The sequence below is a fragment of the Streptopelia decaocto genome (genome assembly GCF_964273445.1).
Source record: "Streptopelia decaocto genome assembly, chromosome: Z".
NCBI classification, from domain to species: domain Eukaryota; kingdom Metazoa; phylum Chordata; class Aves; order Columbiformes; family Columbidae; genus Streptopelia; species Streptopelia decaocto.
Window position 1 is genome coordinate 26,331,492 of NC_138657.1, and position 144,179 is coordinate 26,475,670.

The window sequence follows — 144,179 nt, forward strand, 5'->3', positions numbered from 1 at the left end:
GCCTCCCCACTCCAGACTAGAAAGATTCTTAGTTTAATTTATTTACCCTTTCAATGAACTCCTACCCCTTCCATTGAGCTAAGTGAAAGCTGTTGACCTGGAGAAAAGAACTGAAATTTCACCAAATGGCCAAACTCGAAGCCAGCCTTGCAGACTTCTGAACTGAACCCCAAACGAGACATGCATTTTCCAAGTTAGCTAGCAACATCCCACAGAAGTCAGTATTCTTACAGCATTTTGAGCTTAGGAGGTTCAAGTAGCACAAATACAACCTTTGATCTCAAATCTTACAAAACCAGTCCACAAGCTTGGGTGGGGTAGAATCCAGGTCCCCTCTGAAGGGTCTAACCTTTAGCTTCTAATGCAGGTGCTAAACCCAGTTCCAAATGTATTTGGGGATCAGACCTGGAACTTTTTTTTCTTCTGTTCTTCTCCAACTGTAACTTGGTCATGGGTACATTTGTGCATCAGGCTTCCTCAGAGTGAAATGCTGTAACGCTGCTCAGTCTCCTGATGCAAGCTTGCTACTTATTCAAATGGCAGATCACAAAAGAACGTCTGTCTTCTGGGAAAAAAAAATAGAGAAGACTTCAGCCAGATCTATAGACTGTCATTAAGGCTAAAGATCTTACGCTAAAGCTAAGGCCTAAGGATAAATGTAGGGAATGGATGCAAGAGCTAGAACAGTTCTGAATAAGCAACAGTAATGAGGATCAGCAACCCATTCTGACAGGCTAATTATATCAGAAGCTTTCATAAAGTCAGCAACTACAGTCTCTCAAAAACACATACATAGAGAGAGGTATGCAGCTCTTTTATACCTGTATATAAAATATATGTGTGTGCACTTATATATATGTCTATATGCATATATATTTAACATTTTAATACCCTTTTTATTGTTCCAATGCACACATTATCTATTACAGAAATGAAATTTCTTACTGTCAGGTTTTGGGAGAACCTGTTTCTTTTTCCTCTAAACAAAATTCAAGGTGGAAGGGGAAGAACTGTAAATAGGTATTAGTGCCTCGCTTGCACCTACAGCATACAAGGTTTAAAGGATGGAAAAGCCAGAAAAATAGGGTGGAAAACACTCTTATTGATGGAAGTGCTGGACCCTCACTAGGAGGGAGGCAGGAGATGACAGAGCAGAGCTCTGCTGGGGGCGGAAGGACACAGCACTCTCATCTTCAAGTGACATCAAAGGAGACTGCACTGTGCACTCCCCCAGGATTCCCAGTATCTAAGTTCACCCTGAGCACAATGCCTCTGTCTGGGGACTGCTGACAACGTACAGCTGCTTCCTCCCCAGACACAGATGAAAGCCTCACTTCTGAAAAATGAAAGAGTTACGACCTTTTCATTATTTTACATCTGTGGACCTGCAGATAGGAACAGAAGGCAAGAGCAGGCACTGATCATCTACCCTCTTTTGCAACTCTCACTGCTGTCTGCTTATTTTGTATTTATGCTGTAATACATGGAGGGCAGTATTGCCCTCTCTCTCACCAATCTGGAGAGCATCAGTTGTCATCATGATAATGATAACTAACTCCAAGTCGTTGTCTACCCTGAGAGCTCTACCTTCAACAGGGCCCAGAGCAACTCAACCACTGAAAAAGTCTCAGCCCACCTATCTGGAGGCCCTTCCATTGGAGAAAGGAACAGCCTGTGAGCCTTCATTATCAACCAAGCTGATGACTCCCTCTGCTTTGTACAGAAACCTTAATCCATGGCAAACTCTGTGGATATTCTCTTTTTCGGCCAACTTAGTAGGACACAGTCCCAAAGACAACTGAAAATGGAGAAAATAAAGTTTCCTGCAACTTCCAGACTGGAAGGGAACCTGACAAAATTGTCAGAAATAGTTACGAGTCTTCTCATTATTGCACTCTAAAGTGGTACTGAAAGAAAATCATAGAGAGTAAGATCTTCCACACTGCTGCATTCAGTAAGCCCAGAGCAATTGGAGACCTACAATCTGCTCCCATGTGTGCATAAAGAGAATCACAAACTGCTGGAAAGGATTATTCAAAAAGAATTGAGCCTTCTGCTGCCCGTGAAAAAAAAAAAATCACTTGGAGAAGGAACATTTTCTTTGTAAGATCCAGGTGTCATGTCACCCTAATGAATAAGACTAAGTCCTCTGAATTTGAACAGATATCAAATGGAGTAATTAGGGATTAAATCAGTTTGTGGTGTAGCCAGTGGTTAGGTCAAAGCAAAATTATTGTGACAAATGGCCTTGGTTCTCTGAAGAATATTAGATCTTTGCAGGGTTTGTGGAAATTGAGATTCTATGGGGAAATCATTAGTAAGCATTCGAAAAACTGAGCCCATACAGTTATATGTGCACAGAAGAACAAGAAGGCAGAGCAGCCAGGGTGAGAATATGTGCCATCTCCTGGTACAGATGTGAAAGCAATTTCTACGATGAAAATATAAAAAAAAAAACAAACAACACAACAACAGCAAACTTATTACAAATGGCAGGAATACCATGAACATATTAAAAAGCTGGTTTGTTTTGTGAGGACGCAGCCCTGTTTTCAAAAACTACAAAGAAGCACACAAAATAAATAAATCATAAATAAATTCAAAAATGCAGTTATATAAATGTAGCTAGTGGGGCAAGTCATGAAGTTGAAAAATGTCATTCCTAATGATACAAGACGACAATTCGGTGTCAGAGTGAAAGCTGAACTTCCTGGAGAGCAGTGGTTCCAAACGCAATGTTAACACAGTCACAATCTAGAGGGACACATATCACATAAAATAGAACTGAAATCCCAGCTTGTTTCACAAAGCGACAAAAAACTGCAAAAAAACCCTAAACTCTTTGTCTCTTTGCCAAGTTTGCAGCTCTGTAACTCACACTGCTGTGCTCTGCAGTGCATGGAAAACCCGGAAGCTTTCATTAAAGCCACAAAACTGTGTCAGGAGCCAGGCAAGTAAGATTAGTTAGCAAACACTGAAAAGACAGGTGTGTCTTAAACCCTGCCCATTGTCCACAGTTTAGATTCAACAATGCCTAGTACTAGAGACCCAAATCTATGGCTTGGAGGCCAATGTTTCTCATCAAGGAGCCTTATCCAGCCCACAGATTCATTCCAAGTAGGAATGCATGTGTAAGATAGGAAAAAAAAAGGCTGTCCCACCTCTGTTCACTATACTTCCAGCTCCTCTCTCCCACACACCCTGCAGTCTGTCGGCTCAGCCAAATCACTGACCCAATCCACTAAGAACAACAACCTAGAAAAGGCCATTTTTCAGACAGATCAACTCCCTGACCCAAAACAGTCGCACAGATGCTGGAGAGTGGGAGCTGGTGCATGTTTAGAGCAGGTATGTCCAGGATGAAGCTCAGGTTCAAGTGGCCACCAGTACAAAAAGCCCAAGAGACTTGCTGGAGCACTGCACTGCTGGAGGACCTGCAAACTTGACCCACCTGCCTCCCCGCCCTGTGAAACTACCGTGTCCTGCTGCTGTCCATAATCCTGGCCCTCAGCCTATAAAAAGTAGCTTACCCCTGTTTCACAGAAAGGAAGGGACCTTCGATTACTTTCGGATGAGTGTTATATAGTTATAGCACAGCAGCCTTGCAAAGGAGGAGGAAAGAGGACTAAACTAGCTCTCAAGTGCTGTGGATAAGATAAAACACACAAGGCTGTGAAACAGACACATTAATTGATAAGAAGCAGGAGCCAGCGTGGTGCAAGGCACCATCTGAGAAAAGCCAAAAGACAAGGCTGCGGGAAGATAAAGGACAAATAGCAGAGGGAAGAAGAGTATTGATGAGGCACGGAACAAGGACAAGGGGTGTCTTTCGGTGGAAAGAGAACCAGAAAGACAGATGTGTCCCAGCAAGGGACCAAATTGGGAGACTCCTCTAGCAGGCGAGAAGCATGTGAGGCAGGTCCAACAGGCATCCCCCACCCATGCACAGCCCTACAGACTGTGACAAGGCTACAAAACCCCAGTGTCCTATCCCATTCCAGTGTGCTTCCTCTCTCCATCCCTTGGCTGCTTCAGCATCCAGCAAACTGACAGGATCAGCTGGCAAAGGGTGCAAATCAGACCAAAAGGGTGCTGCATGTTCGCTCACTTTTGGACCAAGGCGTGGTGTAAGTGCTACCTGGAAGGCTGCTCTTGCGCTTGCTGCACGCATCTGCCAGGAGACAACTTGCACAGGTTTTAAAGGGGGCACGGTATAACCTTCCTCACAGTACCCAGGAAATGAACTCCAAAATGAGAGTGGTGGAGTTTTTCTGTATGTTTTCTTATTTGTGAGGCAAGTGGCTTATCTTATATTCAGGACAATATGAAGTAGTAAAACAAGGGAAAAAAAGGTCCTTGCTCACTGGTGTTGAACCACAAACCACAAGAGGGTGCATCATTTAGCTATTGAACAGGCTACCAAAAATATCCTTAAAGGATTTGATGAGGCGCTTAATGGACTGGAACACAGCAAGGATATAAGACATCATAATGCTATAAATCCCAGTTTGCTACCAAAAAAAATATATGCAGATGGCAACCATTCAGCACCAAGAAATATATTAGAAGTCAGTCAAACCGGACTGGGTGGTGAGATTAGCTACTGTGAAGAACACACAGAAAATGAGTGGGTTAACCCTATGGTCTCCACAAGAAAATCAAATCAGAGAGAGGCAGAAAGTCTTTCTAAAGCTCTGAACATGTGAGATTTGCATGAAATATCAGAAATTATATAAAAGAGCTACCAAAGTCTCTTGAGATTCCTGATTCATTTTGATCCGAGATCGGCATGGAACTGATGTCACTAAAGATGAAAAATGCCCAAGTGCACTGCCAATCCAGTCACTCCTTTTAACAAAGTTTTTACAGAGACAACCCACAGCAATGCTGAGCCAAGGAGAGGTGTCATGGCGCCCATGGTGTCAAGGCACCTGTGCTCCTGACCCTGCTGACAGCCTTACACAGCCTTAATTGAGAACAGCCGCACAGGGGCACAAAATTTCTGAGAGTCACCAGTTTTGAAGACATACTCTCAAAAAAAAAAAAAAGAAAACAAAACCAAAACCAAAACACAAAACAAACAAACAAACAAAACACACACACAAAAAAACCCACAACAGCTTGTGGGGATGAGGTGTTTGTCAAACCTTTGGCCCTTTCTTTCTCAGGTGAGGTCAGTGGCACTTTCAGTTTCCTTTGGAAAAGGAACTGATGTATCATGTTCAGGACGGGAGGGGAAAGGAAAAGTATTTGTTTAACAGTGGCAGGCAGCCAAAAAAACAACTGTGCCATTAATCTGTTTCTGTAAAAGCAGGTTTACTGTGTCTTTTTATTTTTCTCCATCTCTTCTCAAAGTGTATTTGTTTATGGATGCTGATTTTCTTGCACTTTTTCTTTGCTTTTTCTTTTTCACTCATGCACGCACGCACAGAAAAAAGGAAAAAATTAAAAAAAAAAAAAAGTCACCCCACCCAATTTAAGTACTTACGATGAAACAAACCCTTGGGGAACTTCCATTTCTCCACCCCTCCTGCTTTTCTTTTGCTGCCTCTCCCCCCGCCCGCTCCCCCCGGGGTGTATCTGTGCGGTCCCCGGAGCACGGCGGGCTGGGGAAGTTCAATCACAGTTCAGGGGCGGGCAGGGAACATTGTGTGCTCGCCACGGCAGCCGGGGCGGCTGTAAACCAGCAGCAGCAGCACGATCGCAGCGGCGGAGCCGGGGCGGGGGGCGGTGTTGGACACACACGCCCGGACAGACCGACCCACCCCCGACAGGTCTCCAGTTTTCCCACCTGCCATGTGAACACTGGGATTTCTTTCACCTCACTGTAAAATGCTTCCCCACCCCGCCCCTCGCCGAGTTTAATTATAGCAAAAGCATTTCCAAGGAAACGATCCTGCCCTTCCCGCTTCCCTGCTTCCCTCAAACGGCCAGGGATTGGAGAAAGGTGGTTTTTGCCTGTCACCACCACCTTAACTCCAGGACCGCAGCCTGGATCCGTCACTGACTCCATCTGACAGGCCTCAGAGGGACATCACAGAAAAAAAGGGGCACACCTCCTCTCCCTGCAGAGCTGTTGGTTTCACTGGAGCCAACCAAGTCCTGCTACGTCTTTTCATGGGGCAAGGGTCCCTGTGAGTTGTCAGGCCTCCTCTCAGTGATGAAAAGTGTGACCTCCTCATCTCGCAACCTGTTAGCTGTTTTAAAAGGATCAGTAATAGGAACGCGTACGTGTTGGGCTGGGTATGCCAAAAGGCAGCTGAAATGGGAGTAGTAAAGGGGATTGTTGATTGAAGGGATGTTTTCAGCTGTGTGTGGATGTCCTCCACTGACCTGTATATGTAAATTACAGTGATTCATTACTTCAGCAGTCTCTGGATCTTGTTAGGCTTTAAATATAGAAAAGTGAGACTTGTACTATACTCTCATCATCTAATCTGTCTTTTTTTCCTGTTTCTGAAGAAATGCAGAGAATTGCAAAAGCCACAGGCATTCCATATACATAGGAACACTGAGGCTTATTCTTGCATAATAACCTGTCCTGAAACCTGGGTACAAATAAAAGTAGGAGTTCTTACAAACAAAAGGACCCAACACTAATAAACCCCAACTATGTTCTTTGTTCCCAGCATGTAGGGATGTCAACAAAGGGAAACCAAAGGTCACCAGAGTGAGGGCTGAGAGGGAGGAAAAGCCGTGAAGAAGGAATGCTGCCTGTCTTTAATAACAGAGATAATGACTGGAAACTAAAGGTGCCTTACAGGGGAAGGCAGGCAGGAATCAGGGTTCTGTGGAAAAACACAGCCCAGGACACTGTGCCGTGGGGGTCCCTGCACAGAAGCAGGCTCAGGCAGTGGTACCACCCTGCAAGGTGACAGGGACACTTTCCAAGGTGTGTGTTGAAAAGTTTGTGGTACTTACTGTCTATCTTACAGTGACTGTGTGTAAGCAGCTTCCTTGTTGGCTAGTAAATGGAGCACACTGGAAGACAAAGATATCTGCAGCTTTACCTTAGACTTACCAGAGTCATTGGCAGGTTAAAAAAATACCAAACATTACTAATTCCTAGTATTTCCTTCTGTGAAAAAAACACATATCTGGCCCGAACATTATTTCTTCATTCCTCTCTTAGAAGACTGAACTTCTAGCTCGTTGGTGCGTGAGCTTCAGAAAGGGTGGAGAAAAACTTTGAAATGAATTATCAAATTTACCACTGAAAGAAAATACATGAAGTCCAACTGCATAGCTCAAGCATTGGCTTTTTCATTGAGTGAACAGGCCTTGGCCATTGTTAGCGTTTTATTGTACATGTATTATTTTTACACTGTGCTATTTTTATAACTGCAGTGCTGGAAGCTGAAAACAACTGGATTCCCACAGAGTCAGATAGGAGATTATAGGGAAACTGAGTTGACTGTTTTCAACAAAAACATGCACAATTTTTGCATAACCTCCAGTACAAGTTCCTTCCATTTTTTTGTGTGTTTGTTCAATGTTTCATCTGATATCATTATTTATTTTAAACTGTCACCCTCTCTCTGACTGTCATCTGTCTCCACCAGTTTCTGCAAATATACAAAAAGACTTTGATCATTTTAAGATGGAAAAATATTCCTCCTCAACTCCTCCATGCTTCCCTCGTTAACTGAATGGATTAACATCTCAATGTGTATTGCCAATGCATTAGTATCCAATTATTCATAATTAATCTCTGTGTGTAACTATATTGTTCTTTTGGTTTCAAAGGAATGATTTCACAAGGCTTTTTTCTGTATATTTTATTTTTCATAGCTAATATGCTGCTCCAATTCTACAGATGGTGGTGAAATACAAGAAGGGTTTTCTAAACATTTATGTATTGCCAAAAAAAATGCAGTGAACATGAAAGACAAGTACCTACTCTTAAAATGCTTTGAATTGTCACTTTCACAGAAGATAATTTTAGAGATCTGTACTTACCATATTACAGCAAACCTTCCACGTCATATATGTGTGTGCACACAACACACATGCACAAATACATATTTTCCATTAACCTGCACAGTGGCTAGAGTAGCTTTTGCAGTGCGACAAACAGAAAAGACATTTATGGCCTACAGAAGATCAACAGGGTCTCTTCATCCACATATATTTTTCAGCCAGAAATACCGCTATATAAAACTCAACAGGAAGCAGCTTATATTGCTAAGGCAGGATTTTGTGAGTCTCTGTGGTTAATCACTTTCATTTTCAAATTCTAGCTTTTAATTCCAGTGGTTCCCAAACCATTTGATATGCTACATAGTCTATTCTTATTTCCTTAAATCCTAATACTGAGCTTTGAAAGCACAGGCAAAGCTGTTGTATATTTGGCTGTCACCCCAAAATGCAGCTGGAACACTTTGCCAGCCTAGAAACTGCAAGATGCTAACACATATATATAGCTAAACAATGATATTACAAAGTGGGGAGGTGATGATAGCACAGCATAGTAAATGAAAGGGAGTGTAAGAGGCTGAATTACAGAGAATGCTGAAAGTGAGCAAGGGTGTTTTAACTTGTTGTGGCTTGAAACAGCAAATTGGTGGAGAAACTCAAGAACAAACTCAATTGCTCAGAAATATGCTTGCACTATCATGCGTTGAATGGATTTGGGCTGGAGATAAAGCAGGAAGAAAGGAAAAAAAATGTGGTGGTTGCCCACAAAGCAACATTAGGGCTTGTTTCAAAGCATTAGCAATGAAAGCAGATGTTGAGATGGAAGAATGTCCATTGATTTCCTCTTAAGAGGTGAGGCCAAATGTTTCGACTTGCCTTTCATTCAGCAAAAGAGAATGGGAAGAATACCTTATTCTCAAGCACCTTAACTTATGTGTGTCATTTCCAGTCTTCCATCCATAACACTTTGTTTAAACAGGTTTTTCTTAAAGAGTTTCCTTTCCTGATGGTAGGGTATAGTCCTCCATTTTCTCTACGCTCATGGCTGAGCTCTCAGACATGAGACCTCTTCTTCTGACAGTCTGTTACTATAGAGACAAAGTAAAAGAAGTGTGTACATCTATCATGTCACGGTGCTAGAGAACACCCCCTGGTTCCAGCAGCAGAACAAAAGATACAGCTGTTGTTCTCTCCAGCATAGACATATGTGTTATAGCAGGTACTCCAAAATGAGAACATCCTTTATCGATCTGCCTTTTCCAATTGCACAGTGAACGGGGAGGCTGTGCAATGGTACAGCCTTTAAAGATGGAAATCAGTCACAGCCCGAATCATGGGAAGGACTGTAGAGATGCACAAGTACTGTCTGGTACCACAACAACATGTGCTGTACTACTCAGTGCTTATATGGGGGTCAAGTTAGGTTTAAAGTCCCCTTAAACCCACAGCTTGGCCGTATATGTCTCTGATTACATCTGCACTGAGCTACAAGGTGTTAATAAGCAGTTTGCTGAGATTCTTTAGCCTTCTTTATCAGTAAATCTGCCCCCTCAACAACTGTTCAGGTTATTTTCCCTGTTTTGAACTAATGCTCTCTCAGGACAGCAACTTCTCTTCCTCTGGTTTTCACTCTCTGATGACACTTTCCTCTTGGAACACACACGCTGAGAAATAAGTCTTCAGTGATTTGTGTTTGGTGTTTTTTTTGTTGTTGTTTTGTTTTGTTTTGTTTTACTTCAATGTTCACACTGCAGACAGGAAGCAAATATCTGATGAGCTTCCCACACTGGGATCAGTAAGCATACCCAAATGCTAATCCACTCTGATATTGTCAAGGCCAATGACTTATTACAGAGCTGAGACTACTGCCTCTCAGCAAACCCACGGCCTTTAGTGGCACTGAGGGGCAGAGGAAAGTTTGTCTTGATTTCTCTGTGAATGAACAGCCTCAAGTCATTCACTTTTTTGTATTAAATCAGAACAGGGGTCAACAGGCTTTTCCCTCCCAGTACCACAGAGTGAAAGGTCTAAATATGAGAGCACAGGGCAATGAATTGTCCATCTTAGTGTGAACTGAGTTTAAGAGAGAATGATAGAGCACAGTTTAGCTGCCCACATAAAGTTATATTCACTTCAACTTGCACTTCGTATATCCTAGTAAGAAATTGTAAAAAGACTGTTTGCACCAAAGGAATAAGATGTAGAGTACAATGCATGCTCAGAGACACATTTCATTTTCCCTTATTCTCTACGTTTATTTATTTCTGCGCACAGTGAGATGCCGTGGCCTAGTAACTACTCTCGCTCAGCAATTGCCTTGATCCTTAAAAGCTGTATTAATTTGTTCATCCACTTGCTAAAAAACATAGTAGGACTTACCTTTGATTTCTTCTGTTTTGTTTTAGAGAGATTTATTCTCTGCATGTTCCAGCCACAGGAGTAAGAGTAAGCATGTGAATGATGCCCCAGTATGTATGAACTTCCCTTACTGTTCTGCAATGACTGTGCCAGAACCATTTTTAGTCAAAGCTTTATGAATGGTGAAGTATGGGGCCATGCCTAAGTACACCCATGTGTGTGCTTGTGTGTGTGTCTATGTACACATGTAGAAATACTATATGCTGGTCAGAAATACTAAGCTGTTTTTAACACTCCTGTTAGCACCATCTAGCCACATACAGTTCCAACCATAGAAATGCATGGCATTCCCACTTCCTCACCTTTCCCGCTACAGACTGGGGTTATGTTTGCTCCATGAGAAAGAAAATGGCAATTATCACTCTTCTTCCTCTATGTTATAGATCACACAGAGAAATATTATGGGGGGTTGGTTGGTTGGTTTGGTTTGGTTTGGTCTGGTCTGGTTTGGTTTGTTTTGGTTTGGTGGTAGGCATTGTGAAGAGAATAACCTGGAATATTCACACAAGTCAATTTCTTTTTGTAGCTTTCACACGAGTCCAGTAGTTTGGGATTTTTCTAACTAGCTTGATTCCATAATCTTGCAATACTTCCTAACCATCATGTCACAGGGTTTTTCCTCAGTAAGATGCCATAGATGCCTTGCATATTTGTGCAAGGTCCTGCACCTGGGTCAGGGCAACCCCCAGTATCAATATGGGCTGGGGATTAAGGGATTGAGAGCAGCCCAGCAGAGAAAGTCTTGGGGGTACTGGTGGATGAAAGATTGGACATGAGCTGGCAACGTGCTCCTACAGCCCAGGCCAGTTGTATCTTGGGCTGCAACAGGAGAAGTGTGGCCAGCAGATTGAGAGAAGTGATTCTGCCCCTCTGCTCTGCTCTGGTGAGACCCCACCTGCAGTCCTGCATCCAGCTCTGGAGCCCCCCGTACAGGAAAGACATGGACCTATTGGAGAGGGGCCAGAGGAGGCCACAGAAATGATCAGGGGGCTAGAACACCTCTCCTGTGAGGACAGACTGAGAGACCTGGGGTTGTTCAGTCTAGAGAAGAGAAAGCTCTGAGGAGACCTTACTGTGGCCTTTCGGTGCTTAAAAGGGGCCTATAAGAAAGATGGGAACAGGCTTCTCAGCAGGGCCTGTTGTGACAGAAGAAGGGGTGATGGTTTTAAACTAAAAGAGGGGAGATTCAGCCTAGACATGAGGAAGAAATGTTTTACAATGAGGGTGTAAAACACTGGCACAGATTGCCCAGAGAGGTGGCAGATGCCCCATCCCTGGAGACATTCAAGGCCAGGCTGGACGAGGCTCTGAGCAACCTGATCTAGTTGAAGATGTCCCTGCTCATTGCAGGGGCTTGGACCACATGACCTTTGAAGTCTCTTCCAACCCAAACTGTTCTATGATTCCTATGTACATAAATTAAGATTTACTAAAGGAATAAGATATTATGGTAATATAGAAGAAAAAAAAAATAATTTAGTTGAGAAGTGAAATAGAATTCTTTGAATATAGCAGACAGCTCTAAATCTTTTGATGAGGCATGATTTGTTCAGTCTGTTTGGGCAGACCGGGAGCTTATCAGCTACACTGCTTGCAGATACCCAGGCTTTTATCAATAAAATTTCAGTGGTTTTGGTTGGGAGATGGTAGTGGAAGAAGTACCTTTTAATTAAGCTTTTTTTATTTTCTCTTACGTTTTCACAACATGTATGCCAAATGCAGCACTTCCTGCACAACTGAAAGCAAAATGGGTTAAGAGTATGTGAGATTTTTAGGCTCCCTGTTACATATTAAAAACAATCTCTACAAACATAAAGTTATGTGAAAAGTTCATATATTTTATGAACAGAGTAACCATGCACAAATAGCCAAAATATTTGGTGGCTTACATCTGAGGTCATAACCACTTTATCTTACTTATTTATAATATAATCAAGCCCATTGTTTATCATTTTCAGCCCTGTTGAGTAAGCAGTAATAGAAAACAGGGTTTCTGTTCATCAGCCAACATCCACACTTTACTGTGGATGAAACAAAGATAAAGTACTAATTAGCTTTTGTTTTCTTTTTCAAATATAAATCCTTTGCTAGGGAAGAGCAACACTTTTAAACAGTTGTAACACTTATTTGTTTGGCAGTAACAAATGGTAGTTTATAGTTGTAGCTGTCTCCACAGAGCTTTATGCATATCAAACACCCCAGTCTTCTCCAGCAGTAACGAAAATTCATTGATGCTGGTACTGGTATCACAGTCTCACCAACAGCATCAGTATTAGGCTGCTGGCTTAAAAGGCAGTGCTAGAAAGAAGCAGGATGGATGTACATGCACCAGGCTGTAAGCATGGAAAACAAGAGGAGGGAGGGGGAAACAAATAATAAAGAAGCATCAGAAAGCTGTGTTTTAAAGAAGTAGCTTGACCCCTGCCAAAAGCACCTCAGCAGTGCTGGAGAACCAGCCCCATGCACACAGCAGGAAACAGAACTGTTAAAACAACTTGAGCATTAAAATAATGTACATATTTTTAATAACAAACATTATCTAGCAATACCTGTTTGACCAGATCTGAGTCATGATGGGTCTGACCAATAGTCAGACAAAACACCTCTGGAAAATAAGGAGACACTTCAGAAGAATAACTTAAGTAATTAAAAATGTGGCATTGGTCCACATTGGTCAGAATGAAACCAGTGGGAATTCGAAATTACGGAGTTATAAAATGGTGGAGGTAGTTCAGCTGTCATTGCAGAGAAACTCACGTCTATATGAGGCTGCTAAAACGTTGCTATTGCACTTTTCAGAAAGAGAGATTGGAAGTTGAAATCTCCTATTCAAATTCCAACAGAAATAATTACACTCTGGATATATTTCTGCAGCTGCATAAAAAGCATTCCGCAGTTCTTGCCCTAAATTTTTGTGCTGTTTGAGAATTGACTTCATTCTTCATTCCTGTCAGGAAGTAGTTCTTTTCAGCTAAGGATAAAATGATTATTCCCATGCCTTACTCTTCAAATATTTGGAGATTCCTCGGGAGGGTACAATACAGAATGAATATCATCATCATCTACTAACTCTCTACTAACTTTTCATCCAAGATGAAGTTACACAGTCTTAAGTATCTATTTACCTGGGTTGCCTCTCAGAGACGTAGGGAATGCTGGATTGTTAGGATCTGTAAGGATTTTTATTTTCCAAATACAAATTGCAAATAGCTTTGGGTCAGGGATACGACACATGCTGCAGGATTTTTTGGCACCATCTGTACAAAATAAATTGTCAGTGCATGTTCAAGCCCTATTAGCCACTAGTCAGATTCCTCCTGCTTTCTCATAGTTTTTTTTTCCTTTAATGCATTTTGTTAGAAAATAAAAACATCTGCTTGAAGCAGCAGAAGACAGACTCTGTTAATAATTCCATAAATCCTCCACTTAACCAGGAACAATATCGTGGACATAGCAGAGTTCATCTGGAGGGTTACTTTACTTTCAAAGACCATCTCTAGAGCACCAAAAAAAAGTAACTCATTAGAAACTGGAGAAGTTCACTACCTGCTGACCCATACTGTACCTTTTCAAACAGAAAAAACATAAGTGATACTAAACTGCTGTATTAGTTTTTAAGGTTCCATTAATTGCTTATTTTGATAGGTCAGTTGGCATCAGTCGCTAAAACAAAATGTTGTTTCGAAAAGACATTAATTTATAACCACTATCTACCTATCCAACCTCTTTCAAAAAGTGGAAGGCTTCGTCATTCTTATTGATTAAAATCAGAATGCCCTAGTGACTAACTGAATACCTCAACAGATTAATTTTGAGAAGTAGACCTTGTTTTCCATTTACCCTAGGAGATTTTTTCACTGTATGCTGCTTTTCAACAACAACAACAAACCCAAGAGTGGTGTTTACTGTTTGTATCACCTAAAAATAAATTGTACTGCATGTCTGTTGTGCAACACTGAAAAAAGGCTAATAACATGAGATACTCGGCATGTTAAATCTATTCTAAGTATTGTGCTGTGTTTTTAGAAAGCTACAAATCATTCTGGACAGCAGTGAAAACACCAGCCACATGCAGAACTTAGTAGGATAAACAACCCAAATCCATTGAAAGATATCAAGCGATCAACAGACATCGTGACTACAGAAAAGCTGCTCAGGGATGTGTATGCCAGCTTTCAAGAGAATTCTTGAGTTAGCTGTCTCCAAAGGGAGGACATTAACCACTGCTCGGTGGCTGTGCATTCCTGCCTGAGGAAAGAAGCTGGAGGGTGTTGTACGTGTGATTTAGATCTCCACTGCGATAATTCAGATAAGGCAGGTAGTGTTTGCAAGTGTTCCAGTATTCACCACTCATGTGAAGAGAAATATTGGCTTGAACTGGTATGAGACTTTATCAGAGTGTTTCCACATATTTTACATTCCTGGAGGACAGATTGCTCCACAATGAAATAATATTGGTTATTAAATGTGGCAATCACTTGGAAGCTATCTAACTGAGACCAGAGGCTACAAGGATAACTAAAAGTGTTTTTCTTAAAGTTATCTTTACAAGAACAGTGTATTGTAATCCCCAAAAGCCCATCGTTTGTATCTCAACAGAGTAAGTACTGCAAAGTGAAGATACTCTATGATCTTCTATGCACAAACTTCTCAAAGGCAACTGTGTGCAGTCTCAGAGTCTCTAACAACTGGTCAAGATAAAATGCAATTTGCATCTGTTGGAAGGAATGAACTTTTTCTATATTCATTCTGATCTCTATACTTATTCTGTGAAGTGAATTTATTTTACAAGCTAAGAAGGAAAGAAGATAATTGTGGAAATTACAACTAGTACCTTCAGCAACCTGAGAAGCAGATAAAATTAGCTCTCAGACTGTGTCCTTATTGGTACTTGCTGAGCATTATTGCTCTCTGTGGACCTTGTCTGGTACAGTAGATTGAAAGCCAGCAAATGCTTATATGTAGAAAGGAATGAAGAGTCTTTGCATTGGTCTTTTTTGCATGTACAGTAAAAAGATGGGAATTACAAGTTTCCGCTCTTTTTTTTTTTTTTTTCTGTTTGGAAATAGTGGCTGTAGTAGAACAACATAGGCAATGAAATCAACAGGTGTGATTCTTAACATGCACAGAGAGTAGGCTTCTCAAAGTTGTAAGTACATGTAGATCTACCTAAATGCACATTTAATTGTTTTTCCTGCCTTTCACAGCCAGGTGACTCCCGGAGGAGGAAAAATCAAGATGTATTCATTTCTGCAGAAATACTATAAATTATTTTTTTACAGTGTAATAGCCAATGCTGCTTTAGGAGAAATAGCATAGTAAATATTTAGTTGCCTGATGAAATTAATGCTGCAGTTCTCAAAACAGCTACTGGTGTAAACATCAACAGGTAAACCGAATTTCCATTCACAGTCTCACACAAAATACGGCATGATGGATATGAAGAGGAACAGCACAGTTGTCTAATGCTATTTCTATGGATAAATGTTTACCAAAGTTGACCATTATTATATGATCTTATATTGAATTCTAAGGAGGACAAGTTGTGGATCTGAACAAAGCTCTTGGCAGGTTCGGCATCATGGGTAATAAGCTCCCTGTAGATTTAACTACTGGGGGGAGCTAAACAACCATTGCATACCACAAAATACCAATTGATATATGCAGTTCACTACTTAATTAGCAAGCTAGGTCTTTTAGATTAATATTTATAAAAAACTTAATGTGCAATACTGGCAGTAGCCAAGTGCTAATTTTATTGTAATTCTGGTTTTGCAAACAGTGGCAGTATACTTAAATGTCTTTGGGCTTTAGGACGCTGGAATCCAAACTAGATAGGTGAAACTTATGTTTACACTACAGGTTGTTAGAAAACATATTATATTTTTTATTTGCATTACTACTCCTGACTGGTGTGACTTGTCCAGGAACATCTTAAATATAACTGGACTTCTGATTGACATACATTTGTGCGGGGAGGTTCTCAGCTAGTGTAGTTGGAACATAAAAATAAGAGTTTTCCAGGCTCTGCCAAGTCAGGTGAAGTAAGCTTCATGGCAGTAGGCAAAATTAAGAAAGCCTAAATAACAGACTTGTTCCATCTCTCTAGTCAGCTCCTTTAAACAATAAGAAAGGATATTTCATACTAGTTCTGTATTTGCAGCAGCAATAGTTGCTCCTTGAACAGTATTAGTGAGAAAATAATAACCTTTTCACAGAGAAAATTGGTTTGGAAGACAAAGCTAGCCATGATGCTAGAAGTACTGTCCAATTAGTTCTGCAAAGTTCCCTTGCAGCTGTCTTGTTAAATTTGCTTCACTCAAAAACTAAACCCCTGCAGCTGTTACACAAAGTTAAACTATTTTGTTTCTAACCTCAGCACCATTATTTGAACAGTCTAAGACCACCAAGAATTTGCTGTTTTGGCCCATACAGTCTTTTTAAGATTTGTTCTATCTTGAAGAAGAGCTAGACAAATGGGTTTAGCATCAGCTAGACCTACCCAGCCCGGGTAAAAAAGAGTGACAAAAGTTACCTGAAGTGCCGAACAGCACATTGCTAATATTGAAGTCCAATGCTGACTTTCTCACTGACCTCTGAAATCACAGCAAGATGTCCCATTTGTCTGATTCGGTGTTGATGTTTGTAACAAAAAAAAAAGTAGCAGTCGCATTAATGCTATGAGTACTAATTACTACTCTTACTAGGTTTCAAATAATTGAAATATGTATAAAGAGACACACACATAAATAAATAGCTGCATTAAAAAGAAGGAACACACATTCATAAAATAATTGCATCCTTTCCCAGTTTCTGGCCTCAGAAATTGAGCACCTTTTAGATCATCTGGTTGTCCAGGTCCTTGGACATATAACTCAATTCAGCTAACCAACAACTTTGTTAATCTTTTTTCCGTTCTCTTTACCGTGTTTTCTCTACATACTGTATTACACAAGTCTGCAATGCCAACATGCATGATATTGCACCATGGTAAAGTCACACACACACGCAAAATATGTATTTGAACCTGGAGCCTGCATTGCATTTGTGATGGCAGAGATCCTGCAGTGTTACAGGTGCTAGCATTTGGGAAGATTAGGTGGAAATTTGGCACTGCTGACAGAAAGAAGTAAAGAGAAAGAAGAACAAATATTTCTGGTGCAGACAGCAATGTTACTGCAGTGACAACTTTCTCACTCCTGAATCTTTGCATTGACGCGAATCTGCCAATTACTAAGGCAACGGTGAGGCATCATGCTGTGCATGTGACAATATCTCTGTGCTTTCCGTGCATGTGTGGGGGTCACACCTCTGAGGTGGACAATTGAGATTGGGACAGAACAGCTGGATGACTCAGGGTCTGCTCCACAACCTTGCTCAAGCACTGCCCATGCTGGAGACTAGAAGTTATGCAGCCAAGTCAGCACACTGAGCACGACCTAGTATCCTCTTTACCCTGACAGGACTGTTCAGCTTTAATTTAGCGCTGGGTTAACTGCCCACACTGGAGCTGACTTGCCATCAACTATCTCAGAAGCAAGAGCAGAGCGTGCTTTTGTCTGCCCTACACTGGCAGCCTTGGAAAGGTTTTCAGAAAAAGGAGTGCGCTGAGTAGCGGGACACTTTGAGCAGCCAGGAGGAAAATATTGAGGTTTTAGCCACACTCCTCTTTGGAAACTAGGAGTCTTATTCAGTCAAGCCATAGAAAGGCTTCCCCCAACTCATGGTCTCCAGCCTGGACCACAGCTATGGGGTGTTCTGAGGCTGCGGTTGACACACAATCACACAGAATCACAGAATGTCAGGGATTGGAAGGGACCTCAAAAGATCATCTAGTGAATCCCCCTGCCAGAGCAGGAACACCTAGATGAGATTACACAGGAAGGCGTCAAGCTGGGTTTGAATGTCTCCAGAGAAGGAGACTCCACAACCCCCCTGGGCAGCCTGTTCCAGTGCTCTGTTACCCTCAGTGTGAAGAAGTTTCTTCTCATATTTAAGTGGAACCTCCTTTGTTACAGTTTGCACGCACTGCCCTTTGTCTTACCGTTGGTTGTCACCGAGAAGAGCCTGGCTCCATCCTCATGGCACTCACGCTTTACATATTTATAAACATTAATGAGGTCACCCCTCAGTCTCCTCCAATCTGAAGAGACCCAGCTCCCTCAGCCTTTCCTCATAAGGGAGGTGCTCCGCTACCTTCATCATCTTTATGGCTCTGTCCCCAAGAGATCAGTCCTTAGAGAGAACTGGAGTTTCCTGTTTTCCTGAGGGGATTCACACCTGCAGTTCTTGCCTTGAAACCAAGCACTCAGGATGTTGGGCTGTTCTGGAGGAGATGGTCTCCATCTTTCTTTTTAAAGCCATTTGACTTTGTGTGAGAGAACGAACTTCTCCCTTAGGATACTTGGATGTAACAGGGTGAGATCTGAATCCCAGGCTCCAATTTAAGGGCTCCTTGGCATTTTGCAATCAAACATGAAGATACCACGAAGCCTCTGAACTACTTTGAAGCTTGTTTAGAGCAGTTTCTTAAACTCTTCCCTAGGCCACTGCTGCAGACATGGTGTGTGACTGGCTTGCTACAGATGCCTTGATTTTCTTGGCAGGGGCCGGAATCTGGGCAAATTTACAAACTGAATGCTTATTTATGTGTAGACCTAATTGTCTAAGGGCTCATACAGGAGCTGAATGTCACGAGTTTTAAGTTCTTTTAGCACTAAGAGTCAGCTGCAGAGCAGATCTTTGAGATTTTGAATTTGTGTAGAGTTTATGTGCATCTATGCTCCTCTAGGCATCTAAAACCTCTTCTGGCTCCCTCACAAACAAAACCAAGCTAGCTAAAGCTGATTTGCCACAGACTTTAGCTTAAGTTGTTTTCAGTGCAAGACTGACTAGGAGAGATTTTACCTAAACTCAGTCCAGGCTAACATTAAAACTGGGGTATAGAAAAGGAGGGACAGTGAAAGTCAATCATTGATTGTTATACAGAAAAGCACTTGTACGTATAAAAAGCCAACCCAGTATTTTCTTCAGTTTGGAGTTATAATAGCATTTTTCACATTCTGTGGTAAATGTAACAGGTAAGATAACCTTAATGAGTAAGACAACTAACTGATTATTACTAAACAAAGCTTGTGCTGCTACAACCAGACCACAACAAATTCTGCTATCATGTTGTTCAGGTACATCTTTCCGAGACAAAACTTTCTTTAACAGGGATATCTTCTTTTGGAAAAATAAAGGGGCTGGAAGAATGGGTTTAAGGCCAGAGACGCCTTTCTAGTCTCTCTTTTGTCCTTAGCAATGCTTTATGATAACACAGTGCGTATGTGCAAGCACAAGCATATTCAAGCACAGTACAATTATATCATACAACATGTACAAAGGCCATGTAGTAAGTAAATCCTAAAAGCTAAAAAATCATTAGGGGCATGAGCTGTAGAACCCATATGACAGGTATAATCCCCCCACCTAGGACCTTATTGTGACCTTTCAGTACTTAAAAGGCGCCCGTAAGAAAGGAGACTTTTTAGCAGGGCCTGTTACAATAGGACAAGGGGTAACAGTTTTTAACTTCAAGACAGGAGATTCAGGCCAGACATGAGGAAGAAGTGTTTTACAACAAGGGTGATACTAGAACAGGTTGCCCAGAGAGGTGGCAGATGCCCCATCTTTGGAGATATTCAAGGCCAGGCTGGATGAGGCTCTGAGAAACCTGATCTAGTTGAAGATGTCCCTGCTCATGGCAGAGGGGTTGGACTAGATGACTTTTGAATGTCCCTTCCAACCCAAACTATTCTGCGATTCTGTGACCCTGCCTAGTGACTGTGGTCACACATACACCTCGGGTGAGTGTTGACCCTGCAACTGCCATGCCTGTAATCACGTACACCTCTCGGTTGGGGGACAGGAAAGGCAAGACCCCTTGGTCGATGGACAGGGCCCTTAGCCAATGAAATGCCTTGGTCAAGAGAAGCTTCTAGACCACTGACCAGGAATAGATCAATAGATCAGATTTGACCTAGGGTATTAAAGGGGCCCTTCTGGAGACTCCCCCTCCTTTGAGTTGGCCATCCTCGGACCTGCAGGTTTGCAGCTGGGGACTCTCTCCTTAGGCTGGGACACCACCTAAGGGGAAGCTCCTCGAGGCTGAGTGCCCTTACCTCATTAGTGAGTGATTGCATCTTCTGGGTCACCCTTGAGAGCTCTCACCTTACCAGGGAGAGACTGCATCTTCTGGACTGCCCCTGAGAGACCTTGCCCTACTGGTAATTCTTGAGAGTCTTCATTTTTCATGAGTGGGTGCTTTGAGTCACCATTCTAGAGTCTAGGAATTCCCTGTGTCCTGTCTGTTGGCTGTTGTCACCGAAGCACCCCAGAAATCCATTTAGGCAGGCCATAAGCTTCAAACAGACTTCATTCTAACCAGAACTCTTTAGTGGAGAACCAGCTAGAAATTGAGTTTATAAAAAATTATTCAGCACTCTGACGATATTATAAAACACAGGTTCTAGTTCCTGTTAGGAGTTCAGTTACACAGATGATTCAGAGTCAATGTATCAGATTCTGACACTCTGGAGTGATGATTCAAAATGCACATCTTCATACTTGTATGAAGTGAGGACTCTCAAGGGTACCCAGAAGATCATTTACTAGTAAGGCAAGTTGTCTCAGTCCTCAAGGAGCTTCCTTGTGATGGCCAGTCTAAGGAGGAGAGCCTTCCACTGCAGAACCACTGCTCCAAGGAAGACCAACTCAATGGGGGTCTCCAGTGGGGTCCATTTATAGCCTAGTTGAATCTGAGCTGTGGTCAACTATAGTAGTGGTCCAGGAACTTCTCTCAGCTGAGGTATTTTGTGGGTCAGAGGCCCTGTCTGTCAACCAAGGCACGTGTGCATGACCATAGTGGTCCATCAGCTGGTGTTTTTGAGGAGGGAGAGGGAAGAAGGGTGCATCTGCCACAACTGTGTAGTGACTAATTCCCAATCAGTACCCTGAACCTGTGGTTATAACATTATCAGAGTGCTGAATGATTTTTAATAACCCTCATTTCTAGTTAGTATTCTGCTGCATAATTTCTGGTCTGAATAAAGTTTGGTTTGTGATTGTCACCTGTTTGGTGTGGGTTTGGTGTGCCTCTGTGAGAACCTACAAGACTCCTTCACTGGTACCAGCGAACACAGGACAATCAATACAAGGATATTTTTCAGCAGTACCCAAAATTGTAAAAGGAAGTTAGTATGCTTAAACTATTTGTTTTTTCTGTCACATAGTCCTGAACATTGACTCTGAACTGGAACTGACTGACTCATCCGGCTTTCAGATCACAGAACCACAGACTGGTTGAAGTTGGAAGGGACCTCTGGAGGTCATCTGGTCCAACCCCTCTGCTCAAGCTGGGCCATCTAGAGCCAGTTGCCCAGGACCATATTCAGGCATCTTTTGAATGAATGGGGACTCTGTAACCTCTCTGAGCAACACCTGCCAGCGCTCAGTCACCCTCACAGTGAAAAGTGTTTCCTGATGTTCGAATGGAACCTCCTGTGTTTCAGTTTGTGCCCATTCCTTTGGTCCTGTCCCTGCACATCACTGGAAAGAGCCTGGCTCCATCCTCTTTGCACTCTCCATTCAAGTATTTGTACAGATTAATAAGATCCCCCCCCCCCGAGCCTTCTCTTCTCCAGGCTGAACAGTCCCAGGTCTCTCAGCCTTTCCTCACGGGACAGATGCTCCAGTCCCTTCAGCATCTCTGTGACCCATCGCTGGACTTGCTCCAGTGTGTTCATGTCTCTCTTGTACTGGGGAGCCCACAGCTGGACCCAGCACTCCAGGTGTAGCCTCACCAGTGCTGAACAGAGAGGGGAAGGCTCACCTCCCTCCACTTGCAACCAGCATTCCTCCTGATGCAGCCCAGGATGCCATTCATTTTCTCTGCTGCAAGGGCAGACTGCTGGCTTGTGTTCAACTTGGTGTCCACCAGGAACCCCAGCCTTTGACTGCAAAGCTGCTTTCCAGATACTTATTTTGTCTGGAATTAATTTCTACTGACAAAGAATTAAACTTCCTGAAGAGAAGTCTCACGCTGAGCTGCGCAATGCCACCAGCAGTGGCAATTACAACAGTACTGTAAATTTAGTTGCTGGGTACTCTTATAGTTACAGCATCTAGCATGGCTTCCCAGTACTATACTTGAGAAAGCTCCAAAGCCAGCCTGTGCTAATGCTTCAGGACTCCCACTGCTGGAGGATTTGCAGCGCTGGTAACGCAATGGTGGAGGATTGCAAAAGGTCCTCGCTTCCTGAGGAAAATTATCCATGGGGAAAAACACAGGCATCTTTGATTCCAGCTAGAACACTAGGAAAGTCTAATGTAAAGTATGAAAACACCCCCCTCCCATAACACTCCTTTTGTTTTTGATGAAAAACACCAGTAAAGGCGAGGGATATGAGAGAAAATAATTCTGCACATAAGTGGAAACCAAATATTGTATTGCAAAACATTTAAAAAATAACTTTCATCTTGAGAATATACAGCACAAGCACTCCCCAAGTTGTTTCCCTGCCTCTCACCTTCCCTAAAACCTTCTTGTCGGGAGCTGTCGCCATGCAGAAAATCTTGAACAATTAAATTAAGGGAGAATAACCTGCTGTATTAGCTCTGCAGGCTTTGCAGAGAATTAACGCCTTCGGGAACTGAGCCCAGGAGCCAGGGTGAAATGCGAGGGTCCTTGGCGCTGGGGTGGACAGCAAGGTCCTCGCCTCGTGGTGTCGTCTCAGTTTTGGCGATGGGTTAATGCGACCTGGGAAAAAGGGGATGCTCAGAGCTGGTGGGGGGGCGGGGAGGCAGCGGTCGGGCGGGGGAGACCGGGCAGCCACGATCCCGCCCGCCGGTCCCGGGGCCGGCGGGTCCCGGCGGGCGGGCAGAGCGAGGGGAGGCGGACATGTTAGCGGTGTCGGCCGCCCCCGCTGCGCTACCGCGGGGGCGGGCGGGCGTAAGATGGAGGCGGTGGCGGAGCGCGGCGGCGGAGGGCATCTGAGGTGAGGCGAGGCGGAGCTAGCGATGGGGACGCCCGTCCCCTTCCCGGGAAGGAGGTGGAGGAGGTTGAGGATGGGCTGTGGCTGGTGGAAGGGGTCGGGGGGGGGAGATGCTGGGACTGGGGCATCTCCGCTGCACACGTACAGGCGCGACCGCGGCGCTATTAATAACCCGCAGCAGCCCGGCGCGGTGGTTGCAATACCCCCCCCGCCCCGCCCCCAATTCCTCCCCCCTCCAAAAGTGTGCTCCCGCAGGCTGCCAACCCCGCCGCCCCCGTGCGCCGCCGGCTGCCCGCTCCCCGACAGCCCGCCCCGCCTGTGGTCTGATGCTACGATCCGCCGCCTCCCCCGAAACGAGCAAATAAAAACAACAAAAAAATTTAATTGAGCATATATTCTAGATATTTATTATTTAGATATGTATACATTGTATTTGTTATATATGTAATATACGCATGTTTATATTACATATGTGTGATATACAGAATGCATGTAATAGACGTAATATATGTGATATACATGTACGATAGGTTTATTTTATATATAATATATAGAAAGATGTTTACGTATTATATTTAGATATTCTATTTCGATATATTATCTAAGTATTTGTTTTATATATAAATCTAAATTTTATCTATGTTTGGGGTTTTTTTTGGTGGCAGTGGCCGCGGCGAGCGTTGAAAAGGACGACGCCGTGGGCTTGCAGGGTCCTCCCCGCTGTGGAAAAAAAAAAAAAAAGAAAAGAAAAACAGATACTGATAATTTTAAAAAATAAAAACAAACAATAAAATAAACTAGCACGGAGAGGAAAACAGCCGCAGAGCCCCGGGAGCGCGGTGCCACCGCGGCAGCGGGGGCGGGGGGAGCGGGGGGGCTGTTTCCACGCGGCTCACGTGGGTCGGTCGCGGGCGGGGGGAGGGGGCGGGCCCGGCACCCCCGATCTAGGGCAGTTTGTTCAACTGCGGTAACGGGAGCTCGATGTTCCCGCAGCGCGGGGATTTCTGAGAACTGGGGCTGTGTCCTCAGATGAACCCGGCTGCCTGCTTCCCCCTGCCTGCTTCGGAGCCTTAAAGCGGCGATGCCGGCAAGGCGGTGGGACCCACCCCTGCCGCTGCCGCACGTACGCCTGCAGCCCGCAGTGCGGAGCGGGGCTGCGGGCAGCTCGGGGGAGGCAGGCAGCGCTGCCCGGCGGTCCCTCCACCCGGGGACAGAGACCCTGGACCTCGCTGAGGAGCCTGCAGGTCCTCCAGGGCCTCTGGCTCCGGGTGGTGGGGCAGAGCTGGGGTCTGTGACCGACCCCCAGACCAGGAAAGATCCATCTCTGTCCTCGAAGACCTCACACCTTCCTTGAGGCACACAAACTGCACTTCTGCTTGTTGCATTCCCATCCTTCTCCTTTTTTAGATGTTTTTTCCTTTTTTTAAAACATTTTTTTCAATGCGTCATCCAGGGGTTGAGCTGCACAACAATGCTTATCGCATGTATCGCAGCATCTCATCCCCATGACGCCCTTCCACAATAGAACAGCAGAGCTGCCATGAGCTGATTCTTGCTGTTGTGTCAATGTTGATTACGAAGTTTTGAAGGCCTTGCCTCAACAGACTTACCTGATGAGCTCTGACCTAGCATTCATTAATGGAAATGACAAAAAGCTGTTTTGACCTGGCATAGCAGCACAAATCCTGAGAAAGGAGCTGGAATGTCTTTTTTGCATCAGTTTATGAAAACACATCCTTTCGAGCCAGCCATAAACTGAAGCTGATCCGCGGTCCACATTCCCCGTGTACGTTACGTGCTGGCTCTGCTGCCAGTTCATTTTTCATTGAATGTCTTCACTGCAGTCGAAGGTAGACGATCCCAAATTAACATTAGTCTAGTTTTCTGCTTTTAAACTTGAGACTCACACACCCATACACGTACTGAAGGATGGTGTCTGATGCAGGCTGTAAAATCCATCTGGGATCCTGGGTGCGTACTCAAGCAGCTAGCCCACGCTGAGTTCCATGCTGCCATGGCTACACCACCAGCAGTGCCCAAACCGAGTTTAAATCCAGATCCCCGGTGCCCACATGGGCTGTAATTTTATTGAGGCACAGACCTGCAGAGGTAAGCCCCAGGACACAAGAGTTGTCCTTCTTTCTGAGGTTTAGGATCAGCAGAATTGGTCACAGTTAAGGACATGAGCTGTGATCGAGGAGATACTAAAAAGAGCTCAAGACCCGTGATCAGTCCTGCTGTGCAGAATATGGGTGGAATTACACCAGATGATGTTAAATGTAAGAACAGAGAAACACTAATTCTTCGGTGGAATTACACCAGATGATGTTAAATGTAAGAACAGAGAAACACTAATTCTTCAAGTAGCAAATGGTTTGCCACGCAGAGTAACAAACAGGAAAGGAATGCATTCTCTGATACGGCTGTGTATCCACAATGTTTATTCTTAGAGAAAGTTGAATTTGAGACCTTTAATCCTTATACTCCTGGATTTTAAGGCCAGAAGTGTTTTCTGTCAGCAGACTACTACTGTGTGGCTGCTTTTAAAATGGAAGGCCAGTTTGCTAGTGTAAAAACTAGTTTCAGCATAATCACTATGTCTCGCAAGCCTTTATATGGCAATCAGCTGTGCTGGCTCATTTTCCCCTTTTGATCTACGAAAGTCGAATTTGAAGGCTTTTGTTACTTCAGATGGCTCTATAAAGCAACTTTTGCCTGCACTGTGCGTTCAGTGACTGAGACAATTTCTTCAGAAGGTTAAAACACTTCCTTCCTCCCACACCAGGCTTTGCAATGGGCAGTTGCTGTTGTCTGATGGAAGAGGTTGCTGTATTTCCCTGATAATATATGCAGACAATCTGGGCAACACATTGGTATGAAAGGCAGCTCATACGTGTAAAATACTTTACAACGTGTTCATATTTATATGACCACTGAATTACCATTCTGTAACGCTGCCAGAATATCAATCACATAACAAATTTTCAGCATGGTCACAGCCTTTAAGAACTCAGGTCAGCAAACAGGCCATTTATCTTGGCATATAATTTCAGCCATTTCTAACCATCAGTTAGTCCTCATCATCTTGTCAAACTGTATGGAGCTTATACCATATATAGTTTCAAGGGCCCTGGAGAATTAAAAAAGTGAAAGCAGAAACTGGAATATCGCTCAGAGCCTTTGGCCTCAAAATATTAGCAAATATTAATACAGAAGCAGGATGGAATTCTTTATTTTGTCTGAGTAGGAAGACACCGTCAGAGAAGAAACTTCCACGCTCTGTAGAAGAGCCCACAGGAAAAAACTGAACAAGGTTTGAAGGAGAACGACTGACTCCTGATGGTCTTTACATGCCCACTTGCTCCTCAAAAAAAGGTCTTCTCTGACAGCAGCACTCAAGGTCACTTACACGAAGAAGCCTTTGGAGCACAAAATCTTGAGGGCTCCTGCAGACTGCAGGTTTCTCTGACCATGCCTGCCAGGCACTTGTGTGCCATCCTCATCCTCAAAAACAGGGTGCAGTGTTTTAGGCTAACATCGAGCACAGAGTAAGGGTACAGGAGACTGGGGGCGGGGAGCATGGACAAATGGAGAGCTGGTGTGCTTTTTACTCTGAAAACTTCAGCTTTTGAAAACAGAAGACATTTTCAAAAGCCTCAGAGGTAACACATAGCTCTTCTTCCTCCACAGGCTCCCATCTCTCACAGAACCTGTGCACACCCTGGCTGCAGCAGAGCTCTGCTCCTGGGAAGGAGCTGCCAGATGTGCTTTGTTCCTGCAGCTGCAGACTGCACAGAGGGCAAACATCTGCCCACGAGGAGCTGGTTTGAAGACACAAACCACATTGAATTTGGACTCCAGGCTTTGGAAAGCAAGTGCCATTCAGTGCTGAAGCTGCTCAAGGTTTCAGGGCTATACTGAAATGCTGGTAGCAGGTTTAAGGTATTAACTCTACAAGCTACAATAATCATCCTTGATTAGCCTAGGTATTGCAAAAACTTAGCTTTGCTATGGAGCTGTGGATTAAGTGTATGCTCTGTAATCAACTCCAAATGCTACCACGACCACAGTCAAATCCAAGTTATAGCCCCTGTCACGGGATCACATGGAGACAAAGGCATTTGTGAGCACGATCCCATTCCCCGGCACCTACATGCTGTTGTTCAGAAATGAGCTGCAGTCATTTTGATACTGTCTCCGAATATAAAATTCTACTTCATAAGTGTCGTTTGGACCTAATTAGCTTGGAGTCTTGGAGCTTTGGACTACTGCATACATCAACATGAAAGGTGTTATTTTGTCTTTAATAGGCCACGTATTCTTGGAGGCATACCGGAATTACTGTAAAAGCTCAGTATGCTTCTTCATTATGGAAATGGCCACAGACTGTATTTTAGCTTTTGAACTACAAGCCAGGAGTTAGCTCAAAACAAAACAAGTTAGCAAACAAAAAAAGTCTGGGCTTTTATTCTTAGTTATTAACACGTCCGTCTCTGAGCTGTATAAATTAATGTAAGAGGTAACGAAGGATTTGTTAATAAGATGATTAGCCTTGGTTTAGGCAAGTCATCTTCTGAGAAGCAACCCTGGTGTCACCAAAAGGTGAAGGACGACGTCTCCTAGCAGGAACTTTTGGATGATGTCAGCCAAAGAAGCTCTCAAAGTGCTGTGAAAAAAGCTGACCAACAGGCAACTTGAAGCTATGGCCTGGATATCCAGATTAATGTACCAGGGGGGCAGCTTTCAACAGAAAATGCTATTGCCCCTCTGAAGGGAGCAGAAGGCTGCAGCCACGGGTACTAAAAGAAAAAAAGGCACATTTATCAACAGTATTAGGGTTACAGGAACAACAACTGTTCCTCCTTCCCACCTGATCTGAAGATTACAGCGTCTTATTCTGCCTGATGTTTTATAAGCACTGGAGGCCAATGGATGCTCGATAGGCTGGGAAAAATGCTCAGAGAACAGGGCAAAAGTGACATTCATCTTCTAATGGCTGTCTTGTTAGGTAAATTGGTCTGTTGATGTTTTCTGTTTGATCTTCATCACCCTACAGATGATTCAGTTACACAGACACTTGTTCTTTTGTTTGCATTGTTGTTTTTTATTTTTTTCCCAGCTATGATATGCAAAATTATTTCAGCCTTATACTAATTATCCATGGCAAAGGATTATTATTGCCTGAGGTTTGTACCTAGAGATTGAGTGTGCTAGCATACAAAATGGCTGATACATACTCTTTTTTTATTTCCTGCAGTAAGAGAGCAATGCCGCCTCATTTCTGTAGCCACTTCTCCATTATTTTCATTCCAGTTGAAGGGATTAATAGTAATTCATACAGCTCTTTACTATTTGGTCCCTGTCTGTTTGTGTAAGGAAGGATGAGCTGCAGCGGGGGACAGCGAGGTTCAGTTTGGGGCTCTTGCTGTGGCTCAGTCTGGTGGGGCCGCAATTCGTGAAAGGAGAAGAGAACTCCTCCATCTGACAGGAGTGATTCTGCAAGGCTTTCAGAGCCCCCCTGGTTTTACTTTGGCTAATGCTGTATGGAGGTCTGTGTACATTATTTCGAAGGCTGGATCTTTGCCCGTTATGCTCTCTCTCGAGGCTTCCAAACCAGCAAGAAATACGAACTAACATACTTCATCTCTCAGTACTGCTGGTTTATGGACGGTGGCAACTTCTTTCCCTTTTTTTTTTTTTTTTACATAGCACTTGGTCCAGAAAATATTTTCTCACTTTTCTCCTGTAGAGCGCAGGTCAGTCAGCCTTCACAATGGACTGTGAGCTCTGTGCATCCGCTGGAGCAGAAGGAGGTGGGGGGATGTTATTTTGGTAGAGACGGCAGGTTTTCCGGGTTCGTTTGAGCTTTAACCAGCCCCAACGCTGCGAGCCGACCCGCAGGGCAGCAAACCCTTTCTGCTGCGAGGCGGAGCTCCCCGGACACCCGCCTGCCCAGCCCAGGGCAGCGGCGGCCCCGGGGGGCGGCTGGAGGGTCCCGGCCCCACCCGCCACCTGTTTTCCCTGAATCGGAGGGAACTGTGTGTCTGGGTGATGACGTCGTGGCGATGAAATGTAAAACGGCATCGGGTTTCTCGGGAGGGTTTCGCAGGGCGGCCGCTCCCCCCGCCGCCCGCCCGCGGGGCCCGGGGAGCCCTGTCCCGAGCCCGGGTGGAGGGGCGCGGTCCCGGCGCACGCCTTGGCCACCCAAATCCCGCTCGGGAAGGGCCTTCCCACGGCACGGGGCGGGGGGGACGGGGGCGCTTTGCCACCCCACCCGCCCTGCAGCCCCAGGGGCGCTGGCAGGGGCGCGGGCAGGGCGCGCGCTGCCGGCGGGTGGGCGCGGCAGGGCCGTTCGCGAGCGCCCGCCGGGTTTACAAGTGTTGCGCACCCTTCGGAACCTCGCGCTGATTGGCGGGGGCCTTGCCAGTGACATCAGCCGGCTCACTTTCCATTGGCTGGCCCGTTGCTGGGACCGTAGGGCTTCCAGGGAGGCATTTAACCCGCTCGGCGCCGCGCGGCCGCGCGGCCCCGCCGCCCCGGGCGGCCCCGTCCCCGCGGACCCACGGCCGGGGGTGTCGCCGCCTCGGCTGGGCAGCGGCCGCGGGCGGCTGCGCCGGACCCGCTGCGCGAAGCGATCCGCCGCACCCCCTCTCCCGCCTTCCCAGCGCTCCGCTACGTCGCCCTTTTAAGCGGGCGCGGCGGGGCGCCCGGAGTAGCACGCGGCCTGGGGAGGGAGCGCGGCGATTGGCGGGGCGGCCGCCCGGCGGACACACCCCCCCTAGAAAAGGGGAGCCGTGAGTGGCGGGGGGAGAAGGTAAACAGAGCCGGCCGGCCCTGCCCGCTGACCAATCGGGGGGGCGGGAGGGGGCTCCGAACCTGACGTGATGGGATTCGGCGCGGCCGTCCCCGGGCAGGAGCACGCGGGCGGCGAGCGGCGCGGGGGGCGCGCGGCGGGCGGTCTCCTCTCCCCCGGCCCCCGCGCCGGACCCGGCCCGGCCGAGCGGGCGGCGGGCGCCGCTCCCCCCCGCCGGCTGCGCGCCGCCCCCGGGGGGCGGCGGTGAGGGACCTGCCCGGCGCCCCGCTATTTATTTTTCCGCCTCCCCCGCGCCGCGGGCGGGCCATGGCTGGCGGCGCCGCGGCCGGCCCGGCGGGCGCGCACTGAAGGCGCCCGGAGACCCCCCGTCGTCGGGGCGCGGCCGCACCATGTCGGCCGTCGCCTACGTGGACTTCGTGGCGGCGCAGTGCCTGGTCTCTATCTCCAACCGCTCCGCCGTGCCCGAGGCGGCGCGGCTGAAGGTGCCGGGCGAGGGAGAGGCGGCCCGGGAGCTGCGCGACCCCCGCGACGCCTGGAAGGACTATTGCGCCCTGCTGGCCATCGCCAAGAGCCTGCTGGAGCTGAACAAGTACCGGCCGCTGCCCACCCCCTCCGTCTGCAGCGACAGCGTGGAGAGCCCCGACGAAGACGCGGGCTCCGACAGCGACGCGGCCACCGAGCCGGGCTCCAGCCCGCCCCGCAGCCCTCCGCCGGGGCCGCCCCCCTGCCTGCGCGCCGCCGGGGCCGCCCCCAAGGGGAAGCTGGCTGCCGAGAAGCGGCACAAGTGCCCCTACAGCGGCTGCGGCAAGGTCTACGGCAAGTCCTCCCACCTCAAGGCGCACTACCGGGTGCACACAGGTCAGCGGCGGCGGCGGGAGTGGGGACTGGAGGAGGGAGCGAGCGCTTGTCCTCGGGTGAACCCGGCCGGCGGCGCGCACGGCGCCCCCGCGCGCCCCCGCCGCCCTGCCCTTCCGCTTTAGGTTTGGGGGGATTTTTTTCTCTTTTTTTTCCCCTTCTCCGTACCCCCATTTTTTTGCCTTTCTTCTCCTCCTATCCCTCCGTGCCGCCGTGCCGGACCGGCACCCCAGGTCCGGCGGGAGCGGGCGGCCGCCCCGGGTGGGGCTGCGGCAGCGCCTCCCGCCGCACCCCGCCCGCTGCCTGCCCGTCTCGGCCGGGAGCGCCCCCGTCCCCCCTGCGGGCCGCCGGAGAGCGGCGTAAAACTTGTCGTGGCGGGGGTGGCTCGGAGGGCGGCTGCGCAGGGGGACGCCGAGCCCGCGCGGGGCGTCCGTCAAGGAATCACCGGGAGAGCGGGAATCGGGTTTTCCGCTGGTGTCGGGGGGGTGGTGGGGAGGGGAGAAGCGGGGGGAGCGGCTGCCGCGCGGCAGAATTTGGCACGTATTCTTAAAACAGGCGGGGGCGGGACAGCACCCGCGGGCTGCGGACGGCTGTGCACTGCCCGCGCCTCCTTGCTGCCCGTGCCGTCGGAAGCCGCCTTTCGCCCCCCGCGTTTGCAGCGGCGCCCCCGAGCTTCGCTGCGTGGCGGGGAGCGGCCGCGGAGCCGGAGCTGGGGGCGGCGGCATCTCCCTCGCAGCGCGGCGAGCTGCGGCTCCGGGTTTGGCCGGCACACCCCCCTCGGGCGGGCGAGGGACCCGGCGGGCTGGAGGGGAAGACTTGAGAGGCACATCACCTGAACGCCACAGTCCCCCCAGCGGGCTCCCGCTGGAGCAGAGCCCCGATGGGGAGAGGGGTTTGTCACCCAACCCTGCCGGGCTCCTCCGGCTGGGCGGATTTATTCGGGCGCCGTCCGCAGCGGACCGGCCGCTGCTCCACCCGCCTGTCCCTGCCGGTGCCGCTTGTCGCGACCCAGCCTTGTCCGCGTCCGCAGGGGCTTCGTCCGTCAGGCTGCGTGCGGCCGGACCCCTCTCCTCGCCTGGGCGCTTTAGAGGGTGTGGCAACATGGAAACCTAGAGATAAAGAAAATAATATCTGCTGCAGCAATTTGTACTTCCTCCGGCTCTGCTGAAGCGCAAAGGGGACAGCAGTTGTAGACTTTTTTTGTCTGGTTGTTGTTTTGGTTTGTTTTTTTAAGCCCTCCTGGTGTAGGTGGATGAATAAAAACCTTTACGTGTCTGAATTGCACTTGAGGTCACAGTGCAGTACACAAGGCTGCTTAAAAATTGCTCTAAATGAAAGGGTTGTATGCAAGCGGAAAGGAGCGGATGAGAGGAGGCAAGTGCTGCCAATGCTTATTTCACGTACTTCACATCTGTTCTGTAGATGGCAGTTCTCTTCTGGATTTTGTCTGTTGGCAGGGGTGGTAAGTGGTGAAGTACAAAACAAGTTTATCACCCGTGGAACATACTGCAAGGCATCACTGTAGTATTTAAGGCAGCCCAGGTAGGGCATGGCCCCATCAGAGTCCCAGCCAAACTTCATGGCTTTGGCTTGTCTGTGCACTGCAGAGCAGACCAGTGCAGGTTGCTTACCTGTGCTCTGCTGGCAGATCTGCTGGGTGCTTAGCTCGAGAGGTCGGGAGGAGGAGGAGGAGGATTACTGGATGTGGCTCAGCGGTGAGCTCTGCAGTTAGACAGTTAAGACTGCCTCAGTGAGGTGGGAAAGAGGATGGTCAGTGGTGACCCTGGGTTGACCTCAGGACCAGTGCCAAGGATTATTGTGTTATCGTCTTAAAACCTGCAGCTCTGATGTTCTTTTGGAGGCTGAATGTAACTGATGCCTTGCAAAATGTTAGCTCACAAGTGACAAAGAAAATGCATTAGCATCATTTCCACTTACTACCCCATGCTCAGATATCCACTCCTAGATGGGAACCAAAATAGACATCAACTGGGATGACATTCTGTATGATGACATGTAAATTATGTACTGTACAACCCACACGACTTGCTGTAAGCAGTACTGTTATAATAAGTATCTCCTGAAGTGGCATGAGGTTTGGCGTGTGGCCACAAATAGGTGGCCATAGCTCCAAGTAGGAGATGTTCAGCTCAGATGTGCTGATGTACCGTCACGGTAGTTCTGTGTGATTAAAACCACTACAGATGTCCAGCAGTAATGAACTCTCTGAGCTTCCTAATGTGAACAGTTAATTGCAGCTAACCGAAATGCCAAACAATACTGCTAATGTTAATTCTTTTTATAGATGGCAGAACAATTCCTTAGCAACAGTGGGATTCAATGGGACCTCTGGAGTTATTCATAACTACATATTGCAGAGCATTAATGCTCCCTCCCTAGTACCATTTTCTTTCCTTTTTTTTTTTTCCAGATAATTTCTCTCTCATATATTTGAGCCTCTTGAATCGCTTTCATCTACCTGCCATTTTTATTTGGGCCACCAAGTGGGTTTCTTGCTGCTTTGCAGCTTTTAGTGGAAGTAGGTACACAGCCACCAGTAGAACCTTCCTGGTCTTAAATTTTTAATATTTAATCCCAGTCTTTCTGTCTTGGAAGACAGGTTCAGGATTTCCATTGACACCCATGAGTTTGCATGTAGCCACAGCTCTTTCTACTCATGGACATTAACCAAACAAGTTGGGAAGTTCTGATTACTGCTCTGTGCTAGGTAGTGGTGGGAATATAAAAACTCACCAGGTCACCTTTGGTAAGTAAATGCAAAACAAGAAATGAAATACCAAATAAATGTAGAAGAGCAGAAGACCAAAATCTTGATGCTCAGAGGCTAGAGGTCTGTATCTTATTAATGATTCTTTAAACTTGTTGGTTCGAAGGCATTCCATATCTCAGAGACTAAAAAAAATATTTGCAAAGCTGTTTGCTTCAAGTTTGGGCCTTTGATGATGACTCTGGGTCAGTTTTCCAGAAGACTCAAGCTAGCCATCCATCAGAAATTGTGTTCTGGGCTGATCTCAACAGAAAGTCAGCAAATGGCAGTGCACTTCCTTATGTGTGCAAAGAGCCCCCTTGCGTGTGCTGCCAGTCCTGCTGAACTTGGTGTGACTTAGTGTAGCAGGGTTCGTAGGAGGAAGCCAAAGAATTCTGAACTCTGCCCCTTCCTGAGGGGATAGTCCTTTCATTCTTTGCCAGGCCTCCACTGCTTCTGCGATACGATCAGGCACTTCTTCATTCTGTCATGTACGTGTTCCTGCATTCAAAATGTATTAACTTGCAAAGGCACGAGGATACAAGGACAAGCACATCACTGGAACTGAGCTGTTGCCTCCCCGTCTGTTCACTACCATACAAAAGTAACTTGGAATTTATTACAAAAGTTCTGGTGTCTTGAGCAGGAGGAGTGTTAGAGGTACGGTTGTTCTGTGTGGGCTGTTTCCAGCAGCATCTCTGAGGGGCATGGTGCTTGGTGTGGAAGAGACAAGATGTTGTTATCCCTGATGGCTTGCAAGCCAAAATCTGTTTGTCAGGAAGGCAGGTGGAGGGATAGCCCCACAACGTGGCTGTACCTTAGGTTTCTCCATCCCTTATGGGATGGTGTTACAGGAATATAGGACACCTAAACTCTGCTGAAGCTCACCAGTGGCAGGAGGGATTAGGGGTGGTGTGTCTGCTTGGGACTCTTGAGATGCAAGACCAAGTCTTGCAGACTTTCAGCCTATAGAAAAAGGCCCAGATGCATCAGCAAGAAGTGCGTAAGAACCGAGCCCTGGAAGCAATGCAGAGGTCAAGAGAAAGCAAGGGATTCGGCTGATGAAGAAATTGACAGGCAACAGCAGATATGCAGAGAGTAACCTTGAAAACACATACACTTCTCAAAATAGGTAGTTTTAGAGGTTTGATTGTGGCTGGTAGGGATTATGTGTGGGGTTATTGTTAGCCTCAAAAATGGTGCCAGGGGCAGAGCTGAGGGTGCACCTTAAAAGCGAGGGATGTGCAGGCCAGAGGGTTTCCAGGGAGAATGAAGGCATATGAGAGTAAACAAGCAATCTCAGTCAGAAGGCCTGGGCAGGGAGTGTGGAGCAAAGGGCAAGACACCGACAGGGAGAGAAACTGACAGGAGAAACAAACTTTAAGGAAGGTACATTTGCTATGATGATGTTAGCAAGCCAGTTAAAGCACATGTGGCTGCTGAGAGCAGATCCTCCTGGTCAGGAAGGAGGGACAGAGAAGGTACTATAAACCTAATTTGTGAGATGCCTTCTCATACAGGACCTGTAGGAGTTTACTCACCTGGGGAGGTGAATCTCAGGTGCTTCTCAATACATGGTGCTGCAGATTGATGGCAAGTTCACCATCAGGTACCCTTAATTAAGAGGCTGGACACACAAAATACATATGCGTGAAAAGTTCTCCGTCTAAAGCTAGCCTTTTCAGCCAACTGCATCATTGCGTAGACCGAGTCCAAACAATACCAAGATTTTTGTTACATCGAACAGCTGATGCACCCTTGAGCTCTCCTGGCATTTGTTTCTCGCTCATGTTTGGTAGTGGGGCTGTAGGCAGAGGAGTGGACCCATAAATCTGCCATCTGCACAGTGAAGCTGGGGAGCATTTCTGGTAGAAAGGAGAGGTAAGTGCTGCCACTGCTTTGTGCTGCAATGTAGGTGTCATGGTGTCGATCCAGCCCTGCCTGCATCAGTTTGGTTTTGACCGTGCTGCTTTGTTTTTTTGTGTTCTAGACTATCACTAGCTCAACAGACAGTACAGATGCTGATATGTTGACAATCCTCTGCTCCCTGGGAGCTTTTTTGGGTATTTTGTGTGAGCATAAGCTGAAATTTAACATTTTAAGCCCCTCTTATCCAGCTCATATGATGTCACTTCGCCAGATCCTATAGAATAAGACTGAAGAGCAGCAAGTGGAGCCAGCAGGACACTTTTTGCTAAATTTAGACCTCCACCTGAAATGCCCATTCTCAAGGGTTAATAGAAATGCGTGGATTGCTGGAGTTCTAATGGGCACATTTCCAGCTCTCGGAGAAACACGGTCATACTGACTGGAAGCCTTGCCAGCTGAGTAAAATAGGCAAAAATCCTAAAGATTAAGTTCAATGTTGCCTGACTCCCTGTTGCTTTATTTTTCTGCTAAAAAATAAAACCATTAAGCTGGTGTATGTGTTACAGTGGGAAAGCACTCCACGAAATTTTGTGTATTAATTGAGTCAATGTAAAGAAGTTTACAGGTAGGCCAGCAGCACTGAGCAGGTGTCACCCATAGGAGTTCAACTCCTGTTTCCAGATGGTTGTATTGAAAAACGCAGCTTTACTGAGTTTCCTGCATGCTCTTGTGCTGTGGCATTGAAGACTGTGTGGTGGGTGTCACCTGCTCTTGTTAGCTCGTGTGCCTTGCAGCCCCAGTGGTGAGGGAATGATTGTCCCCCTTGGTCGGCTGCCATGCACCGTGGCCTCTCGCAGCTCCTGAACCTGCAGTTGCAAAAGCAGGGAGGAGGACAAGGTGAGATTAAATGGCCAGAGTCTGGGGTAGCAATGGCAAAGCGCAACTTCAGGAAGTGTTTACTTGTGGTAGCTTAGCTCACTGTCTGTATTCAGGTAACGGTGGCTGTGAATAGCCTGAGAACACTCTTTAAATACCTGAAACTTGAGGGAAGAGTCTGTTGAAATACTGGCTAATAAGTTCATAGTGAAATGACAAAAATTATATTAGCATTCTGAATGCACATGAAATTGCATTCCTCTTTCCCCTGTCAAAGCTGTTACCACTTAATGAGCATTTAATCATTCAGACAGGACAGGTGCCTAGACCCTGTGCTCTTCAGTCCCAGGTGAGTGCCATAAGCACTAGGCTAGGAGTTGGTCTCCATTGTTCAGTTAATATTTAAATATTACTGTAAAATGGAGGAAGTTGAAATGGAGATAAGGTAGGAAAGGAGAAAAAGTAGCAACTTGTCACAGGTACCTGAGAGTATACTGCTGAGGGCACTCCTCTTGGCTAGGAAAGTGTAGATTTAACTCTCTGGTTAGCTTTGGGGAGGTGTCTCCTCTCCCAGGTAGCTGATATATAGAGATAGACATATCTAAGGAGGCACAGTCCCCAAAGGCTTGCAGCGGGGTCCATGATCTGGCAGAGAAGCTCTAAGGATATCCCTTGCATCTGATGCTTTGTAGATGGGGGTAACAGCAAGAGGGGGTCTCTCTGGGATTTAGGCTCCACAGTGGTGCATTTTGGCAGGTGGTTTTGCATCTGGTCTTTTGAAAGAGACTCAAACACCTGCGTGTGCAAGCGTCTGTTGAGTGGTGGTTTTGAGGAGGTCAGAGCAGTCTAAATACTTGCTGAAAGCAGAATTTTAACACCTGAATCATCCTGTGATGTTTAGTCCTGGGTGCTGGCAGAATAAAACCCAGCTCATCCATCCGCTGACAGTCCCGTAGGCAATGTCTGTCTGATTTGTTGCCAGACCCAATGGCCACAGTTTAGGTGTTGCAGAAACCCTTGTTTTAGGCACATGGTACCCAGCATCCTCACCGCTGATCTCACCACTCTGCTGTTTTGCACCAGCATCTGTACCTTGTGGTTTGCCACGTGTTTTCATTATCTGATTTTGGAATATTTCTGAAGAGGAAAAAGGTTGTTTGAAGGGACTCTGATCTCTGCTCAGAAGTGGATGTGCAAATGTCTGTAATACCCATCTTCACCAATCTTACATGTGGACACAGTCAAAATCCAGTGTCCCACAGGTCAAGATGTGGAACAAGCAACATACTGGGGAAAAACATGATAGAGACCTGAGATAGCAGCTGTTCTGTGGCAAGGAAGATAGCCTGTGTTTTTGCGTTGTTTTGTTTTCTTAACTCTTGCCATAATCTGGACCGTGCTTTTGGCATCCATCTACAGACCCTGTCATACTTCAGGAGATGCAGAGATATGCGAGAGCAGTGGCTGAGTGGGAACACAGGAGAAAAAAAAAAAGAAAGAAATGCTTATCATTGTTATGTCTAGGTCAAAGGTTGTGTAGGGTACCATTAGGTGTCCCTTCATGCAGCTGTAGCTACAGTCCACTTGGCTTTCTAGTTAATGTGTGAAGCAGCGTCATTAGCGTTATTTGACGGCAAACTGCTCTGTGTCAGCTAGTGCTGATGCCAGACTGAGTTTGTGGCTGTGTCCCATCTCACTTTTGTCAGTGAGGAAGACAGTGTGAGCCTAGCAAACCATCATCTTGGACAGGCTTCCTTCAACACCAGCAGTAATGTCTGAATGTCATCTGTAAACTCAAACAGTTTTAGTAATTCATGTAGAATCAGTACTTCATTCCACCACAGAAGCTCAGTGTGCTCGAGTCCTACTGCATGTTCTGTTACCTGACAAGAGAATTGCCCAAGTCTGTTACCATCAGCTTTGTCTTCAGCTTTTTCAAACACAGCCTCTCCCCTCCCAGAAAAATGTCACCCCTTATTTGTCCAAACAAATTAATCTTTGTTACAGCCACCACAAACTGCAGCTCCTAACCTCAGTCATCTACATCTAAAGCAGCAGTTTTTAGTGAGAAGGCAGATGATAAATCAGGATACCAGTACCACCTGTACTATTAAAAAGTCTACTCATGCTCACTCCTGTGCTTTTTCGGAAACCCTTCCTGCACTAGACTGCAGTGTGGGAAAATCTGAAATGTCCCAGGGTAGGGCAAAGAAGCTAAATAATTTACTGTCTATTCAGAATAAAATGGAAGTGGAATAAAATAAAGTGGACCTGCCTCAGGTCATGCCAAGCAGCTTGGATATAGAGTTTAAACTCGCAGCGAAAGAAGAAACTAACCATTTGTGGTAGAGAGCGGCGAGGAGGAACAGGGAGAGAAGCTCAGGTGAAGCAAGAAGGCAAAGGTCAAAAGGATTTGCAGTGGCCTTTATATCCATATGGGATTTACAGCAAGCCAGGGCTGCATGAGCAGGTGTTCTTCAGACTCCAGAGAAGACCTGCGGAGGGCCACCATTACTTGTGCTCAGCGCAGACTGTGTCTCCTGCTACATTCCTGGTGGGACATAGAACAAAGAAAGAGAGTTCTGCAGACACACCTATTCCTGTAGCCTGTAAATCAGTTTCTGCTTCAGTTGTTACTTCTGTAAGCTGCCCTGGAGATATATTTTATTTATTTATTAAGTATTTACATCTTCTGTTCAGATCCTATCACACAGTTGTAAGGAATCATGATACACCACTGGCCATTCTCTCATCCCTTGATGGAAATAACATCTAAGCCATATCTTAAAACATAAGTAGCGTGCTGCCACTGAAGGAAAGGTTGTATAATAGCACTCTGTTTTGATGGTTCATTCTGCTGCTTTCATGCTTTAGCATTACTACTCCCAAAACTAAAGGATAAGATCATATGGAAAAGATACTTCTTGGCTGCGACATGACACAGAAATCCCTGTCTCCAGATGGAGGCAGCAGTAGCTTGCACTGCAGCTCCGTGTGTCATTGCCTGCCTGGCTGTGTATGAGTTGCAAGACCTGTTTGCTCCGTGCACTCTTCCACAAACATCTCTGCTGCTTTGAAAAATAGCGTGTCAAATGCAGCCAGCAAATACAGCGACCAACTTTGCTGAGTGGACAATCATCGCATGTCGTCAGGCATCTCTGCTTTGCTTTAAAAGCCCCCTGGACGCACACTCCACCCCTGCTGTGCAGCTGTGAAGTCCATCACTGAAGCACCATCCTTCTGGGCCAGTGTCACCTGTTATGGCTTTGTCACCAAGGGGAGCAGCAGATCTTCAGGCTCAGAGACAAGCCCTGAGGGGCTGGAAAAGCTCCCCCCTGCCTTGTCTCTCTGCTCTGGGAAGTCTGGAGTTTAATGCGTCCTGGTGCCGGGGATTACGCCTGGCCTACTTTCACACACAGGCTTGCAAAGTGGCTGTGACAGCCTCCACGGGCAGCCACTGCCAAGGTGGTGAAGCTCTTCTTGGCCGCCTTATCTGGGGGCTTGGCAGTGGGCGGCAGGTGCCAGCGGTAGCAGCTCTCGTGTCTGAGGGGGTGCAGCCGCTTGTCCCCAGCAGCATCTCCGCTGTGTGCACCATGCCCGGGCACGGCTGCTCTCTCGTTGGTAGCAGGACTTGCCTCCATCTCACCAGGCTCCCTGTAGCTCCCAGTGCTCCCCTGTGAGCTTGGGGCTGGTTCCCCGGGGGGTGTGGTGCCAAATGTACACAAGGGTCCTGAGCAAGCCCTGCCTTTGCCCAAGGCTTTGTGGTTACGCTGCATAACCTAAAAATGCTTTCCCCTGGCACGTGAAGTGGGCGTGCGGGATAGCGACAGTGGAGGTCATGCTGCTCACATCATGTTTCAGAGGGAATTCCAGTAACCAGGCTCCATTTTATCTTCTCATCTGCAGTTCTAGGAAGGGAGGGGGGAAAGCCCAGTTTCTTGAGGGCTACATGGGGCCAGATTCAAAACATTCATGTTAGGCACCTGGATTAGATACTACTGTGCCTCAAATATAGACACTTCACCCAAGAGACTGTGATCCTTGTTATCTAGCCTGGACACCTGGTCTCCTTATGGTACAGTTAGGCAGTTCTGCAGGATGAAGAGCTACGCTGAGGTAGATGGTTGGAAATGTGGCTTCTGTGGATGGGGCAGGATGCCTGAGCTGCTCCCACTGTTCTGGGCAGTAAGTGCCTGACATTGAGTCGTATATTAGATGCCTCCACACATGCAGGATGTACAGTGCTTCGCCCACGTTCCAGGGGGGAGCTAGAAAGCTGTTCTGCACCTCCCACTGCTGCCTCCTTCCAGGGGCTGTAACAGAAACGGCGAGATGAATAGCAAAAGAGCAGCGCAAGTGAAGCGCTTGCCTTGGGTGCCCAGGGCAGCCAAAGCTGGGATGATGGTGGGCCCCGATACGAGTGCTCTCTACAGCTCCGGGCGCTGCTCGGCTGTGTAGCTGCGGTCATGGCCTTCACGCGCGTGTAAGCCTATGTACTGTTTTAATTAATTTCTTTTATACAGGCAGTGGCTGTTTGGAAAGGCTTCCAAGCATGTCTGTAATAAAAACGCACAGCAGGGAGCCAAGAAACCTGTTTATAAAAAAAAAAATAGCTCTGGGTCAGAATGGCTGGCAGCTGTGCCTCCAGCTGGCTGGGGCACGTCTGCCCGCTCAGCATCCTTCTCTCCTGACCGAGGACCAGCATCGCCACGAGGGGAGGGCACAAAGCGCAGGGGAAGCGGCTGTACCTGGCCCGTCCTCATCCTCCCTGCCCTTTCAGGTGCCATCAGTCACTCTCTCCAGCCCTGTTTCTCCTCCCTACAGATCTGCAATACGTTGCACTGCTGGTTGTCCTTCTGGCATCTGGGCTGTTCACTGGAGCATTTAGCCTTTTGTTGTGTCTGGGGAGGACTTGTAAGTGGCTCCTTTTTTTGCAATCTGTAAATGTAAAGTGAGCTTACCCATTGTGCCAAACTTCACAGTACAAAGAAATACTGGAGTTCTTGAGTTTTGTTCCAACCCATCCAAGCTGGAAAACTCCTGGGATAGTTTTTGTATTTCACAGTTGACTATAAATAGCTGTCACATAGCTGTCATTTATATTCCCTTCAGGAGACTCTTAAGAAAGGGAATTAAGGCATCAAACTGCAGTGGTGCGTGCTGTCTGGGACCAAAAGCTTTCGTGCGAACTTCAATGCCTTTGATTTCCATCTGTGCCATGGACTAGGGTCAGCCTTGCCAGTTGGGAGGCATTGGGTTTGTGCCTGTAGGCAAAGCCTGTGCAACCCACAGAGGTGAACTGCAGGGATAGGAGTGCCAGGAAGATTCCAGTGAGTGCTGTTCGATCCTTACACCCTTGCTTTTAAAAGCAAAGGTGTGGTGTTCTATAGGTTAAGGTGTTCGGATTGGTTCATCACCATTGTAGCAAATATTAATACTGATAGAGCTGTGAATAATGAAGTGGTTTTCCTGTCCTTGAAGCAGCCATCTAGGAGACTGAGAGGACACCTATACTCTCTGGTGTACCTTGGGTTTCTGGGGGAAGGGAGAAGAGAGGCACATGGTGCTTCCCTCTGCAGCTGCAGTGGGTTTGCTCTACGTGTTTGCAGCCCCGAGGCTGCACCGCTCTCCCGAGTCCCTCCCCGCTCACTTCTTCCCAGGCCAGAGCGACTTGTCGGAGGTGAAGGATTTTTTTTGGCTTCTTCTCTAACAGTTACAAATGATTTTATTCAGCAGAATGGAAGTGTCAGGGGAATAATACTGGCACTCATTTCCCAAACCTCCGTAATGAGCCCGACATGAAAAACATACAGGCACAGGCAGAGCTCATCTGTTGTTTTGACAGTCTTTGGGGTCATGTAAGGTTCTGCACCAGAGTGCGAGTTGCATGCGGTTGGAGGGGTTTTTGGCTTCTGCTGGAGGTGAGACTGAAACCTGATGAAGCGAGTCATCAACAACTCCACAGACGCTGGCACCGCGGCACGAAACAAAAGCAGCTTTTTCCCCTCAGCAGCACGTTCCCCAGCTCCTCATCGAAGCCGGTACGTGCTAGCCTGCATTACCCCCGCCCCCCTAAATCTCTTGTCATCCTTTCCTCCCGGCAGGTGAGCGACCGTTCCCCTGCACATGGCCTGACTGCCTTAAAAAGTTCTCCCGCTCCGACGAGCTCACCCGGCACTACCGAACCCACACCGGTGAGAAACAGTTCCGCTGCCCCCTCTGCGAGAAGCGGTTCATGCGGAGCGACCACCTGACAAAGCACGCCCGCCGCCACACCGAGTTCCACCCCAGCATGATCAAGCGATCCAAGAAGTCCAGCTCCAGCAGCGCCTTGTGAAGGCAGGGCTGGGCCGGGGAGGGGGGCGGCGGGAGGCGATCCGCAGCGAGGATGCAGGCAGCGGTGCTGGAGCATGAGCATCCGCGGCGGTGCCGGCTGCCCTTGTTGGCCAAAAGCACATGTAGCCGACATTCGAAATAAAACCGTACTCCAAGCCCCCCTCCCCATGCTCCACCTCCCCAGCCTGTGCTGGGAACAACGGTCTGGAGCAAGTGACTGCAGGGATGAGAGGAGTTAAGGGGATGCCCATCAGAGGAGGCGGCCACCTCCTCTAATGTAAAGCTTTGATGCTGATGTACATACGTCCGGCTGGATGGTCCGGCCTCTGCCACAACAGTAGTGTGACCCCAAGGTCTTTGTGATTGCTGTGTCATTAACATGTTTTGTTGAACAGTGTAATGCTGCTTGTATTTAGAGTCTGTCAAGTAAAACCACTTTCCGAGTCACATATATAACTCTCAGATAAAAACTCCATAGCACATTGTAGAAGTGGGTTTACTTCTGTCTCAGAACTATCCTGCATTGAAAGAGACTGTTAAGGTAAACATTACATATGTTACTCATAGCATCTGATTGATATACTGAGATAAGGTGAATTTATACTCAAGAAGGCCCATTGAAGTAAAAGGGTCTTTTTAATTTTTCTTTGTATTAACTATACTTTTGAATATAAGCTGCACTTTTCCAGTAAAAACATGTATAATTCAAGCAGATACTTAAAGCAAAAAACCCCGTAACAGCTCAGTCATTTTCTGACCAAATATGTATTTAGGTCTGTTATTCACTTACCTGGAAAAATACAAGACAGCCTAGATAATGTGGCGGGGTTGTGGGAGCAGAAGCATATGTCTCTCAATTGATCCTATACTTTTAATTTGTCAATAAATACAGTACTGTACTATAGAAATGCCACTAACAGTGCTTTATTCTGCTGTGTTTTGTTTGAATGGATGCATAACAGCAGCTACCATCTTTATAAACTGCTTCTTTTTTAAAGGCTTTTTATCTTCCTACACTTGCCTTAAAGATTTATTCTCTTCATACCCTTGCCTAACTCCTGCGGAGTCCTATGGGAGTTGCGTGTGCTTATGGAGAGAGTAGACCTTTCCTTAAGAGCACTCTGCTAATGGAAACAGCTGAAATTATTGTCAGGAGCACTTTGGAAGGGCTCCTGTTATCTCTTGATTGCTGTTTTTTTGTAGAGTATGGGGAAAACCATGAGCTAATTGAAGTACAGCATGGAAGTTGTGTCATAATACTCCTTATGGCATAAGCTTCTCTTGGTACTTTTCGTTGTACCTGTGTCATGTATGGCAAGTCAAACACTGATAAAGGCAATATTACTTCTATGTTAAAGCTATTTTTTGCTCTTTAAGAGGAGCAAAAGGATCACTCAAGGGCAACTTTTAGTTGTGCTCATTAGCTGAGTATTATTTGTTTTTAATGTTAAAACCATGAACTGTAAGAGGTTATCAGTGATTTTCCCCCCTCTCCAAAACACCCAGCATATAGGGGGGAGAATTCTGTTTACACATTATTTTTTCCAGAAGCATTCTTCTCCTGTTTGGTTTTTACCCTTTCCTCCAGAAGAGGATGAGGAGGTGCAGCCCTACTATAGAGACTTAGGACCTAATTCATCTCGTGAGTAACCACGTTGAAACCCAAAGTGTTTCCACTGCAGATGAATTTAGGTCATCCTGTAAAATTCTGTATATAAAAAATCTTGTTAGTACACCTGCAATTCCAGTATCTTATTGTTTTACCTGATAAAAAGCTTGCTTCCTAGAAACAAACATAAAAAAATGAACTCGGAGAGTAGAGTGTTTTCTTCTACAGTTGTATAAGGCTTTCTGCATTAGAAATCAGTTTGCATATAGTGTTTTTACCTGTGTAGTTCATGATAAATTCCGTCTATGTGAAGAGAACTGCTTTTAAGGCATAAGGGGATATTGAGCAGTCTGTGGAATAAAAAGGGATGTGTTTTCTTCAGTGAAGACATCAGGAAACCAAGCACACTTTCTACCTCCGTTTCAGCTTTTTGAAACATTTATTTTAGAAACCAAACTTTAATTTCTGGTGTCCAAATTGAGTCATAGGGACATATAAATTCTTCCTAAGAAAAACAGGTAGCCTGGGGATCTGTGTTGATCTAGAAATACAGAAAGTGTTCTGCTTACCAGTACTGTTAATGCTGCCTTGTTGAGTGGGGTCAGGGCCACGTGTAGCTTGGTGCAATTCCAAGGCAAATGTATATTCATCTTCATTCTTCTCTGTGAAGATCATGCAAAATTTCAAATCCATCCTGCAGTCTGGATTGTTGCTATGCTGTAGAACAAATGCAGCACTTGGAAAATTAAGGCCTGATCCCGTGAAATACAAGACACCCTCACATGCCATCAACTACAATGGGAAGCCACAACTGATAAGCAGCTCCTAAATCAGTAGGTAGATGTTTTGGTCACTTCGCTACCAGGATGAACCAATACATGGAAGTAAATAGCCAGATTTATGGTTTCCACCTTGTGTATTTGGGGTAGAATGCACATTTAATGAAACACCATTGTTCTGCAAAGTCTGAAAAAGCCAACAGGCCGGGGGGACTTTGGTCCACAGGACAATGGGACGTACAGGCATGTGTCATCGTGGTGTGTGACAAGATCCTGTTTCTGAAAAAAACCTTCCTAAATAGTAACCAATTTGCTGTAATGTGTGCTGTGTTTCAGCACTGGACAGACGGGATAAATGTGATTCATTAACCACTAACAGAATACATTGGGAATGATCAGGTTTAGAGATTTCGGTTTATTGTTTTGTTCATTTGGGGTTTTTTTGTTTGTTTGTTTATTTTTTCTTTCAGTAAAAGCAAACAATGGCTCTAACACATAAAACAAACTGCAGGTTAGTTCTTTGCATCTTGAAGTTAAGTTTTGAAGAGTGTTGCAAATGTTGGAAAAGAGAAGGAAAATTAGGTTCTCTAATACCATATGTACTTGTTGTACTATTCTGGAAATACTTAATAGTGCTGAATTTAGGACAGCTCTTCTCCTTGGTTAAGAAAGCCCATTACTATAGAGAACTCATAGCTTTAAAGGCATAGCTATACAACATACTTCATTCTTGAACAGTTTTTTCATGACCTATATTACAGATCTGTTTTGAGTTTGCAGATGGACTTAGCCCAGCATACACCAGACTGGACACATACTTCAAAATGCTGTTTTACAGACTCGTGATCTGTAACACTGTAAAATACCAACTTCCAACAGTTTAATCAGTTTTATTTTTGTACAGTATTCGTATCCTTTATAAGTTATTTTGCTGTCCTGTTTTGTAAATCACATGAAATTGTAAAAAAAATAAAATGAAAAAAAAAGTAGGCATAGATGTTTTTTGTACATATGTATATATATATATTGTCCAAATAAAGAAAAACAGAATTAAAAAAAAAAGTTGTTTTGAATAATTGGAGTCAAGCAGTGGTCACATAAACCTGCATGAATGATTATGACAAAAATACTGCTGCACAGGATGAGATCTGTGAGCTGAGTGGTGTATGAACCAGCTTCAAAGGTCTTGGTGTTGCTAGTCACTGTTAGACTGGGTCTTGTTTCTCTACTTCACCTGCGTGTTTCCACAGGTATTCCTCCTCCCTGCCACTGCTGCAGGGAGACAGACACAGGGTGTTTGCAATCTGTGTCAAATGTTCTTTGATCTTCAGCTGACAGGTACTCAGTTTTAGGCACTGTTAATATATTACAAAACTTAGACACCTCGTGGAGGAGTGTCCCATCACCAGCACGCTCCAGCTCCCAGGAGGTCTCTTTCCCATTGCTCAGGCTGGTGCTCTCCCTCGCACCCTGCAGCTGCCCCACCAGCTGATGATGCTTCAGCCTGAGCAGCCATGCTGCTGCCTTGAGATTTCCATGAGCTTGGAGGGGTTGCTGGTGTAAGGAGAAGAAAAAACACACCTGCTCAGCCTCTGAAGGAGGGAAAGGCAAGGAGCCCTGTGCCAAAAAGCTCACTGATGTTTACAGATATTGACATTATGGTTGCAAAAAACCAACTACTTACATGAAGGAACTTAACCTGGTACATGGGAATGGTGCCAGGGTGTGACTGCAAGGTGAGACTCTGGACAGGCTCACTGTAAACTCCTTCAAACTGAAATAAAGGAGACTCTCTGAATATAGTTACTTGAATAATTTTTCGTAAGCATACCGATTTTTGACAAACTGGTGCTTGAGGAACTGCATACACGCTGTATGGCTTCAATGAGGGCTACAAAGTTGGTGAAGGGTTTGGAGGAGAAGCCGTATGAGATGTGTTTATGAGTCACTTGGTTTGTTCACCCTGGAGGTGGCTGAGGGGAGACCTCATGGTGGCTACAGCTTCCTCACAAGGGGAGGAGGAGGGGCAGGTACCGAACTCTCCTCTCTGGTGACCAATGACAGAACCTGAGGGAATGGCAGGAAGATGTGCCAGGGGAGGTTTAGGTTGGACATTAGGAAAAGGTTCTTCCCCCAGAGGGTGGTGGAGCACTGGAACAGGCTCCTCAGGGAGGTGTCACAGCCCCAAGCCTGACAGTGTTCAAGAAGAGACTGGACAACACCCTCAGACACATGGTGTGAACTGTGGGGTTGTCATATGCAGGGACAGGAGCTGGACTCGATGATCCTTGTGGGTCCCTTCCAACTCAGGACCTTCTCTGATTCTATACTGGTATCAAACCAATACATTTTATACAGCAATGTGTACTTTAAGTACTAAACAAGTTCTGACCAAAAATATCCTTCATGAACAGACAATTGGACTCAGAAGCAGTCACAAAGTGGATCCAGATTCCTCACCCACTGGGGCCCATAGTAAACTATAACATCAGTGGCTTTTCATCTGAACAGACCTTTAAGCATCATTGCAGCAGCGCAGAGGGGGGCTGATACTGTTGATGGTGTCTGTGAGCAAGTCCCTTTGCACATCTTGTGCTGATCATCTGCTTTGGATTTACTCTGTGTTTGTAATTCTTCAGGAAAAAACAAGAAAAACAAACACATACACTGACAACAACAACAAAATCCCCGACCAACAAACCCCTTTGTTGTCCATGAAAAATCTATTACGTGACCCAAACTGAGGTACAGTCATAGAATGTTTTGGGTTAGAAGAGACTGCAAAGATCATCTAGTTCCAATCTGCCAGCCATGGGCAGGGACACCTTCCACTAGATGAGATTTCTCAAAGCCCCATCCCACATGGCCTGGAACACTTCAGGAATGGGGCATCCACAACTTCTCTGGGCAACATTTTCCAGTGTCCCATCATCCTCATGGTGACAAATTTCTTCCTTATATGTAATCTAAATCTACACTCTTCCACTTTAAAGCCATTACCCCTTGTCCTATCAGTACACGCCCTCGTAAAATGTCCTTCAGCTTTCTTACAGGCCCCTCTAGGTACTGGAATGCTGCTGTAAGGTCTCCCTGGAGCCTTCTCCAGGCTGAACAGCCCTAACTCTCTCAGTCTGTCCTCCCAGCAGAGCTGTTCCAGCCTTCTGATCATTTTCATGGTCCTCCTCTGGCCCCTCTCCAACAGGTCCATGTCTTTCCTGTACTGAGGGCTCCTGAGCTGGATGCAGGACTGCAGGTGGGGTCTCACCAGAGCAGAGCAGAGGGGCAGAATCACCGCCCTCAGCCTGCTGGCCACGCTCTTTTTGATGCAGCCCAGGATACAGTTGGCTTTCTGGGCTGCAAGTGCACATTGCCAGGTCACGTTGAGCTCATCAGCTGACACCCCCAAGTCCTTGACCACAGGGCTGCTCTCAATCCATTCTCCACCCAACCTGTACTTGCACTTGGGACTGTCCCGTCCCATGTGCTGGACCTTGAACTTGGCCTTGTTGAACTTTGTGAGGTTCCCACAGGTCCACCTCTCAAGCCTGTCAAGGTCCCTCTGGATGGCCTCCCTTCCCTCCAATGTGTTGACTGCACCACTCAGCTTTGTGGCATCAGCAAACTTGCTGAGAGTGCGCTGACTTCCACTGTCTGTGTTGCCAATTAAGATGTTAAACAGCACTAGTCCCATTACCATCCGAGAAATGCCAGTCACCACTGGTCTCGAGTTGGACATCAAGCCGTTGATGGCAACTCTTTAGAGTGCAAACATCCAGCCAGTTCCTGGTAAACCAGTATTAGTGGAGTGCAGTGAAAATCAAGCAGCATAATATTCACAGTCTACAGCTTTGGTTACAAACTGGGGAAGGGGAAATCAGAGACTTTCCCCCTTTGAATTACATGATCCTGATTATCTCAAAGCATGTATGCCCTCTGAACCATCCATGTTGCACGTTACCTGTGCCATCTTCTGCTTTCTGTTCTTTTCTAAGGCTCCTTGATATCTTCTGCTACCATCTTCTCAGTTATCACCTGGTCCCTCCTTGTTGCCTCTAGCAAAATCAACTTTGTCTGCTACTGTGCATGATTCCTTATCCCCAACAAAGTGAATTTTGTCATTCCTTTCCAGCTTACTTGCCATGTTTTCATCTCCACGCTTCCCAAAGAGATTGTCAGTCTGCAAGCAGGTGCTTTGCTCTTCTACAAATAAACACTGGGCATATTTGCTATCTTCTATGTAGCTTCCAGGTGCGATAGTTGATACGAACAATTTGCAATACCAAACTCTAGCCAATGACATACATAATGTCATGTTTTGAGGCTAACCTACACTGTTCTTGTGGGCTAAGCCCAGGCAGCAGCTCAGCCCCAGCCAGCCACTCAATCTCCTCCCCACACCGAGATGGGTGAGAGAAGGGTAAGAGCAAACTCCTGGGCTGAGATAAGGACAGTTTAACAGGGAAGGTAAAAGCTATATGCACAAGCAAGGCAAAATAAGGAATTCATTATTTCCCATTGGCAGACAGATCTTTAGCCATTTCTCCAGAAAAGAAGGGCTGACCACACATAGTGGTTACATGGGAAGACATAACTCCTGAAGTCCACCCTTCCTCCTTCTTCCTCCAGCTTTTCCTGCTGAACACAATGTCATATGGCATGGGATATCCCTTTGGTCAGTTGGGGTCAGCTATCCCAGCTGTGTCCCCTCCTAAGTGCTTGTGAAATTCCTGTGCTGGCAGGGCAGCGTGAGAAGCAGAAAAGGCCTTAGTGCTATGCAAGCACTGCTCAGTGATAGCTAAAATATCCCTGAGTTACCGACAGTGTTCTAGTCACAAACCCCAAACCTAGCCCCAGACAAGCTACTTTGAAGAAAATCCACTCTATCCCAGCCAAAACCAGGATAACTGTCAAAAAAACACTGGCTTAGTGGGGGTAATAGATCAACAGAAATAAGACTTGACAACTGGGGAACTACTTTTGAGAGCAACTGGGGAGCAGAATAGTGGAGAAAAGCTGGTGGAGATTGGTGGAAAGTACAGAGATGGGAATTGCTGTCAGGGAACTGTGCCATTGGGAAAGGGCTGAGCCACAGGAGAGGTCACTGGTGGGTAAGCTGCTATAGTGCTGGTTATCACCTCTTTTGTCTTCTCCTCTGCTCATGCTACTTGCCTTTATTTTGCCATGTTTTCCCTGCTGGCTTCGAACACTGCCTGAAAAGCTTTCAGTGGCTAACCACTTCTAGTCCATGCACTCATCCACCCGCTCCCTGTTTAACAGCTGAGCCTTGCAACGGCTGAAGTTAGCACTGAAATAAAATGTAGTGTACTAACTACTAAATCACCCCCTACACGCAAAACACTGCCTTGTGTCCAGGCTGTCCTATTATTCAAACAACAGCTGGATCAATGAGCCTCACGGGAGAAGCATGGCTCTTGGCAAGCCTGGTCTGTGAGCACAAAAGCAGAGAAACATTCCTGTGATTTTCAGATGTTCAGGCTCCGACAGGGGGAGGATTTTTCTTGGAGCAGAAGTGGATTTATTTATCTTCCTCATCTCCTTCCTCTCCAAATTATGATGTATTGAATCCTGGGTTTACTCTGAATTAGAAAGTTACTGGGAAAAAATGTTTCTGTAACAAAAAGTTCTAGGAAAATTTATTTTGGACATTGCATTTCAGTGAGTCAGAACTGAAGAGAGTAATTCTGGCTCAGAGTTATTTACAGTGAAGCTGGAGTGCCAGGGTTCCCCCTGCTTCCCATGATGTAGCTTTCCTGCCAGACACCTCCCATCGGATACTGTTCCAATCAACTACGAAACTGCAATGCACCTTTCAAGAAGCAGGCCAAATAAAGACAGGGGAGAGGACAGGGAAATTATGCATGCAACATCAAAACAACTTCCATAAAATTGCAATACGCTGTGATGTAGAGTTACTAGGTGTTGCTGAGCCATACAGCCCTTGGCTTCAGTGTGGTGCTCCTTTCCCAGCACAACTGGTGTTGAAGGTTGTGGGGTGTGGGGACAAGAGAAGGAATCATGCACTTTGTGGGGACATCCCCCTTTAGTCAATCCCTGGGGACAGCCACAGGACCCCTGCCCAGCTTAGCAAACAGTGAGCAGATCCTTCTCACATTTCTGTCCTTCCCCCAAGTAAATTCCAATATTCAAAGCCTAAGCATGGACAGCACAGACAGTATCAGGCAACATATTATCATTTTGCAAGTGTTTGTAAAACAACGACAAATTTCACATCTTACATTATCTGTTTGCTGTGGCACTCTGCTTTTAAGAACACACTATGGAGAGGCATGGGAATTGGCTGAGGAAGGTGAAAACTAAGGCCTTTTAGTAAGAGGTGTTTGGAAAATTAACAGGCCTTGCAAAGGGAACAAGCAGGTAACTGCAGACTCACAGAAGAAACTCAAAGTTGGTTTCCACAATCCATGGGAAGCAGTGTTTGAAAGATGGTCCAGAAGCTTCCAGAAAGCAAGCATCAGCCAGAGAGCTTAGTAATAAAAGGGTGGACACGTTGGCATGAATCATACACAAGAGTGTTAACTCTAAATAAAATTTGCCATTAGGCTTGCACCAGGAGCCCATCCTGGTCTCTAAAGAGCACCCACCATACTCTTCCGTGACCATCCAAGCAGCCCAGACCAGCTCTATTTGTCTCATCATCTCTCACCAACTCCGAAGCCTGCAGAATAGGTGTTCACAGTCAGCAATGCCTTAGCAGGCATTTTTCTTCCAACAAAAGCCCAAGCTTCATAAAAGAAAGTTAAAAGCATTGTAGCTGTGCAAGGGTACATCCTCATTCTAGTTTGCTGCTTCATCTGACTAAGCCATCTCTCCTAGTTAACAATAGCATACATGCACAAGTGCCATTTACAATTATAAAATACAGTAAAAGGTGATTTGTAAGTGCTTCTCAGTATTTGGTTTCTCAAGATATTTTTATTTCTCACAGGAAGTCACAATTCCCATGCTGCTTCTCTCTCTTTTTCTCAATACATGAGCAGACACAGATGTTTGCCAGAACTGCAGATGGTGAGGGAAAAGGATATTTGTGATAGTTTTCAGCGGGTCTGAACAACACAGAAAAGTACCTATTTTCAGAGAAAGCTCAATTTATCCTTCAGCTGTCAGGACTATTTGGGGTCTTTCCACTTCTACGTTTTTGAGAGGTCCTGTCTAGTCAGCAGGAAAAGCTGGATACTATATGTATATTTAACCTAAACTCCCACTCATTCCCTCCTCCTCAAAGTTGTACTGAAATTAATTCCACAGGTTTTTATAGCAAGCATTCCCAAGTAACAATAGCAAAGCATAAGGAACAGCAATAAAGCTGGCGGCACAGAAGGGCCCTATATGTGGGTAAGGAATGCTAAATAACGCTGTAGCTACACTATGCAACTCAGTGTGGATTTTCACGGTTGAATACACAATCCAGTTCAGAAGACTTCCTTGTACACCAGAAGGCCTCTGTGTGTGGCCAGGATGCACCTGTCTCGCGAATTAGCAGGTTACCAACACGTGTGTGGGAGGCACAATCAAGTTGTACAGCCCACTTGCCACTAGCAAGGGCTGCTTTTATGCACCAGGTTGGTTTTGCGGTTCTTTTTCAAAGGCTTTAGCTAGCAGAACTGCTGGATAGTGAAGCCCTACTGGTCAGTAATGTGATAGTTGTACGGTTTTACAGCTCGTTACACTGCCTGGGGTAAGTTAATATGAATGATATCATCGTATTAAGATTGTAGCCAGACATGTTGAAATCAAGACTTTGAATCAATAGCTGACAGACCCCCAAGGAAACAGCAAACACCCACAAGACCGTCATCTCCTTCACTTATGCAGTGTGGCAGGCACACATCCTGAAGACGTAATTTTTGAGACAGGATCTGAAGTGCCATCCAGTTGAAATAAGTCAGATTTGCATTTCATACCTCAGCCTGCAACATGAGAAAGGATCTGAACTCTAGGAAGAAATTGCACAAAGTTCTAAGATAACAACCTTAAGAACAGATTGCCAGTGCTGTCTAGCCATAGGATTAAGTCCTAACACATTTCATGCATGTAGTTTTGCTTATTCAAAGAAAACAAACCACACTTTTCATATAGTGATCCTCAGATACTAAACAGAATGTATGTTTCCATTCAATTTAAAAAAATTGACTTAAAAGTTCAGGATTGCAAGAAGCCAAGTATTTTGAAGATCAAGGAGTACATTTAAAACTCAGTCTTGCAACACAGTGGACAGATAGGCCTGTGGCCTTAATTAAGTTGAAGATACTTTGCTGGCCCACTCAGTCCCTGGCCCACAGCCCAAACTTCCACACTCTTTCAGTTCTTCTGTCAAATATTTGTTTATGGACACTAATCCTCATGGAACTTACTCCACGAACTCATTTCACAGTCACACCGAGCTCCATTGAGCAACAGCGGTCTACAATTTTAGAACGTGTAGTTTTCTATTCCCTTAAAGGCTGCTCTACTCAAAACAAGAATTAAAGTACTTAACTTTTCATTTCTCAAACCGTTCAGTTCCTAGCTTATATTTGCAGTGGGTCAGTTTATTTCTAACATTCTAATGTAAAAAGCCTGACATACGACCTCCATTGGCAAAGTCTAAAGATAGGATGCTGTTAAGAAAAACTCCCACTCAAAATCAAGTGGACACCAAATTTTACATAAAATTCTATTGAAGGCTACCCCATTTGTGAAAACAAGGATACTGTATATTTTCAGATGGTGTCCTGGGACTCAATAATTTTTACATACCTTTTACATACCAATCGTAGTTTCAATTTCTTTATTAATACAAATCATACTCTTCACAATTCAGTATTAAACTTGATATTGTTTTATAGTTACTTAATAATTGGGACTTTATTTCAGGCAATCAGCATCCCAGCTTTCAAATGCTTATCAGCTATGGCCAAAACCTCAATAATGAATTATATGGCTATTGAAAAGTAATTATGTATATGATCACTCCAACGCAGCTAAAGCCTTGTAAAAAGCCTCCTGGTTTTAACTTCAATGTGAAATCAGCAGGACTGTTTTCTCAATCTATCACCAAATACATATCGTTTTACTTAAAAAAACAAAACAAAACAAACCCCCACCTTATATATTGCTTAGCTTATATTTTGCTTACTTCTGCAAGCTAACTAGCTCATTGTTTCAAAAGTACCTCACTCTGTCAATCTCCTTGCTGAGAGAGACTTGCTAGAAAAATAAAAACCTTGCCCTTCCAGGAACAGGAAGTGGAACATTAGCTCAAAAAGAATAAATAACACTAATGAAGTACATTACTTTAAGAATAGTATATTCTTTATGTTAACTTCAGGTATACTTTCACTAAACAAAACCAAATGTGCTACTTACAAACCATTCTCTTCCTACACATCACCTTCTCCATTAATTAAAAAAAAATTCCATTTCAATAGGAGAAGTTTGAGAACCTCCTTAACTGTTTAAGGGGAACATGACTTATCAAAAACAAATTCCAGGTCCAGAGGGACCTGGACAAGCTTGACAAATGGGCTCATGTGAAGCTCATGATGTTCAACAAGGCCAAGTGCAAGGTCCTGCACCTGGGTCAGGACGACCCCTGGTATCAGGCTGGGGGATAAAGAGATTGAGAAGCAGCACAGCAGTGAAGGACTTGGGGGTATTGGGAGACAAAAGCTTGGACACGAGCTAGCAATGTGTGTTTGCAGCCCAGAAAGCCAACCACGTCCTGGGCTGCATCAGGAGAAGTGTGTCCAGCAGGTCAAGGGAGATTATTCCTCTGCTCTGGTGAGACCTCACCTGCAGTACTGCATCCAGCTCTGGAGCCCTCGGGTTCCAGAGGAGGTCACAAAAATGATCAGGGGGCTGGAACAGATCTTCTGTGATGACAGGCTGAGAGAGTTGGGTTGTTCAGCCTGGAGAAGTCTCTGAAGAGACCTTATTGTGGCCTTTCAGTGCTTTAAAGGGGCCTATAAGAAAGATGGGAACAGACTTTTCAGCAGGGCCTGTTGTGACAGAAGAAGGGGTGATGGTTTTAAACTAAAAGAGGGGAGATTCAGCCTAGACATGAGGAAGAAATGTTTTACAATGAGGGTGTAAAACACTGGCACAGGTTGCCCAAAGAGGCGGCAGATGCCCCATCCCTGGAGACATTCAAGGCCAGGCTGGACGGGGCTCTGAGCAACCTGATCTAGTTGAAGATGTCCCTGCTCATTGCAGTGGGGTGTTAAACTAGATAAGCTTTGAAGGTCCCTTCCAATCCAAACTATACTATGATTTTATAACCTAGAAAAATGAACTGTATTTCTGTAGTGGTTCGAAATAGAGTTAATTTTCTTCATGCAGTTTTTTCTCAGCTAGCACGGTCATTGTTTGGATTTAGCTTGAGAACAAGAGGATAACACGCTGGGACAGAATTAATGTTTTTCTTCAAGTAACTTTCCAATGGTTTTCAGCTGGAATGGAGAGCACATAAGAACTTACTGTTATCTTAGTAGTTGTCTGGGAGCCAAATTCTTTCTGGGCTGTCTGGAGGTGTGAGGCATTGAGGAAGGGAGGCATGGATGGGACAGACCTTGACTGACATCTGGGCTGACCAATGAGAATACTCCATGCCATTAGTGTCATGTTTCATTTTTAGTGGGAGTTGGGTTTTCCTGCTGGAGAGACAGAGACCCGTTGCAGTTTTGCTCTGTCTTGGTTGAGTACTGTTCGGGAGTTTCGTTAGTTCCATCTTTTGCTGCTTCGCTGTTTTGCAGTGGCCCTTGGGCCTTTCTGCCTTTTTCTCTCTTCCCAGAACTGGCTGCTTGGCACTGATGGACTTTGTGAGGAATTGTATTGAGTATATTTTACTTTATATTACATTTTGAATTTTATATAAAATGTTATAATTAGTAGTGTATTAGTGTTATTTTGTTATTTTATTAAACTGTGTTTATCTCAGCCCATGAGTGCTTCCCTTCCGATTCTCTCCCCTATTTGAGGATAGAAAAGGGGGGAGTGAGCAAGCGGCAATTGTTAGATTGCTAGCTTGGGTTAAGCTGCAACAACTTCTCATGCTACATTATTGATAAAATAGAAAAATATAAGGAGCTTCCCTTTTATTTAAAACCACTATTGGCAAAAAGTTGGTTCTTTGGCAAACAGGCCACTATGAAAGATTTGGAAAAAAATAATGTAGTTTAAACAACAACCAATTCTTTGCAGGTTCTCATCTTTCACAATTTCTGAAGTCTTGAAAGTCAGATGTTCCAAAAAGTTCTAGAAAAGCATTATATATTATACATTAAGTGTGTATATATATATATATATATATATATGTATCACTGTTCATCATCCATCCTTCCAAGTCGCCGCCGCCGCTTACAGAAAGACTTCAAGTTCCATTTGTCTGCATCCAACATAAAAGGTCCATTGTAGACAAACAACACTGTCATCTTGTCATTGTAAGTGAGATTCCGCAGGAGCTGGAGAAAAACACAAAACCCAAAGTCAAAATAGCTAGACATTCCCCATTATCTAACAAAGGTGAAGAAGGTCTACATAAAGACTTCTATCTTGAAAGGTCACTATAGCAGGATTATAGCTTTTCTGAAAGATGATGTATATTTGTTCCTAGAAATCCCTTAAAGAGACTCCACTCATTCTTCAGGCAATTTCCAAGCCTCACTATTCTTACTACAAGAAAAATCTTCATATGTAATGTGTACCCTCTTGCTGCAGATGTGGTCATTACTTTTTTGCTGTATCCACAATAGGCAGAGAATATTGGCTGTTTTTCTTTCTTTGCCAGGACAGGGCAGCAAATAGAGTTACTTGGGCACGATTATTATGTCTCTCTTCAGCCGCATGCTGCTCCAAGCTAAGCAGTTTCCATTAGTGGAAACTCAAAACTTTCAAAACTTCTTAAAAGTTGCACTCCTGTCTTCTGGAGTAACTCCAGCCACTGTACTACCTTTCCAAAGTGTAACAGCCAAGGCTGGACACTTACCGTCATCCAAATCTTGTCAGGCACGAGCAAGAGATGTCACACAAGCTATAGGGTTATCTGCAGTGCTCAGGATGACTTCTAGCAATTGACTTGCAGCTGATGCTCAGCTTGCCATCCACAGTAACTTCTCTTTCCCCAGTCATTTAGGCTTTTATGCCTTTAACCAGATGCTGTTGTTAATATTTCCCACTTAAACACCAAGCCCTATGCCTGGCTGTGCTGAAATACATCCTGTTTTCAGATAAAGTTACCTAATGTAAGATTGTTTTGAATTCTAACCTTGCTCTACAGCAAAGAAGCATTCACTCCCAACATAGTTATTATTTGCGTGTTTAATTTGCATAGACTGATATTAAAAATACTGATAAAAAAAAAAATAAACCCCTCACTCCTAAGGAGCACATTCAATTCATTAATCTATAGCCCTTCCTCTCTGTAACTTCCTTAAAAATATAGCTGGAGTAACAGTGTCAACATACTGAAAAAAACACAACAACAGTTTTTCCTGTATCCACTGGATAGATACGTGGAACTTAGCTCACTATGACAGTTTGTCATACTTTGTAGTATGTGATTATATACTTGCTTTCTAGTAAGTGAAGACTTACAGCATAGGCTCAGGAACTGCAAGCAAGTCACTGCAACAGCAGAATCTGGCTTCCTCCTCAGCCTGCTCTGTACAGCCTTTTAGTTATCCTCTGATGCAGCCCACTCAAACTATCTCATCAGCTGAAACCTTTACATGAAGTGCCATCTCAACAATGTTCTTTGTGATAGGCCACTGTAACTTCACCATGTTAGCTGTGGTGATCACCTACTTGCAGTTGATCAAAAGAGAGAGAAAGGAAAGAAGAAATACCTTCTTCCTCTTGAATACTGGTGCACCACATTCCTTGATCTTCCTCTTATCATAATGTTAAATGGACTTTTTTTTTTTTAAGCCTCCAAAATGTCTTACTTCTGCTTTACCATTTTTACTCTGATCTTTGCAGTTAGCTTTGCACACTCAATTTTCCCCCTTGTCTGTTCTTAGTAATTTGATAATGAGCACAACTTTTAAAACAGACTCTGAACCCTATACAGTAATTTTCTACAGTTCCTTCTATGTGGGAAGCATTATAGGTAGTAGAGCTATCTCTACCCTTTCAACATCCAAACCACTCTCTTATTTATAAAAGTAGGAGGGCAGAAAAGCCAGTAAGGACAGAAATCACAAGAAGACAAAGGTGCTAGATAACACATAGAACAAGAAAGAAGAAATGTGGACAGGAAACCACCAAAGTATGTGGAGGTACATATACAGCAAGATTGGAAGGAACATCAAGCATGATCTTCCTCTGACTTTCAATCAGTTAAATGCTGTTGGTGGCTTTTCTCAGGTCCTTCAACTGCTATTTACAGAAAAGAATACTACATACCAGCCAGATTTTCTAAAATACATTGAGGTACTGGATGCAGGCTAACTGCTAATATTAATAAAAAGCATAAAGCCCAGTACTGAATGCCTGTCTTCTTGATGTACTGATAACCTTCAATGGTTCGATCTGTTTTAGATCAATCTGAACGTAACATTAGCCTCTGTCAAAGGTGCAGGTAAAGAGCCACTATACTTAATAGTTCTTTCAAGCCACAGCATCACACCACTGCATCACCTACTAAATCAATTATCTTTCCTTTAAATTATTTTAACAGAAGAGCACAATTAAGCACTGGTCATTCTTGACTGAAAAGTCCTCTTCAAGCCATTCTCCATGGAGTATAGCACTGATATTTTCTGACCTTATAAATATCAGGTTATTTCTTGAATAGTTTTCCTCCTTAATGTTGGACTCCTCTAGTTCTTCAAACATCAGCAGCACTAGCCTGTTCCAATATCATTATCTGACTTGTTTGGAAATTGGTCTCTGCTACAATCCCAGCCATGTGTAAGCTACAGGCATTACATTTCACAGCCTTATTACATGGTAACCCCATCCAATGGTGGCTAACTTGTGATACTTCCACAGAGATCACACTTCCAGAATGTTTATGACAAGAAGAGCCTTAGTATGAGTTGTCTGCTAGGACTGTCCTTAAAATTGACAAATTCTCTCACAGTTTGCTTTAATATTACATTGTTAGGTAAAACAGAGGTAAGTTATACAGTGTTTACGGGGATATTATCACACAAAACTTAAGTTTTGAACTTTTTATTTCATTTTCCGCAACATACCTTTGGTGTAATAAGGAAGTACTGAGATGTGCTTTCTTTACAAGCAGTTTTCACAACCATTTCAAAAACTCTTCTCTCATTAATTGGATCCATTCCCTAAAAGAAAAAAAAAACAAGCCTGTTCTGTCTGCTATGTCATAAGCACCTGCATAGGCAAGAGGTTACATACTGCAGTATTGATCCTTACCTGGTTAATTTCATCTACAACCCTGAAAGGGCATTTGTTGAGCTCTTGTAGGGACATCAGGTACAACATAGTGGAAACACTCTTCTCACCTCCACTCTGATGAAATGGAGTCAATTCATGAAGTTCAGTGCTACTGTGGAATTTGACTCTAATGCGAATCCCGTACTTGTCATACTCCTCCTATGAAAGCCAGTACCTGTTAAACTCAGTTTCTCTGTATGGCAGCTTATTTGATAACGATATACAGATCAAAGGATATTTACATAAAATGTTTTACATGGGTCTATGAACTACTCAAGTTCAACTTAATATCAATATATTAATTCTGTTTCATATATTTTCCTTAAGTCCGATCTATTCTTGTTAGAGAATTTTCAATACCACTCCCTCCTCGTGACAATAATTTATTTATTTCCAAATCCCTAGTAAGAAAGACTGCATACATATTAAGAACATCACAATGGACAAAAAATTCTTAGCTAGAAAAAGCAGAAAGCAATGCCCCTATATATTCCATTAATCAGAAAAAATGTAGTAGGGCACATACTACTATCAACTTGAACAGTGGGGTTATGTGGTGGCAGGGGGGGTGTGTAGGTTAGGATCCCATTTCAACCTCTTCAACTGCAAGCAGTCTAATTAAATCCTTCCCCTTTCCTCCACTAGCAGATTGACATACAAAGCCCCTACAAATTCCACCATGACAGCAATTTTCCCTGTACCAGATGGAATTTAACATTGGAGAGGATCTATCAGATCCTCTCAGGTAAGTCATGTTTTGGTGTTCCTGGTGTTTTACTACACCTGCAGTCAGACAAACATCCTCAAGACTGGAAAGTGTAAGGTCTTATATTGGCATTTACTTTCATGTACTACAAATCTCTGTTGCTTCTGGTGTACCGGTATTGTAGAAACACTGAACTGCGAATCCTTCACGGTGAGACAAATGCATACACACCTTAGGAGAGAATGAAGGTGACCTAACATAGTTATAAACTCATGGTTGCTAAGTGACAACTTTTTCCAGTTTTGAAGACAGGTCACTTTTCTCATCCTCTATGTTTTCCCTGTTGGCAAAGGACTGTCACTTTCAAAGACAAACTGAAGACGTGCCTTGAGAAGGAGTGCTATACGATCATGAGAGGCACACTGGAACAAAGCAATGCTTAATGCAATTAAAACTATTTTCAAGATGATTTTGGTTACCATTTCATTCTCCCCTGCTATGGAACAAATTTCTTCTTTGGTATTTAATGCAGCTTATCAGAAGAATAATTAGCTTCTCAGATTTGCAGATTGTAGTTTAATATCTATGCCTGATAATCAGGAGCCTAAGAAGGAAAATCATGTGGCATGCTTTCAAAACAAATAAATGTTGCTGCACTGACCTTTCTGGAGGTGGTATTTTGCTAATAAGACATTCTCCTAATCAGTGAAGATAAGAGCACCATGGCTTAGATGAACTTCCTCCATTTAGTACAATTTGGTACTGTATTGTCAGGATCAATCTCAACAGACTCACAGTCCGCCTTGCTTATGACCAGGAATACAGCATAGTGGTGTGAACAAATATCCTTAAATTCACAATTTAGTTACTGTTTCTTCTCCAACAAATACTTGCAAAGCTTTTGCCATACTCTTTGGAAAGGGATGAGGCTGTGAGACATGACGAACACAATGACTTAATATAAAGAGAAAAAACACCCCAGGATCTAAGGCCTCTAGGCCCACTGTACTTTCATATGCGTTGGCATAGACTGAAACTTGGCTCGGAGAAGTTTACAAGGCACAGGTTGGCAAAACCTCCAGTAAAAAAGATCCACCTTCCTTTCACAGCCACAATGGCACCAGAAAGTCAGGTCTTTGTTGCCAGACTACTGGGAATACCAGTTCATGTAACTGACAGATATTCCAGGAATGAGCATCAGGAATGATGCTCAAAACTCCCTGTGGGCAATGGAGGAAGGTGAGGGTTATCACCATTAGCACTCTGAATTCTTGTTACCAAGTCATAATGTTCACTGAGGCTTCTGCTAGAATGTCAAGGAAAAACCTAGTCAAGTGTTTCACACAGGAGGTGTTATCAAATCTCACGGTTCCTGCAGGGCAGGCTAACAGAGGCTTGAACTTCGGTATCACAGGAATATTCTAACAAAAGTAATTCTGCCTCAAGGGTTTCTCTTTTGATATTTACAGGTCAGGACAAAAGAGTCTCCTGCAGAGAAGGCTAAGGAATCCAAGCTCTAGAACAGATTATCTGCTTCTTTGTATTATAGGCATTGATGCCTTGATGAAGAAGTGTTAGTTATTGGCACAGGACCACTAGCTAATCTCTTAAACTATTTGTGACATCTTTGCAAGAAAAAAGGAAGACCTTCCAAAGAAGATACTCAGAAAGACAGTCCAGGTTCCCTCTGTTTTTACACTACTCTATGGTTTTTCTATATACTCTCTCACAACTTACTTTTAGATAAAAGATAATATTACTGCAATATAGATCTGACTCTGTAGGTCACTATTAAAAGAACTGATAAGTCCATGTTTTAATGTCCTACTGTTTCATAATACAATACATTTTTATGCAGTTCCTGTAAAGAGCTTTGTCAGTCACTATTCTTCCTCAATAACTACCACTTGAAGTATTTTAAGAAAAGCTGCTTGAAAACAGCAAACAAAATGTTTAAGTGTCACTTTAACTATTGTTCAGTAGATGCAATATATATGAGAGTCTTAAAATCATCATTATTGAGACCAACTTAAAACAAAACTCAATTTCTCTTCACAGCCCACTGCACTGAATATTTCTCCCTAGAGTACTACTGATGCTTTAAACTCTTAGTCAGAGGTAAATCCTGCTTATAAATGTTACCGAGGACGTAACAGGCTGGGCCATATGATTGCTACTTCCAAAACAGACAAAATGCCAGCAGACTTGAGTAGAAACTACAATCAATACAACACTTAATAATAGTAGATTTATCCACGAAATGATAATAGAATAGTGCACCTTATCTAAAAATGTAGAATTAAATCACTAACTTAATAAATCTGAGTTACAGCTAAAGTCAACACAATGCTTCTAACTGAGCCCTGTAAGCTGTGCATAGCTCACGTAAGTCAGTGAGTTGAAGTCCTGTGCAGTGCATATGGACAAGGACTCATTTTCCTTTAATCAGACTGATAAGTCAGTTTTAGCAAAAAAAAAATGTTATTTTTTCTCCAGCAATATACAGGCAAAAGGTGATGTACGAAAATACGAATGTTATTCTTCCATCCGAAAATTAAATCATACCTCATTTTCCACGTGAAGATCAACTTCACCAACACACTGCATAGAACTAAAGAAGCTACTGAACTTCTCATTAATTTGTTCAATCAGACTTTTCAAGGGGTTTAGCCACCTTTCTTTGACCTACAAACAGACATTTCAATGTAAAAGCATTTTATAATTACTGAGTTTTCATTTAAGATAGCATTTAAATTCAAAAATATCATAATTACAGAAGTTAACATCTCAGATTACACTCAACTTGAAGTGTTACCCTTTATTTTTGTACATATATTCTATCCTAATAAAGACATAATGATAAAAAAGTGATAATTTCAGCTATTACCTTGGAAATGTTTTGCTTATAGGCATCCAGTTCATTTTTCTTTTTCTCTAAAAATTCTGTCAGCTGCTGTATTTCTTCTGTCTGCTTATTGTAATCTTCAACAACCTGCCAGAATAAAAAAATAACCAAGCAGTCAACAAATTGTTTCCAAATTCTAAACCTTGACTGTAAAAATATCACACTGCACTGATGCTGTTGAAACACAATTACATAGATCATTGCACTGCACACTGAGCAAGACACATTTCTAGCTTTAAAGCAAAGAAACTGTATAGCATTGCTTATATCAGGTTATTGCAACTTATTTTTTTAAAGGCAGAGAACACACTGTTCTTTTGGAAGAACCTACTTAAAATTCTAACAGATGCAGAATCTGGCATTTACGACACATTGTTCCTGCTGTCTAGCTTATTATACCAAGAGATCTAGCACAGAGTGGGAAGCAAGTATAATACGGGTGGAGGGGGAAGATGGGAGGGCGGAGGGAAAGCAGTGAACATACCGAAGCATTCAGGCCTGTGAAACAGGAGGCCCTGGTTCTCTCCTCATTCAGACAAGCATCAATTTCCTCCAATGTGTTTGGAAGAGCCTGAAAAGCCTACAAGAGAAAGGATGCACAGCAATGCTAATGAAGGACTCAAGTTTGCTAAAAAGAAATCAAATAAGCCATAAAATATTTAATTACTTTTTATCAGGATGTCACATATTTAAAACTTAACACAGTAAGACTCCCTCGCAAACTATTCTGGACACAGAAAGAAGGCTAGAAGTGCTATTACATAACAAAGATACATAATTAATTGCTCCTCAGTTGCCCACCTTGTGCAGGTACAGATGCTCACAGACTTACTATAAGCAAGGGGCTATGCTAATTAAATCATGCAAATACTTCTAGAAGCTTGGAAGACCTCCAGGTAAGCAGGTGGGCCCAGACTCCAGGTTTTTTGTGTTGCTCCGTGAGAGCAAGAAGCTAGAAAAATATGGCCTCTAATTACTTCTATAAACACAAGAGTACAGATTTTAATTGAGATTTCAGATCAAGTTTTCTCTCCTCTGCACACAGAACTAAGTAGTAGCCAAAAGATATCTCAGTACTATTTAAAGGTGCTTTAAAAGCATAACTGACAATATATAAGTCAACATTAGCAGAAATACATATGATCCTTTACTGGTAGCATTCTAATACAAAATAGATATTTTTCTTGCTAGACAAGTTAGAATGGTGTATAGCATACAGAATTTAGAAGATATCTGGAGATTTGGTTTGTACATACAATTTGAAATTCTTTTGGAAGATGTTGATCTGGACTCAGTTTGCAGACCTGTCGAGCTTTGTTCAGCAATTCCTTGCAGTTCTCTGTAAGAACTCGCTTCATATCATCCAGTTCACGAAACCGTTGCTGTTAGAAAATATATTAAAGGTATTAAAATACACATTTTTTTACTTTATTATGGTTTTTCAGTGGTGACACCAGCATACTGGCAACAAACATCTGAATCAGAGAATGTAGGTGAAATCAGACTGCTTAAAGGTCAAAAATCGTTTTTTCCACACACGAACTCATACTGCTTCTCTGTTTGAAGTCAACAGATGCCAAGGTAAACTGATCAAAATCATGTTCTTGTAATACAGCTAAATTTATTTTCTCTCAACTAGACAACTGCGCATGTAGATTCAACATATGTCTCAAAATAGACTATTTTACTTGAAATCCTTTACAAGCCAAAACACAATTATAAGCCTTATTGTTTTTTAGCTTCCATCTAACTGTATTTATCTGCTTGAGAGAACATGGTGACCATGATGTACACTGAATGGTATTTTACATGAAATTTTACAGAGTAAACATCATAATTAAACAATCAGAAGTACTTTGCTGTTTCATATTCTACCTCTGTAATACAGCCAGCAAATGACAAACCAGAAACAGACATGATTTTTAAACTAGTGCTGAAAAATAAGTGAAAAGAAGGTACAGTTTCTGATTCTGAACAGTGGTCTCAAGGCTAAACTCAGGAACTTACTACAGGTAAGCAGCCAACCTAGCCCTATGACTTTTATAATGCCATGCTACCACAACAGTAGTTAAAATACAATACACAAAATATGATACCTTCATGGAACAATAAGCTAACAATGATGTCAAATAAGCAGTATTCAGGCAAAGAAATCTGGAGAGCCATAAGTACCTCTTTACCTTTGCTCCCAGAAATCCTTGTCACTATGTACCAAGCCACTGGAGCTTTTAACCCAAGTTATTTTACTATACATTTACTTGGTGATTACACATACAATCCATCTTTTTAACACCCAGTAACACCATGGGAATACATTGTTTTCACTTTTTTCAGAAGCACAAAATTCTAGCTCAAAATCCATATGAACAATATTTTGCTTCAGAACTTTCTTCTGACTTTAAAGTTTAGTTATGCTCCTACACTTGGGAGAGCTTTATCTTCTCAGTTTTTATTGCTGTGTACTTCAGTTAATGGGAGCCCTCCAGTGGCAAAAAAATTTCAAAGTGTTGATTTGAAGAATATAGTTAGAAAAGTGTTCATTACACATTTTTAAAATACAGGACACAGACATTGATAGCAATTCACATTACTTTCTGGCAATTGAATTAATTTTTATATACTAAATACAACAGAAGCAGTAGTAACTAAAGTGATCAAGAGTGATCATTGAGTTCCCACACTCAAGAATTAAGGCTACTGTTCTTTACAGCATTATCAAGTCAAAAATCCTGATCTTCCTTCTTTCCACCAAGCACTAGGAAACATACTTCGTTTTAGAGGTAAGCATTTCACAGTCTTCACAAACACATTATAAAGTTATTTTTCTATGCTGTACCGTTGTTTTCAGAAAGGTAAAAAAAAAAAAGGCCTTTTTCAGACTTTTTTCCCCCTTCATAAAGTCTATTGTAGAGAAGGAGGGACATGTCACAAGGGGGCAAGAAGGACTGGCATTAGAGCTACACAGATAAAGAAGCAATGAGCAGTGGATGGCCCTCTTTTTGGTTACAGCCAACATCTCATGTCATTCTGAATTATCACAAATAGAACTGTACATCACAATGCTTATGTTCCATTATATATCTGCATATGCAAATGTAAGCACACATGTAATACATTCAACAAACAATATTTTAGATACATTTTAGAAATTTCTAAATTGAAACTGGACTGTATTTTTGATCCCAGAAATTTAAAAGCCAACTGGCTTCATCCAAAACATGTCTGACCTCAAGACAACGAAAGCAAAGGATTCAGTGAAAAGCAACATGCCCATATTTTTCTATACCAGAAACATCAATTTTATGCTCATGTGTTTGACCATTTCCAAAGCCAAAGCCAATTCTGAATAATCTGAAGCGGGGAATCTCAGCTCTCAATTGTACATAAGGCTCCCACTTGAAACCATGCGGGGCTGCATGGAACATTTCAGGTTGATCTCTAGGCACTGAAAATCTGAAACTGATTCAACACTGAACATGCCAGACTCAAACCTAAGGCAAGCAAAATTCTTCATGGTGTGAAAAGGAAAATACTTGTTTGGCCACACGAAAACCTCAGCATTCAAACAGGAAGACTGGGAAGTAATAGACACTTGATGTGGTTATGAAGCACGTACTAAATAAAGCATATAATAAAGTACATTGTAAATAGAATTTTGATAAATAAATAAAGAGACACAAGTTTTGATTACTTCTCCCTCCTATATATTAAAAAGTGCATGGTGATGTTAAGGTTTGTGTTGATTTCCAGAAAGTGCCTCAATAAAACCCATTTAGATAAAAAAATAAATCTAAGTAGAAAGAATTACTATTTTGAATAGAGATGCTACCATGAAAAATCACAGCCTAGACAGAACTTTACGTTTGTTTTAGCCAACAGCATAAGAACCAACCTGGAAGGAGCTTAATCTGGGTACTTCAAGGAAGTGTTGTACTACTGCAGGGCTGCAATTACAGCTTCCTGAAAGGCATCTCCCTAACAGCAGAAACCAATCACATTCTGTTTGCACAAGCAATCTGTATTCTGTTGTGCTCATCAGCACTGTAACTGGTTTTGGGCAAAATAAGAAGCTAGTTAAAGAAAATATAGTTACTAGTAGCCAATGTCTTCTCAGGAATTCGAGTTTGAATGCAGGCTTGGTGACAGCATTTAATTATTTGAAGTTCAGAGATTTACACACAGAAAAACAGAATCTGCATTTTCTTAAAACTTGGCTTAAGGCGCAAATGCTGCGATATACATACTGAGTATTAATACCAATGATTTAAATTTACACCAAATGAACCTGAAAATTAACAAGCTATCAAAGCAAAACAATTAGCAAGGCTCTTTCAAAAAACTATCATAAACATGCAGGCGACTGTGCCAATTATCTAACGAGCAGATGGGGCTAAAAATCCTCCCTCACGTTCAGCATGGGTCACCAACACAGATTTGCTTTGTAGGCTCATTAAATAAATTAAATACAAGAAGTTGTTAAAGTAACACTAAGGTTCCCACTTGAACTGCAATGACAAAATACAAACCCTGGAATCTGTTGTTGCTAATTTGACTTGTTCCAAAACACACTTTTTTGACCTTTCCATCTAAGTGGTTAAAAAGCCCCACCATAAAGCAACAAACATGATGCTCTCTCCTCAGTATCCCAGTTCCAAGACCTCACAAAAGGAACATATGTGATCTTCTCTTAGATGTACTAAGTGGGGTTTGTGTTTGCTTCAAATCTTAATCAGATATTTATTATACTTGGGTATTATAAATAGCTCAGGATTGCTTGGGAGATAAACACCATGAGTAAGTCCTAAGTATTAACAAAGTTTAGTGGCTTCTTTAGCTGATACCCAACATTCCAATTTCAATGACTGCATCATAACCAGCACATGACCTGAGGATTAAATAGAGAATTAATGGTCCCATAATTGTAATATTCAGGCTCCAATTTAGCTCACTACACAGCATTTGTAAAGCATACTTATTTCTATTTCTGTTTGGCTTCCTCTTTTTTGCAGGTTTGTTTACTTTAAAAAAATATGCAGCAACAGTTTGCAAGACTTCCTTGAAGTGTTGTGATGGCACCCTTAGAGGCAGCTTTGGAGCAAGAATACTGTAACACAGTACTGCTGTAGGATCATACCCAATGTATCACACCTAAAGCCCCAAAGAAGTTGGAAGAAAGGGCCAATTTAAACGTATTCTTTCAAATAATATTTAGTTTGAGATCAAACTAGTAAGTACTGAGTTTTTCCCATGGAAATGAATCTCTTGAGGCAGAAAATAAGAAATAAACCACAGAATGTACAACATACATCATTCACAGGGCAACAGAGGAAAGAGAATTTTTTTAAAAAGGGACTAAAGCCTAATATCCAAATATAAAAATTGACCTCTATGCACCAATCCATGAGAGACCACAGAGTCCTCTGCTCTTAGGAAAGAGTACTTGCTTGTGGAACTAATTCCTCAGAGATAGTCTTTTCACCTGAACACAGCATAGCTTCCCAATACCATCAACAAGACTACTTATCCTCCTTTTTGTCCTTCAAAAAAGGCATTTAATTACAGCATGAGAAAATAAGCTATGAAAGAAAGGTAAAACAGCTCTGCTCTACTCTGATACAGTACTTTTTCCCATGTGGTTTGGGGCTACTTGTCTACAACAGGCTTAGAAGAAAAATACTACTTTCAAATAACAGCTAGCCTTTTTACAGACACTATGCACTATGATAAAAAGATCCAGGACGTGACTGCTCAGCACGTTTTCACAGAAGCTAAGCTGTCTTACTTGAGGAAGGCAAAGCTCCTGCTCAGCTTTAAATGAAGAGGCTGAAGTCAAACTACAGAAATCAAGGCTAAATATTTAGCAACACTAATATCCATTTCTAAACAAAGGCAGAGACAGAGTCATCCTTTTCTATAACATAAAGGCTTCCACAGAAGATGTTTTCATAGTAAATACCCCAGTATTCATAGAAATGGTTACCTCTGCAGTTCTTAGCTGTACACTTGCTGCTTTATACTCTGATTCTAGTCTGTTCTTCTCAGCAGCCGCTGCAGTGCTCTGAAGAACCAAATCTGTTTTGAGGATGTTCAGTGATATGCAATTCTGCATAGGAAAACAGAAAATGTCCTTTTTTTCCACAAGAGACTCAATACTGATATAATCACTACCAAGCTTTAGAAACTATCAATTTTATAGACATAGCATAAAACCTCACACTGTGTTCAGTTCTTCAACACTATGTCTGTCAAATTCAATGAAAAAGGTGACTTATTGGTGACCCAAGCTCATAAAGATGTATAGTCCTCATGTAGTTTTAATCTGTAAGCATACACATACCACTTCCAACCAGATGATTTTATACCAAAAAGCACGCATTCTCCTTCCCTACACCATATACTTACACATAAAATCTGAGAAAAGGCAAAGCCATCTCAATCTTTTCTCAGAGACACATGTGGATTTTGGTGGACTTTGGAAGTCACACAGAGAGATGGAAAAAGGTCAGAAAATAAATACATAAGATACATGCCTCTCTCACTGACAATGCAAAATGACTGATGGGATTGACAGTTAACTCCTGTGTCCTAACTGGAACAGTGTATAACAGAAGGCTCTATTTTGGAAGTTCCATAGCAGACTTCAGTGATCCCCAGAACCTGGTTTGACAATTTGGAGACTAAAATGAGTCAGCCTCAGGAATGGTGTATAGGATTCAAAATTAGCAATGTTTTTGACTGTGTGAAGGGTAGCTTCAAACCTTGAATTATGGGGCATTGACAACACTGGTTTAGTATTTTTTTTTTTTTTTATGATCAGCATATAAATACAAAGGAGTCCTCTCTTAATGCAGGAGAGGACAAAGTTCCAACTGTAGATCCAGGGGATCTGCAAGGCAAAGTTTTGAGAGTGTCGGCTTCTGAACACAACGGTGAGCCAAGGTCTGGGATCTAATTGTCTATTTCTCATTTCAACACAAAGTTTCTACAACATGAACTTGGACATAAGAATAAATTTACTAATTTCTAATCTGCTTAAACAGTTTAAAAACAATTATCACAGAAGTAAACTGGAAAAAACAAACAAAACAAAAGAGTCGCGATGCAACAAGATTAAAACTGGAAAAAGTTAAGATTATTCAAAGACAACAGCACAATGAGAACCACATGCAAAAGCAGTGCCAGAATCCGAAACAGTGGAACAAGGCTGTTTGTAAAGAACTGAGGAGTATTAGGTATTGTGCCAGGTACACTCTGCCGTGTGTATTTCTGTAAATACACATGCAGCCTGTCACTCTAGTTGACTGTTCCACACAAGCCCCAGAACTCTTTAAAAAAAGTAGAGCATATTGCCACCACACAAACACATAGAAATCCCATATATGTTTTAAATTCCCTTCTGTGGCAGAAGTGAGTATGCCTGAAATGTACGACTACCTAACTTTTTATCACTTTAATAGCCTACAGCTAGTGTAATTAAAAACCTAGTTAGGAAAGTACAAAGACTCTCATAAACCTGGAAGAATTAATGAGGTTTGGTTTGGGGATGACCAGAAATGTATGGATTTCAAAAATTTTCATAAAACATCTAATGAAACACCTTTCTTGTATCAGACCATTTTCTTCTTTTCAGTATGAACTACCATATATTTCACACAAAGTAAGAAAATTAAGCTGATAAATAACTGAAATAAATTCCTTTTGTAATCAATAACTGTTTCAGGCAAATACCATCCACCCTCACCTACACCCCTGGGTATACTGAGAACCACACCATACATGCAAAATCTGTTTTCCTATGTTCGGTGAAAAAGAAAGACACTCCTCCTTCAGGCAGGTCATAGAGCAGACAGTGAACAACTTTTAAAACAGCAACACACTTCGACAGTTTATGTACTGGGAAATGGGAAACAAATACAAAAATCAAAAGCATATTCTAGAAATTCCTGGTATGAATACAGAACATTGGCACAAGTTTTGAAAAGAGTTAGTTTTCAGTACTGTTATTACCTGTCCAAGTTCTGTAAGTTCTGTAAAGCAACCTACAGCCTAAGGAACCCTTCTAACATAGCAGGTGCCATTTCTTGGGCACTTTCAAAATTGCTTTTGTTAGCTGACCCAAAGGTGATCTCTGAGACACTCCAATTTTTCTTATTAACAAACAGAAAGTGTCCACCCATTTGGAATACTTTTTTCTTTATTTATTATATAAATACCAGCAACTGAAGTGTACTGAAATCAGCCTCACTTCACAGGTAATACTCAACTCTTTCTCAAGCGAGAACACATTTCAAAATTAGTAAGGCATGACAAAGGAACAATATACATGCTCAGTGTGGATACAAGAATGGCACCATTTCTTGCTGATTACAAAAGCACAAGCAGATTCCCTTGGGACTAAAAGTAACTATTTCTTGTTCCTTAGTTACTAAAAAAATCAAAAACAACCTAAGAAAATTCACCAAGTGGCTGCTCCCATTATTAGGAAGGTTAAGCTAAAGCTACAATTAAATCCAGACTGTTTTTCCTTACAACTTTTTATTTTCTCTTTAAATAAAAACGACAACAAAAAAGGAGATTATGAACTAGGATGGAAGGAACAGTTCACAGAATTATGCACTACTGTGAAAATGTACAGGCTGAAATGGTTACACAGTTGATTCCTAGTTCATTCCTGTATTTACTGAATCAGACCATGAATTGTAACATTTCAGTCACTAAAAGTCTAAATCCACACAAGCAAACAATCTACAAATTGAACCAATGACAGAGGAACAAGTTCAAGTTCATAAAAGCTTCTGAAGATATTTATCTTGAAGCAAGTTAGCTTGTAAACATTTATAGTAACACATTAAAATATTGCATACGTTCTACTTAAGTAACAAGAATTTGACTTTTCAAAATAGTTAATACTAAGTTAAAAATACATACCTTTACGAGATGCATTAATTCAGTAACAAGTCTTACTTTCTGGATATTTATTTCTTTGATCTTTGCATTTGCCTGTTGAGACTCCTTCTCTAGGTTGATAGCATCTTGTTCTAGCTGTCTTAAACTATGGGAGGAATCAATATTTGATTAATCCTGATTAAAAACAAGGAGTACAAAAATGCAAGAATAGGAATCTGTATATCTAATCACTCCAAAACACATTAGAGGCATTCCCAGTCTATGCACTTTAAACCTAAGAAATTCAAAAGACACAAAAATCATAATTAAAAAAACTGATTTTGGCTACTAAGGGGATCACTCAGTAACCATACTCCTTTACTTCTGTAAATTTCAGATTTAAAAAAAAAATCAGTGTAAGGATGACGTTTTCGTTCTGCTACGGTCTCCTTGCAACAATACAACAGACGAGAGTTCAGAAGGTTTGCTTAATTGTTGTTACACATATACTAGTAAAAAGAAAATTGTGTCCTCAACTTACTGCAGAAAACCAGAATTTTCACTTGTTTTAAACCTCCAAAACATATAATTATGAAGAACTTCATATGAATATTCATGATGTTTAGTGAGCTGCAAAGCATTTGGAGATCTTTAAAAACGGCCAAACAGGCCAAGAGGATGATCCAGGAAACCACAAACTGATCATTCTTTCTTTGATCCCTGGGAAAAACTGTGCAGTAAGTCCCCTCAGGAAACAATTCTAGGGGCATCAGGGAGGAGGTGATCAGGAAGAATCAGCAAACATTTACCACAGGTACATCATACCTGATGAACCCATTGTAAAATGACTGGATGACAAGAGATCAATTTCAGCACAGCTTTCCTTTGGGTTATCTAATAAAAGCTTACCTGCACACTCAAAAAGGAAAGACAATAGCAGGTGGGGGAAATCCAAGTAATACCGTACCCTGGCTACCCCCAGGCCCATCACAGGAGCCATCAGCCCATGAAACACTCATCTCCACAAGCCCAGAGGAGCACAGGGGCACCCTAGCAGGCAGGAACTCAAATTAAGGACTCAGAGGAAGGGACACCCTGTCCCAAGACAGGCTCAGCACCAGTGTCCAGGTGTGAAACCCAGCAAGATAAGTCAACACCACAGCACCCTCTGGTCTGAGGGGTGTTGTTTGCTGGGGTATAGGAGACGCTACAGGATCCAGCAGAAAAGCATTTTGGGACTGTGCAGGACTTATGACTGGATATTCAGGGGAGAAACCAAATGTGGGGAGACTTGGAAAGAAGTGCAGGAAAATGCAGGGATGTGGGGATAAAAGGAACAGTTACATGTAAACAGCTGGTTGGTCAATACACTAGTCCAGCCATGCCTAATTGGCACACTCTTTTCTTATTCAGTTCCATTTTCACTCTTTTCCTGGGCTAGGGACTCTCTATTCACATGTGTGTATGGGACTGTAAGTACAAGCAACTACAATCAGATCACAAGTCAGAGGAGAGGGCCTACTTGTCTGTGGTGCCAGCACCTGAACACCAGAGTGAGAATTAAGTCACTGGAGTGGGATTACAAATCAGAGGTCCATGGTACCAGCACACAGGTTCAAGTCCAGGTGTGAAAGTGAGTATCTAATCCATAGTGATGACCAAGCCAGACTAGCTAGCAAGTAGGTGAAGTGGCCTGAGAGCCAAGGGGGTACATGTGTCACCAAGGGCAAGACCACAGGAGGAGACAGCTATTGGAGGGACCAAGGGGGTCCAGCCTAGGTGCCAGAGACCATGAGGTCTGCTGTTTCTAGGAGTGAGACCTGCTGGCATATCTATGTGTTGAAAGGTTAAGATGTCAGAGGTAATGGCTATTAGGGGTGACCAGAGGAGTCACAGCTATCTCTGTGCATTTGTATGCCTGTGTGTTGCTGCGGAGAAGCCCACTGAGCTGGCTACTGGGAAACCAAGGAGTCCCAGACAGTTCTGCAGATGTGCACATGGGTGAGTGAGGCAGCCTGTAGAGGCAACTGGAGCAGGGCTGCAGCCTCTGGGGTTTGCATGCCCAGTTATCAGCAAATGAGGAGATGGAGGTCCATGAGCAGCTACAGTGCACACACAATGTGGAGACCCAGGAATCCATGTTGCCATATGTATGAGTCTCACTAGGTAAGTCCCATCCTGTTCAGGCAGAGTAGGAACATGATGAGGCCACTGGTACTGTGTTTGCTATACTGCTCTGTGTGTCTGTCTGTGCAGCTGGTTGTCTGTAAATATGTGCATATGTGCTGTTTAGATGTGCTCTGTGTGAACATGTCTACTGGGAAGACAGTAATGGTTGAACCTGGGAGCATTAAGATGCATCAGTTGCCTCTTCCTCTCAGGCTGCTGGATCCAGGCCTAGTCACCTCACTTTTTCAATGCTGTCTCCCACAATACTGTTGTGCTCAAGTTGAAAGACTACAGTCTGGATAGAAGGAAGACTAGATAGGTTAAAAAAAAGTGTTTGGATGGCCAGTCATGGTTAGTCTGTTGTACTCTCCCTGGAGGCCAGTATGAAGTGGTGTACCACAGGATTAAAAACTGGGGCCTGTCCTGTTTAACAGCTCTGCCAGTGACACAGAGTAGCAGAGAGCACTCTGGTCACATTTCACACTAACTGGGGGCACAACAGGCCAGCCACTGGAGGTGGGCTCCTGAGGCTGGAAGAAGGGGTCAACAGAAGCCTCATGAGATTCAGTGAGGACAAGTGCCAAGTCCTGCCCCTGCAAAGAAAGTGGGTCTGGAAGTGATACAGCATCAGCACAGACAGGCTGGGGAGAAGCTCTGCAGGGAAGGACTTGAGGTATTGGTGGACAATTTGCTAAGCGTAAGCCAGCAGAGCACCCTGGCAGCAACATGGCCCCCCAGTACACTTGCCTGTATCAATGGAAGCATAGGCAGGAGGAGAGTGATCTTTCCTCTCCGTTCAGCACCACACCTAGTTTCGTCCCCTGCCCCGAACATCAACAAACTGAAGCAAACTTGGACAGCAACCAAGGTGGTCAGGGGCTTGCAAGAACAGGAGGAGGGTGCTCAGCTTGTTCGCCCTAGACAAGAGACAGCTTTGCAGCAACTAATAGCAACCCCCCAATATTCCTCCCACAAGGAACACGCTATACAAAATGGAACGAGGCTCTTATAAGAGATGCATAGCAAAAGGATGACAGTGGACATAAGTTGAAAGAAGAAAGATCCAGACTGGATGTCAGCAGAAACTTTTTCCCCATAAGGGCAGTCGAGCAGTGGAACAGGATGTCCAAACAGGTTGTGCAATCTCCATGGAGACTTTCAAGATGCAGTAGGATACAGCCCTGAAAACCTTGTCTGAATTCAGTGTTGACCTTGCTTTGAGAACACAGCTGGACTACAGACTACATGAAATACCTTCCAACCTATGCGATTCTGTCATTATATATTACTTTCAAAATTCTATCCAGCTTTATTCAGATACTACTATCAATTAGAAACACAAATACTTGGAAATAGTTATACTCACTGCAAGGATGATTTAAATAATCGCTATCACTACAGAAAGATCCACATTATACAAGAAAATTTTTAACAGCCTTTTCTGTAACAGTGTTAGGATCCTTACTCCTGTTGAAAACTAAGAATCACAGAATGTTAGGGATTGGAATGTAACTATTTTTTCAAAAGGAAGAATTTAATCAATATTTCTTTAGCTAAAAGGTCCACCTCCTACCTTCAAACAATATTCTGTATTCTAGTAAAACACCATGACAATACATATACACTTAATAAGAAACCTGAGAGCAATATTTGGCTTTGAGGCTAAGCTGACATCCACAACGTTTAAAGTAGCTTCTTTTCACAGCAACCTAGATACTTGTGATTATAGAGCAGTTTATTCTGGTCCCTCTCACATCTCTGCAGGTTTGTTGTTTGGGTTTTGTTTGTTTTCAATCTTTTTTTAGTTTAATGCACCATACATAACAAAAGGGCTGTCCACATAAGCACAAGCACCAAGTTTCAGAAAATGAAAAGTGTGGCATAATCATATAGGAGTATTTGAGGGTACAAGGTCTGCTTGGACTGTGTTACAGGAGTGGAGGGTGTGAAGCCTGGGGCAATCTCATGTACACTGCCTTCTGGGACTGTAAGATAAGTGAAATACCTCTTGAACCATGCCCAGGTTCTCCCGCATGACAAAGCAGTAACGGAAGAACTAAATGCAGAGGCCCACAAAACCAGAAAATGCATTGCGACAAATACTGTGGACAAGCAGGATCCAACTCAACCCCTAACAAGCTTACTGAGTACCATTTACATACCTGATGGTATTATCTAGTTATGTGCTACCATGATAGAAGACTATGGTAATATTTGAGTAATGACTGCAATGCTCTCTCACTTTAACCTGTGATTCTATTTCAGGAAACCATTTGGAAATTGTTACATGGTTTCTCAAATACTGTTTTAATCTCCATTTCTAAACATCATTGTCTTTATTATCACCTGTATCTGATGGTCAGTTACTGGTTACTTTGTGAAGGTAAAAGCACACTGGAGTAAGAGGAAGCCAAAACACTTCTTGGACACAAGACAGAAATTTTTCACAATGAGAACAATCAGCCAAGAGAAAAGTCTCCTCAGGGAAGTGGTGGATTCCCCAACACTGGACACTTTTAAGGTCCAGCTGGACAGGGTGCTGGTTTGTCTTGTCTAGACTGTGCTTTTGCCGAGAAAGTTTGGACCAGATGATCCTCTCAATGTGATATTCTATAATACCTTTCTTATTAAAATTGTTCATGTTTCATCGATAATATAGTTGTTTCCTACCTATCATACTTCACACCAATTTTTGATTCCAACTGTCTCTTCTTGTTTCCTCTCTCAAAAAGCTCCTTCTTCTGTTGCCTGAGCTCATTGTCCCTGTGTTCCAGCTGTTTCTGTCTCGCAAACAGTGTAGTCAAACGCATATCCAATGACTTTATCTTGTTGTTGATGTCCTGAAATAAAAGAATACACACCACTAGCATTCGCACTACAAACATACCATACTAACATACGCAAGTAGGCTGTGACACAAGTAGGCTGTGCTTATTGCATGCTAAAATGGATAGCAGTTCACATCATAAAGAGCACAGAAATATATATTCTTACCTGTTGTTCATTTTCCAATTGTCTTCTTTCATCTGTATCCACTGAACTAGTGAGAAACTGTGCTGTCCTCAGGGATGAGTTAGTAGAGAGGGTCAGGTTTGTATAAGCAGATACTTTAACAATGTATTTTTCTTCTGCTGTGTATATTTGCCTAAGTTTGGTTTCCTGTATGACCTAAAAATCATACAAAAATATTAATCTGACAAAAGCATTACTTATAGCAATGCTTTTCAGAACAAAGAATAAACTAGCTAAAATCCACAGAAAAGAACTTCAGCTTATGCAAGACTCTGATTTGTTAACAAACCTCTGCAAAAAGATGATGCTAAGTGTAATGCATCATTCTACTTGTAATTCAGACTGGTCAACAAAGAATGGTTAAGATACTGTCAAGTACAGTATGTTACCATAACCAATTCAACAGGTTGTGATTATTCTGATGCTACAGATAGACACTGGGAAAACCTGTTAATATTTTTACCACATCATGAACAAGGATTGTACTTGCTGTAGATGCGTAAAATGCAAACGTAGCCTGTGTACCAAAGAACCAAAAGTACTTAAGAAATTAATAGATGAAACCATAAGGTGAACTGTAATGCATGAACTTCAATGAAGCAACTGTATCTGTAGGGAAAAAATGAGGTCCAAAAATACTAGAGTTACTATTTTTAAATGACTTGTGTAAAAAAGGATATAAATAAACAAAGATTTACTATAGTGCAAAGTAATACAGTACTTCAAAAAGAAATACGCGTCCAGTAAACAAGGAACAGCAAAAAGCCTCCATAGGACAACATGAATTTGGCGGAAGATTCTTTCAAATCATATACACAGCACCAGAAATATTCTGTTGATTTGGTTTCTGGACACTGAAAACCACATTTACTTTGCTTTACAGCTCAGGCTGTGGTTGACAACATCTCTATCTTAGTCTTTTTTCCATATGCTCAGCTCTATACAACACATCTCCTTTTAAACTAAAGCTTTCTCTGGCATATGTGAAACAAAACATTGCAAACAATGCACTTCCCAATCAGAAATAACAAAAACAAACAAAAAACTTTACACAACTGAACTGAGGAAGTGCCATGTGCTACACATTCAGAATAGTGGCTCATCTTTGCCCCTAAACCAGTGATTTTCCACTTGCTGCCCACAGTCCTCTGGAAAGGAACATCTAAGGAGTAATTCTGACTGGTTTACAAAACGTAACTCAAAGGCCTATTACATAGGTAAATCTGCCTCATCCAGTGATAAACAAAGTGTTGCAGAACTGCAGTTTAAAGATTAAAATGCTTAGAAAAAACATTAAGAGAAGAACTTGGCATCCAAGACTCCTTCCACTTTTAATTTCCTCTTCCTCATTCTTAGAGCCTCAGAAACATAGAAGATAGATAGGATGGAGTAACAGCCATCCCAAAAACCAGGCATTGTTTTCATTGTTCTCAGAGAGCCCAAAGTAGTTTCCTGAATTAGGAGTTCACTTTCTGTATAAGATAGACAACAGATGTCCAGCATAGACGGAAAAGTGAATAAGGATTTAAGCTGAAAACTGCAATATGTGTTACCCATTACAATGAAGCAATGAACCCATGAAAGACTAAGGTAAGGAGATTACTCCTAGTGGAAGCTCTTAGCCTACTTCTAAGAACCCAAAACATTTATACACTATTTAGCACATAAATTCTGACTGAAGCTATACAACTGTATTTGCCAGAAACCGAACATCTTAATGTATTTTTAAAAAATTTAAAAAGCAGCTTCTGATTGTTGATTTAAAAATGACAGGTCATCAATGTCACGTACTATTAACTGTTTGATCAAAATCTTGCACAGAATATCTCAGGCATTTAAAGTAGATGTTATAATGAAACAACTTCATATAATTAACTTGGAACGGTGTGCAGGTGCAAGATATATTTAACTTTCTGTGAAGTACTGTCTTAGATTTCCTAGATTTGTTAAAATGTCTTGCAATATGTTTATGTGTGATAAACTGGTTTTACTTCTCAAGGCCAAATAAAAGACTAAGGCATTTTTTTTTGCTTTCTTCACATTAAATTCCAAAAGAATTTCTGAAATGAAACTCCAGACCACAGGTGTATTTGTACTATTTAGGACATCTCACCCTTTCAATCATGTTTCTGGTCTTCTCTGTTCCCACAGGGACCTCATGAATACGGTACTGGGAGCAAAGATAACTCATCACAGGATGAGGAGCATCAAATAACTCTCGTAAATATGAGAAAAATCCATATCGGCTGAAAAGAAAAAAAAGCATACATCAGAAATAAAATTTGGCAAGTAAGCAAGCTGAAGTTAATGGAGGGTCAGAAAGAAGCCCTGCTAACCAAGAACTGAATCGTTGAAAATCTGATTTGCATAGAAAATTCAAATATATATTACAGCAACAACAACAAAACTTTGTATTTAAAACCATCCCGCACTGATATAATCTGATACATACCACAATTCTTCAATAGGTCTTGAAGGTAAACTTTCAGCACATGATGCAGCAGGAGCACATACCGCATTCACTCTTAGTTTCTGATGATCACGTATCTAAATATAGATTCCATTAGATTATTTGGTAGTAAAGAGCAGAAAAATTCACTACATGAAAGTCAAGTATCTATCCTTGATTCACAGAATCCAGATGATTTTAAACTGACAGCCTCTGGAAGAACCCACAAAACTCCACTCTGGCTCACGTCTGACTGAGTTCTCTAAAAGCTAAGCTCAGTTAATTTCTCTCTGGTTTTGTTTTCTCTAATGCATGGCATTTTCACAATCAAAGAAATCCAGAGCCAGGTGCTCAATCTAAATAGCCAAGCTGTATGTAATAAGGAAGCCCCCTCTTTCACGCTGTATGACCATTTTGCACAGGCAGTGGCAGACCACTGGCTACAGAGGCTCTGAAAAGCCTGATCCTAACAGGGCAGAAAAGATTGACAATAAAAACGAAAGATCAGTTGCGCTGGTTTAAGCAGCTTTGCACTGGGTTCCGCAACCGTGGAAGCAAGACAAGCCCCCAGAACCTCAAATATCACTACTAGTGCTCACATATATAAAAACAACCAGCTTCTGTGAAAATTTCAGGACAGTTTGTCATTAATCACACTATTCTGTGGACAGTAGTTAGGAAGCATTATGACAGTTAATGTCATATCTTATGGCTTTTTTTTCCTGCGTCATCTGTCTGGCTCTCAAAGGGAACAATTGCCTTATCGCTCCAGGAAACAGCAGTACTAAGAACATGTAAGCTTGATTTGCTGCTGGAACCATTGTCTTCTCACAAAAGATGTTCTCTTGCCTCTTTAGTCAGGAGGCACTGGAAATGCTTTGTACTAAATTAGTAGCTTCCTGCTCTTGTCATTTTCTTGTACACAGTATTTTCTCCTCAGTGATTATTGCCTTGTCAAGGAAGACTAAAAGTTATTTCTAGAAAGAAGTAGCTTTTTAATATTCCTGTATCCCTGCAGCTGGTCCAGGCTTTAAAAAAAAAAACAAACCAAACCAAAAATCTTACTCCAGATGAGAACCTTAATCCAGAAGAAAAATTTTGAATACTTTGTACTAGCCATTGTGCTGATCTTGTCAATCAAAACTTAATAAATAGACACTTACTCAGTAGACTCCAAAGTTTAAGGCTCGTACATCAGTATTTACGCAATTTTTAAGACTAGTGCCTACTTGCCTCCACAAGAAATGCTTCCATATCTTCTTGACTTTCAAAAACAAAAGCTCTCATGTCATTGGCTGAAATGTGATTTTCAACATACTTAGCATGTTTATTGTCTTTCATATTGATCTGATAAAGAAATGTAATAAGAAAGAGATTTAATACAATTGGACTTAACACCCCTTCCCAAAATATTTTAAGCAGTCAGATGATATTCGAGCTTTAATTTAATGAAAACAAAGACAATGCTTAAGTGTCTTTAAAGACTTATCTCCTGTTTTCTTGCAATCAATTCTTTTGGGAAGAAACCTACAATAATTCACATGTCATTATATCTGAGTGTTTAGGAATCCATACCCTTGCTCAGCATTCCTGAATCTATCATATCACTGTCTCCATCAGACCACCTCCCCCTCTTTTGCTCCACCCTAACCTTACAAATTGCAAACACCACCATCTCATGTCTAGCGGCTCTGCTCCAGTACTACTAAAGGTATCTCACTGTTCAGAAACAGTTACCATAAGGAATCAAAAACAGCAAATGCCACACTCCGTAAGTTATTAATATGCAGAGGAAATCTGCAATGAGGACTTGAATAATGAACCGCTCCTTGAGAAGGGAAGGGGTAGGAAACACCTGTTTTACTCAATGTCAAGTATTACTGCATTGCCTACGAAATTAAAATTACAAACAGTTCACCATGCTGATGTATGGTACCCTGCATGTAACTGGCAGTTCTTTCAAGATGTGTCTTGAAAGTCTTAAAAGTCTTTCTCAAAGTCTTGCAAGGCACAAATAAACGAAACATGAACTGGTTAGAATGACAGTCAAGTAAATTTTCTTACTTCGAGCATCATGGGTTCACAAACTCTTTTTTTAAATTTGTCTTTGTTCTGTCTTAGCCACATAAGAGCAGAGTGGGTGTCTCGGAATCTCACTTTAAGATTCTCTTCCTTCATATTCATTATATTATTAAGTTGTCCAAGGCGATCAATTATTCCTGCAATTTAAGGCTGTTTCTTAAACAGAGTCCATAGGAAGTACACATATTATAAGTAGCATTTTGCAATATTTATCAACTAAGCTACTGCAGCAGTAAGACTGTTAAGAGATTATTAAGAATTAAGAGTTTCCCTTCCCACAACCAAGCTGTTGCTTATCCTAAAGAAATCTTAAGAACTATTAAAGCTCAAAATCTGAAGTACAATGAAGACTTACCCAACGTATAACAAAATGTGGTAGCACAGTAAAAACATAGAAATTTAGTGCTAAAAATATCTCTTTTCAAAACTTGTTCTACCTTTGTATTTAAAAACCAAAACACCCCAAGAGGAAAGAGGCAGTGGGACAAGCAACATGAAATCTGAGTGTTATTTCACGCTTGCAAAAAAACAAATGTGTAACAACAAACTGTGTACAAAAACATTTGCTGTTCAGAAGAAACAGATTAAACACTTTCTGTGCTTCTCAAAATAAAATACATAGTGTTTCCTTCCTTAGGTCACTTGGTCTCTCTATATATATCTCAGTTTCTTCTTGGATTCCATGACAAGTTGAGTGCCAGAGAAACAGGCATGTGGAAAGGTACCACAATCACCAAGGAATATAAACAACACTCCCTGACAAGCTATAATTCTTGAATTTACTAATTGTAACTCCTAGGCTAGTATAAAGGAATTTACTATAATTAAGGTCAGCTCAGGTTCATCTAAAAAGGACAAATGCAGCATCAGTAGCTGATATACTGCCAAAGAGCTAATTTTAAACACTGCATCTTCGAAGCAAACTGCTTTTGTTTCAGTTTGCTTGTTTTTTGCACCCTGCTAACATTTAATAACAGAAAAAAGCCAACCAATCAATCGAAAAACAAACCACCCCCTTCTCCCCTCAAAAAAAACCCAAAACCAACCAAACAAAAACCAAAACCAACAAAAACGAAACTGGCAAAGCAGTCTCCTTACCCAGAGATGAGTGAAAACTACCTTTTTTGGAAGGACATTTTTAAGGTCAGTTGCTGTGTTTGAATCTTCTCATTCCTTCTTTGAAAGCTGTTTCTGTTACTTTTAATAAAACTAATAACAGACAAGAGGACTGCTATACATGTAAAATAAAACTATGAGGCTTGAGGTAAATGTCTCAATTTATTTCACTACAGTAGGACAAGTAGGTTCTGTACTAACAGCTATAAAAATTTAAAAAAAACAAAAAAACAAAAAAACCAACAACAACAACAACAACAACAACAAAATGAACAAACAAAACCCCAAGAAACTTACTTTTCATTTCCCTCTCTTGGTTCCTTTTCTGTGCTGTTAGATCACTGATATCAATATCAATATTTGTCCTTTCTTCTTGTAATTTTTTCAGCTCATTGTTAACAGCATCAATTTGTGGCTGAAGATTTCCACAGTCTGCTATTGTATTGAGCTCATTCTTCCAGTCCTCTATCACCTTCTGAGTGTTCTGTATTTTCCTCTTTCTGTCCATTTCTTCATCTTTTTTCATTCTCAAAGCTTGATTAATTTCTTCAATCTATAAATATTTAGTATTTCCAATATTAAGAGTTTATCATACAAAATTTACAACAAATAACTACAATATCTGTGCAAGTGGTATTAAATGCCCATGTAACCATGCACAAAAAGCGTAAGAGTCTGCTATATTTCCAATAGCCTTATGACAGTTGAAGAAATGACAAGATTTTGTTAAGATTTAGGAACATTTAAGCAAAAATACAATCAAGTCTTTAAGTCAATTTTTGAAGTTCCTTTATTTTTACAAAAGCAGAAGCTTAAAGGCCAAGATCTTGCTTAATGCATTTGAAAGTTAGTCTAAGACTGCATGAAACTTATAGCACAAACACAATGTGCATCATTAAGTGTGCACCCTTACACATTTAATTTACACATTTCTTGACTGAATGCTCTGTAACTGTTTTATAACACTAAGTTTTCTTTTTTAAAAAAGCTGGATGTACACACTGAACAGAAGCAATAACCCTAGTGTATTGCATAGAATATTTGACGGCATATTTAATGCTGAGGGCATTACTGTACGATAGAGGCTGCAGCCTTTCAAGGAAAGTCTGTAACGTATAGTGTATTTACACACACACTGTCTGTTCTTAGATTTGTTTCACTAAGATAACTGATTTTATGTAACATGTACCTGTACCTTAAGAATACCTGTTTGATCAATAGGCATTTTAAAGACTGGAGTAAAGCATGCAAGCACTTGCAGCCTCTTCAGAGAAACTTCCCTCTTTCCTAACAGAAGAGCAGACAACCCCTAACTTCCCCACACATTTGTGTTTTAATGCAGATTTTTAGAAGTAGCATTCCACTTGAATGCAGCATAGCTAGTACTGAATTTATACAGTAGCAAAGAAACACACAACAAAGTTACAAATACCAAGACTCTTACTTGCTTATCTTTCATTTCCAAAGCATCTTGCTTCTGTTTACATTTTTGAGAAGTGTCTTTGATTTCAGCAGCCTGAATACAGTAAGATATTGAAATTAGATAGTCAAATTCAGTTGCAGTTGTATTTGTAAAAAGCAGTCACATTTTAAAGACTATTCCGTATATTCATAAATAGGTATTTATTCCACATTTTATTACTGACAAAGTCATACTCACCAGTTTCTTATTATTCTTATTTGTATCTGAACGTATATTTTCAGCAATTTGTGAAGAACTGAATAATGGCATATAAACTGTACACAACCATTCAGCTATAGATGTGCCAATGCAGGCATGACAGGAGTTTCCTAAACAATCTGAAATGAAAATAACTCCATCCTCAATTTCAATAAAATTTTACGTTCAGATCCTTACACTTACAAAATATTCTTGCCTCTTCTTCCAAACCAGCTTTATCAAGGAAAGTTTATACTTAGAGCAACAAAGGTGTAAGTTCCTACACACAGGACAGCCAAAACAGAATTTGCCAAAGTCACTCTGCTGCTTAAGTGTGTTGTGCTAAAGCTGTATTCTACACAGCTGAGCTTGACAACTTGTTGGCTCATGTACAGGCACCTGTATCTCTACTCTTTCTCAACCTTTCTCATTTTCTATAGAGTTGTAAAATAATATAGGTTGGAAGATACTTCTGAGCATCACCCAGTCCAATCCCTTGCTGAGAGCAGGTCTTACTGTGTCAGGTTGCCCAGGTACTTGCACAGCTGAGTCCTGAACATGGTGGAATTGTACTATCCTTTCTCTACAAACTTAATTCCTCCTTTCCTGAACCGTCAAGATGGAAAACAGCCCAAGTAGAATGCTGCAAGACTGCAGAAGGATGGAAGGACTGTAAGTAAATCCCACTGCAGATATGGAAACAAAACCAGCATTCTTGCTGGAGGAAATGTCTTCCTACAAATGGAGTCACACTGGAAACGTTAAGGCGCATCAAGAATAAAGAAAACAAAACTATGCAGAACCTTTTCCCTCCTGCGAGCTGAAAGATGCAGAAAAATTAAAGACCTTGATTCTACAGCTGTTTGAACGAAGGCTTGCATTTGATAGCAACACAGCACCAATTCCACGATGTTCTCTAGAAAGCCATCAGGCAGGCACTCTGAAGAGGAAGCTCTCTCACAGGCAACTGATGCAAAATATTCACAAAACAATTTTGAAGGCTCTCAAAATCAGGACACTAGTAAGGAACTGGAATTCAATTTTTCAGTTATCATTATATTTTCAGTTATTATATATTGATATATACCTACTTTACAGAACAGACTAACAACTGTAATTGTCTTCGTGGTTTTCATACACTGCTTTATACTGTCAAATGTTCCTAAAAAGACTGCAGTGCATAGTCCACTCTGTTTGAATTACTTTACAGAGCATAAACTGAAAAGTATTCTAGGCTTCTCTCACACGATTTTATCAACCTCTTCTGACGAAATGGGCCAGTTACTTTTTTCCAGAATCCGTATGTCCTACACATGCAAAGCACAAAATTTTACTAGGAATTCTTAGTCTAACCAAACCCTTAAAAAGTTTTTAAGACAAAGAGAGACAAGAGAAATAGTCATGCAATGTCTCAGTATATTAATTTCCTCACAGATTTAGCTCTGCCTTTATTTTCAGTCCAGCTCCTTCCAGGCAAAATCTGTAACACCATACCTGGCTTTTTGCCAACAAAGGGCAAAAAAATACATAATGAAGAGGTGCTTTATCTCTGCTCTCACATATATATACTCAAGCCAAGAGCAAGGTCTCAAGAAGCAGCCAGGATTACCGTCACTTGATATAAGCCTGGACCACAGAGCCTGAAGACGATTATGTTCCCTATAGGTCTGTGTGTCCAAAATAGAGAGGACTTAGAACATTAAACTGCTTTCCCTTAATGTCAAATTGAAATTTGGCTTTTAAAAAACAACTTTGGGGCCATAAATAGTTATACTGTTTTTATAATAAAATAATTCATTAATCAACTCCTGCTGGTTTACAGGGGAATTATCTATTAAATGCTCACCAAATGCTTGCATCACAAAGATAAAATTCTAAGTTATAATAAATTCAAGCTACGTCTATGAAAAAGTGAAGAACTAGTGAAGAAACAGCAATTTAAACAATTTTAAGGTATGGTACTGGAAAAGCTTGAGGTTTTGCCTTAGGTCGAAAGTATCTCCTGAGAGTGCAAGCAGCACTGATTCTCCTTTACAGGGACTTCATTTTCACAGACCAGCTAAGAAGGTACGTGGGAAGGAAATGGATTTCAGTACCCAAAAGAGCTACTGCCACAAAAGTTCAAGAAGTAGCAATACATCTCTAACATCTTGTTAACATGCCTGATGTCACACAAATTGTTCACAGCATAACCACATATACAATGTATTCCATAAAGCCTTTCCCATGATTTTGGACTCCATGGGGGCTTCTCCAAGGTGGAATATTAAGCATTCAAATTAGAATTGGACATATCATTTAATATCAGAATAAAACTCAGGTTTGGAAATGTCTTACTGCAATATTATATAAAACATAGTATTATTTATACATTGCAACTAAAAGAATAGCAAATAATCTCTGGAAAGCAGTATTAGAATATCTCAGTCAGTCTTCTGTAAGTTATTTACTTTAAGTGTAGCATCCTTTCTTCTTCCCATATTTTTGTCTTCTGGAATATTGTAGAAGAAAATGCAAGTAATTCATTCCCAAGGCCCAAATTAAACACCACTTCAGCATACAGCTACCCTTGTGAATGTTTCCTGTATGAAAGACTTATGGCACAAGTTTAGATTGAGCAGAAAAGTATGTTGATTCAAGGGTATGAGTCGATCAGCTAGTACATTTCCCCACTTTTTCTTTCCCAGTTTTGTAGCAAATACTCTATGCTGAGCATGCTCCCTGCAAGTTAAAACTAAAACGCTCGCTGTTTTCTCTTAGGTTTCGCATATAAATAGAGTATTAACTCATACCAACAGAAGACAACTTTCATACAAATATAGCCCAATACTTCCAAGAATTGCGGTAGCAATGGTTCAGTAGAATTATTTTCTGTTTGAAAAAATATATAACAATTAAAAAATTTAAAAAGGAGTAAAATCTCGTAAGATAACACCAAGTGGTGAAAACAAAGTTTAGCACTTCACAAGCATGGAGGCCATTAATGCACTATGAAAATTAATGTCAAGCTCCCAGCTGTTAACTTTCCTTTAAGGAAAGTAAGTACACTTACACGTAAACAACCACAACAAAGAACAAAACAAACAAAAAACCCCAACCACACTCCAAATGTCTACTTAAATAAAACTGCAAAGTTTTAAAATGTTTAAGTATTTTAAATCACAGCATAATAAACTCTTGCAGTATTGTGGAGCACTAAATTCAAAGGATACATTTAGCAAATAATAATAACAATAATAGCAATGTAGTTGGGTGAGTAATACTGTTTACATCACAACAAAAACGAAAGTGGTGTGAACGACAGTCTGTGATTTTGTCTTTCTACATTCTTTCTGGTTTTGGGTTTTTTTGGTATTTGTTTGTTTTGGGGGGGGAGGGCAGGGGGTGTGTGTTTGTTTGTATTTTAAAGCAAGCACACGGACAGTGTAATAGCTCAGTGCACTAAATGCCACTGAAGTTTCAGACCCTGATTTTACAAGATGCTTCATGACAGCAGTCCTCTACAGATGTCACATCTCCACACCAAGTCCTTTGATCTGATCAGTTATCTTCAAACAGAACTCACTGCACCGAACATTCTCATGTTATGATTTAACTTTGGTTATGTGTTAAAAATTTGTGCAGTCTATGTATACAATGACTTCTGCAGCTGGAATAGTACATAGTAGTTAATCTGCAGAGAATTACAATACTTTTCTATTTGTCATACAGAAGTGGTAATGTTCTGTATCCCCAGAGAGAGCAGCTATTAAAAAAACAGACAGTAAGCCGTAAGGCAAAGGTAGGTTTACCATTACATTCTCTTACAGGTAAGAGAATTCAGCTGATGCAGAATTACTGTGTAATAAAAGAATATTCCCTACTTATGGAATTAGGTTAAATATTAGAGGAACAGTTTTAGGGCAGAAAAGTTCTAATTTAGCATAAATCGACCACCCAAACCAGCTACATTTTAAGAAGATAAACAGAGCATCCATGAACCCAAACTACAGAACAAATGAAAACAGGCAACCAATTTAATATAGGTATCTAACTCAAGGAAACTCTAACATTATATCCCTGAAGATTTTGAAAGTTCTACAAAGAGAATTACAAAATTTGTGTGCTCTTACAATACTAAGAGAGTGGACTTTCAGAGCTGCTGCTGAAGGTTTACTAAGGAAGGCATTCTTGAGTTTTACTGCTTTAATGGAGCAGAGACACAGAGAAGGCAGTGAGAACTAAGAGCACAAGTACTTCAGAAAAATTTCTTCAGATACACATCATTACGGCACATGACAAAAAAGAGGTCATAGCTTTACACTTTACAAAGCTGAACAGAGAATGCCTCAAATATTTCAAAAGTTATCCAAGAATTTAAAATGTTACCTTATCTCTGATTTTCTTATCCAGAGACTCAAAATATTCTTCAGTTTCTTGGATTTTTTTTGTGACTGGGGACTGCTTTTCTTTCAGATTCTTCAGTTCTTCCTTGGCTTGTTCTCGGCTTTGTTTTACTTCCTCATGCCGCTGACGAACATTTTCATATTCCTTAGAGGAGTTGAAAGTAAAACAATTAAAGAATTCTGTCTTCTATTCCAGCATTTTATACTGCCCTAATATTTTACTATTTTATTTAATTGCACATGCTTTTTAGGAGAAAAATCTTGTTCTGAAGCTAGAAGTAGAGCAACTGCTTAAGTAAGCCTCCTGTTACTAGTCACTATGACTAGGAGATGTAGGGATCATTCTGTCTCCAGGGAACCACTTAACGGTTCTTAAAGAATATGCAATTCAAGTAGCAGAAGAACCTACCAATTTGTCTGCAATTATCTTGCCTCTAAGTCCAACTGGGATCAGTGTGGAAAAAGTAATTCTTTAGCCCTTTCTGTCCATAGTTTGAGCACTACTTAAGGCAGAAATCCTCAAGCTAATAACCGCAGAAAACGTAAAGAGAAAGGAAGGAGGTGGACAGTTTGTCAGAGTCAGTAACAGATACAACCCTGAAGTAAATCGAGGACAGAGACAGAGCAGGACAGAACCTCGGAAAATAAACAAAAACTCGACTGTACACCACAAATACCTGAGAAGTCACTACCTATGGAGCTTAACTGGAGATGCATTTCTGAGAAGAAAGAGACAGTAAGAAGTGTGGTGACCAAGAACTTCTACTTCAAGAAGGGGGAATTTTGGAGGAGAAAGTAGCTTAGGCTGAAGGAGTCATTACTAGTGAATTTTTTTGGGTGCTACGATGTCTGGAGAAAAATAAACAAACAAAACCCCAAACAAACAAACAAAAAAAAGAAAATAACATGACATTCAACGATTTTTAAGGGTTCATGAGGAAAAACAGGATTCTTGGAGGGCCAGAGGGAGGAGCAGTAGATACATGTACATGGGGTGCAGAGGAAGGGAAAGCTGTTTGATTTGGCAGGCACATCTTAATTTTTGTAACCATTACGCAAATAGCCTTGATTGTAATCATGCACCTAGTGAAAGATCTGCAGAACTTCCAAAGGATTTCAGCCCTCCCAAGAGATATTTGCACTTAAACTATGCAACAAAGCTTTTCTCAATTGTGAATGGAAGAGGAAGAATAGAAGAATGGGCATGGCTTGGTCAAAACATATTTTCAGAACTATGTGTTTTCAAGACATTTACAGCATGAGGAACAGCAATTCCTGCTGTTACAATACCTTAAAAGAGTATACTTTATGGTATATCATACTATTTTAAGCTTAAGCTGGGAGGGGTAAGAAACACCTTCTCATTAAGACCCTCCAAAAGAAGGACAATCTACTTTTTTTAAAAAATGCAGCTCCTTAAATCTGCTCACTGATTATAGATGACACAATCATTTGATGGAAGTCCCATTAAGATACATAAAAGAACATAAAACATCCCCTAAATCCTTGAGTCTAAATCTTTAACACTACTCCTAGGGTCCATTTTATGGAATTTAAAGCAGATGCTCAAAAGCCTATTAGACATAGACATACATAAAAACAGTGTGAAATTCTACAGATATAGAAGCAAATGGCACTGATAAGAAAACACTTGACTAGAAAAATGTTCCTCAGGTAAAAAACAGTGGAGTCTTTAGAATAAAAACACAGTTCTACAGTGGTCAAACAATAAAACAAGTTGAGCACTAGACTTCTTCTTTTCCACTAGTATCAAGACACAATCCAGTGCCGTATTTCAGCTGACCTGTTTTCAGGCTGCCTGCCATCTCCATTTTGTAACATTCTGCAGCATTTACATGTAACTACTCCTACAGTTATACAGTCGTAATATTACATTCGGCCCTTTGAAGGCAACCATGCGGCCAAAGTGGCTCTGGCAAAAAATGAGTCTGACACTCCTGACCTAGAGTATCAGTTCACATTAACTATGCAAGACCTGTATCACTACTAATAAAATAACTCCCTCTTCTTGTTAATAAACCAAGACTAATGCATGTATAGCAAGAAAAACTTGCATTATTCAGCAAGTGCAGAAGTCCAATCCTAATGGTACAGAGCACACATCTCCCTGCTTAGCACCCATTACCATTCATCTACTTCAGTTGCTGCTCATATATCCCTCTGTGCTCTGTGTGAAGGTTTGAAGGCAGTGAAGGTACAACCCTGAATTCAGTTGCTCTTCAAGATACAAGGGACATAAAATTCTTTGTATAACCATGTGAGGTTTTGGTATCTGCAAAATTGCAACAAAATGCCTTACAAAAGTTTTCTGCATCCATAAAAATTACATGTAAGTTTTTATAAGTTCTCTACCTGTATTTCATGAAATCTATGAAGCTTGCGGACAAGGCAAACAACATATTGCTTCAATATAATAAAATCTGCATCAGCTTAAACTGTTAATAATAATCTGACTGACCACTCAACATTAAACTAAACTACTGTCGAAGTGCTGTTCAGAAAGACTTACTTTGCTTCATATAAATGACCTGTCCTTGATCCTAGGCTTTTTTAAATTGGTGTAAAATTTCTGTTGTTCAAAATGACAAAATTTTTGAGATTGCCAACCTATATTCACCATGATTTATGTAATGTACACCAAACCTCAATTAATAAGTTAAAATTAGAAAAGGGGGAAAGCAACCTGATTAAACAAAACAAACAAACATTAAAAAACACACATTCTGTAAACAAAACCAAATATTATAGTTAGAAGAAGCAAGTGGAACTGGCTAGGCATAGCTTGAAGTAAGCCAGTTGTGTCTTTGAGGAATAAAAACGAGTACTGCTCTTGGCCCATAGTGCTGGCTTTCCTAAATGGGTAGTAACTACTTAAGCTACATCTTAAGCAACTTCTTCAGTCCAGCTACATGTACAAGCAAAATTCTGATCAAAGCTGGGCCAAGAGTAGTATTTCAAGACCTGGCATTTTTGCACCAAGCAATTGTAATAACAGCTAATTTTTTTTTAAATAAACTAATATTGCAGTATTAGGAAAAATGGTTAGGTAAGAAAAACACTGAAAAGAAGACAAAAGCTTACCACCCAAGGCCTTTTCCTCTCAAGCATCTCAATTGAGTCTAGATGGCGCTTGCGCTCATGGTATCTCTCAACATCTTGTTTGTATCTTTCAACCCTCTGTCTCATTTTCTCCAACGCAATAGCTTTGTCTCTGCACAAGTTCTGCAAGAATACAGATTTTCACGTTTTACTTTGTGTACTTTCATGTGTGTACATACATGATACTTTCATGTATCTACTTCGTGAAAACACTTCAGAAATAGTCCACAACTCATCTGTACATTAAAGCAGAAATGTAAGAAAGTATATTTTAGTACAGTGGTAATTAGAGGGGAACAATCCAACTAAGAATAGTTGTCCAGCTTTTTCAAGTTCTTTTATCACATACTTCACGTGAAAACAAATCTAATTTAAACAGAAAACTTAATCTGCATTATGTATTTTTTAAAAATTTTCTCAGGAAGTCAGTCCCTACAGCTCAAGCCTCTTTTTAATCTAGACATTTCTGAACCACCATAACTGGTTATGATAAATATAAATAGCAAAAATGCTTGTGAAAGATCTTGTAGAGATTTGTAACAGAAATGTTAAGTTTTGTAAACATAGCATGCATGAGTCGAAATGCATATACGTGTGCAAGCACAAGAAGAAATAGCAGAACAGAAGATTAAAAGAACGGCCTGTATGGGTAATGACAGACACTGTTCTGAAGGCAACATTCCCAGTAGTAACAGGAGGAAGTACATTATTCCTGCAAAGATCACTAAGCTGTGCTCTGTTAAGATCACAGCACAAGTGACTGTCAGGGAAAGACCCTGTATCCTAACACCAGGACAGCAACAAGTTTCAGCTTCCTGCATATACACTTTGTTTTCCTCTTTGTTAATACTCCAGGAAAAACAGGTAGCAGCCAACAATCTTGTCCACAATTTATGGAAGCTGAAGTCAGCAAGACTGAAGCAAAAGACAACCCTATGACAGCTCATGATTTCTAAAAGGCATAAAAGATCTGTCCAGAAAAGTTATTGCAAGTCAAGAATCACAGAGAAGTGATGAGTACTTGACAAAAGGCATCTGCTGTTCTCTGTGTCCAGACTATTAATACTCGCACATGCGTCTTCATGCTTACAAGCATGTGAGTGTCAGAGTCAATGAATACTGAGAGATGAACATGATTTGCTAAAATCAATTTACCGCAGACTTTGTAAACAAATACCACCCCTAATTCCATAAGATCTCAGGCTAAGTTTTATTATGCTGATTTCCCTACAGTCACTGCACTCTGTCTCCAAAATGTGTATGTGTACCTCCAGTTCTCTTTCCTTTTCTCTGAAGTTCTTCAGTTCACAGTGATATTGGTATATTTCTGGAGAACCAATAGATTTTTCGGTGGCTTCAAGCAACTCGATCTTACTCAGTTTTGCAAATTCTCCAACTTTGTCCTAGAAAATAAAAAAAAAAAAAAAATTACAAAAATACAGTATTAGTTAGAATAGTGCAATACAATAACATAGGATTTAAATACCACAACTTACTTGTCATAAACATCACCTGAATTACAGTTCTATGAGATAGCTCTGGCATAGTTAAGCTAAGCATAGGATAACCATCTCAGAGTAGCAAACAAACACTCCTAAATATTTGTAAGATTTCATTCATGGTTTTTTTGGAGCTGTTCTGGAATTATTTAAGCTTAAACCTTAGCTGTTCTTGGCTGTTTGTCAGCTTTTGCAACATCAGTTGGTTCGTTATTTTTAACCGGTTATCATTCTTCTGAAAAAGACAGTTTAGTACAGACAAGTAAAGGTTTTATTCCACTGTATTCTTAAATCTGTTCTCACCCTGCTGAGGCTACACCTCCCAGTATAAAAGCTATGGTTAACCCAAAAGTTAGGCAACGTAGAAGTTAATATTAAGGCTGGCAGCCAAGGGTATCAAGAAGCATTGTTGCTGTCCAAAGCAGAGGAACAGCTCAAAGCCAAGAAAGACTGGAATGAAAGGTGTGCTTGTCATTGCTACAGTGGCAGAGAGCAAATAAACCAAAACTTTCAGCACAATAATATTCACTGAACTGATATTTATGTACTAAAGAAAAAAAAAAAGCTGTTTTAAATACAACAGTTATGTTGGCAGAGTATGCAGGAAGTTCTACTTTATAAAAAAATATTGTGAACATATAAATGAAAAAACACCAGAATATTTGTTTCCACAATATTAGCTTTTGAAATTTTAATGTTTTTCAGCATGTCTTCTTTAATGCACTTCTCCTTGAACAGAGGAATAAACCCATGGTTGTCTACACTCAGATAAGGTTTCCTCGTATTACAATCCCTGTTGATTAACACGAACTGGAAAGGTTCTAGGAAGGAACACACTGTAACCTTTTTTTAAGGTGCAATTGTGAGGCACCTTAGTTATCTGCACAGAAATCCTGACATGCCTGAGCATGGATTCAGATACAGTAACTACTCACAGCACTCTTTAATCTTCTCTCTCCTTTAGGAGATATTTCCCTTCAGGATTATTTTATACTTACATGATTTGATTCTAAACATCTTTAAGTCCCACTCTATCTAAGCTCAAGGAACTGCTGAGCCACAAACGTTACCAAGAAGGCTCTACTGGCAATCTCTGTTGCAACTGTAGAGTCATTTAGTAGGACTGCTTTCTGTTTTTCAGAGAAAGAAATGCATACAACTCCCCTTCACTTATCAAGTACAGGATCGAATCCTGAGGAACTGACTGGATACAATCCAAGAAAAGTTCATACAAGGATTGACTGGGAAAGTTAGGGATGCAGAAGTACAGGAACCATGGAGGTAAAAATACAGAGACAGTGCTAAATCTAAAGACCTTTTAAAAACTTCCCTGCAGATTTGTTGTTTAAGAACATTCCTACAGCAGCACACACAGCCCAGAGAGATACCACTGCCAGTGTTGACCAGCAGCTTTCCTTTCAGTCTCAACTGACAGCAAGTACAAATTCATCCAATTAGTGAGCCTTAAATTGTCATACAGTTCCTTCCTTCTTTCACCATAACACCAGTACGGCTACCTCATTCTTTAAGTTGTCTCATTAAACTGCTGAAGTGCTACAAAATCTAAGAAGCAACAAAACCCTCTGAAAACAAGAACTGCATTTGTACTCACTGTCTTTCAAAATTCATTCATACCTGAGGAAGAAACTGGCACAAATTGTCCACCTGGATGTTTAAGGCTGCAATCTGCTCTTCTACTGTTTTCAGGGTTGTTGGCTTTTTGTTGATAAACCATGCTGATGAGTTATTCACCACATGAATCTCACGTGTTATAATGATATTTTCAGGTGGCTTAAACCTGATTAATAAAAAGAAGCGTTTACACTTCTGAGAATATGCAAAGATTAACAAACGTCAAAGTATGTTAGCATTAAGATGCTAAAACTTTTAGATATCTAAATATTTAATATAAATAAACTGGACAGTAGCAACAGATCCACACTTTATGCTTCAGAAAACATCCAGTATTTCAGTGCTGAATTAATCACACATGGAAAACATTGAGAATATCTGCAAATCTTAACTCAGAGAAAGTTATTCATATAAATTACATAGTCATGCTGAATGTATGAACTATTTAAAAGTTGTTAGAGATGTGAATAGTACATATAAAAGTGTAGGGTTTTTATATGTTATTTAGTAAGTTTTAAAATTGGTATGCCAGAGTACACAATAACGCTATGCCTTTAAAGTAAAAAACTTCAGTGTACAGAACTACATCAGTAAGCTGTGTATATATACTCCATTTTGGAACAAAAATAGTATCATACAGTAAGAAAAATACTAATTTATTTTCATTTTCTGCTTTTAAAGAACAGAAGAGATGTACCAGTTGTCCATTTAGTTCTCTAGATCAAGTCTTATCTTCAAAAACTTCCTCTGGTTAAGATGCATCAGTAACAAATGAGCAATGAGATAGCAATAAATTATTGAAATTTTGTTCACCATTTTGGTTTAGAAATTGTCTAGTGCCTGATCAGTCAGCATACTGTCAAAGATGGAGAATAAGGACTCATAACAGTTTGGAGGCTGTGCACCTTAGGAGACTTAAAAGTAGAGGTCAAAGCAGAAGCAAATAGTTCAACAGCTTCTAGTGTTTGGAGTAAGTGCCATAAAGATATGAAACTACTTCTTGAAGACTACATGATTATTTCCTCACAAGTATCCATTACCTTATTTTAATATACCAGACCTACTTCAAAAGACCTACAAAGCCATGCTCTTTTTTTAAATCAAATTAAGGACTTTTTACTACTATAATTCTTTATTTTAGTAACAATCCAGATTCAACCAAAATGGTGCATGCTTACAGAATTCATATTTTGAAATTCCTGTCAAAAAGCGATCTTCTGCATCACTGCTCTCTCACCCTAGATGTCGCCTTTAAATATTTTCTACCCATCAGACAAAGGACTGAACTGCATTGCAACCACTACAATAACAATGCTCAGTCTTCACATACTGCAAGACTCTCTTTGGACTTTCAAGTAACATCGGGATGCGTCTATGTTGAAACAATCACAGAGTCTACCTCCTGACCCATTGCTTGGCCAGTCTCCAAAGAATGTCTTTCTCGATCACTCACAAAAGAATGAAAGTGGACAGGATTTTTTCAAAGGCCTGTTCCAGTATATCTTCTTTCCTTAATACAATGCTCTTGACCAGGGTGGCCAACTGTTATGCAAATCAACTCATGCTCTGGATCAGTTGATTTGCTCTGTGTTCTATTTAGTTCAGGCAAACAGATCAGGTTAAGGCTCATCAAAACCACCTGTGCTATCGCAGCTTCATGTTAAGACCACTACAAAACCAACACCCATTTAGGAACTCTATTAGGATAGTCTCTCTTTAGTTGTAAAAAAAAGCACACATAATATTGCCCTGTAACCAAAGCTTACTGATCACAATTTTACAGAGTAAGTCCAGATTATTTTCAGCTGCTTTGTTTTGCAGAAGTTTACCTGGAAGACTGCATTAGCCAAACTAGTGAGATCTACTTATTTTTTTTCCTTCTATCTTGTTTCAGTATGCGATGCTTTCACTAAGAATGTAGAGGAACCCCAAATACCAGCAGTATATCAGTATAACAGATTGAAGGCAGAATATCTGGTTTTACAATTTAGACTTTGGTTTTGGGTTTTTTTTTCCCTTCTTTAAAAATAATTTCCAACCACTATGTTATGATGGCAATAATGACTGTATCTGAATCATCTGAACCTTAAATGTAATCAAAAGCAAAACACATCATATACATCAATAGTTATCTATACATTCTTTGTACATCAAGATAAGGCAAGATGCTTCAGAAAGCAAAATCAAGACCAGTCATGACTGCTTATTTCTTGTGCGATAATTATTTAACTTTAAAATTTTGAAAGTCTGAGTAAAAAAAAAAAAAAGTAAATCTGAAGCTTAAAACCAGACATCTGTACACCAGATTTTTTTTCAAAACTTTGTAAATGACTGCGTGCAAAAATAATCTAACTAAAAATGCATGAGAAAATACAATTTTACTACTTACAGTTCAATTTCTACTACAGCTTTCAAGCACCCCTGCTTTACAAAGAGAGCAACCTACAAAATTAATTACAGAAATTATTATTGCAAAGTAACAGTGTATTAAAAAGTAAACTCTAACAAAAATATGTATTTGTATAATAGAGTAGCTGTAATGCGTTATTTTCTTGAGAACTTACCATTAAAACCTAAAATTTATCTTGGCTGTCTATAAACTAAAAATAAAGGAAGACAGAATTATCTTCATCATCAACTAGCAGCATTAGAGCTTCCTCCCCAGGTTAACAATTTGTCATCAATTTCAGCCTCCAAATGTGAACAGATCATAAGCAGCAGATCCACAGGGAGGAAGAGGTTCTCAAGAATTTGAGGAACAAAGGCAACACAAATTAAAGACATTGCCAAATATCTGTACTAATAGAACTGCCAATTCTAGTAGTATAAAAACATATAAGCATGAAAAGCAAATAAAAATACCAATACACAATGCTGCCATGCAGTCAGTTTTCCATATTTACACTTGCTCAAGACTGAGCTTCAACCAAAGAATACGTACAATCATTTAGGTACTCAGCTTCAGTGCTCCATGATCTACCGAAATATGTTCTATCCAATCAGAATATCCAAGAAAGCAAGAGCAAAACTTAAAAATTTGACAGTACAAACTTCCTCCTATAATGTCAACAAATGATCTCTTGGGAGCAAAAAATGAAAACAGTAGAACAACCCCCAATAAATCCAACTTCCATTTAAATAAAAAAATCAGTTGCTCTATTCTTTTACATAAATTCTCAGGCACATCAAGGACATGTTATTTCTACAAGTTCTATATACTTGGGAATTTAAGCTAGACTTCTTAAAAAATTTCTCTCTTAGTAGATATTTCTGATCAAACATTACTTATGCATTAGGTGCCATTTTCCTAACACACTGTGGAGGCTTAGACATCTTCAAGTATAACACCTAGTCTACTCAGGTTCCAGTACAATTCAGGCACTTCCATTTCATAATTCAGCCAAGACAACAAGCAGTTAACCAAGACAAAACCCCTTTGGTAAAAGCATGGCCTCTGGACCAGATTATTCTACAATTTGGACACTTTACTTTTTATAAAAATAAAACAAATCAAGAAAGATAGTATTCCCACCTACCCGAACATGTCTCTTAATGCAATTCAGATTAAACATTACAATTATAAAAGGTCACAGTTACCTTATCAGCTCTCCCTATGAAAGAAGGTTTTCCAGCCAGTCCCAGGCAGATGGCACAAACAATGCTTGACTTTCCTGTCCCATTCGCACCTACAATCATGTTCAAATTGGGTCCTGGACGTACTTCACAGATGTCGTATGTTCTAGAAAGCACAATAGTTTTTTGAACTTTATAAACACTATGGCACTTAAAAAAAAAAAAATCAACATAATCCATGTACTTCTCTAAAAGAACCCTTAAGTGTTGACGCTTAAACTACTACCTTTGAAGCTTCATTTAACATCTGTAGCATGATCAGTGAACTACACAGAACTGTGTTCAAGGCTGACATGGAACTGCCAGCAAAACAGCCGTAAGAAAACGCCCTGAAAACTTCTGCTGGTAACTATAATAGTTTCAAACGGTATTCCCAGTAGGCAGAAGCTGGACACAGCGGGTCCTCCCCCGCTCCCTGCGCAAGGGACCACCTGCTACGGAAAAACCGTTTCACGCACTCCTTCTTCCAGCCTTACTAAGGGCTCCCAATAACCGAGGGATCTCCCCGCTCCGCGGCGCGCGCGTCCCTGCCCCGCCAGCCCGCCGCTACACGTTTGGGCCTCCTGACTTAACCGCCATCTCTCCAGCCCCGCACCCGCTTAAACACGGGGCGGCGGGAGGCAGCCGAGGCCGCCCAAGGCAGACACCGACCCCCGGGGCGGCAGGAGACCGCACAGCAGCGCCCGCGGGCGCACCGCGACCAATGGCGGCCGGCTGGCCGCCACCCCTAGGAGGAGAAAGCGCCCACCGCACACTCACAGAAAGTTCTCCATGAAGATCTTGACGATGGAGCCCTCGATGAAGCGGGAGCGCGCCTCGGCGCTCCTCAGGGGCCGCGGGATGCTGCCGCCGCGCTGACAAACGACAGGCTGCCGACTCCCCAGCGTCGCCATCTTCTGCCCTCAGCCCGCCCAATCCCCGCCGCGCGGACGCGCCCCGCGCCTCGACCTCATTGGCGAGCGGGAAACGCCGAGCCGGAAAGCAGCGCACTCATTGGGTGAAAGGGCGGGACTAAGCCCACAATGAAGCTTTTCTTTGGCTTTTTGGCTACCGCGCTAGTGCCTATTGGCTGAGGAGAGCGGGGCAGTAAGGCTGACCCAGGAGGGAGGTTCTAGTGTTGCTTTCGGTTTCCCCGGTGCTGAGGCAGCCGCACAGCCCCACGGGAGGGGTCCCTGCCCGCGGGGCGCGAAGGGCCGGGTGCTGCGCTGAGGGGAAGCGCCGGTGCCTGCGCCGCGCCTCTGAAGACGGCATTGCCGGCCGTGTTCCCCCTTGGAAGAGGGGCAGCCGGCAGCGCCGCCCGCCGCCAGCGGGCTGCGCGGAGCCCCTGCCGGGTGGGCTGGAAGGGGGCTGGGCGGGCCGCCGGGCGGAGGTGCCGGCGCTCCCGGCAGGGGGCAGCGCAGCCCAGGAGCCGGGCGGCCAGCGCTGCGGCGGGGGGTCTGCCCGGCAAACCCCTTCCTTTGTAGGGACAGGACTGGGGTCCGGGCGGGCGAGCTATTAATTGTCCTCATGTTCCAGCGCCTGTCAGAGCTTGATTTTTTTCTTAATTTTTAACAAAATGACGGGGGAAACATATTTTTACATTTGTTCCTTCAGAGATCAGGAAATCTGTAGGAAGGATAGACATCCTTTAGAACAGGGACGTAAAACTCATTTCTACCAGGGGTCACGTCAGCCTCACGGTTTCCTTCAAAGGGCCAAATGTAATTTTAGGACTGTATAAATTACACAGGTGCAAATGAGTTTGACACTTCTGCTTTAGAAGCTATCCTACAGGAAACCCTGTGTGAGATTTTTGGCATTTTGACTGCAGGGCAGCCACCAACACCCTTGCAGCTGCCTTACCTTCCCACACCATTTGTGTTTTTTTCTCCCAGAGCAGGAGCTCCTGCTGCAGAACAAGGCCTCATAACCAGCCGAAGCTTCTACAAGGCTGATTAAGGCTGCTGAAAGTCACAGAATCACGGAATGTCAGGGATTGGAAGGGACTTCCAAAGATCATCTAGTCCAATCCCCCCACTGGAGCAGGAACACCTAGATGAGGTTACACAGGAAGGCGTCCAGGTGGGTTTTGAATGTCTCCAGAGAAGGAGACTCCACAACCCCCCTGGGCAGCCTGTTCCAGTGCTCTGTCACCCTCACTGTGGAGAAGTTTCTTCTCATATTTAAGTGGAACCTCTTGTGTTCCAGTTGGTACCCATTGCCCCTTGTCCTATCATTGGTTGTCACCAAGAAGAGCCTGGTTCACTCTTTACATATTTATAAACACTAATGAGCTCAGCCCTCAGTCTCCTCTTCTCCAAGCTAAATAGACCCAGCTCCCTCAGCCTTTCCTCTTAAGGGAGATGCTCCACTCCCTTCATCATCTTTGTTGCCCTGCGCTGGACTCTCTCCAGCAGTTCCCTGTCCTTCTTGAACTGAGGGGCCCAGAACTGGACACAATATTCCAGGTGCGGTCTCACCAGGGCAGAGTAGAAAGGAAGGAGAACCTCCCTCGACCTACTAACCACCCCCTTCTAATACACCCCAGGATGCCATTGGCTTTCTTGGCCACAAGGGCACAGTGCTGGCTCATGGTCATCCTGCTGTCCACCAGGCCCCCAGGTTCCTTTCCCCTACACTGCTCTCCAGCAGGTTGTTCCCCAACTTCTACTGGAACCTGGAGTTGTTCCTGCCCAGGTGCAAGACTCTACACTTGCCCTTGAAAGTCAGATATAAGAAACTGCTTGTGCTTAAGCGGAACAAGGTAAATTAATCAACACATAACTGGAGTGATTTGTCCTAGAAAGGTTACAAGAAAGACAAGGTTTTTCCAATATGAACCAGATCCGTGGGGTGCGGAAGCTTTGCAAGGCCCCCTGTATCCAAGCAACTCTTCCTGTAATATCCTGCAAAGACCAACACTGCCATGGTAAAGATGTCAGAACAACCTTTTTGAATATGGATGTATCAGGGCTGGGACCCACAGGAAAAAATAATCTAAGGCAGGTTGCTTCTTTGAGGGAAATTTAGGCAGATAAAAGGAGGTACAAGGGCAGTGAAAAGGCTGTTCTGGATACAGGGGAAAAAACGGGGGAACAACAATTAATTCAGTTAAAGAATGAAGGGGACTTCTGCTCCAACAGTATGAGTGGAGATGCCCACAGATTGTAAAGAAGTTGCCATGCATGTCCAGCCCACCAGGACTTTGGATAACCCACTGGAATCTCCACCAGGTCCATGTCCAGAAGACTCGGTGTAGAATAATAAAGAAGCATAGAAATGCACCTTAATATTATGTGCTGTGGATGGGAAAGGATAATAAAATTGGAACTATATAATTCATAAGATTTGTGGTAATAGCTACGTAATAAGAGTGCGAAATTGTATCACTGCAAATTAGTAACAGTGGTGTGTCCATTAGTTAATTAGAATATTAGCTGATTTATTTATTGGCAATGTTTTGCTTAATAAAAAATAGCTTTTGAACAAATTTTCAGACATAATTTTTCATACAGGCCCAGTATAGCAGAGTCTTAAGTGTTCTTTGCCCTGCTATTGTCTGTGTACAGCTACTGCAGCAGTGAGAAACAGAAAAATAGTAAATAAAAATGGATCCAGGGCAGAAATTAGCTGCACAGCACGTTTCCTAGTTGGACAGAGCTGATGGAAGGTTTTTTATCTTACCAGGAGAAATCTTAATGCACCTTCTCTAGTTTTCAGATGTTTTGTAGCCATTCTTCCACTGATTTATCAAGCACCAAAGTAATTGAAAGGTAGCTTTAAATTTCTCTGTTCTTTAATTCCTGCAGCAGAAACGCATGGAAAGCTGCTGTTGTTTCCTACTGAAGGAAGAACTTAGGCTTCTTTTTTTCAGTCAGGACAGTGCTTCACATGCTATCGATAAATACAGGGTGTTTCAAAAAGATGGACCCAATTTGAAACCACTATGTCTCTGAAATTGGGTCCTTCTTTTTGAAACGCCATGTACTACCCTCAGTGATACCAACAAAGCCACTGTATAATACCAGTGAGGTCCCTGGCAAATGCTCAGCGGCGAGCAGAGTACTTTGCTCATGTCCTTGTTCTTATCAGCCTAAATCGTATTACTTTGATGGAGTGAAGCAGAGTTCCACAAATTGTTAAGAGATAGGAATCCATTTCATTTACAGAAAAGTCCCATCAGAATTTTGGAGAACCGACAAGTCTGATGATTTCAACCACTTCATTTTCACTTGTTTGCTGCTTAGATAATTTGACCTGAATGTTGATACCAAAGTATCAACAACAGAACAACTGTAAAACTACAGTGACTCTTACAAAACAGTCCAGTGTTTCTGGTGGCTTTCATTTTCAGAATAATAGCAAGGGCAATGCATTCATAACCAGCTGCCAACAGGAACTGTGGATAACTATGATGGGCAGTTAAGGTGTCATCTCCTTTTGCCTCTTGCTTAGTCTCTTATAAGTAATAAACTGCTTCAATCTGTGTGGTCAGATAAACATGTTACTACTGAGAGTATTTAATTGAACAATCTCTTTATTTGTGTGTGTCACAAAAATGAAAAATTACTAAAGATGCAAGGGGCTAGATTGTCCCAAGTGGTGTTGATCTTTATAGGACATTGGGAAAAATGCATACTTTGTTCTAAAAGGAGTAAAGGGTATTTCCATTTTTCAGGGTTTGCATCTTGCAGTAAGAGCTTGAATGTGATGGCTATATGAGTAATTTCTGTGGCTCAACACAGGAACTTGCAGCAGATCAGATTGCTTTCTTTCAGCTGTCTTAGGTTATGTAACCCACACATTTCATTTTTTTCATATTCAAAATATTGAATGCAGGCTATTATATTAGGTTCAGTTGTTTCTCATTACAGTGATAACTATAAAATCTAGACCAAAGCAGTAAGATTATTTTCAAAGTTACATTTTATTAGGAAGTTATCATAATTTCAAAACAAAACCTTACACACAAACACATTAAATCTTAAAAAGTAACAAGTTGTGTGAATTCAGTTTCCTATTAGTATAAGTGCAAGGCATCTGTGGTCGGGTAAAGTGTAAGTACATTCTCCGTGAGTGTACAAACTGACTTAGTAAAAAACCACAAGACTTGTATGCTAGAAAACATGGCTTCAAAGTGTTTCATTTCATATAGCTCAAAATGGCAGCAGCTTACACTGAATTACACTGAAACACTTGAAGTGAGTTTGTTATTGGCAAGAAAAACAAATATATTTGCCATAGTAAAAGAATACAAAACCACAATAAATTGTCAGCAGAGTTTCCCAGAGAGATTTGTCATAATGAATAATTGCACTTAACCTGTAGGTTATTACTAGTAGCTAATACTATTTTCTTTATTATTTCAAAATGTTTATGATTTCCTTAACAAAAATCCATTCTGTACCCAACACAAAACATTCACTGAATGCAGATTTAAGAGAACACAATATTGGATTTTAATTGTGCACCTTTACTTTCCTCTTTTTACCTATATACTAGAAAAGTAAAAAAAAAAAAAAAAAAAAAAAAAGGCATTAAAATGAATAACCTGTGCAAAATGAGAAGCCTTTATTTAATAACTGCTACCTCATGCAAAACAGAAAAAAAAAAGTGTTAAAAAAAATAATCCCCCAACAGTCTAAGAAGCCCTGAGTCAATAATTTCATTGCAAAGGCGAGGAACATGAGTGCTGTGAGTTCTTCCTATACTTCCTATATATCGGTGGACATTCAAACCAGTCCAGTATTTACTTAAAACATATTTTAAAATGCGCAGTTTGCTCAGTTTCTCACATACAAATCTTCTACGCACTCCATTCCTTTCAGCAGACTGTATTTAATACTCAATTTCGTTTAAGTTGTCAGGATAGCCTGATGAGAACTGAATTTCTTCCACTTCTAGAAGACAAAGAACGGGGAAATACTGTAATTATTTGTATTTTCATCATACATAGGAATGCATAAGACACAATGTAATTACCATGCTGGACTTAAGTGGGACTGTCATACAGTTTTTAAAAAGTGTTGTTGCATCATTACTGTTATAGTCCAGATTCTAAGAATGGTCTGGCATCTTATTAGAAAACGAAAATTCTGCACTAACCCAACAACATGATACTAAATTTAGATCCATTCAGTAAAGTTTCAAAGGAGGAAGTACTACCTGCCTAATTACACAAAGCACTGTGAATCGCCAGTTGTCTCCTGACAGAAAAAAGTATATTTAAACTTACCTAAACAGGGTCCTGCCTGGAACAGAATATCATCAATAGCAGTGTCACTTCTCATAGACACACCACGGATCGCCTCAAAAATAATCTGTAAAGGTAAGACACAGCTTTTCATGAGTCCCGCACAAGGAAGGATTAAAAAAAAAAAATAATACCCACGCAGTATATTAAAGGACCTCGGCTGTCTTGAAAGTCTGCTTTTTGGAAAGGAGCCTCTATGCTCCACCAGGGAACTGATTGCCCTGCTCAGAGAATTTGAGTGTGTGCTATGCCAAAGGAAGCAGATTTCTTCTCATTATTTGTTAAGACATTTCTGTATGCTATAGACCACTGATAAATTACCCTAGTGATGTAGCATTTTGGTCTTGTTTTCAGCCCAAATTTGTTGCTGTGTGTTGCCCGTAGTCTTACTGATGAAGCTGAATTTGTCAGTAAAAAGCTTTTTTTTTTTTTTCCTAATTCATTTCCAGGCTCGTAAGGCAAAGCAGTTACAAAAACCCCACACAACATCTTTGGTTAGCGATCAGTGCAGTTTTGTGCTCAATGCTGTTTCAGTCAAAAGCAACTTCAGTTTCCTCTTTGACAGAGAAACTGAAGCAGGCTTTGTCTCTGGCATTACTGAAATGACAGCAGTGTGGACACCAAAGACAGAGCTCTGGCTTTGCATCATCCCTTGCCTTTGGCGCCACCGCAGAAAGACCATCCTGCAAGCAGCAGACGTTCTGTCACAGCTTAGTGGTTACATTAATTCTATATGGCTTTAAACAGCTGAAGGAAAATAAATTTTACAAGTGATATAAATAAAAACTACCACTACTGAAATGATGGGAAAGCAACATCTAAATACTGAAAAAAAAACCCCTTTTGAATTAATGAACTATTGTAATATTTGCAAACTATTAGTGTCTTTAATAATTCCCTCCCTACCTTCATTTTTAAGAAATTAGATGTTACTTCAACTTGTTTACGTGTACATTCAATGCTATCTGTTTTAACCTTTTTTGTGGGTTTTTTTTTTCCCCCCCCAACACAACCCAAAATTTTGATTCAGTTCAGTATTTCGTTTTGACTGCTTTTGGTTTGTTTTTTCTTACCTGGTAGTTTCTATCACTTTCATATTCTATCAGTCCCCTTAGCCATGAGATGCTTTGTTCCCCTGTCCTCCTCCACAAAGGAATCTCTTCATCATCACCTTCCTTTTTCAGATAAACACTTAGTAATCCAGTCCCAGCTCCATACATGTGATAGAAAAATGTCAAGCACTGTTTTCCAGAGGTTCCTCTTAGTGATCTTGAAACTAGGTATGCTCTCTGTCCATAGACCATGTTGGATGCCTCTATATACATGTAGTATCCTTAAAAAGATATACAAGCAAATAATAGCAACGTAGAATACATTCTCTCATTATGCTCAACATGCTCATATGAAAAAACTATGATTGGAGCTATTTTGATAAAGATTTTTACACTGTAGACTGTTACATTTGTGATCTTGTAACAATTGTGTAGTGTAATAATGGTAATATTTGTGAATTCTAACATGAGAACACTTAAAAACCCATTTACATCTGATAAGATACATAGCAACAGAAAGGAATATAAAGTAAGAAAAAATCATAGCTGTTCTTAAGCCAAGAATGCACTCTGACAGTAGTAAACTAATTGGATTTCAGAGACAGCTACATCTATGTCTGAGGGTACAGTTTAGGCAATGGCTGGAGCTAATGCTATTCACAAAGCAAATTAACTGCAATATCTCTTTTAAATCACATATGACATCAATAATATTTTTCCTTCTGTGATCGAGATGTGAAGATGTGAGGAAAACTAGACTCTCTAGAATCCATGAATGAACAAAAGATTGCCATGAACTCTCATCTGTGGAAAACTTAGTCATTAATTGGTGGCAGGCAAATTAATGCCTTCCTTCAATCCATCATTTGGTTATTTCCAACTGGAGCAAACTGAGGTGTGTGAGAAGGCTGAGGAGCATCCTCACATCCCATCTGCTGCATGTGGCCGCTGTTCTGCGTCTGGAGATGTACAGCCAGCAGGCAGTGAGCTCAGATTTTACAGCAGCTTTAAAGCTGAGAGCAGCAAGAGCTGCCAGTGGATTCTCGGAGTGTCTCTCGTGATGTTCAGAGTCCAAGTACCTACACAAACCCATGCTGAAGATGACCCCTCTAACCCGGCTTCTAGTTTGGTGGTGAGCAGCAGCAGAGAGCAAGGGTGCAGTATCATTTTGTACAGTGTGTTGGAGAATTTCCAAGACTATTTATACCAAACCTGGTGCAAGCCATTGCGAGGATTTTGATGTTTGCTGTGAAGTTTGTTGAGTTAAAAATCAAAACCTATAGCTCATACTACAGTATAATAAAATAACTTACGTTTAGTTCTACGGCCTGAATCATACGACAAACTTAGAAAGACTAGATCAGCTCTTGGTTTTGTGAATGCAAATCCACAGATTTCTCAGCACATCTTGCTGCAATGAGGTATGTGAAATAAGGAATAAACATTGTTGCCACAGGTGAGGTTTACAGAATTCTCTTGCTTCGCCAGCTCTGAAGTCAAGCTATCAGCCTCAGATCTCAGAATACTCAGTGATCTACAGATACCAAAACTAGGTCTAAAGTCAGTTTCTGCCTTAGAAATCAAGAAAATTGTTCTAGCAAGAAACTCTAAAGTGTTGCTCTTACTAGAGGAGAGGGTTATTGACCTTGGAAACACAAGAGCTGGGATACAGAGTATTTTAAAGAGGAAAAGGAAAACATATTATCTAGGGAATAACCAGGAAAAAAAATCAAACAAGCCTGAATGTTGAATCCTTTTACAGAATTGACTTCAGTTACCCACCAAAACAACCAGCAACTTTAATGTGATATATTCCTTTTAGATTTTATTTTGTGGAAAAAGAGGAGTCTGCCTGACAATACAGAGATGGCCTACAGATGCCTCTCCCGAAGTGTCATCCACATTTTAAAATAAAATTTCTCAAATTAACTTTAAAAACTGTTAGGAAAAATTCTCATTTATTTTACAGCTGGTTATCACATGTCTAGTTGATGAAGAAGAACTGGACAGCATGGATAACAGTATGTCATCTGATTCACTCTAATGTCATCTAATTTTTAAATGGAAAAGGGACAAAAATTTCAATATTCCCTTTTGAAATTCATTCCACAGTACAAAGGTATCATCTGGAAAATGTTCTTGACTTGTAGATCACCTACATTTTCCACTTGGATAACTTAGCCAACAGATCTGTTCAGAATATGGACAGATTTATAAGTAATGTTTCTCATTTTTATTTCATAACACATAGAGGAAGTTTTAGCTTTAAAACTTATATCTGAAGGCTATTCATATTTCTACCCAGAATCAGTCCTGTTTACAATTAACAATGGAAGAACATAATTTCTTGGTGATCTGAAATTTCAAGCCAAAGAGAAACATTTCCATCTGCATTCTAAATTCCACATGTAGGTTTTTGGCTATACAGTTCCACACACCATGAATTTATAATACATCTCTCTAGCTAATTTCCATACCTTGCTCAGGATGCAGCTGTTACAGAAATTTTACCAGGAGATAATGTCAAATGGATACTAACCACTGTGAAGGAGGGCAAATCCAAAGGCGCCAACAGCCTTTTCAAACAGATGTAAGCATTTACGCTTCACAGCCTTAGGGCAGTTTCATCCCTTTTCCTGAAGTCAATGGTGTTGTTACTGAGGTCCTCCTCTGCAGGAACACAAGCACTCAACACGGTGGTGCCATTCATCATCTCCAGAAGTCACCAGCTGCTGCCCCAACTGTGGGGGCAATTCTGATGCAGTTTTGTGTGCGCTCACTCATGCTAACAGAGGCCTTGCTTGCCTAAATACTTTAAATGATACAAATGAGGTCATGAAGCAATCTTTGGGATCCCTTTTATTACCCGTGTTTTCTTCTGAGGAAGGTGTTGAAGCAGAAGAGCTCCCAACCACTTGTTTGCCTTTTAGTTTCAGGGAATGCTCAGGTAAGATAGGGATTTGGAAGAAGGCTTTTTTGTGGGTTCTGGGGAGTCATCCTGTCCTTTTTCTCCCAAAGTAAAGGTCTACTTTAGGACATGAAGACTGAATTACCCTTGGTCTGCAGGTAATTCAGATTAAACATCACATTCTCAAAACAATGTGTGGGTCCCTAAGAAATGTGTTTACTTCATTTGATTAATAGCTGCTCTGAACAAAACAGTAAAAACTGTCTCTGTTCTATAAAAGGTTATAATTTCAAGGTATTTTCGATTAACTACAAATCTCTGTTCTGAAAGTTCGACGTTGAGCTTAACTCACCTACCCCAGTAGTGTGGTCTCCTTTCGGTCCAGTGTAAGAAGTGGGAGTTGGACCCCTCCTCCTGTGCCAGCTCCCACGACCTCTCTTCTTCTGGGTAAACACACACTCATCTTTTTCAAAAGTACACTCTCCAGGATTTGGCAGCAATAGATCTAAAAGGAGAGGACATTGTTTAAACTGCAAATACATTAGACAATCTCTCCATATATGGAGAGATTACACAAGCAATGTATTGCATTCACTCACCTGCTGACATCATTTATACCTACCTAGCAATACTTATAGTACTCACAAGCTTATAAAAGCTAGCTTCAAACTGATATACAAAATCTAATTTCATTTTCTTCACAGCTTTGGGGAAATCTGTGCCCTAGTCTGGCTCACTAACATGTACTAATATTTCTTAAAATATCTCATGGAGTTTATTATCTCATCATAGCTGTTACTCCACAATGGGCTCTACCAATGTAATTTCCTTCACTGCTGTCGCATCCCAAGCAGTTTAAGCAGTTTAATGAGCTCCAGCATGTATAACTTGCATATTACATGAGTCTTGTCAAAAATGGGAGTTTCTGTGATCTGAAATCAAATGCCACATTTAGCTCTCTTATGTTCCCTTGGCACCAGATTCTAATACCACATACAACAGACCACAGAGCCACAATTACTGGGCTATTTTCATTTTTTCAGTTCTATTAGATGATGCAGATGAGAGAAAGTTGACAACTCAGGTGCTTGCCAGGAAGCCTCTGTCAGCTCTTCTGCTCTAATCCAGATTTGTAGCTCAGGAGTGGACACACTGAGCTGCTTTCACATTTTGGAAAGGAGGAAGCCTCGATGCCTCACATGCTCTGGGGCATTTTTCAGGCATTTTTTTTCCTGCCATCAGCAACAACTTCTGGTATGACTATTCAACCAAGTATCAGTTCTGCACCTTTGGTTCCTTTTCAAAGTACTTGGAAACCAGAGAAAGGCAAGACAGGCAACTGTCAGAAACACTTTAGAAAAATGGCATCTTGTTTTATACATGTGACTTCTCTCTGTTCTGTAATGGCTAGCCGCCTGAATGCATGAAATCCAATCAAAAGAGGTCATTAAAAAGTTATCATTACACAGGAATATAAATGGCATGGAAGATCAGCCTCATCACCATTTCAAAGGCATGGCTTTATTCCAAACAAGAATGGGATAATAGATTGTGCCTGTCTCATGCGAATGGTTTCCAAATTAGGATACAATCGTTGCATTGTCAAATCTCAAAAGCCCCAGAAGAGGGAGTTTGGGTGAGTTCAGAGATGTTCGCCTGTGCATGTCAGAGGTTAAAGTCTTGCTCAAAAACATGCAGTTCCTCCCACTCCTGGAGGAAGAGTTAGACTTGTTTTATCTGTCTTCATTAAAGAACTGCTGCTCAGATAAGGGACTGTGTCTTGGCCTTGCACAACTGTACTTCCGGACCAAAAAGAGTAATGCTGTGTTTTGAAAATATTGCTTTTGGGTCCACTCCTGGTTTCCTGAAAGCCATTTGAAAACAACTTTCCCCTCAGTTGGAGTGTTTCGGGTTTTGTTTTGTTCTAAATTGTAATGCCCCCAAAGAAACACTCCCCTATATTCAACCACACCACAGTCAGTGAAGTTAATTAGGAGTTAGGTGGCACCCCTGTGAAAAAAAAAGCTAGTCCTTGCTGTTATGTATGCTATTGCAAAAATAAGACTTATGCAATAGTAATTGGAAAAAGAAAAGAAACCACAGTAGGATGAGGGAAGCTGTATGCTAGGCTTGGAAAATGAAGGTACGCGATGATCTCCTACTAAAAAGGGTAACAGCTGTTGGACAACAAATATTCACGGTCTTACCAGCAGCCTGGCAGCTTCCCAGGCTCAGTGATACATCATCCAGTGCCACAAGCCCACAGTCCCAGAAGCTTTTACACCAGCTGACAAAGACAACCTGCAATGCATGAATAAAGTTTCAGGTATCTAGCAAAAGCTGGCACTGTTAAGATTCTGAAATTTTAGGGTTTTACAAATGCACTAATAATTTTTACATCTACAGAACAGAAATAATGAATCCACTTTGGCTTGGCACATACTAATACTGCCAGTGAATGAAATTTCAAATACAGCTGGATTTAGATGTATGTTTTCATTCAACAGAAAGTGTTTTCTCACTTTTACAGGCAAATGATGTATCTCTGTATGTAGCTTCCATTTTTTTAGGAGTGTGTATATGTTCTAGTGTATAAGCAAACATGACTCACTGAGGCTGTTGTGGTTTTTTCCCCCAAAAAAACCAACATGAACAGCTCAAATGTCTTATCCTTAGAACCAGGAGGTTTTATCCACGGAAAAATAAATCTGAAAGAGTAATGCATAGTGGTGGCCAAGAGAAATGGTAGTGGCAAAAACCAAAGAACAATAGACATGAGATGAAACTACTGCATAAAATGGGATTATTCAGAAATGACACAAGGTTGTGATATCATAGAGCAGGAGGCTGGTGTTCATTATTCACATCATTCACAGTGTTCATCTGGGTTTGTGAAGATTAATAATAGTGTCCAACATGTTTTAATTGACTACACATTAATTCTGCCATGGAAAATACGTGTCACTCATGAGATCACAGAATAAAATGCAAAGAAACTGTGAGATTCCCAGTTGCCTTTCTCCCAAGGTTGACACAGATCTATTGGAATTACAGAAGACACAATAAGGTTTATTTTGTGAAAATACTGCTGGCAGTTTTATTTCCCTAACTACTGCAAACCATCTGTATGACCACTGGGGTTATGACCATAATTTGGGAGGAACTTTTCAAAACAATTCCTTTGTGATGAGGTCTGAGGTAGTCACTGGAGATGGATGAGTGTCACTTGTAACGGTTTAACACTCTGCAACAACTTTAAACACCTCAAGTTACATATTTGAGTTTAAATGCTGACTGACAGTTTGACAATACCAAAAGCTTGTTAAAAGTCATTAATGCATTATTTAATAGATTGCTTTGCTATGTAAGATTTATTTACCCATCTGCCTATAAAACAGCCTGGGATATCACTTCAACCCTTAAAGCACGCATAGGTTATGTTGCCGAGGATGGAGACATTTCCAAAACCATTTTCTATTCTGATTCAGTGCTACCAATCCCAGTAAGAGCGACTATCTGTGTTACACACCATTACAGGTGTGGACTTGGGAAGTGCCCTTGCACAGCATGCACAATTGCCCAGTGTATAGTGGCATAAAGCTAGCTGTTGGGTTTTGTTTGGTTCAGATTGGTTTGGTTTTTTTCCCTGCTCCATTAGCCTTAAGGTTTAACAGGACAAAAATTGTTTCCTACTTTGTAAGCTCATTACCAAGAAACACACATAATCTATTAAAAAATGGTAGCATCTCTTAAAATCAAGAATACTGACGTTGGGTGGACGTCATTCACCAGACTTTTAATAAATGCATTCTGCTGAACATTTGTAATAAACTAAAGACATACTATAGTCCCAAACCCAAGAATCTTCAGAAAACCACATATGAAAGGGTGAGGTCAGTCCTCATTTGTGAAACAACATTTCTACACTCTGGACTCATGTTGTAAGTCATGCTTTCCTATTGACATCATTGGGAGCAGGATCAAGTTCTTTATTCTTAAATTGCAATAATTTGTTCCATACAAGGTATGTAATTACCCACTGGATCCTGCAGAAAGCCCTCCATTTCAAAAGCATCACAACAATAACTGTTGGTCTCTCAAAGACCACTGAACCGGTCGCCTTTGTACCATAAAGGGTTGATCTGTTTCAGCGACACTTGTAAGCTTGTTCGGCTTTGTCATGTGTCGCTGCAGTGTTACTAATTCTCCACTTGCTTTTTGTGGTGTTGAGTGACACTTTGCCATGAGCAGACTTTGTAATTGCACAGGGGCGGGGTGGTGGCACTTGTGCTTGCAATGTGGAGTTTCCAGTACTAGCTATAGCCTCTGTACTGAAATTGTTCATTGTCTCCTTGGCTTATTTTGTTGTTATACTCTTGATTTAGATTTAAGCACTAGGGGGGTAGAACACATTTTTACTCACAGGTCAAATTTATTCACTCTTCTTTTGTCCTAAATGTCCTTTTTTTGTCATAACGGGACACCTTTGACTATTTGAACTTTAGCTACCAAACTGTATTTGGATTTACTCAGCTACTCATTTGGATTTACTCAGCTACTCATTGTCACCCTATGTCAGATCTCTAAATCCTTTCTGCAGTCTCAATAGGACTAATCTCATGGTGCTTTACACTTGTTCTTGCTTTGAATGAAAATATTTCCTAGGTCAGTTCTTCCAAAAGAAATTTTTATGAAGTTATGTCATGCCTCGGATAACAGAATAGGGGGTTCTTTGTGTTCAGCTCACACTTCGTCATAAACCATGACAGATGAACAACATACCAATTGTTTCAAACTAGGTAACAAATCTTCCCGGGCTTGCAGGCAGTCTTGGAGGCTAGATTAAAAACATTATCGAATGCAGGCAGTTGTTTCCTGTGTTACTAAAAAATAAAACATATTTTCCTTTCATGCCTCTTTTTCTTCCAATAACAGGACACAGCCCGGGCAATAGTTTCTTTTCAAATCATTGCCCCGATTTCTAGAAGCTGGTTTGTTTATTTTCCAGTGCTTAATCAATGTTGCTGGCCTGCAGCTTCCAAGTATCAATAATTAGTTCTTAGCATTTATCCTGGATTATATCAGTAATGACAAACACCAGAGGAGAACAGCTGGTAGAGCAAGCAGGGTTTCACTCCTCTCATGACATGTTGTTGGGTTGTGCTGCAGACACCAAGGTGAGGTAGAAGGAACTTCTCATCCTTGGCACTCTGCATCTCTAAAAGTAGATGTGAGTGAAAATGTATGCATAAGAAATTCACCTGCTTTTGGAGGACAAGAAAGAGTAGGACATGCAGCGGGGTACCTCTGTCAAGAAGTGTAAGGAAGGGCTAATGGGGAAGCTTGTAAAAGGCGGTTTGGAGGGAGCTGGACTGAGAACAGGAGAAAAGGAGAGAAGATGCGCCCAGGTTCTTTGTATTTTCTTTCCTACTTGTTTATCCTAAAAAATACAGTTCTTGTTCAAGTAGAGAGCCAGACCAGCCAAACAAAACTGTGACAGCAGCCAAATCTGGTGAATTTAAAGCAAGCTATGCCTCTGCAGCAAAGTAATTTACCTAATTCCATCCTAGTGAATATTCCTAGGTATAAAAGACATCCTGTATATCACTGTAGACACAAAATTCAGTCTGTCACTTAGACATGTATTTAGGTTCAACTTCTCAAAGGAGAAAGGCAGTTATAGTGGAGTCTGAGGTGAATTTTTGTGGGAAGCAACCATTGTAGTCTCCATACAGTGACACAAACCTCAGTATTACGAAATGAAAAAATAATTCAAGCACCAGAAACAAAAGTGCGACATGAAACAAAGAACCAGTTTCCCAAAACAGAGAGCCTGACTTTTCAGTCAGTTATGCTTGTGCACAACCATATAAGCATGTAAGTCGGGGACCCATCACTGGCACAGGCAATGGGAGAACCATTCTCATTGTCCCAGGGCTGTTTGATATAAACATTATCAGTGCAGCCCAAATTACTTTTAACTAGTTTAATTAAACTAGATTTTAAATGGCTTGTTTTTCTCTAGCTTAAACAGTCAGAAGTTCATTTATCAAGAATGCAAGTAAGCTATTAAGCCAAAATTAGAATGTCTGCAAGCTTCTGTCATTGAGAAGAAACTGATTTAAAATGGCACTCGCCAGGCAAGTCCAGTTTCTTGCTATGTAAATACAATAAGCTTCTATGGGAAAAGTAATGGATTATGAAAGCTTCTACATAAATAATTGGATAACATTGGTAATAAGCTTGTGACATTTGAACAAATGTTTTTGAAAATCTTTCCTGTCCAAGGGCAAATGGGTTGCAGAAACAATGAAAGAGAAACACAAAGAACAATCTAGGGCCACAGGCTCTTAATGCTACATCTATATTTAACCGAATTGCACTGTCTAGTAGGGAATACTGCCTGCACAGAAATGTATACACACCACCAATATCCCCAGCTGTCCCCCAGGGCCCTACTAGATTTCCAGAAATCTGCCATTATGGCTCTATCCTCTTAGAGAAACAGTTTCTGTGTCTCTTTTTATAAGAGGGAAACATTCTTGCCTTTAGACTGGGGAGGCTTGTCAGATGATGAGGCCTCATAATATCACAAGATTAAGTACCCAAAACAAAACTTGAGCAAAAAAAAAGTAAATGTCAGTTAACCCTCACAGATACCAAAAGGAAGTATGTAATATTCTATGCAACATATCTCCTTGCTTAGCTATTGTGAAGATGCAGGCCACTGAGGTAACTCAGCTTTCTAACCTCAACAATTTTTACAGTTTACCGTATGTTGTTTCCATAACTGTATATTAAACACCACAGACAGTGGGGTACACATTTTGCAAGCAGTAATCCTACTGTTTACAGACCCTACTGTTCGTATGCTAAATAGGCATTTCCAGTGACTGTTCTTCAATAAATTTTAGAGGTGAGAGAAGGAAGAACAGAAGGGACATGCTATGAAACTGCAGCTCATTCCAAGCTCTTTAGGTTGCATACCTTATTGTGGGAAGACTGATCAAGGGTTGTGTCAAAATAGCACCAAAAAGCTCCTTTGTTTGACACGAAGGTTTTTCAGAGGAGGAAGAAGAAGAGATGAGGACTAGGATGTCTGCTTTCCTCCACTCGATACCTGACTGGAGAACTGTGTCCTTTATACTAGTGACTTGATCACAGGCATCTACTACTTCACCATCTATCCAAGATTGCTTCAGTCATTTACCTAAGACTTTGGTAGATAGGTGGAAGACACAAATTTCTCAGCAGCAAAAAGAAATGCTAGAATAATTTAATATTGAGCATCATCACAATGATGATGTGAGAATAAAGTTCCAAAACCCCTCATATTGAGCCCTAGGAAAGTGGAGGAGTGATAACAGTTGTTTAGGGTAAACAGTACAAGAAACAAATAAACAATAAAGCTATTTGTGTCATTATGTGCAGCCCCCAGAGAGCTGAAAAACTTCCTGAACTGGAGGTCACACCTGTACCGCTGTGTTTACAGTCACTGTGAGGTCTATTTTCTATTAATTTGGTTAATCCCTTCTTAAATGCATGTGTACTATTGGCCTCCACAGCATCCTGCAGCAAAGGATTTCAGTGTTTAGTCATTCCCCAAAAAAGTTCTCCCTTTTGTTTGTTTAAAAACATGTAAATATTGTAGTGTAACACGCAGTCATTTGATTTAGCTTTCTCACAACTGCAACTAAAATTAGCTATGGAGGATGGGTGAAAACAAACAGATGAACTCAAGGAAAGAGAGTGATGGGAAAAAAGCATCAGAGAGGAAGAAAAGTAGACTGAAAGAATGAAAACCCAAAAAATGCTGCCACAACTAGTCTGATAGAAGTGGGCTGAACTGATATGATGCCAGCTACCATTCTGAGGATTTGTTTTTCAACTCTGTGGGAGGTATTCAAGTGCTACAGCACTAGGTAACATCACCAAAACTTGCATGAATGGATAAACAAGAGATGTTTGCTTTTGAAAACCTCAGCTTCCGAATGGTAAAACGAATCTAGCAGACATGAACAGAACTGATCTAAGTAGACCAAACTGCACTCAAACCTTCATTTTAACCCAGGTATTCGTGAAGTTGCATAAACGGAATATCTTCCCATGGTGGCATATACACACAAACACACCCATCGTATTCGAATGCAGATTCTTGCTCCATGGTGCACATGAGCACCTCTAGGTTGCGTATGCCATATGTTAATTTTTCTTTTAGTTTGCTCTGACATTTTCCTGACATGTAATGGCTTGGAAGATCAGTTTCAGTACATTCAATCAGATAAAACAAATCTACGTATTTCAGATGCAGGTTTTTATGCTGCCCTTTAAGAGGCTTATACAACAAATCATGAAGAGTTTCATTTGTTTTAATAAATATTAGGATTTTAAAAATTCATTTATTCTTTCTCATATTTATTCTTTGGGCACTACAGAGTATAAACAATACTGCATGTGTATATGATCATAGGTAGTTATGCTATCTAAAAGAGAAAGTGCCTCAAGTACAGATTGAGAAATCAGAATTTTTTATTTCCTGCCTTCTAACTAGCATGATATAGCCTACATATCTGCAGTATGTAAACATACATACATACATATGTATAAATGTTTATGATTTGCTTAGCTGGATCATACCCACCTAACCTTTTCAATGTGGTATTTTCAAAGTGTCATATTAAAGCCTGTTGGCCAGCTTCATGTTTCCTGCTCACAGAACTCAAGCCAACAGTCTGTGCCAGACTGCAGTTAGCTAACTCTGAAAGAACTTGTAAAAACCATTACACACACCAAGAGATGAAAAAATCTGAGCCTTTTCATTGTCCTGCTGCAAAAAAATGTTATCAAATTTAAAACATATCAGACAGATTTTTATTGTTTTTGAAGCCTTGGGAATAGTGTTCATAGCAGAAGAAGATGAAGGACATAGGTAATCAGGTATCTTGGAACAATTGTTTTCTGGCTGCAAAATTATTATGACCTTCAGGACTCCCCAGCCAAAGCAGCGTAACGACGGCCTCGCTGGCTTCACTGGCCGTGAAGGAACTGCAAGAAGATTGTTTACAGTTTCCACAGGCGCTGACCCAACTTACATGTCACACCTAGTAACCAAGAACTTGACCAGCCAAACTATTGTGCATGCCTACAACTTCTTATCATCCAAGTCTAGACATGATGCATCTCAGGTGGGCACATCAGCCACTACATCTGTGTTAGAGGAAAGGTGGTAGCCTCATTTTATTTTGAGACCACCTCACTCCATGAAAAGACTGTTATTCACTTGCTTATAACAGTGCCAAGACACAATGATTTCAGCTCAGACTTTCCATGCTGGGTCCTTGCTTCAGGCTTGTTTTGGAAGATTCAAGCAAAAACAGTTCCATCATTTCTGAGAAAAAGGCTAGGAAAAAAAAATTATTTTGCCCCTATTTAAAAAATTCTTTGAAAAGCCTGGGCATTCTTAGGCTTTGGAGTAGGAGCATGAAAAGTGCCAGGGTTTGGTCTTTGTGCCAGAACTGTGCTTTCTGTCAAGTCATTAGTGTTTGAAAAACTAAGATTTGCAAAAACTGGGACAAGCTGGGCAAATAGATGGGGACGTGGACAGGACTAGAGGGAAAAAAAATTGACTGTCCAGAGCTGAGGAGCCAGGAGTATGATGGGGAATATAGGGGGTTGCTGCCTGCAGGGAAGACAGATAAGACAAAGCTGCATCAGGAAGGAGGCAAGACACACAAGGACATACTGGAGGAGACAGGACGAGAGAGGTAAAGCTTCACTGAGCTTTTTTCTCTCATATTTCTCTATACTGTCAGTCCCTCCAGAGCCTGAAGTTTAATCCTCTGACTTGCTGGTTCCAACCACTCCTTGCTGTCAGGCAAACCATACTTTGATGCACTTCCACTTCTGGCCTGCCCTGAAGATGACCATTGGTGTGTTCCTGGTCAGCTATTTCACTTCGTCCTAGAAAGACACATCTTTGCAGATAACTAACCTAAGTGTTTATATGATGCCACACAATGCTCCTTCATTTTCCTTCTGTTGGCTTAGAAAAGAAGAAACAAACAAAATAAAGCATGAAGGGACTTTTTAAAGCATTATGGTTGTAGAATTGGGCATGAGATTGCAAGGAAAAGCCAGAATCAGGTTATTTTCAATCAGGTGCAACTACATTCAAGACTGCCTGTGAATATCACAAGCAGACAACATGTAACTACACCAGGTTTTCACTCTTGCCTTACAGAAAGCAGAAACATGCTTGAACTTTGTCATCACTTGTACTTTGTATGCTACCTTCTTAGCTCTAAACTCTTCTTGATAGACTTTTCCATACTAACATGCTTCAGAACATTGTCTTCCATGTAATATTTGTCTAAAGTTTACAAACTGATGGTGTATAGATGTACACAGACTTCATGAAAACCATGAAATTGTTATACAAAGTTCAGCACATTGGAGTCTTGTGAATGATTTATTATGTACCAATGGCATCTACTATCTATACAAAACTGCAACTCAATCCCTATTCTAAATCTAATTCAATCTTCCAGTCCAGGAGAAAAGACAGTGTGAAGAAATAGGTTTAAACCAAGGCTAAGGTAGAACTTCACCCCCACCTCCCCAATATAGGATAAGGGGTGTCGGTGTTACTACAGATCATTGATGACAACTTCTTGACCCAGAAGGTGGAGGAGCCAACAAGGAGAGGTGTGCTGCTGGACCTTGTCCTAACAAACCAAGAACTGTTTGGAGATGTGAGGGCTGGGGGCAGCCTTGGCTGCAGCGACCATGAGATGGTGGAGTTCAGGATCCTGCATGGAGAAAGCAGGGCAATAAATAGGACTAAAACCATGGACTTGAGCAAGAAAAACCTTGGCCTCTTCAAAGGTCCTGCTTGGAAGAATCCCATGAGTTAGGGCTCAAGAAGGTAGAGGGTTCCAAGAGAGCTGGTTACTATTCAAACCTCACTTCCTCCAGGATCAAGACCGATACATCCCTATGGGCAAGAAATCAAATAAAGGGAGTAGGAGGCCAGCATGTATGAGTAAGGAGCTCCTGTCAAAACTTGGGTAGAAGAAGCATGTTTATGTAATGTGGAAAAAGGGACAGACCACCTGGGAGGAATATAAGGTGGCTGTTAGAGTTTGCAGGCATGTGGTGAGGAAGGCCAAGCTATGCTTGGAATTAAATCTGGCCAGGGATGACAAGGACAATGAGAAGGGCTTCTTCAAGTATATCAGCAGCAAAAGGAAGGTTGGGGAAAATGTAGGTCTGCTGCTGACTGAGGTGGGTGTCCTGTTGATGGATGACACAAAGAATGCAGAGTTACTGAATGCCTCCCTTGCTTCTGTCTTTACCACTAAGACAGGACCTCAGGAATCCCAGACCCTGGAGGTAGGAGAGAAAGTCTGGCAAAAGGAAGACTTTACTTTAGTTGGGGAGGACCGGGTTAGAGATTGTTGAGGCAAACTGAACATCCACAAATCCATGGACCCCGATAGATGCACCCATGAATGCTGAGAGAGCTGGCAGGTGTTGTTGCAAAGTCGCTTTCCATCATCTTTGAAAAGTCATGGAGAGCATGAGAGGTGCCTGAGGACTGGAAGAAAGCCAATGTCACTCCAGTCTTCAAAAAGGGCAAGAAGGTGGACCCAGGAAAATACAGGCCAGTCAGCCTCGCCTCCACCCCTGGAAAGGTGATGGAACAGCTCATTCTGGATGTCATCTCCAAGCATGTGGAGGAAAAGAAGGTTATCAGGAGTAGTCAGCATTGATTCACCAAGGGGAAATCATGTTTGACCAACCTGATAGCCTTCTATGATGGTATGACTGGCTGGGTAGATGAGGGAAGAGCCATGGATACTGTCTGCCTTGACTTCAGCAAGGCTTTTGACAACGTCTCTCACAACATCCTCATAGGCAAACTCAGGAAGTGTGGGCTGGATGAATGCACAGTGAGATGGGTCACAAACTGGCTGGATGGCAGAGCTCAAAGGGTTGTGATGAACGGTGCAGAGTCTGGTTGGAGGCCTGTAGTTAGTGGGGTTCCCCAGGGGTCAGTACGGGGTCCAGTCCTGTTCAACCTCTTCATCAATGACCTGGATGAAGAGACTGAGTGCACCCTCAGCAAGTTTGCTGATGATACCAAACTGGGAGGAAGGGCTGACACACCAGAAGGCGGTGCTGCCATTCAGTGAGACCTGGACAGGCTGGAGGACTGGGCAGAGAAGAACCTCATGAAGTTCAACAAGGGCAAGTGTAGGGTCCTGCACCTGGGGAGGAATAATCCCAGGCACCAGTACATGTTAAGGGTGGACCTGCTGGAAAGCAGCATAGTGGAGAGGGACTTCGGAGTTATGGTGGACAACAGGTTGACCATGAGTCAACAATGTGCCCTTATGGCCAAGAAGGCCAACGGTATCCTGGAGTGCATTAAGATTGTGACCAGCAGGTTCAGGGAGGTTATCCTCCCCCTCTACTCTGCCCTGGTGAGGCCACATCTGGAGTACTGTGTCCAGTTCTGGGCTCCGCAATTTAAGGACAAGGAATTACTGGAGGGAGTCCAGCAGTGGGCTACAAAGATGATTAGGGGCCCAGAGCACCTTTCTTATGAGAAGAGACTGAAAGAGCTGGGTCTGTTCAGCCTGGAGAGGAGAAGGCTGAGAGGGGATCTCATCAATGTTTGTAAATATCTCAAGGGTGGGTGTCAAGAGGATTGGACCAGACTCTTTTCAGTAGTGCCCAACGACAGGATGAGGGGCAATGGGCACAGACTGAGGCATAGAAGGTTCCATCTGAATATGAGAAGAAACTTCTTTACTTTGAGGGTGACAGAGCACTGGAACAGGCTGCCCAGAGAGGTTGCGGAGTCTCCTTCTCTGGAGACATTCAAAAACCGCCTGGACACATTCCTGTGTGATCTGCTCCAAGTGACCCTGCTTTAGCAGGTGGGTTGGACTAGATGATCTCCAGAAGTCCCTTCCAACACCAATTGTTCTGTGATTCTGTGAATTATGATATGATGAACACATGCTGTGTTTTCTAAAGCTCAATAAACCTCACTTTTTTGTGATATTTGAGGAATGCCTCCTCCACAGAAACACTTTGCAACTTGTTTCCATGGGAAAGGAGGCTTTCCCATCACAAGACTTGAAGAATTCACTGAAGGTTTTTGAGAATTGCCAGAGGCCAACAGGCCCTCCTGCTGCAGACCACGGGGTTTCTTCCCTCCTGCACACCATCAGGCTCAGAAGCAGTGAGGATACTCCCTTGACTTCTTTATTCTCCCCTTTGCTGCTCTCCCCATCTGCTCCTGCCTACAGACAGACTGGTAACTGCAGAAATAAAAGCTACAGTTAATGAAAATCTTTCCATCCCAGGCAAGCTTCTTCACAAGTGTTTTAGACATAATACTTTCTAGGAAAACATAAAAATAGATCTTCATAAATTCATTTTGGAAAAGATTTTCCATGTAAATGTCAGATGCTAAAAAAGCTGCCACCTCCAAGGCTATAAACCATTTTTAACAGTCATGCTCAGCTGTCATCACTACTCATACAGTGCATTAGGCTTCACAAGCTACTGAACCTTTTTAGAAGTAATAAGTAATACATAAACAGGACATGGCAAAAGTATGCTATAAACATGCCTTTTTAACCAATACCTTTCTATGATTTAAAAAAAAAGAGAAAAACACTTCTGTGCAAATATTTTGGGATGATACTATGAGAAACTTTTCTATCATGCACTTACTGGGCAGTAAAAAAGGTTTGAAAATAAACTAGAAATTCTACTCTCTTTTATGCATAAAAATATATACATAAAAATTCCATCAATTTTTTAAGGTATTAGATCTCTGAGAGAAAACACTAGCCAATTATTAGGACTGATATTTTCAGCATAAATTTCCCTTTGAACACAGGCAACATTTTTTTCATGAACTTTTTCTTCTATAGTGTATATACTTTGAAAAAACACCTTTTTTTTTTTTATTCAGGAAAAGTTAAACTCAATAACTACCACCATTTCAAAAATTGCTTTATAGTGGGGAAACTGCCTAAGAAGTTTGTCTAGAATTTAGAAATATTGGAGTTACAAGACGAGTTTTCATTCATATATTCATACTACTATCACACTCTGAAAAAAAGCTGGCCTCATCTCTGGGTCATCAGGTAGTGATCCATCTGGTCCTTCTTAGGTGACCCACAGATGGTAAAAACCCATTACAGAAATCGGGATAACGGCAGAAGTAGTAACTACAAAAATTTGTGTAAAAGTCAGTCTTTGAAAGTGGGTGGAGATGAGGAATAACATCAGCTTGAGGACTTACTCAGGAGGTGATGTGAAACATTCTGTTATTCTTACTAACTCCCTGAGATAACAAAGTGACCCCTCCAATCAGACATTGCAAATACTTCAAGACCATTGCTCTAAATTACACGGATTTCTGCTTCCATATTTTAACTCAGTGGTTGAGTTTAGGAAAGTAGTATCATCTCCCCATTTTAGGCAGAACTTACCGGCACTGACATTCTAGATTAATTAAAAATCTGTAATTGAGTATGGTGATGAGAATCACATAGGAAAGAAACATGAAAAATGAGTGAACGTGAAGCCTGCTGAGAAACCAAGACACAACTGGCTCTAGTTAGAGCTCCTCAAGTGAAATCTCCACAAATACTGTAATGAAAGTAGAGGACACCAGGGCAACAGTGTTCCTGGTATGAAGCTCCTTTATCTGGGCTCCCATGGGAGCCAGGCTGCAAAGAAATACTCTACTCGCTACTGCACTACCTGGGGAACTCTATTTCACTTTGCTGGTATGGCTCACTTAGGGTTAGCCCCTGGATAACACAGAACTCTGGAAGGAGAAGATAAGGAAAATCTCCGTCCCGAATTCGGCAGTTTTGAACAGTTGGCTCTTACCTTGCAAGGCATAGGCTTTTTGAATGAGATTTCAGCTTGAGTCCAAACTCCCTTTGGAGAGTCCAAGACGGACCAGATTTTCTCTTGAACAACATGATTCTCCTCAAAGATATAAACAGCAAGAGTGCCACTCATTTTGAAAAACCCATATAAGGCATAATAAAAACGCAGACAAAACTGCATGTTTCCTGGAAGGGTCGGGCCGTACAGACGTCCAATATACCCAGGCTGTGATGTAAACTTCGTGTTCGCCAACAAGTAATAACCTGCAAGGCAGCACAATTATGGCGTATTTCTAATACACAATTAGCACAGCTGATTTGCTGTTACAGCAGCTTCCCTTACTGCATCAGACTTCAGTTACAAAAACAGATTCTGCTGGCAGGAAACAGATTATCATACTGTTTGAAAGGAAATAAGAATTTTTCTATAAACATCACGGCTACTTCAAGCTAAACTGGCACATGGCTAAGTTACCAAAAATAAGCATATTTCCAATTTACATTGAAAGATTCTCTGGCCTGCTGGCCTCACTGGAATCCTGGCTCTATCAAGGGTACTGCTCCGACACCGAAGAAGGAAGGATGGGGCACAAAGCCTATTATTCCCTACCCCAAGTGTAAAGGGGTGAGACTTTAGCACATAGGATTAAGAACCATGAATACCTTACACCAAGAGATGTATGAGTTTCAGAAGTTATTAGCAGACCTTTCACTAATGTTGCTTTACTACGCAAGATTTCACAGTTTTCCCTTAAAAATGCCAACTATCCTAAACCTGGAAGACCCCACCATTCTTCTATATGAAAAGCAATGCAATAAGCTATTATTATATTGGCTTGCATATTTTTGTGGAATCATCCCCTCAGTGACTACAGATCAGTATAGTGAAGATACTCTGATTTATGGCCCTGCACGACTATTCAATAGGCAACCTTCCTCCTTTATATGTGGGAGGCACAGCCAGAGTCCCACTAGGACTGAGCGTTATACACTGATTTTTAATGGCAGGGAGCCACAGTGAGGAAAACTAATCAGTGTGCTAATTACATTATTTAAAAGAATGAACAATTATACAACAGGTTAACCTTTATATCCAGTTTGACTCGCCTAGTGAAAAGCAGTTTTGATTTACCAAACCCAGTAGTGTGATCTCCTGCTCTATACACGTTACGCTTCACTTTCACTCTGCTCCATCCTGGGCCGTCTTTGTGATCCTGGTAAAAGTTACACAGATCTTCCTCAAAATTGCAGCCTGCCTCAGCAGGATTGAAAAGAGTTCCTGAAAGATAAATGCATGTGTTCTGTTAGGAAGAGCACAGTATAATAAGCATGGGTATTTGAGGCACGAAGATGCCAAAGTGTACTTTTCACATTGAAGAAGATGAAGATGGGCAAAGATGGTACGCATGTAGAGTGCAAATTCACAGTGATATCAAGCTATCAATTTTCTACCTGAGGTGGGTGTTATTTTCTTATATTTTTCCTGGAGCCAGGGGCAAACCTCCGTCACAGCTCCTATACACAAGCTACAGATATGAAGTGAAGATTCCTCATTCAGGACATAATGCACAGAGACATTCAGACCATCTGTTTTCATCCTGCTCCTTCATTCAAAAGGTTTTTGGACAAAATGAGTGTGCGTGTGCACACGTGTGTGCATGGATGTCATATTTTCACCTCAGTTTCCACGGGGACAGCTTTCTAACATCAACATTTAATATTATTTTAAAGACCACTTTTTAAAAATGCTTTTGTAGTCATAAAATGTGTATGCATATGCACGCTCTAAGTACATAAGCGTTTGGTTCATACACCACTTCATGGCTACTGACCTCTGGACCTATACCTTTAGGTAAAACATTCCTACTTCTTTACATACCTCATCAGTCACTTGTACCAAATGCTGGCGTAAGGAGGGGCACAACCCAAAGCCACCTTGCAATTTTTGGCAACATCAGGAGTCAGGACCCTGTGAGCATCACTCTGTGGCAGCACGCATGACTGTTCTGTTCAGAGGCCTAGAGGGACTTCACAGCAAGGGCAGGGACACAGGAGATCAGCTTCAGAAGCACGACTTTGGCTTTGGAGAGATGCCTGCAGCCTTTTCAGCCTCAGGTAAGCCTGATCTAAGCACTGCCCATGTGTCTTTGTCTACAGAGAAAAAGAAGGGAGCCCTGTGCCTCCCCTGCTGCTTTTCTAGTTAATGACAGCTGGAGCACCACCAGGTCTGTGCAGCATTGAACCCATCTTCTGATTTATCCTTTGGTGAAGTTTAATACTCTGGTACCCTTTCCCTCCCTTTGGCTAACGATGAGGCCTTTGTTGATCAAATTTTTTTTTTTTCAGAAAAATAAGGAAAAAACTTGATACTGCTATACACACTGCTATGGCTGAATACAAGGAAAATTAAGATCTTTCACTTTTTAACACCTCTACTCAAGACAACTGAAGATGGAAATAGGACATAAGTCTGAAGGATTACCCAGCTTTATTGTATTTCAACAGAATACAAAGCAAATGGTCAGCATTCATTTCTCAAACAGGAAAAAAAAGTCCCCAAAACTTCAAAATCAGAGTTTGTAGGCAAAGCTCTACCTGAATCTATCAAATTTACCAATCAGAGTAGATCTGAACTTGGCTGTGACAGCATGACTAAATCAGGGTTGGGGCAGAAAATACTATAAAATTTATCCCATCCTTCAACTCGTCTAAGAATCTGATAATCAAAATGAGCACACAGATGAGCACATAGCCCCAGTCCATGGCATACTGCAAATATTACTCAGGATTTTTGTTGCAAAATAAAGCAAAAACAGAACAGACATTTAAGAGTTAATGAAACAACTAGATTTACTCAGTCAAGAGTGGTGGATTAATAACACATCTGTAATCTACCTCCTATTGATACTTGAGCGGTGCAAGTAAAGCTAGCAGAGACTCCAAGCAGATAAAAAGGAAAAAAAAAAATTCCATGATCACTTCAGAATATTAGCCAAAAAATTCAAACTTGTGACTGAAAGAATGGATGGGCTCAGTGGGAAACCACCAATCTGCCTTTGACTATTGCTTAGCGCTACAGTAAAACCCAAGCAACCAGCACACAGCTACTTAAGAGGCTGCATTCACAAATGACAAAGTCCTTGGTCCCAAGTGCCTCTACCACTATCTCACAGATTCAGCTGACTTCTTCTGCTGTGAAAACCTAATAAAAACCTGACCAATATGCCACTCTGAGATAAATAATAACCCCCAGAAGAGTGAAGACAGGACGGCAAGGCTCCCTTTTTGTCTCTGACAAACACCTCAGGGCATGTAGCACAGAAGACGACATTCCCTATATCAGCAATAATGAAAAGCCCAGGACATTTTCTTCCTCCTACCGTCACACCTGGGGAAATTTCCCTCTCTTTCTGTGATAGGCCTGCAAGCTGTAATTTGTTCAAAATCTGGGATGATGCAAAATACAGCTGGGGATCCCTGAGGCCATGTCTTTAGAGAGGAAGCATTAAGGACTGGTTTCTGGATAAAATGGATGGCATTAATGTTTATCTGCTGTTTTGTCACTAGGAGGAACAGGAGTCCAATGGTGCTGGTCAGTTGATAAGGCAGCATCTGCACATCACTACCAAATATTGCAAGTATTGACAGACTGTTCAGAGGAGAAAAACCAAGAGGGAAAACAAGGAAGGTAAACAGCAGTAAGAACTCATACCTGTCTGATTGCCGCAGTAAACCGGAGAGAAAGAAATGTCATCAAGGGCAACGTAACCTCCCTTGGCACTATTGAAAGCAACTTCAAATATTACCTGGAAATGGTAATAGTTTGTTATTTATCTACCATATACACAACAATAATTCTGATACATGTCTTCATATTACAGACTTCTGACTGGATGTCCCAGACAGCACTACAGATGTTGGGAAAAATTAAATTACATCACTCATTAGGAATATAAATCAGAGCCTGATCCTGGCACCTGATCTTTGCCCACTCACAAGGTCAAGGAAAAATCAAGGGGAACATAGCTCTTCTGGTGCTTCATGAAGCACAAATCTTAAACTTGCAGTAAGGCTACTGTCACGGCAGCATACAAAGCCAGTATTCAGAGTCATCAGTCTGTATGGACTATAACTCCAAATAATTACTGTCTAATTACTACTGTATCTAGAATCTACCTGGATTCAAGAGCTAAAAATGAACTGTGTGGATTACTCTGCTGCTATAATTCTAAGTTTTACTGTTTCCTGTAAACATCCTCAGACACTGAAACCCATGCCTTGGCATCAGCTGGCAGGAAAGACTTCCTTTGAAAAAATAAGATAAGAACAAGAAAAGCTCTTGTTGTGTTTTGTCTACCACAAAAACCAAACAGTATTTCTATTTAGCCATTCCCAAGGGACATCATTTCCTCAAGTAAGTGGAGTGCAGTCCATAACTCTTGAGGAAGTATCTTAAAATTTATCTTAAGTATCAAAGCTCTGAGATGCAGGAAAGCTTTGAAAAAAAGGGATGAATCACAAGGCAACCCCAGGGATAAAACAAGGATATAAGAACGAATGATTCCAGAATGAGATCCTGTTTGGCGAAAGCAATGCCTGTGATGTCTCGCCTAGGGATGGGAGCCAAACTAGGAGAGCTGTAAAAGAACCATGAGCAATCTCCTTCAGTCAGATGAAACAAAGAGGAAGAGCCTCTTGAAGTAACTGGAGAAATAATATGAAAGGTTTTAATCGTAATTCTATGAAGCGATCTCTAAAAGCGTTGGACTACATAAAAATTCTTGGTGTAAAACAGAAGCCCATCTAAGCCAGTGTCTTGTTTCCAACAGAGATCATCTACAGAATAAAATGAAGACAATGGCAATTTTTCAGTTCTTCCCTCATATTGCATTCATGATGGATTCTTTCCCATTAATTTGTCTAATCAGTTTTTAACTGATCAGAATAATGGTATCCATAGCACACCGTGGAAGTGAGTTCTACAGTGATGTGATGTGGGAAAAAATCCTCCCTTTGGTTTATTTTTAAACTGTTACCTGGTAATTAAGAATTTGGAACAGCAATGTAAATTATCAGAAAAAGACAACAGTTAATCTCTTCTGTGTCATTCATTATTTTTATGAACCTCTACCATACTCTACTTCAGTCTGAAAGCTGTTATTTCATTAACTTCTCCATACTTCTGATTATCCCCATCTCCTTCTTGTAATTCTAGGATATTCTTTTTTAACTGAGAGGGTAAGAGTTGCATACTCTGCTGAACAGAGGGGTATTCTGTGCATTCATCCAGTGGTACAACTGGATACTTCCAGCATAGATAGATTCCAACATTCCAAATCGTTTTATGAATGCCACTGAGATCTGAGAGGATATTTTCACAGAACTAACCACAGTAATGTCCAGCTCTAAGTGATCATTAATTAATTTCCATCTATAACACTGTCACTGTTTTTCCCCTTGCATATTTACTGAATAAGTAATACACTTACCATTCAGTATTATGAGATCTTATCTGATCTAATATTCTTTGCTATACCATTTGAAGTCTTAGAATTCAAATGGATTACTTGGTCACTTACTTTACACAGTATAAAAGGTCTTTGTAACATCTGATGAAAATTAGCGTTACCCCTAATACTTTCTGAAAATCTGCAGGCTTACAGTGAATTAACAAATAACTTATGTGGAGTTAAAGCAAGTAGAATGAAAGATGATTTATTTGTAATTCTAGTATGAGAAGCATATACACATTTAGGGAGAGAGTATGTATATATATACACACATATAAAGTACATACATATGTAAAAAACATATATATATATATATTTACACAAGTAAGTATATATGTGTACGTATCATGCATATACACTGTTCGTTCCAGTCTTCTAAGGTATTTATATGTTTATTAGATACAAGAATGTAAATTTTACATATATAAAGATATAATGTAGATACCATGGTGTGTATATATATATATATACGACATATATGTACACACATTTTTATACATGTGTGTATATGTATTTATATTTTCTGTATGTATTTGTATATATAATGTTTATTGCAATCTTCTAAGGTTTGGGTTTTTTTTCAGTAAACACTAGGGAAGAAAAAGGTCCAATTTCTTCCTATTATTCTTGAAATTAATTATAGTAACCACAGAGAGCTGGCTTTTACATCCAAGGACTGCTGTACTATTAGGACCCAAATTTGGACTCTATGTCTTGAAAACACAGAAAGAATGAATTGCAGGGTTGTATAAAGTAGAGAATAGATCTCATTTTTTTTTTAATTTTTTCTCCTGCAGACGGAGGCGTCCATTATTTTATGATACTCAGCATCCTCAGAAATGGATCTACAAGTCACAGAAATATGTGACTGAGAGAACACTTACATTATTTAGTAGGAACTGAAAGACCTCACATTAGTAGGACTTTACAACCTCCCAAGGTGTTCTGTTCAAGAACTTCACCTCCTGACTTCGCTGAAAATCAAGCATCGGTACGCAAAGTGATTCCTCCTTTGCTCTTATGCAAGGAAACAACAGATCACCAGCATCTTTATAGCCACCTTTCAGATACTGGATGGCCACTGACTTGCCACTTGGTTCCTGACTTGCCCTGAGTCCGCACTGATGTCTGATGCAACCTGGAAGCCGTAGCTGGGCTGCAGAGGAATGACTGCGTTACCTCCATGGGGTACGGCGCGTTGAAGTCCACTTCTGCTAGCGCCCAGTCCGCACTCGGTGCACTCTCTGTTTTCCAGATCTCTTCATAAAAGCCACTTGTGTCTCTCAAGTAAACGGTAAAAACAATGCTACTCTCCTGCTTAAGTTGATAATAAAAAGACAAGCAGCCGGACATTGGGGCTGTGGTTTTTGGTGAGATTAGCTGGGCCACTTCCTGAAAATGTTTGACATAAACAGAGTCCACATACATGTAGTGACCTACAAGTATAAAAGAAATTCAATATAAGGACACTTTTTAAAGGACACCACTTACAAGAAGTATCAGGAGATGGGCAGGCACTAGAAATGTATCTCTACAACTCTAACAATGACAGTTGATTCCCAGGAAATTTTAGTAATTCTAAGAGATTTTTTCCTTCTCCTTTCCTATGTACAATCCAAAGTTGTTTGGCTAAAATATCACTGGCAAAACAGTCAGTTTCAGTTGTTTCTTAGGTCTTTATTTGAGACCTTTATATTAGAGAAGGTAATAAACTCCCTGAATTTTTGGAGCCATTCATAAAATTAAAAAATGTGTTACCATTGAGTAAATTCTCTGCCTTCCAACAGCTCAGTATAGTATTCAGTCTTTATCTAAGTGCAACTTTTACTGAAGCACTCAAGTAAATGAATAAGGCTATAAGCCATGTGTTTTTCACATGTTTTACTCAGCAGTTCATTTCATATATCCAGTGAATTGGCAAACAACCTTTATTCTGAACATTTCACAGCTTGCATTATTCTGCCAAGTCTGTACAGGATTTGGTTTCTAAAGGTTTTACCTTTACTGAACAGACCTTCTTTTTTTTTTTTTTTTTTTGTAAAATCCTTTAATAAGACTTTTGGGAGATGCATTACATGTAAGTAGACTGCTTCTCCCTCAACAGCCAATATGACCTGCAGGATTTTCAAAGGGTATAGCTTCTCAGGCACTGGTTTTGGGAGAGCTATCTCATTTAAACAGGAGACATCCACTTGCACAGATATGCTGTGCATCTGTGTCAGTCAGCATCAAACAGTATCAGTTGATGAATGGAAAAATGGTTCTTCACAAGTAGAAAACTTGGAGGAGAATGAAGTGTCAAACTGACAAGGTACTTCAGCACAGACACTGCAAACTGTGTCATTAGGTTTCTATTTACACCACTATGTTAATTAGCTGATAGTGTTCTCAACCTGGAGGTGTTACTTCTCGCTTCGGTCCAGTGGAAGGAGGAGAAAGGGCTTGCTTGCCTGTGGCTCTCCTCTGGCCTCCCGCTCCTAGGGGTGACACTTCAACAGTACTTGCCTGAGAAGTTCTAGACTTAATTTTCGCTCTGCAGTTTTGCATTTCATAGTTTAATTACTATGTCCTTGATGATGTACCTTCATAGCATAATTCTTCTAAAAAGAAAGTTCTTAGGTGACTTTTGGGTTCTTGGTGTCTTCTCAGCCAATGGTAAGCAGTGGGGATTTGGTGTGAAGAAGAAACACTGACTATGAGCAAACAGATCCCTCCAGGCTGGCAGAACTTCCTGTCACAGACAGTACTGTGTTTAGTAGGTAGAACTGCTGTCTGCTGTTGAAGTTTTGGTGAGTTAAACTTCCATCAAAATTTTACTCGCATTTAGGTGCCATGGGGTGATGCGGGGCTGGACTGACACTCTGTACTCAACTCACACAATTGTGAAACAAATAAAAAGGCACAGCGGCATGAGTTAAGGAAAGAGAGTCAACCCCTCCTTTCATGAAGTGATTCCTTGCACCATCATGAGCGTCACGTTATCCAAGATGCTCAGTGTGCCACAGCAGCCAGATCTCCTGATCGTCACCTGCTGCAGTACTCCATGCAATGCTACATCAAAGACATCCCTCAGCCCTCTCTATGACTGTGCAAAACCTTCTTCTCTCAAAAAGGTGGATAGGACAATGATTTCATACAGGGCAAGGACTGAAAATCCTCTAAGTCTTCACAGCATTCTGCCTCTGGTAGACTGTATTAACAGTTTGACTGAAAGAAACAAAGCTCGAGTACTCTGTGCAATTTAACCCAAGATTTTCCAAACATATTTCAGGTCCTTAACTTTCCTACTCAGCTTGCCCAATAGCCACGGGAAAGAAAACACCTGTCAGAGAGAGGTACAGTGGAGCAGTACAAGGTTTTAAAAGTTACTGAGGTCCATACTTTCAGAATCCACAGAAAGATGAATTTTCCCCCTCCATGTCCAAAAATTTATCCTTATTCTGAGCATTTTTTTAAGCCTAGCAAAGGTGATAGCAACCTTTGTGTGAACTTCTGAAAACAACCCCTCTTTTTTTCTAGTCCCGTTTTTCACATAAGTCATTCTTCCCCCACCCAATGCCAGGAGAAAAGAAAGAACTCACATAATAATTTGCAGTGTAAGAGTCATAACGTGGATCACAGAGCCAGATTTTCCACTACACTTCTGTTTTACATTTTTTGCTTACCCAGTTCACTATTAAGTGTGTGGTCTTTGGGCAGGACAGACTGAGAATTCCGAATGTTCCCTCCACCAACAAACCAGTTGACATTGGGGTTCCAGCGGTTCACGAAGCCACAAAGATGATTTTCCTCAAAGTCACATTCTGCAATTGGAGACATCACCAGCTCAGTGCACAGATTTTCATTATAGAAACTGGAAGAGAGGCTGTTGTCAAGGATAGGCCTCTTTTTACATACGGCAGTGCAGATAACACCTATATTTATAAAACTGGACACAGCACTTAACAGCTTATAACAAATGGAAGCAAACTTAGCCACAAATTTCTATCAATTTTTGATAAAATTCTTATTTCCATCCTCTTCAATCAATCTTTTCATTAGTTTGCAATATAGGATTGCTGTAATTCAGAACCAAATAAAACAGATTTAAAAATTACCACTTCAGAGTATTAAACAGTCAGAGCAGAACTTCTACTTGTAAACCAGGAACGGCTAGAAACAAAGTAGGACTAGTATTTCATAGCAATAATGAGACTGCTTTGTTTCCTTCACAGAGTCAAAGAATTGTGGCAATTTAGTTGGACTCAACCGGAGCTCCCCCAAAATGCAAAGGTCTCCCAGCCTCCTAGACACTGAAATTTTTGAACTTCAGCAGCAGTTTTTGGCAAATATCATGAGGAAATAGCAGTAAGTGTAAATACCAACAGAGTTCTGACTCTGCAGCCTGGAGAATGCCGCTGTCGGGAAGCATGAGCAGGCAGACAGCAAAAATAATATCGCAGCTGTTATGCCTAATATTTGCAGCAGTTTCGTTTTGTGAAAATACAACATTTGTTCCTGCTTGAACGATAAACATCTTTAGAATGAATTATTGTAGGTGACATGTCTATATATATCATAAAGATGGGTGAATAAAAACACATATTGCTGTGTGGAAGCTTAGCTTAAAAAGATCTATATCAGATATGACAGCCTACTTTTCAGTAAGGAAAAAGCCATTGTCTTCTTTCTAAACCCAGACCTTTATTTTTAAACTGACAACAAGGTATTTTTTTCTATTCAGAGAATATGGGATCTGAGCAGACAGTACTTACCAATACAATATCCAGGAGTTATTTTAATTTCAAAAACTGCTATACTGGCAGATTTATCTTGTCCCATTTCACCTTCCAGTACAATCTGCACAATATAAACAAACCTGTAAATTTTAGGGTTTCAGTATTTCCATAACCACCCTGGACATTTGAACAGGATAAAGAGGAGAACAAATTAAATATCTGTGGGACACTTATCATCCCTACAGATAGGAGAGGTGCTTTTACTGGAAGAGCCTGGTGTTGAGGATCCAGATAACACCTTTCCTTGAGGTCAGAAAGCACACTGAAGGACAATGAGACAAGGCCAAAAAATCTCACACTTCATTTACAAGTATGGGACTCCAGATGCCTCAGCTGTGGCTACACAGGCCATTATTGTGAGAGATGCAATGTGATGGGTGTTGGGTAGAAATACTCTCCTCCCAGCAGGGCACAGAGAACAGGAGCAAGTGAGCACGGTTGCAGACCCCAGACCTGGAGGTCCTATATCTGCCGGAGAACGACAGAAGCTCCTCAGGGCTCTGCCGCCCTGATTTTAGGGACACGGGGGGTCAACTGACTCACACCCTGGAGGTTAAAAGCAAGAACAGGGCCCAGGGCAGAAATGTTCAACAAGCAGTCTGCACATCTGTGGCATCTTCTGAAACTGGGCTTACCTTGTACTTCTTTGTGCTGTTGATTAAATCCAAGCTCGCTATGAGCCAGCTGTCTGAAGGCTCCTTGGCTGACCACAGCAAACGATCAAAGCTCTCTCCCTCCTGCCGCAGGTACAGGTTGAGCCTGGCGGGATTGGGTGAAGTCTCTGAAGTCGTTGCTATCTGATAAATCAGTCTGACACAGCTCCACTCCTCCGAGTACAGCTCAGGGCTGGACAGCACTGCCTTCTCACCCTCATAAGATGTATCCACAGAAATGTAATGTCCTAGGAATAGAGACACATCAGAATAATAAATGTCAGAGGCTTTGATTCTGCATCCCTGGATAAAAGTACTTATCTATAAGGGAACTGTTGTTCTGGGGTTAGGTCAAGCGATTGAGACTGCCACTCGTTCGTTAAGTGATTCATTTAACCTTTTAATGCCCCACTGTACCCACACATACGTCACTTCATGTGTCTCACTGCATTTTTAATCACAATTTTTAAATTATTTGAAATCTTCAGAAAGAGGTGATATATCAGTGTTAAGTAAATTATTAAGGAAAGACATGGACCAGTTGAAGAGGGTCCAGAGGAGGTCACAAAAATGATCAGGGGGCTCCTGTGAGGAGAGGCTGAGAGAGTTAGGGTTGTTCAGCCTGGAGAAGAGAAGGCACCAGGGAGACCTTATTGCAGCCTTTCAGTACTTAAAAGGGGCCTAAAAGAAAGATGGGGACAGACTTTTTGGCAGGGCCTGTTGTGACAGGACAAAGGGTGAGGGGTTTTAAACTAAAAGAGGGGAAATTCAGCCTAGACATGAGGAAGAATTTTTTTGCAATGAGGGTATAAAACACTGGCCCAGGTTGCCCAGACAGGTGGTAGATGCCACATCACTGGAGACATTCAAGGCCAGGCTGGATGGGGCCCTGAGCAACCTGATCTAGTTGCAGATGTCCCTGGTCATTGCAGGAGGGCTGGATTAGATGGCCTCTGAAGGTCTCTTCCAACCCAAACTATTCCATGATTCTATTATTCTGTGATTAAGTATTGCCCTCCAGACCTGATAGCTGTAGACAGATTATTTGATCGACAAGATAATTTACACAGGCAGGAACATGCTGTGGGAATAATTGGTTGTTTTGTAGATGAAAACTTTCTAACTTCGTTTTCATAACTTAGATTTTAAAACTATTCATAAAAAAACATTGCAGCCAAAAACTTCTAAAGCATTTCTGGTTTTAAAGCAGAAAACTAGAAAGACACTCTTAAGTAGTAAAATGCAGAATGCAATGACAGAAACAAGCTAGGACATCTATGTCTGAAACATCGTGCCACAGAAGATCTGGAAAATTATCCCCCTAGCCTAGTGGCAATGTATATCAGACAAATCCCTTTCCTGATACTAATTCACAGCAGCCAGGCTGCAAGATGGATAAGAGTGGTCAGGGACCGGGCCAAGTCAGTCCTTCACCCAGCAGCACTTCACACTTATCCTCTTTAGCCTACCCAGAGCATATATTTCCTCTTCTTTTACCTCATTTCACTTGACCACAGAGCCCGTCCTCCGTTTCCACACATATGTAAGCACTTGCTTCACTTGGACACACCAGCAACTGGACTGATATTAAACATATTTCTTGCCTTTGAGGCACACCCTCCCCTCTCAGATCCTGCCTGAACTCTCCAAATCTACCAAGCCACCTTGGAGTTGCCTTTTGCGAGTACCCTCTCCAATCTGAAAAAAAATAATCCACGTGGACAGTCACTGCCCACCCTCCAAGGCAAAAAGCAAGTACAGATCTGATCTATGAGGTTCCCAAAGTCATTTCCCATGCACCCTCAGGAAGATGCCAGGAGTGCGTGGCAGCTCTGACAACACCTGATTGCTTGGGCAGTGCATGTTACACCAGCCCCCTGCACCTGCTCCCTCTCTCACCTGCAGATGCTGTGCACAGCAGCCCATTTGTACTGTACATTTTTGTTCAACAGATGTAAGACAGATGATTGCTACTTACTTAGGGGGTAGATGCCTCCCTTAGGAATATAAGAGGCTGTGTAAATACAGAAAAACTGCATTTTCTCTCCCTTTTTAGGGAATGGAATTTTTTTGCCTGTTACCATAATTTCTTTTCATATCTACTGCGTCTGGTTTTAGTCTCCTGAAGGAATATACAAAATCACTGATTAAGTATGAGTAACTTGTTACTACAGCAGCATATGAAAGAAAAAATAAACACAGGAATAAATATTTAAAAGTACGCACCTAGTGTGCCTGCCAAATACTTAATCTGCCACTACATAAAATGTGAGTGCATAACACATCCACTTGCATACAGATATCAAACATTTCACAAGAATTATCACGCACAGCATTTATTTGCTGGCATGTGCTAGTCCAAGGTATGCATGTTTTTCACAGGCACAGAGGACAGAGGGAAATCACCATGGCTCTGTCAGAAGTCAAATGCTTCTCACATACTTGTGTTTAATTTATATAAGTGGCAATATCCAGTTCAGAAAAAGAATCTGTGGTTTTAGACTAGTCTGAATTTGGATGATTTTGCTTACAAAGAAACCTACAATTCAGAATCCATGCCTGGCAATTTCTGTTTAGATTTCAGCCCTATTTTCGTCTGCACTTGATGAGTACTCCCATAGGAAACAGAGCTTTCCTATGATAGTCATCTTTTTTTTTTTCAGAAATAAATTAGTGTCAACATAGGAAAATACATTCACATGAAGACCTCAAATTGCCAGCTATGAGGCTTAAATAGCTGCCTGACTTTATGACTTAATTATAAGTAGACTAAGGTTCTTCTACAAAAATAGTGATTTAAAAGAGAAATAAAAACCTATTAGATTTTCCAGCCAAGATGATTATGTTCCTATAAACTTGGATCTGGGGATGATTATGTTACTATAAACTTGAATCTGTATTTTCTGTTTGCTGTAGACTTGCTCTCATTTCGTCTGATTGCCTGCTGATATGAGAGATCACAAGATTTCTTTTTAATATTTTTAAAATTATTATTGCCTGTTTTTAAAAAAAGCTTAATTCGACCTGTTCATTAAGTCTCAGAAACAGAGTGCTCTCACTCTCAACACGCTAATTATTTTAGCATGTTGTGGACATTTAAATGTGTGATTTGCTCTGCTGAAATCAATGGGAGCACTGATAAGAGAGCTTTATGTGTAAGTTTAAATGCTTTGCTAATCAGGATAAGGGTGCTTGGCACTTTGCAGTATCAAGCACAGAAAATGCTAAACTTCTTCCAAATGAATGCTGGCATTGACTAAATGGCCTTTATACTAAACTGTATTTCAGTAAGGGCAACAACATGTGCCATTGCTGCAGAAAGGAAGGTCTCACAATGCAGACCTCTAGGACTGACACAGAGCAATTGTGAGAGCAAATCAATGCAAAGAGGGGGTTCCTTGGAGTAAAGAAGCAGACAACTTTCCACCCTTGTTTGTGGGAGGAACAGAAGGATATTTAGCAGTCTATGGATTATTTGATGAATGTGCACTGCTGTAGTCTGAAATCTCATTAAGAATGTAACATGCAGCTTCATTTTACAGCATGCCACACATTTTTTTTTTCCTCAAAATCCTCCTCCTAGAAATGCCCATTGCACTTAATTACTGACAATCATTCAGGAGTTATCTAGAGAGGGCTACTCTTCAAAATCACATGAAAGCAAAATACTAGGAAAAGATCAATAACACAGAAACATAAGCATTAATTTTCTGGCAATTAATTGCTTGCGGGGGCAGATGCAGCCCTAAGAAGCAGAAGGAGCTGTGCATATATAGGAAAGCTGCACTTTCCATTTTTTAGGAGATGGCAGGGGGGTTTGCCACTATGGTGTAGAAACAATAGAAGCTTCTTTACAGACAAGAAAAGCCAGTGAACACTAACTAACTTTGACTGCTACCAGCTAGCAGTTCCCCAGTGGAAGCAAACACCTCCAGCCAGCAGAAAAGCTGTGAGAAAGGGGATTCTCAGGTGTATGTCTTTCACCACTCACTCACTGCTCAGGCAAGCAAGTAATGCACTTTTTACCCACATTCCTATAATGACTGTCTACCTACTGTGCAACTTCACTGTCTTCTCCTTGACAGTTGAATCAAACTGTACAGGACCAAGCATGTGTGTATTTTACATTCCTCCATGTCCAAGTAAAATATTGAGCCTAGAGGGGATTAGGACTCAGCGTTTCAAACCTATACCTTCTCATTGCGACTATGCATTGCAGTGGTAAGACTCACAAAATGAGGCCTTTAAAATCCTTCTGTGTGCATGTCTCTTATCTTGCTCCTCTAACAAGCAGTTCCATACAGTCCCTCTTAAGCACAGTTGGTGATACATTAACTCTATGAGTCATTCACCAAAATTTTCCAAATCTATAGTTGTTTTTTTTTGTTTGTTTTAGTTTACTTACAAAATAGGCATAAGTATATCAGTCAGCAATAATTATATCAGTGGCTTAGGGGAGAGAGAGTTAAGACCAGCAGTACTGCTTTTTCCCAAAAAACAGTGCAGAAACGACACTGATTGCTCACTCTGTAAATAACACAAGACAAAATGTCAGACACGGGCTAACGAACTAAACAAAATTCCAATAACAAAATGAAAAAATAAATTAGGATGACTAAAATTACCAGTTAGCTTTTCAATGATACATTTCATCTGTAAAAGCTTGGTAGGGTAACCACAGATGGTTAGACTCTTCGTGGGGATATATCTGACACAGCTGTTCGCTTAGTTCAGCAACACTGCAGCTTTACAAGAAAAACAGCATGTAAGCAGTGAGCTCCAAGACAAACAGTATTAAGGGAATATGAAGCAGAAAAGGTTTGGGAATTTACACTTGATTAGGCACTCATTTATAAAGAAAATTTGCAACAAATACCTTAAAGTTGCCGGTCACGTTTGGATTTTCTCTGTACTTCCCATGCAGACACAGGAAAGAATATTACGAGGGTTTCTTAGGACAAGTTTGATCTATTGGTACTTTCTCTGGAAGCTCAGTGTCTGGATTTTGGGCTATGGCCTCAGGGTTTTTAAAAAAATATTCTACTGCCAAAAAAAAGGGCAGCAAATCCGTTCATTTTTAGGACCTATTAAGTCTTCTTATATCTCCAGAAAAGGTTAGTTTAAAATATTGATACAGACAGAGAGACATCATTTTGCAAATGAAGTTTGCACAGGGAGGCTTCCCCTGGGTACAGATGAGGTTTAGATGAAAGTTCAGAGTTTGAGTTGAGCACACAGAAATTCAACAAGCTACTCCAAATGAGAAAACTTCAGACGCAACTCTCCATTTTTCATTCAACTTATTTTCAGCAGACAGCAAACTTTTCAACTAAAGTGGATACTTTTTCCTGACAAATTGTCTTGAAAAACAGAACTGTGTGGATCAATGTTAAACTTGTCCTATAAAGGAAAAGTTGAGATTTTCTATGGAAAATTCTTCAGAACAGTGTCCATGCATTTTAATGAGGCTTTTTGGAGAGAAAATGAAGAGCTGGAGCATGAGGTTAGGGGCTCAATTTTTTTTAGGCAGTGTCTTGGTAAAGCAAAAAATTGCATTAGCAAGTGGCTTTTCAATTGGAGGGAAACGTTTTGTGGTACAGCTCCCTGAAGAAAGTAAAAGAAATCCCCAAACCAATCAAACACACAAAAGCCTGCACAAATATTTTGTCTGCACCCGCAGTATTGTGCTGGGATTAGAGAATCAGCTTAAACTGCAACTATGGTGGCAATTCTTAATGAGAAGTCAAACAAATGCAGTTTAGAATACTTTTGGTATCTGTCAACCTACAAACAGAGGGCGGTTATTGGAGCTAGAGGTCTTTGCAGCAAGTTTTGCTCCGTGCAGCCTTACAACCTAGGCAGCATCAGGCTGGGGACACTGAGCCCTCGTCCCAGGTCCCGTGCCAATACCATGGTGCGGCTCCAGCAGAGCACTGGTGCTGGTGCCAAAGCCACCACAGGCTTCTCCTTACTGCCCCTGCCTGCCTGCCTGCCGTGGGGCAGGTCCCCTCTAGGCAATCTTAGCCACAATGTCACCAAACCAAGCATCAAGAGCCACCAAAAGCCACCCAGACCTCTTACGTGAGCAAGGTCTCACATCCCAAGCAGGTGGAGAAAGCACTGCCTCTTCACCACAGCTGCTGGACCTGAGGAGGAGGTCTGTCCACCACGCCGAAACCTGGGAGGTCTGCCCCACATCCCCCCCCTAGCCTGGTGTATGCTGGGATCAGTTAGCATTGTCATCACAGGAAAAAACTTCTTGGTCTTTAAACCTCCTTGTCTCCTCCCTGGTTTCTTAGAAGCAGCTCTGTGAAAACTGCTGAGAGATGAAGAAGCAGGAGGTGGTCTGTGTTTGTTGTGTGCAGAGACTGACATGCACTGCTACTGTCCAGGCTTTTCCTCCTCTTGTGTCTACAGGGACACTTCAAGCCCAAAGCTGTCATCTTCCTGCAGAAAAAACGCACGGTCCTGCCCGGCTGCTGCCCCAGCCCCCTTCACCGCCCAGGCAGGGACGGCACCTGAAGGCACTAAATCCGCCCCTGTGCTACTCTGCTTCTCCAAGGAGAACAGTGGGGTTTCCAGGCAACTTTCACAAAGCTGAGTGGTATTTATTGAAAACAAAAGCATTTTGTTGAAAATCACGGCCTCGGACAATGAACACCCAGGCAGTTCACCCAGGCAGTCAGGCACCTTCCCCCTGCTGGGTGGACAGCCCTGACAACAGGAGCTGGCCCAGCAGCTTTCTCTCTGCTCACCTTACTTCACACAATCCCCCTTCAGGAACTAATCATTTGACCCTTTGTTTGCCATGGCCACCCGAGCAGGCCAGAAAGCTCATGTTTCGCAACCCCGGGGTGAGGGAATGAATCTTGAAAGGTTCGTTTCCCAGCAGAGGGCTTGGATTGCCCCACCTCCTGCCCTGTCCTTTGCTCCTACACAAAAGTTCAGAAATACAGCTCTCAGCCAGCCTGTCAAAAACCATAAAAGTAATACAATTAGCCCTGAAACACTTCATGACTGTGGCATCTGGTCGCAGCTACTACCACACTAGCAAAGCCTTCCAGCAAGGAAGTGTGGATGCATTGGCGTGCCCGTGAGAGTCTGGCAATGGTCCAGCCTGCGCTGCCGTTCTGTTTCTGATTTTAGAAGAGTTGCTCCACTGCACTGGGGACGTTTGAACTTTTAAGAGCTTTCTGGCAACAGCCAGGTCCTCTCCTTGCTCTCTCTCTTGAAGTCCCAAGATCCTTACATCATGCACCAATTACACCAGACCTTCTGTTTGTTCCAATACAAGCATGTGGGTTTGTTTTCTTTCACAATGACCTCACGGATTTTTATACACTTGTCAAGTTTTCTTTCTGCTTGTTCCAGCCAACCCATCCATCCCAGTGAGCTGTTGTTCAGACCACTGCATTCTCCTTTTCACACTTTTCATTACATAACTTTGACAGCTTTTTATCTGCTGACACAAAGGATCCCAGGTTCCTCTCTCATATCTCTGTTTTTCTTTGCAACAGCTCTTTCAAAAAGCCATCTCTGATTTCCATTAGCTCATATGCTTAAGCAGCATGTAGGAAAGATCTGGAAACACAAGATTCTCTGCTGTGAACTTCTGAATCAGAAGGAATTCAGAAAAGCCACTTCTTTATTCTTTGGCATCCTAAATCAGTTTCCATTGTCCCCAGTACATGGGGAATATTAAACATAAAAACCAGATGAAGTAGAAATGATCAAGCATCTATTTGTTCACAGTGCTAATCTTTTTCATCACTAGCTTTATGTCTTTGCTAAACCATGTTTCCACCAGGATCAAGCACACAAGGGAAAGCACAGCTGCTTGTGCAGGCAGTGTGCATCAGAGGTGCTTTTCTTCAGCAAGAGTACAAAATTTCACTCCTACAGTATTCCCTTGCATTATGTTGTCTGTTTACTTTGTTCATTGTTCATTTATTTATGCAGATGCACATGGTGCGATGTGGTGGAGCATACCTGTAATGTACTACGGGTTCTGGTTCGCATTATGTGCCACCCTGCCCAAGGCAAACCTACCCATCCACAGTCCACACAGCTTTGGCACTTTTTTGAAGAAAAATCCATCAGATTTACAACCCAGACCAAAAGGTTGGCTTGCACCCCACAGGGGAACTAATGAGAGGAAGTGGATGAGCCAGACCATGAGACAGGTGACTTCTCATTGTGTTTTAAGAGCAGAGGTTTCTGGGGCCATGCTTCTCCTCGAGTCAGAGTAACAAGCACAGCCATAGGGACTAAGAGTTTGAGAGAGAGAAGAAAGAGATACACCAACCCTGATTTGGTTGCCACGTGTCAGGATTTCTGAAAGATCTGAAAGATCATGCTTTTGTGCTTCAAAAGCAAAGACTTCTTGGTCAAGAAACTTCCTTGGTATGCTCCAAAGGGGTTAAACTAAAACCTGGTGGCACTCACCATCTAAGCAAAACTCTGAAGCAAGCCTGCACTCAGCCAGGGAAACGGGAAAACCCTGGTCACAGCAAGTAGCGGCCCCAGGAGGGAGACGACAAGGAGCTTTGGAGCCGGGGCCCAGGGGTGAGCAGGAGCAGAAGTCCACCCAGCATGACTTGGCTTAGGTGGAGTGGAGTCACAGCGTGCAGGGGCATCCTAGGCCAGACCTGAACACTGCCCTTGGGGAAGGAAAAAACCTGCAACCGGCAGCCTTCTGGAGCGTATCTGCAAACCACAGGGACGCACTCAGTGAACAATTCTAAAAGCAAAACTTTTCTACTGCATGGTTCTGCTGTCTCTGCATCTGCCAAATCACTTGGCCTGCTGCATTACCCTGAAAACCAGCTCATCTGCCTTAATGTTTGTCTCTCCCAGCTACATCAGATCAACTAATAAACTGTACCCTTTGCCCACAAGCCTTGTCCCTCTGTGGAAAGTTCTAAATGTGTGTTGGCTTCACTGGCTTCAGAAGCTGGAACTCCTGTGAGTTCAGTTTCCTGCTTTCCGTAAGCTTGGTGACTTTAGGCTCTTTTTTTTTTTAATAGCAGGATTGTTAGCATGACTGACAGGCTCACTGTGGGCTGATCAGTGATCTCACATCACAAAATACAAACAGAACTGCTACCAGATGACGTACAGATTTATATCCATATCCTGAAATAGCTGGCTACAGAAGGTGCTTACAGATG

The 144,179-nt window shown here is 41.8% G+C and overlaps 3 protein-coding genes across 6 annotated transcripts in view; 1 reads left to right on the plus strand and 2 right to left on the minus strand.

Annotated features, from left to right (window-relative positions):
• Positions 1-30,245: 30,245 nt before the first annotated feature.
• Positions 30,246-46,336, plus strand: KLF9 (KLF transcription factor 9). Its single transcript, XM_082074952.1, has 2 exons — positions 30,246-31,041; positions 42,655-46,336. The coding sequence occupies exons 1-2, from the start codon at positions 30,573-30,575 to the stop codon at positions 42,885-42,887; spliced, it is 702 nt and encodes a 233-aa protein (XP_081931078.1). The 5' UTR covers positions 30,246-30,572; the 3' UTR covers positions 42,888-46,336.
• Positions 46,337-56,373: 10,037 nt separating this feature from the next.
• Positions 56,374-99,878, minus strand: SMC5 (structural maintenance of chromosomes 5). The gene is made up of 24 exons (XM_082074944.1): positions 99,712-99,878; positions 98,917-99,058; positions 97,709-97,761; positions 95,323-95,485; positions 93,457-93,591; positions 92,171-92,311; positions 89,052-89,213; positions 84,468-84,539; positions 83,321-83,576; positions 81,890-82,044; positions 81,059-81,172; positions 79,829-79,923; positions 79,490-79,622; positions 77,359-77,532; positions 77,035-77,204; positions 72,238-72,361; positions 69,290-69,412; positions 64,566-64,691; positions 63,794-63,889; positions 63,292-63,396; positions 62,970-63,089; positions 59,678-59,857; positions 59,491-59,586; positions 56,374-56,754 (listed from the first exon to the last, which is right to left on the minus strand). Exons 1-24 carry the CDS (start codon positions 99,843-99,845, stop codon positions 56,611-56,613), a joined length of 3,213 nt encoding a protein of 1,070 aa, XP_081931070.1. The 5' UTR covers positions 99,846-99,878; the 3' UTR covers positions 56,374-56,610.
• Positions 99,879-103,667: 3,789 nt separating this feature from the next.
• MAMDC2 (MAM domain containing 2) overlaps positions 103,668-144,179 on the minus strand; it is a 64,474-nt gene continuing 23,962 nt past the window's right edge. The window contains exons 3-14 of one of the 4 annotated variants that reach the window (XM_082075737.1): positions 134,992-135,257; positions 134,333-134,417; positions 133,244-133,381; positions 130,758-131,014; positions 127,781-127,874; positions 125,201-125,347; positions 124,067-124,332; positions 111,352-111,445; positions 109,497-109,649; positions 106,258-106,517; positions 105,167-105,251; positions 103,668-104,831 (exon numbers count right to left, since the gene is read on the minus strand). In XM_082075737.1, coding sequence (XP_081931863.1) covers positions 104,770-104,831; positions 105,167-105,251; positions 106,258-106,517; positions 109,497-109,649; positions 111,352-111,445; positions 124,067-124,332; positions 125,201-125,347; positions 127,781-127,874; positions 130,758-131,014; positions 133,244-133,381; positions 134,333-134,417; positions 134,992-135,257 — 1,907 coding nt within the window. In that variant the 3' untranslated portion in view covers positions 103,668-104,769. Of the gene's footprint in view, positions 104,832-105,166; positions 105,252-106,257; positions 106,518-108,767; positions 108,907-108,932; positions 109,049-109,496; positions 109,650-111,351; positions 111,446-124,066; positions 124,333-125,200; positions 125,348-127,780; positions 127,875-130,757; positions 131,015-133,243; positions 133,382-134,332; positions 134,418-134,991; positions 135,258-144,179 lie in introns of those variants that run through there. The other 3 variants (XM_082075740.1, XM_082075738.1, XM_082075739.1) reach the window with 3 other exon arrangements.

Bases quoted from the DNA above. Each gene is read 5' to 3' on its own strand.
- KLF9 (XM_082074952.1), top strand. From the start codon at position 30,573: ATGTCGGCCGTCGCCTACGTGGACTTCGTGGCGGCGCAGTGCCTGGTC. The intron at 31,042-42,654 runs GTCAGCGGCGGC...TCCTCCCGGCAG, and splicing joins GCACTACCGGGTGCACACAG to GTGAGCGACCGTTCCCCTGC.
- SMC5 (XM_082074944.1), bottom strand. From the start codon at position 99,845: ATGGCGACGCTGGGGAGTCGGCAGCCTGTCGTTTGTCAGCGCGGCGGC. The intron at 82,045-83,320 runs GTAAGTTTCTTG...CTTAAATTGCAG, and splicing joins CCAAGAGAGGGAAATGAAAA to GAATAATTGATCGCCTTGGA. The intron at 64,692-69,289 runs GTAACCATTTCT...ATTTTCTAACAG, and splicing joins TACAGCTAAGAACTGCAGAG to CAACGGTTTCGTGAACTGGA.